Here is a 144,179-nt window from a genome sequence, read left to right as displayed (position 1 = left end):
GTGGCCAATGTTTCTGTCAGGCCACCCAGACCTCCCTCAGCATGCAGAATATTTATCAGGGAACATTTTGCATTTGTATGAAATCATCAGAGGAAGGAGGCTGATGAATGTATGTATGTGCTAGCTCAACTAATTCGCCACTGTTTGTTTTCTCTCTCACACACACAGCTTTCAGGAATGGGTTTGAATTTTAAATATTCTCCCTTGGCCAAGGGCTTCATGATGGACGGGTGTCATACTGTTTTTCCCTTTCTATCCCTAATATATATTTTTTTCTTTGTGCAATGATATCATGTATTCTTATTACAAGAGCAAACTGTCTTGCTATGATGCAAATTTATACACCTCTAAATTTTGTGCCTTAATAGCCTCTCTCTCTCTCTCTCTGATTTATGTATTTTAATTACGGCGAAGAGGCTGAGAGGTTACAAAACACAACATTGCTATAGTAGAATTCCTCTGTCAATGTAATCAACTCCAACATAAAGAAAAGCCCTTTTTCTTGCAGCATTCACTTCAACGAGCAACACTTCAAGAAATTTGTTTATTGGTTGAAATTGGCAGATCGAGTTTCTGCTTCTGATTGAAAAGCACTAGGATTGTCTCAGTGTCCTTTAATGTCATTGCCAGCCTCTTGTGCAATGCTGCTTATGTCCTGATGTGATTACCGTCAGTGGTAGTCTCTTTGAGATGCAGAAAATGAGATTTTTTTTAAGAAAGAATATGAACCACATGAATGGTTTGACAGCAGTGAGTGAGAAGAAAAACATTGAAATACAACCAAACGCCTGACTTTAGCTTGTATGTGAGGCTGCAAGGTTAAATTCAATGCTGAAAACAACAGGTTTTACACATTATATGAATTTGTTCATAGTAACATACTTCCAACACAAGGTGTTTTAAAGCTGGGGAGAATGTTGATGTGCAGCTGTTCCTGACGTGGCTTCAAGCTGCACAACTAACTTTCTAACCTCTTTACATTTCTTATATCACATCTTCCTACAGTCATCCACATGGCTATTTATAGTGCTGCATTAATTTACTGCACATGGGACTCTGAGGGCCACATGGCTGTTCTTCTCCTCAAGCAGCTCTATTGCATGTGGTTTCAACCCTTTTATTGGTTTCCAGTACGCCCTGTTTTTGCTGGAGGAGTTATGAGCCGTTCATGGATGGAAGCCCAGTCCCAGGCAATGGCACTGCACAGGCTTTGAGTGCATATGTGGAAAGTTTGAGCAAAATAAATAAAATAAAATAGTGAAACATGCAAAGGAAATGTGTAATCCAAGACTTTGAGTTGCCTTAAATGTTTAGATGACCAGTATAGGTTGTGGGAGAGCTTACTGACAGTCCATATCAACATATCACTCGCCCTGAGGACAGATGAGGTGGCATTTCAGTCTGAATTCAGTCACCTCTGTTGGCCCCCAGATAATGGGAAACCAACTTTGAGAAAGTGGTCCACTGCACTATGGGAAGCTTGCGCATTGTATTGTGTCCCTTAATTGACTTGAGTCACAAATATATTTAATGAACAGACAAACCCTGGTATTATGACAAATCAAAATTTCCATTTGTTTTTAACAGTAGAGAGTATTCTCGCTTTAGGCCTGCATTACCATATCACCCTTCTGGGAGTCAACATCTGGAACTGATCCCCTAAATGCTTGGAGAATTGAGCATAAACCATTAAACGCACACACAGAGAGAGAGAGAGAGAGAGAGAGAGAGACACAGAGACACAATATGTGTGTGTGTGTGTGTGTATACAGTGGGTACGGAAAGTATTCAGACCCCCTTAAATTGTTCACTCTTTGTTATATTGCAGCCATTTGCTAAAATCATTTTAGGTTTTTTTTTTTTTTTTTTTTTTTTTTGTACACACAGCACCCCAATATTGACAGAAAAACACAGAATTGTTGACATTTTTGCACATTTATTATAAAAGAAAAACTGAAATATCACATGGTCCTAAGTGGTATTTGAAAAGTCACAAAGTGTTTACTTATATTTGTGTGCGTGTGTGAGGCGCAGGCGCGACCGAACAGTGGAAACATAAAAACATACTCCGTCATTTTGTCTATACAGGACATCATTCAAACTGCAAAGTGTTTAAGTTACTGTTAATTAAAATTTTAAGGAAAACAAATATATTAATCTGAAATGTAGCAAATTAATTTTCAATTCATTCAGTATAATTACCAAACATATCTCAAGGTCTTTTTGTCTTTTTATTAATTTAATTAATAAACTAATTATATAAAACTATTGTCAGTGCACTACAAATAAACTGGTTTTATGCCTTTACTTTATTAATAAAACTTATTTAAAAAATACAAGGCTTAAGTATTTTATTTTCCTTTGTTGGTACAGCCTGACACATGCACAAGCCTTCTGCATTTTTGTTTTGCTTTTCCCTCCATTGTACCGAACTCGTACCGAACCGTGATGTCAATCAGTCAATTCACAGAGTCTTTCAATTGTGCTTGATGTAAAAGTATGATTTATCTGAACCCACAGGTGTTTGCTGTTGTGGCTCCCTAGCTACACTTTAGCTTAGTGGAAGGTGTTCCCAATGATAGGTTTGACTTCACAAATACATTTTTTCAAGGCTTAAATATATCTGGGATAATTTGTTGAAGATCACAATGCTGTTTACAGTCAGCAAACACCACAGCGAGGTGGATGAAAACTGACAAATGATGAATAGATTACTACATCTCTCATCTTTACTGCGCAAAATATTATTCCCAGTGTGAGTCTGGTAATCACTCTGCTAACAAGCCTTAGAGCAAATGCGGTCTCATGTTCAGATGGAGCCAAAGCAGTGCAGTGTCTTTTGTTTACTGTTCCAAACTCCTACAGTCATCTATGTACATCTTGAGCCTACCTCTCTGCCCTCGGCCACCTCTTCTCTAATCAGCATAAAAGCTCCCAAAGAGCTCAAAGATGAAGAGAATTGGCCTCAATTACACAGTTAATGACATTGTTTTCACTAAGATACTTGGGGGGACTGGAGCCAGCAGCAACCTGAATCTATACCAGAGTCATTACATGATCTTTAATGTAATCAGTAGACCCTTCCTTTGCAGGTTGGAGTTCTATCACTGCTCTGATGAGGGAGAAAGAGGGAAAGTGGATTTATGTAGTAGTTTCCCAGCATTCACTTCAGAGACTACATATAAGGGTTGCAAAGCACAAATCTCAGAAGAATGTAGTACATACTCTTCACTGATATCAGCTAAAAAAGGGAAATAGGAACACATAATAAGTGCAGAATGTAGAACAAGGGAGAAACCATCAGATGCACCTCTTAATTCTTCTCAGGTGGGGAAAAGGAAGTCATGCTTTCTCTGTGGATTGGAGGCACACTTAGCTAATGCTGCGAACTGCCCAGCTGCGACTGCAACATGCAGGAAGACTCACAGACTTGTGTGGTGGATTTGGTGGTTGACAGTGGGTCTTCCATATCTTTCCTGCCCTACAGCACTCATGCATGGCATTTCAGTAACAGTCTGCTGTCGCAACCCACAGCCAGCCTTGTGACGTATTTAAAAGCCCAAATCCCGGTAGTTGGATGTTTGTCACTGAACATTTCCCTACATGACCACTCGTTATGCTGTCAGGTTCTTCATTGTGGACAAAGGGACATCCCTCATGGGGAGGGACCTAATGTCTGCACTGCATGTGAGGATTGAAAACAATTAAGTTCTGCTAGTGATACAGTAGTAATACAGAATGCGCCTGTTTATTTTCTGTCATGTTTGCCCTTACTTACTTCTCCTGCAGATAATGCTGTTGCTCCAGCTCCTGTTACTGTAATCAGACGTATCCAGATCAGATGAGGGACCTGCGCCCAGACACAACCACAACGCATGATGTAGTCAGCCGGATCCAGATCAGATGGAGGACCTGCGCCTTGCCACGACCACAATGCATCCCTGAAGTGTCGGCAGAGATTGTGTCAACTAGACTCTCCCCTGTGAAGGCCTCATCGACAGGACAGTCATCGGCACTGATCCTCAACAAACTTGTCTCCATACCACGTGATGACTCTGATCTTAAACCAGATGGAACTGGATAAATATTCTGAATGTTCTGATCCAATCTAAATTCTGACCTATAATGCTGCCAGAATCATAATCATACACTGTTGGTTCATTGGTCAGAAGAGAACTGGCCCCCCAACTGAGCCTGGTTTCTCCCAAGGTTTCTTTCTCCATTCTGTCACCTTTATCACCTTTTTTTTTGCCTTTGGCTTTTAATATTCTACAATATTATTGATCGGCCTGCATTGGCATATATATATATATATGAACTAAATTAATTACTTTTTTGTTGTTGTTTTACAACACAAAATAACCATCGCTGAACTTACTTAAGCTGGACTATGACTCTATTCTATTTTCTTCTAGAAACAAACTTTGTTGCATTATTTTCCTATTATCTCTGTAAAGCTGCTTTGAAACAATCTGTATTGTAAATAGCGCTATATAAATAAAGGTGACTTGGCTTGACTGTTGATGAGGAGTTTGTTGCTTTTCTATCTGTTGATGCTGTATGTGCTTCTTGTCCTGCTCTATAACTAAACTTCAAACACAGATTTGAAATGGTGGGCCTACTTCATGCGATTTTGTCACAGACAGTGAAAGTGACATTCATTTTAGTCGAACCAACAAGCATAGCATGTGAGCTTTATTAATTAAATTGTTCTAGACTTTTTTTTTCTTTTTCTAAAAAAAATTTTTTGTGTGTGTTTTGTCTCATTCACCCTTTTTCAAGCATGCACTGGGAGATTAATATTTTTTTATACTATTTTTGAATGTGTTCTAGGTTTATTTAAATAATTTTTTTTTTTTTTTTTTTTTTTTTTTGCAATGTTGACAGACAGATGTGCGGTTTAAATAATAGCAGAGACACATTTTCATGTAATGTGTTCTTGCATAAAAGAAGAAGAAAACAATGGATGATGTTCAGTATGTGTGACAGGAAGATGGACAGAGTTTTTTGTGTGAATGAGGTTAAAAGTATGTGAGTCAGTATTCCTATCGGCACTGTGTCATCCTCTCCCAGACACTCCAGCAGACAGGCTTTATTAAAATATACCTTGCCCCTGCCAAGGTTATGCCAGTGATAATCTCTGCAAAACTTTCTACCACTATGCACAGCTGACTGAACTGCAATTTCAAAGATTACAGATCTTGTCATACAAAAAAAAAAAAAAAAAAAAAATCATCATTCACTCCAAGCTGAAGAAGTTTTGTGGGAGCAAACATCTAAATGTTCCTGGAACACAGCATTTCAGACGAGCACTTTAAATAACAGTCATTTAGTTCAGACAGGTCTGACAACCATACTGCTGTTGTTGGTTATTTTATTGATCACGGAGACCTATAAACATTTAATTCTGTATGCAAATATGATTTTGTCATGTTTTTTTTCTTCTTTTTTGTGTGTGTGTGAAAAAGAGCCTTTTTTATAGTCTGCATACACTGAGCATAAATATACTTGTAATTGTCTTTTTGATTTGAATCACATATTAATCACACATTCAGTTCCACCTTAGCCAGTTTCCTGCTTTCAGCTGTAAAATTGTGGTTATATTTTATAGTGAAAAAAAAAAAACTATTTTCTGCATCTGGCATGCATGGCCTGTCTAATGCACTGCAATGTTATATACTTAGAATAGAAGTAACAGTCTCTCTGTTTGGCGTAAATTAGCGTGCCTAGTAACCCGGCACACTGAACTGTCTGTAAGGCATCCATCCGTGACATTTGTTTGATGATGTTCTCTCCTCTGTCAGTGTGTTTTATAATTATGGGTATTTTGCAAAGCCTGTTGGCTCAACAGAAACTCAGGTTAGCATCCTTAACACACTGAGACACATTCACAGTAATTTTGCGGCATAATTGTTACCACACGGCCGTGTTAAACAAGCATTTGTGCAAATAGCGTGCTTGTTATCTATTTAGCAAACCTGTGTGCTTTTCTCTTTTTCATAGGCCTACATGTGTGCAACATTTTATTGGACTATTTTTGTTTCTGTACCAGCTGTAAATAGCTGTACCCTTGAGGGTTGGGATGGGCTAGAGTGGCTTCTTCCACATAGTGAAATAATTACTATGGTTCAAAACGGTATGAGATTTGATTGCATGTTTAGTATGTTATTCCACTGAGAGGGACTATGTAATTTAGAAAGTGATGACAATATTGCTTTCTCCTTGGAGGAGAAAAGGAACATTTGTATCTGCTTTTTTGTCCCTGTCTCTGATCATTTATCCAAGATGGTGACCCAAAAAGAAGGGAAATTACACATGAGAATAAAAAAAAAAAAAAAACACTTGCAGGGCTAGTAATTATCCATGGAGAGGGACTCACTGGTGTCAGGTGACTCTGTGGAAGAATGCTTGTGAAGTATCACCCATGTCCGTTTGTGTCCAAGTAACATGCCGGCCTGATCAAAGCTACGGCCGCCAAGTCATATCAGGAGCAGTGGAGAGTGAAGAACAAGTTTTGGCTAATGAATGTCAGAGAATGTAAAACATGTCCATGGGGCATTTGGTCAAAGCCCTGTGTTTCCTCTCAGCACCCCTCCTCCCACAAACCCATCAGGTGGAGCCACCCAGCACCCCATAGTGTGTATATCCTGCGTCTGGAAAGGGGACTGTCTGCAGTCAGCAGGGGGACCAGGCTGTATTGAAGAAGGAGAGGTGTTTTCAAAGCTCACTGAAGCAGCGATGCATTACCCCCATGGCTAGCTGAGTTTAGAGAGCCCCCGTAAACAATGACAGGGGGCCATCATACATGTCCTCTGGGGGCCAGGCTCAGACATAATCATCTGATAGTGATGACGGGGACTATTACCAGAGTGCTTTCATTCTCCTGCTTCAGTACACAGCCCTGTGTGTTTCCATCTCTGTGACACAGAGTTCAGATTGCAGTGTTCAAGCCTGTCTGCTTTGTATTGATATTCCAAGCCTTGTGATGAGCTGAGCTGGTGGGGTTATACACGTTCTTCTTATTTTTTGCTGCAAATGGAGAATCTGAAATTATACACTATATCGTAACCAACAGGCTATCATGCATTATGGTGCATGTGGAATCACTTGTACTGAGAAAAAAAAAGAAAAAAAGTGAGGTCTCTCTCGAAAACACATAAAGGTTGTCAGAGCTAATTGTGCTGAGTCTTTGATCTGCTGCTGCTATCGAATCTCAACATTTCAAGCAGCGTGTGAAAGCTTGATATTGCTCAGAATGGATCACTTTTGCTCCAGGCTGTAAGCTTACACTGCATGCAAATGCCCCAACAGTCAATAATTCCATGTGGTGCATCTCACGTGGCACAAGCAATTTCATAAATTACTCCGCACGGACCTCTTGACTTCTCAATGCGATGACAACCCCAGTCATGAGGTCAAATGAAAATAGAGGGATTTATTCATAAAAATAAAAATAAAAACATGACGGATACAGGAAAGTGAGACAAATCAACACCCTTGCAAATGGGTCAATAACATGATTTTTTTTTTTTCATATATTGTCTTGAATAATAATGTTTTTGATGTTTTGTTATTATTTATTAATTTATTATATTTTATTGTTATTTATTTGTTTGTTGTTATTTCTTTTTTGGGGTGTGTTGAACATGTCAACAAGCCTAAAATATCCTAAATATTGTATGACATGGCAAGATTAATTTGGGGTTTAAAAAAACATGTGGCGCAACTTCTCATAAACATGAATGAATGAATGATAATTTCCCAAAACAATTAAACTGTTTAAATATTATAAAATAAATAAATAAATAAATAAAAACACTATGAAACCAAATACAGTAGTTAACATTTGAAGTGGATAAAAAAAAAAAAAAAGATCAAAGTTGTCCTAAGACAAGACCGGGTATTGTTCAAAATTCATGTATAACTTTGGTGAAAGGTTTTGATCAGCTTCAAATGTTGACTACTGTAAATACAATTCTAAAGTACATTTCTAAGCACTTGGAACATGTGTCTCAATCTAGATTTTTAAAAGATTATTATTTTTTTTCATCATGGAAAATCTTAAAATATGTCATTGACAGAGGCGGACAGAGTACACAGCTTCATTACTTGAGTAAAAGTACAGATACCCCTTGCTAAATTTTACTCAAGTACAAGTAAAAGTACTACAGTCAGATGTCTACTTAAGTAAAAGTACTAAAGTACTTGTTTTTAAAAGTACTTGAGTATCAAGAGTACAAGAGTACATTTTCTAAATATTGCATTACTACTGCCACAGTGCTTACATTGGTAAACACAGCAAACACTTGAAGCGAAAACTATCATTAACTTGTTCAGAAAATTGAAATAGTCTGGCGAGGTGGGGCCACGGGTTGGCACATTCCCGGGATGGACCTGCTGCGTCTTCATCCATTGTTTCGTCCATGGTTTCGTCTCTTATCTAAATCTGACCATGGAGTTGACTTTGGCGGAAAGCTGAAGGTGATTGCTGATAGGCTGTCCCAATCAGTGGCGCCTGCACAATCCAATCACGTTTGAGAGGGAAACAACAAATTGAGGGTTTCCGAGATTTTTCTTTTTTCCTTTTTTTTTTTTTAGAAGAAGTAACGGGTACTCACGTTTATGGATAGAAATGTAGCGGAGTAAAGAGTACAATATTTGCCTCCCAAATGTACTTGAGTAAAGTCATGAGTACACCCCAAAAATGATACCCGAGTAAAGTACAGATCCCTCAAAATTGTACTTAAGTACTGTACTCAAGTAAATGTACTCCGTTACTGTCCGGCTCTGGTCATTGACTCAAGTACACACACTACTTGGACTAATAAACACAACACAGCATGTAGTATGTGTGGTAAGCACTTCATGCAAATTTCAGAACCCATCTTTCTGCAGTGAGTGAGGGACAGTGAGGGTTACATACACTCTTTTCCTCTGAAAGCTGTCTTTTATACTCTGATTTATTGATAGCTCTAATGTTCCAAGCTGGTTCTGTGTTTTATTTCAGGAGGCACCGCTTTCCTTGCTCTCCCCTTCTCTTTAATTTTTCATCTCAAGCTGAGAGGATGTTTCAAGTCCATAATGTACATGTCTTATTAATGTGAAGTTTTCATAACAGGGGTTTAATCGTGAGAAATGCCCCTATTGTCTCATCTTCGCCTCATCCCGACTGCTTTCGCCTCCCTCCATCCCGGGTCTGTCTGAGGGGCCAGTGCAGGACACTAGCTGGGCTTTCAGGTCCTTTGACAAGAGTTTGCCCTGCATTTCCAAATGTGATTTGTAACATCTTTCGTTCCATTCATCCATCCATCCAGGAAATTCACTTAAAGGAACATTTAAGTGAAAATTACCCTCATGTTAGATTTTTTAAAGCTTCATAAATGATACCATAAATTAGTTCATATATAGCTTGGGAAGCATATTCCAAGCTGTACGATAGCTTTGTGTGAAAAACAGACCGTTATTCGTCGTTATTCACTATTATTCAAAAAAGTTCACGAGTTTGCCTGACAATCATCCATTCATAGCTGTTAAGTGCTCACTGCAAGGGAAGATTATATCATATGAATTCATCATATCATGAACCACTTTTCTTTCCTTTTTAATGTCAATCAACAGCATTGGTGAGGGTGAGTAAATGATGACAGACTGTTTGGTGTGTTTCATTTTCATCTCTATCCTTATTAAGGGCAATTCAAAGGTTCTCTCTATATTGGTCCATTTTGGATATAATAGATTTAGAATGAAATGTACAATACTTCTAAAGAGTGTTTTGCTATTTTGTCTGTGTTTTTTGTTTTTCTTTTCTTTTTTCTTCCTTTTTTCTACACTTAGTGCTGCAGGGGCGATTGTGCTTTTCACAGCTGTAATTAATGATTTTTTTGCATCTGACTGAACCTGGCATTTGTGGGATGCCACCCATCCCCGTTGAGACTCTGTCAGCCTCACATTAAAGTCCCAATTTAGATCCGCCAGTTTCCTTGATGACTTTGGAAACGGCACACTATATTGGTCTTCAAAACACACAAACACAATCTGATTTGACCATTTCTGTAGGTTCTAATTTAGGCTGCTCAATAAGCCCACCATATTTGTTTGTATAGATTGTTATGCTGTACAGAATACGAATGGCACTTTCATCCCAACTAGAATTATCAATTTATCTTTTTACAAACACACTAGAATGAGGGGAAGCAGCCATGAAGTCGGGATGGTCGATGACAGGAGTGTCTGTAGCCTCTCACAGGCAGTATCAGTCAAGCCTAATGTCACACTGATCTTTGTGATAAATGTTGCGGTTTCACCTACTCCAAATGATGATGTGGCAGAGAAATCATTTCTCAGAGAGCGGACAGCTGTTTCTTCTGCCGTGATCTGAGAAGTGCAAGTGTTAATCCTCACTTGTCACAAAGCTTGTGCACTGACACACTTGTGTACTTGTCTAGTGTGTAAAACACAGATAATAGTAAGATAAAAGACACATTGGAGTTAACTGACTAAAAACGTATGGTTATATTAGTAGGTGGACTATACATTTATTCTCAAACATGCCTGAAAAATGTAGATGTCTTATTGGTGCCAACATGGATTTGTTTTATGTTAGTAGAATATAGTAAAACTATAAAAACATTGTTTAGTTAGTTTAACTTACAGTATAGGTGTTGTTTTGGCTTGAAAAAAACGTCTTTGTGTTTAGATTATGTCAAGATCACGTTGGCCTGAGTCTCTTAAATTAGCTTCTCTGAAATGTATTTGTGAAGCTGGCACATGATTCAGACACAGCAGCTAATGATTCACTGGGCCATGCCAATCGAGTAGCTTCTCAAACTGCCATCAAGCTTTGCCCAGACGACTGCTATCAGTGATTAGCACACACTTCTTGCTCATCACCCTAATGAACTGTTGGAACACACTTAGTCATCGTTCAGATTGAAAATTCACTGATGCTAAGTTGATGAATGTGGGGAAAAAAGGAAACACTTCAAAATGTTATACACACTTTACTCTTTATTGCATAACATGGCTTCCTTTGTGTTTCTGCCACACATACACAGATGTCCACATACAGAAATAGAAGCTGTATATAAATTCAGACCTCCTATAGTGTCTGCCACAGAGGAACTAGAACAATCTAGCCTGAAGCAGAGCTGCATCTCATTTTAAATGATATCACCTGCACATCATATACTTGTGCACAGGTCAGAATTTGTGTTTACAGGGGGAATTCAGGTCAATTAAGACACTTTTTTGCCGTTGAGATGACGGGAAGATGTCCTCATTATCCTGAATGAGCCCTATTCTTTATTTTTTTTTTCAGTCTGATTGAAGCAATCATATGTGTTGTTAACATGTCATGTAAATACTTGAAATCGGACTAGTCCAGTTTTTGTGAAGTCAGACTAACTGACATGGATAATGAGATTGTAGCTTATCTTCATCCAGCATGTAAACACATTATTTAGGCTACAATTAGCCTCAGTGTTGTGTGCCTGCGCCTACGAAAGACTGAGATGACACAATTCATGGTTGAAACTTTGGATTAGTAGCTACAACCAATTAATCATCACTGATGAATAATCATTATCTATCACACAAGAGCCACAGTGTGAGCTTAAATATTGTGTAAGAAGTAATTAATTATGCCAATTTTAATTCACTCAGACACCATCACCATAATTAAAATAATTATAAACTAAATATCAAAATAATTAATTGACTTTGTCATAATTATAATCACATATATTTTGCATTTTGCAATACTTCAAGCTTTTATTTTTGCTTGGAAAAATAATAGAATATAACATTACACGTTTGCATGTGTATCATTGCTCTACCTTGGTGAATTATTTATATGACTGTGATTTATACCTTACAAACAACAAAACATTTAATCCATGACGCCTTCAAGCCCGTGTCTCCATATGTCTCTCTGTGATTCCTAATTTAAAGGCTTAGAGTGTTGGTGCCTTTTCATATCATCCTCATCTATTTAATTTATCCTATCCCATGAATTTTCTTTAAGTCTTTGCTCCTGCTGCTATGTATTTTGATTCATTTCTATATCTCTATATCTCTGATAAGCACATCTTTCTCCCAGCTCTGTCTTAAAGGTAATCACATAATTCAATATTGATTATATTTCTTTTGACAAATGAGGTGCTTTATTTTTCTGAAGGTACTTCAATTGAGCGTAGGCAGACTCCATTGCTTGAAGGGGAAAACAACACTAAAAACATGCAAGTAATGCAAAAAAAAAAAAAAAAAAAAGCAACAAATAAAGAGAAAAATAAATAAATCTATAGTATATAGACCTAAATGCCAATGCATATCCACAACTGAGTATTCCCCAATCTACAGAGAGCCACAAATTAATCAATACATTGCTTTCCTGTTGATGGAAATAGATGTACAGTTTCTCAAAAAGTGGCCATCAAATGAATGATTAATTCACAGCTGTATATGACACATGCTTTGGATCAGATTTCTCCATGCATATTTTATATTTATGAATAGTACTGCTGGGCAACCACTCCACAGAGCCGGACACGTGGGAGCCTGTGTTCCATTAAATGTCTCTTTCTTTATGAGTGATATCTTTACCTTTGAAATGGAACAGACGGAAAAATAATAAATAAGTAAAGAAATAAACCGAAACCAGTCTTTGTTTGTTTACTTCTCCAGAAGTGCTCAGAGACTTAAGAGCGCAGAGGAATAGGAAAGAAATCGTCAGGAAAATTTGTTCTCAGTAGAGACCTGCATATCAAATAGCTCTTGTTTTCTGATATCTTAGAGTTTGGCAAAAAACATCTGACTCTGTCAAGCAGGTCATGTCCAGTAGCAAACGTGCTATTAGCACATAAGAGCTAACTCTTTGTGACCTAATATGCCTACTTCTGTACTATACCGTGTGAAAAGCAGTACATCAAGTAGTTTAGTATTTGGCTATGTCTGAATGCTTGGTATTCATAACAGTAGGTGAAAAATACCTGAATGACCTACTTCCACTGAGATTCTGAAGTATGTCAGATGGATTCTTTACTATCTGATGAGGAAAAGACTGGTAAGTAGAGGAACAGTGAGAAGAATGCCATCATACAGTAGGTCAATTACCAACATGATGGATGGAGTATATCTTGTATACACATGTGCATGTATACACACATACTTTACAGAACATATTTCTTTAAATGTATTCCCTACTCTGACAGTATGCAAGTTCAGACACATTGTAAACAGGATACTGCCATTTTACATTTTTAAGTAAAGCTCTACATTTCATTATGGATTATACTATAAAGGAAATTCATTATGGATTATACTGGATTATTCATGATTATGCACTATTGTTTGAGGTTAGTAAGATTTTTATTTGTTTAGTTATTTTATGCTTTTGAAAGTCTCTTATGCTCAGCAAGGCTATATTTATTAGGTCAGAAATACAGTAAAAATAGTAATAATGTCAAGTGTTATTACAATTTAAAATAACAGTTCTTTGAAGAATAGACAGTTCAAAAGAACAGCATTTATTTGTTATAGAAATCTTTTGTAACAATGCAAAGACCTTTACTACCAATTTTGATCAATTTAATTGGTTCTTGCTGAAGAGAAGTATTCAAAAAAAAAAAAAAAACTTTTTAATATGCTTTGTCTTAATGCAATACATTTGGCAGATATTTTCACATTCGCTAGCCAGTTTCCTGCTTCCCATAATACAATGCTTCCATAGTAAATATGAAGAAATATGAGGAAAACAGCAGGTTATAGTAGGTCACGTGACAATTGTTTAGTAGTCAACAGTTTGACAAAGTGTTGCAAAATGTCCATTGGTTGGTAAAAGAGGAGAAGTGGAACTCAAGGAACTTCCTACTTTCCAAAGTATAAATATAAATGTAATGCTGGCTCACGTCTCCCCTTTTGTAGATTTGACTTCAAAAAACAGAAGTGTAAATTCTGAAGGAACTGCACAGACAAATAGATTTGTCTTACCTGCTCTCATCCAATCAGGTGCCATAGATCAAATAGCATTCAATTGTTACCAAGGAGAGATTGTATTTCGGGGCTTGATCAATTGTCACATCTTCTGTAGATGTCTGATGCTGTTCATTTGCATAGATCTTGAGCACTTATGGTACAAAATCAATGATTTTGGCTGGAATATCTTCACAGGACCCACAGAACATATCTGCAGAAGCCAACCAGTCGGCTTAGGACTAGATGGCTTCACATCACACAGCTTGGTCGCTGCTGAACAAGAGCACTCTGAATCACAGGCCATCATACTCTCCCTTTCCTCGGCTTCTATTTTTGCTCCTGGCATCAGATTATGTATATTCCATCCCGGTTAGAATGAAAGCAAAACGGTTATAATAACGGTGGCTAAAGCAGCGATATGTTCAAGGATCACATCTGTGTTGCTCTTGGGTGGAAAATGAGCTCCTATGTTTGGACTGACTTGTTCAGCAGATTATGCTTTGCATGAGCTGAGTGAATTTCCTTTTTCTGCTTTCAATTCTTGATCACTACCTTCTTTAGAGCACATTTAGCTCTTCTCTACTTCATCTGCTTATTTGTTACAGCCGTATTCTAAGCATGGGAATAGGATCTAACATTGCAATGTAACCATGTATATCTACAATTGTGCTTCACAGTGTTGTTGAGTGAATGTACTTATGTTTTTTTTTTTTTGTCATTATGATGTGATATTTAGTTTATTGGGTTACGTTGCATTTTTGCTCAGTTGCTGGGAGTTTGAGAATATTTCCAGCATCTCTTCAGTTAAGTCATACACACTGCAGCACTAATGGAGAGTAGGGTAAGATGTGTCAGCAATTAAGCTGTGTTGCCTCCTTAATATAACAAACTGTACAATTTTTCACATGGCCAGGTTTATATTATTTGTTAAAAAATTTCTCTCATTAGAATTTCTTGCTGTAAAATGAATTTGTATAAGGATAAACCAAGACAGATATAAACAATCCAAACAGTCGTTTATTGAACAGATGGGTGAATGGCAGAGTTCAGGTGAGTAAATGGCACATAAACAAAGAGAATGCTGGTGGATAACTTGCATTGCTTTTCGTTGCAGGTAGTGAAAGGCAATGGTGGTAGAGGAACTGGATGAAGCGCACACCTCTTGATGAACATGGAGAGTATACAGTTAATCTTTAATCCACAGGTCTCAGGCACAAAGACAAAGTAGATCATTAGAGAGGCGAAGGAAACGCAGGGGAATCGACACAGGAGATAAACATGGCTTACTAGCTCAACCACCAAAGTAAGCAGAGCAGGTAAGGAGTCTGTTTCCACATTCAAGGCCAGACGTTGAATGATTGAAAGGTGTGCACTTTAGTACTGGTGCTGAGGTGATGAGGAACAGGTGATGGTGATTAGAACTCAGGAGAGAGTGAACGCTGTGTGCGTGTGACTGGAGGGCCTGGCGTGACCATGACAATTTGATAGCATATGTCCTGAAATAAAATGCAAGATGCATTATATTTATAATAGTACATTCTAATTTTATTACATAATTAAATTATATTTACATCTTAGCAGTTCATTGGTGTTAATGTGTTGTGTGTTATTCTGTTTGTAAAGTATTTTTATTTTATTTAATTTTTTTAATCCATTCTCCAAACATCTTGTCCTATGTAGGCTTGTGGTGATAGTTTAGTTATTCTGTCTCATTTTTCCTTGCTTATAGAGCACGGCTTAAAGGCCTACTAAAGTGCCTTGAAACGCACAGCATTATTCAATGTGTTGACGTAATTTCCACTGAAACAGGAAGACAGGGCATGACATATCGAACTATCGAATAGCTTCTACCCTTTTACAAAATAGCCAATAGCATTTAGTTTATATCACAGCTCGGCCAGAGCCGCTGAGCTCAGTAAAGCCACAGTTTCCTTCTAATCTTTAACCGTTTCACCTCCTAATCTCCTCCATATCGCTTTAAAATACAGCATTCTGTGTAGAATTCAAATGGGTCTGATACTTTTCCTGGTATGCGCCGACTCGAGCATATGACCCGCCCTGTGCTATTGTGTATCTAGACCGAAGCAGACTGTGTGCACACTGCGGCTGTTCGCGTGACACTAACGTAAAACCAGACTTCATTCGCCCCAATGGAAAGCATATTTACACTGTCTGAATCGTTCCCTATCCCCTATATAGTACACTATGTGCCATTCACCATGTAGAAAATAGTAAAGTGACCGATTTTAGCCACAGCTTCAGCGTCTATTTATAATGTAGATTCTAGAGAGCATTTGATTGGACATAAAATCTGATGAGAAGGTGAAATTCAGAGTGATGTCATCAAAACCACCGACCCATAAATGACGAAGTGAGAGACTGTAGGTTTTGAACGCTTATATCTTCTAAATGCGAATTTTGTCATTGTTTTGGAGCACACTAGCTTATAGATAACAGGAAGGCTAACATATTCATACTAAAAGCCAAAAAACCTGATTTCATGGGGACTTTAAGTAAAAAGTGGCTCAGCTTACACCTCTCTCACCTTTATTAAATTACTAATGAGTTAGCATGGATAGATGGTGTGTAGGAATCTGTAGATCTTGGATATTGATCAGCATTGTGGCATCTGCATGGGCATTTGCTTATCAGTCTCAGCAATTGGGAGGTGTCAACTGTAGCCTATCCACAAGTTTTATGTTTGTTTGCAAGCATCATCTTCTTAGACGCAACCATTTGTCATTCAACCTACCTAAAAAGACACAGATAACGGGCAGCAGTGCAGTTTATGTGCACCTTGTCCCTGCTTGCTCTTGAAAGAGCAGCACCTCGAGGAAGATTAATTCTCCTTGCTGCCCAGCTTTCAATGCAAGGATGCTAAACGAGGTGATAAATAGAGTTATCATACTCTGAGGAATAGAAACATCACATCTGATCCTGTAGTGGTGATTCACTGGTGGACGTGGATGCCTCTCAGTGGACAGTAATTGTGTGAGAGAGTATGTTCCTGCCCAACCTGCCCATCAAGGAAGAAGTGCTTTGATTAATGCAGGAAAAGTGAAAAATCAATATATAAAGCAAACTATTGCTAAAGATAAACTAAAGATGTCTAATGCTATTTCAAGCATTCTTACTTATTTACACTGTTAAAGAGTTGGATTCTCATGCTAAAGATGGACAAAGTTTCAAAAAACGAATTGGACATATGACAGATTATTTCTGTGCCATATACACTCCTTCAGGATTCGTATAAGTTTCTGATTTTTTTGAATTTTTTTGAATTTTTTTGAGTATGGTCCTGTATGACGTCATAAAGGGCAGATTTCCTTGTATGGGCACTTCTCCTGGAAGTGCTCTTGCTCACATCAACCAGAGCGAGAGCAAGAGCAACGCCCATTAACGTGCTTCGGGTTACGTAAGCCATCGGCAGCACTGTCATTTTGTTTATAGACCACGCAATCAGTGTGTTTTTGGTTGTGGGGGAAAGATTCCCAAAGAACCCAGCGTTAGGGGAACAGTGGATGCAGTTAATTTTTCCGGGGCAGCAACAGTCTGTTTGTTTGTTCCCGGCATTTCGGTGACAAATGTTTTATAAACAAGGCCCAGTTCGACGCTGGATTTGCAGATCGTTTGAAACTGAAAGATGGAGTGGTTCCAGCATTAAAATTTCCCGGTCATGAGTCAGAATTGCAGACGGTAAGTAACATCAAATGTGTGTGTTTTGTTGCCGATTGGCGCGTAAGTGCATTTAACGAGTTCACACTTACATATCATTAGTGGGGGTAAAGTTTAACCCTCTGGGGTCTGAGGGGTTTTCTGGGCCCTGGAGGTGTTCTGACATGCTCTGACATTTGTGCTTTTTTCAGTTATTTATAAACATGTTAACTGTAGCGGTTTTTGGCACGGGCGAACCGGGCAATCGCCCGGGGCGGCATTTTTGGGGGGGCGGCACCGCCGGCACGAGCAGAAAAAAAAAAAATCTGCGCCGCGAATCGGTTTTCTATTATCTATCATTTCACTGTGTGGGGAATTGGCAAATTTGCGCCCCCTGCAGCTGCAGACGCCCCTGCTTGCTGAGAAGATCATGCCGTGCACAGAAGCTGTTTGTTTGAGAAGGGGAAAGGGGACGGGGCGCGGAGGCGCGGGCGCAGATGACAGTTCACCTCTGGGTCTCTCCCAAATGGAACGGACAAGGGGGGGGGGGGATCCATATAGTTATCGAAGTCAGTCACACCTCGACTTTCTTCCAAATAACGCACATTTCCTTCATAATATTATAAATACAGGCCTATATATTTCCTGCACATTTTTGTTTTTCTGAATGGTCTGAATGGCTAATAAAAATAGGTAATACAAAACGATTACTTGGTCACCACCACCAAGGTGAATTGGTTTAGTCTTGACTTCTGGTCGTGACTCGTCGTGAGTGACAGTTGGTATGGGGGGATCAGGGGAAATCTGTTGATTGTCGATGTCGAGTGCCAAATAAGAGATGGACAAGAAAGGTCAAAGCCATCAGGTGCCCAATTTAGAAACGAGCGAAAGATAAAGGTATGCAATGCAATTATGTTTTCTCTGTATGATTACGGTATCCATGTCATGAATGAAGGGGCAATATTAATTGTTGGGTATAACGTACTCGGTTACTAACGTAACCTCGGTTCTCTCTAGAAGAGGGAACGAGTACTGCGTCTTAGCTAAGACGCTGCGGGAAAAGTCTCTTTTCACGAATATTGAAGCAAAAAATTATCCTTAATTTTAATATTTGTAAAACGCATTTGCCACAGTATGCAGCCATAGGCAAGACGGCTCGTTTGCTCATTGGCTGTTGTACTAGCAAATGCATAAGCCTATCGAGCGCAGGCTGATGCAACATCAGACCAATGAGGCCACTTCCCGCCGACGCGGGCGTGGCCTCGCCCTATAAAGGTAGCTCGAAAAGGCTGACTCACTTGATTTATTTCAACGAAGAAGCGAACCAAAGTGAATCGTACGCACGGCAGGGAACGCAGTACTCGTTCCCTCTTCTAGAGAGAACCGAGGTTACGTTAGTAACCGAGTACGTTCTCTTACGAGAGTTCTCTCGTACTGCGTCTTAGCTAAGACGCTGCGGGAACCCAATGTAAGACGCCGTGCGTGCAGGGATTAACAACCATAAACCTGGAGGCTGACCCAGGATTTACAGTGCACAATCACCAGAGGGACTGACATAGAGTCCTAGAACAAGAGGAGGAACTCTCCGTTCTGATATGTGGCTGCGTCTGCAGACGTAATATAAGACATCACTTAGACAAGACACTCTTGACTAAAGTGGGAATATGGGTCTTACGTAAAACTGCCCGTAAGATAGTAGTAACGCACTGTGCTTGCATTCTCAGTGTTCAATTACACCGATAACAGCTTAGCCTGCAAAGCGGGAACCTCGAGGTTATAAAACCTGATAAATGTAGACGGCGAGGCCCAGCCTGCCGCCATACAAATATCCTGTAGAGATATTCCACTAGACCAGGCCCACGAAGAGGCAACGCCTCTCGTGGAGTGCGCTCTGACACCCAGCGGGCACTGAAGACCCCTGGAGGTGTATGCCAACGCTATGGCGTCAACTATCCATCTGGATAGGCCTTGTTTCGAAACAGCCGTTCCCTTGGAACGTCCACTGAACGAGACAAATAGTTGCTCAGTCTGTCTAAAGGCAGCAGAGCGAGACACATAGGCTCTTAAAACCCTGACAGGGCAGAGAGAGCCCAAGTCTCCTTCCTCTTCTAACACCGGCAGGGCGGACAGGGATATAACCTGAGCCCGAAACGGCGTGTTGAGGGATTTCGGCACATAGCCGTGCCTAGGTTTGAGTATGACTCTCGAGTCACTAGGCCCAAACTCCAGACACGACGGGCTCACTGAGAGCGCGTGCAGGTCCCCTATGCGCTTCACTGAAGCAAGGGCCAGCAAAAACACTGTCTTAAATGACAGATGTTTGAGACTAATCGTCTGGATGGGCTCGAAAGGGGAACCTTTCATGGCCTCCAGGACCGTAGAGAGGTCCCAAACAGGGACCGACGGGGGTCTGGGAGGGTTCAGTCTCCTAGCTCCCTTGAGGAAGCGGATGACCAAATCGTTCCTTCCTATCGACTGACCGAGCGTTGTCTCAGCGAACGCTGCGATAGCCGCCACATAAACTTTGAGCGTGGATGGGGCTCTGCCCTTATCCAACAGCTCTTGAAGGAAGGAGAGAACCTCCGTTACCTCACAGTCGAGGGGTGAGCATCCCCGAGCCCCACACCAACTGGAGAATACCGACCACTTTGAGGCATAGAGCCGTCGAGTCGACGGTGCTCTAGCCTGAGTGATAGTATTTAGCACTCCTACTGAGAAATCAGCGGGTAACCGTTGAGAGCCCACACGTGTAAGGCCCACAACTTCGGTTGAGGGTGCCAAATCGAGCCCCTGGCCTGCGAGAGAAGGTCCCTTCTCAATGGCACCGGCCATGGGGCAGTGTCTGCTAACTGCATCAGCTCTGGAAACCAAGGTTGGTTCCTCCAGAGTGGTGCTACAAGCAGCACTGAGCATTTCGTTTCCCTCACTCGTTCTATCACCTCTGGAAGGAGGGAGACGGGGGGAAAGGCATAGAGCGGGCAGCGCGGCCACCTCTGGGACAGCGCGCTTTCGCTCTTGGAAAAGAACGCGGGGCAGTGAGCGTTTTCGCTGGACGCGAAGAGGTCCACTTCCGCTCTGCCAAATCTCTCCCACAGCAGCTGGACTGTTTGTGGGTGTAGAGACCATTCGCCCGCGGGAATGTTGTTCCTGGACAGCCTGTCTGGACCCACATTCTGTATCCCAGGCACATGAGCTGCTTTCAGCGAGCGCAAGTTGTGCTGAGCCCATACCAGGAGGCGTTCCGCCAACCTGTACAGATCTCGGGATCTGAGACCGCCCTGGCGATTTATGTAGGACACCACAGACATGTTGTCCGAACGGACTAAGACGTGATGGCCCTTGATATGGGGACGAAAACGTATCAGCGCGTTTTCTACTGCCAGCATTTCCAGACAGTTGATGTGTCGGAGCTTCTCCCGTTCTGACCACAGGCCATATAACGGTCTGCCCTCGAGCAGCGCTCCCCATCCCGAGGTGGAGGCGTCCGTAGACACCACTCTCACTCTCGAGGAAGTCCCCAGGCTTGCACCTGTTTGGTACCAGCCGTTCACTGTCCAAGGTTCTAGAGCTGTAACACAGCTCTGGTTGACCTTGAGGCGCAGTCGACCAGAAGTCCACGCTCTGCGTGGTACCCGCGCTTTCAGCCAGAACTGTAGGGGGCGCATGCGGAGCAGGCCCAGCTGAAGAACTGGCGACACAGCCGCGCCGTCATAGACTGTGAGTCCAGAACTATGCCCAAAACAAAATCGTTTGACTGGGGTTCAGTGAACTCTTCGTCCAATTGACTCTGAGACCGAGTTTCTCGAGGTGATCGAGTAACATGGTCCTGTGCTCCACGAGCTCTGATCGTGAATGAGCCAGAATCAGCCAGTCGTCCAAATAGTTCAGCACTCGCATGCCTCTGAGTCTGAGAGGGGCGAGCGCTGCGTCCATGCACTTCGTAAATGTGCGAGGTGCCAGGGACAGACCGAATGGCAGGACTGTATACTATGCGCGAGGATTTTCCTGGTCGTAAGCATTCTGAAACTGCGTTTCACTAATGCTTTGTTCAGCTGTCTCAGATCCAGTATGGGTCTGCAGCCCCCGTCTTTTTTGGGAACCAGAAAGTATCTGCTGTACAGCCCCCGTTCGCTTTGAGCATGAGATACAGGCTCTAAGCCCCTTTGCTCATCAGTTTTGAAATTTCGGCTCGGAGTAGGTGTGCTACTTCCGAATTCACCGTAGTTTCGACACGCGCCGTAAAGCGGGGAGGGCGTCGATAAAACTGTAGCGAGTAGCCTCTCTTTATAATGCTTAGCACCCATTCCGAAACCCCTGGAAGCGCTGCCCATGCATCTGCATGGATGGCTAAGGGTTGGATGCGAAGCGCACTCTGTTGGCTGAGCAACGGAGGCGCTTCGATGTGCTGTAACACAGGCGTTATGTCTGTGGCATTCGAGGCGTGGGGCGCGCTGATGACAGCGGGCAGAGCGCTCGTCCTCGACCCCGCTATGGCGCTTAGCCGAGTGAGGGAGGGCTGAGCGAGTCCCGTGGGACTCGTATCGTCTGTGAGTAAATGTGGGCTGGAAGCGCGCACCTTTACTACTTTTGGCGCGTTGTCGAACGTGCACGGGTTTCGTTTTTACAGAAACCGTCAGACGTGCGTGACATAGTGTTCGTGTGCACTGAGGAGTGGGCACATCTACTATGCAGTGCGCGCGATCGACTTGAGTCGATTTTATGGGCGCGAGCCCTGTGTGAAGGGCTGTGCTTGCGTGTACGGATGGGCACTGAATAGTGGGCATCAGCACTACATTTATAGCACCATCGGCCGTGGCCGGGTGTAGCCGTGAAACGGCTTTTGTGTGCAGGCAAACAGGCACGGGTTGTACCACGTGGTTGCCTGCTGCAAAATACATGTCTGCAGTCGCCTCTCAGAGAACTGGCAGAGCGATTTGTATTTGGCGGCATAAAAACTTTTGCCATCTGAGCGGGGATCGAACACAAGTCGCCCGCACGAAAGCCTTAGAATCTACCACTGGACCACAGTGGAAGACACATTGACTTTCTGTTACGCGAGTGTTTGTTTGCAAGCATGCGGGTAGCATGACGTGCAATATCAACATTCTCAGACGCACTCGACCTCGCCGCGGTGTTTAACCGAGTGAGGGAGGGCTGGGCGAGTCCCGTAGGACATGCAATGTCTGTGAGTGAATGTGGGCTCGGAAGAGCGGGCACATTTACTGCATTGAGCGCGCTGTCTGCCTGAGCAGAGCGAGTGCGGAAAGGCCTCTTAGTAGTAGAACGGTTTTTGTGTGCAGGCGAACGGGCACGGGTTATACCACGTGCTCGTCGGCTGCAAAAATTCACATCTGCAGTCGCCTTCCAGGGGACTGACAGAGCAAATTGTATGCGACGGCATAAATTTTTCAGCCGGCGGACCCGGGAACCGAACCCGGGTCGACTGCGCGATAGGCTATGAATCTACCACTGGACCACAGGGGAAGATACATAGACTTTCAGTTATCGCGAGTATTAACCACACTTACTGCATTGAGCGCGCTGTCTGCCTGAGCAGAGCGAGTGCGGAAAGGCAGTAGAACGGTTTTTGTGTGCAGGCGAACGGGCACGGGTTATACCACGTGCTCGTCGGCTGCACAAATTCACATCTGCAGTCGCCTTCCAGGGGACTGACAGAGCAAATTGTATGCGACGGCATAAATTCACATCTGCAGTCGCCTTCCAGGGGACTGACAGAGCAAAATGTATGCGACGGCATAATTTTTCAGCCGGCGGACCCGGGAACCGAACCCGGGTCGACTGCGCGATAGGCTATGAATCTACCACTGGACCACAGGGGAAGATACATAGACTTTCAGTTATCGCGAGTATTAAACACACTAGCGTTCATTTGCAGGTATGCGTGTAGCACAACATGCAATACTGACATTTTCAGACGCCTGAAAAGTGCCAGAATGTGAGAAGAGAGGATAACGCCCGGTCTCAGCGGGGCTAAAGCACTCCATTCTCTTTTCGCCAGTGACGCACGGGAACCGTAGAAACGGTGTTCGGTTGCAGGCAAGCGGGTACCACGCGCTTGCTGGCTGCAAAAATGCACCTCTGCAGTCGCCCTCAGGGGAGTGACAGAGCGAAGCATTAGCGGCATAATTATATGCGGCCAGACCGGGAATCGAACCACAGTCGTCCGTGCGAAAAACCTAACACTCCACCACTGAGCCACAGGGGAATACAGGTTTTTGGATGCGTTGAGCGTCAACATTCTTCAGCGTTTGCTAGCAGGCGTACGCTTGCTGCAAATGACATTTCCAGTCGCCGACAGGGAACTGGGAAATGTAAGAGAAAAGAGGCCAGTACACAACGAACACACTTTTCTCCTTTCGCCGGTGAATGACGCGCAGAGGCAGGGTAGTTTTTCTTGTAACGTAAAGAAAAACTAACCCCGACCGTCCGCTTTCAGGAGGAGCAGCCTCGGAGAAGGATGCCAGGTGAGTCCTCAGAGTCACCATAGACAATTGGCTCGGAGTGGGGGCAGTCGCCGCCAGCGAGCGCGAGAGCTGCGAGATCCTCTAGGAAAGGGAGGGCGTCTTGAAAAAGACGCGAGCTCTTTTACGAGTGTGTGTCGCGGGGCGAACACACACACACACAGAGAAACAGAAAGGATATGAGCGCCGGAAAGCGCAGCAGGTACGGCAGTGGAAGGCGGCGAAGGCCAGCGACTTCAGATGGCTCGTCCCGCTGATGTGCTTGCACTCAGACGACGCTTGCTTCTATCCGAGATCCAGCGATGTGAGAGGTTCGCTGAAGAGATGAAAAATCAAGTGAGTCAGCCTTTTCGAGCTACCTTTATAGGGCGAGGCCACGCCCGCGTCGGCGGGAAGTGGCCTCATTGGTCTGATGTTGCATCAGCCTGCGCTCGATAGGCTTATGCATTTGCTAGTACAACAGCCAATGAGCAAACGAGCCGTCTTGCCTATGGCTGCATACTGTGGCAAATGCGTTTTACAAATATTAAAATTAAGGATAATTTTTTGCTTCAATATTCGTGAAAAGAGACTTTTCCCGCAGCGTCTTAGCTAAGACGCAGTACGAGAGAACTCTCGTAAGAGAACTCTTATTTGTTAGCCTTTTTGCTATGATTCTTGCTATGCTTAACAATAATTCGGTTTTAACTCAAACACGAGATCTAATTTCACCATAATATTGTTCTTTGCAACAAAACTGTTACAAGTTCAGTTATTACACTGCTAAAAATGCTTTTCTTACTTAGTATTTTTTGTCTTGTTTCCAGTCCAAATATCAAACATTTCTTAAATAAAGATGCATAACGTTATTTTACTAAAGTAGTAAAATGACATAAGATATTAAGTCTTGTTTTCTGGGGCAATAAATAAAAATTGAGATTTTGCAAAACATGATCTGCCAATGGGGTAAGAAAAATGATGTCCCAATGGTGGTAATGGTGGTGGTGGTGGTGGTGGTGGTGGTGGTGGTGGGGGGGGTTATTGGGGGCACTCGAAGGGGGTCTCGCCCAGGGTGTAATTCAATGTAGAACCGCCGCTGCATGTTAATGGCAAAGGTGTAAATTCACTCTATATAGCACAAACAGGGCTACCATAATATGTGATCAACATGCATGTATATGTTTGAATTTTTAAGAGAATAATGTTTATGCGTGGTTATTGAAAAAAAAATTAAATGAAAGTTGCTGAAATAAGACCACAAAACACATACTAAATATGTGTCAATAAGACTTTTGACTAATGAATGTTGTCGCTTCGAGTTCTGGCTTCAAAATGATGTGAAAATCATCCTGCCTAATCGTTCACATAACACAATACATTGATTTACACTTTGTAAAACAGTTTTTTTTTGTCAGAAGAGGTTTATGCATGGGAGGGGTAATGGCCCATCAATATTAATGAGATTCAGACCAGGGGTGTGACAGACACTCCCCACATTCCTAAAAAACAACAACAAAAAAAACTGTTAGCAGACATTATCCAAAGTAAACTGACGGGCAATTAATTGTTATGGACGCACAATGTATGTATATATCTGTTGATGGTCCATAGGACAGAGAAATATCACTGCGAGTATCTGTTTATGGGCCATGACCGCACGTATTTAGTGACGCACGTAATGAACGGATCGTTCGCGAACGACACATGCATTTCAAACATTTACACCTGTATTCACAAACATCTGTGCATAAGGCAGTATGTAAGCATGATAAGCAGTGTCATAGTCTAACCAAAACCATACGTTTATATATATATATATATATATATATATATATATATATATATAATGTCTAGTATTTAGACAGTAGGCCTAGGCTATCACATATTTTACCGGAGGTTGAAATATATTTAGACTAAATCACATTACACTTAAGCAGATATTCGCAAATAAGCTACATTAAACATAAGGCAGTATTTTAGCATGATAATCAGTGTTATAAGCTAATCAAAACTGAGTGAAATATATTTAATATACAAATATGTTTAGAGAGTAATAGCCTATCACATTGAAAAAGTTTACACTTGAGCATATACACAAATGTTAGGGATATTGTAAGGCAATCTTTCCTGTAAGATGTCAAAAGCTAGCCAAAACTAAGCAAAATATAGTCTGAAAATTCATATGAGTTCTATATTATCAGAAAAATAATTATATAACAGTAAAACTTACTCCGAAATTGTGTCCTCGGCGGGATCAATTCGCTCTTCAAAATGCTGCCGTTCGTCGTCCGAGTTACAATCTTCCTCTGAGGAAAAGGTGAATTCTTCCTCGCTGTCCAGAATCATCAGAAGGGCGTCTTTACCGGAGAAGCGTGCCATACTCAAAACGTGATGAACTATCAGTGAGTCTGATGAAGAAACTGTGTTTGCATGGCATTGATCGGGGGGCGTGTGCGATGCATAGATCACCTAAATTATTTACCATGTGAATAGTGCCGGGGGCGGGGCTGCCTCAGCTCATTAGAGATAATGAAGGGAGAACGAAAAAAAGGTACCTCTCCTTGCTTTTAAAGGGACTACATAAGCTGAGAATATGTGTTTTTTATATAAATTACTTCATTTAAAAGAAGAGATTTCAAGCTTCATAAAGACATACTGTATGTCACGTGTCTGTGTGAGAAGTATTCGCTGAGTTATGGTTCATTTTCGGACGCGTTTCAGAATGGACTTAACTGACAGAGAGAAGGCAGAACTCGCTTCGTGTTTATTTTTCTTTATTTGGCGAAAAGCACAACACTTTGTTTTTATTGTGAGTATACACAAAAATAATACACATTTAACAGGATCGATTGATGTATGAAACTCCTATGGAAAATCAAAGTCAACAGAGTATTTATGAGTTTCTTTTACACTGATAAAAAAAAAAGCGAGCTGGTATCGCCGGCGATACCGCCGACCCCAGGGGGTTAATGCGTATTTGGCGTGCTGTCCAGGGGGAGGGCTCCGAGCTCGGAGTTCGGCCTGAACCTAGAGTACTCCCCCCCGTATGTAAGTGGTTAGGACGAGAAGTGTGGAGAAGGGGTGGTGGTGGCTAAACTGTCAATGGATTGAGGTGAGACTGCTGAATGTATATACCTCTTACCATTGATTGCTGAGTGCTCTCCACTTGTGTTAATTATCTGAACGTGCTCCTCCCAAACTGTGTTAATAAAACATCATATAATGTTAACAACACGAACGTATAGTGAATAAAAAGTTATCCAGGGATAATGCGATGATGTATTGTGTGCGACCCTTTAGCTCCGCCCATGGCACGCCCCCAGGAGCTCGGCTGTTTTCAGAAAGAATCGGTACAGCTGTATCTGTCTTTTATAAATCTGATGAAACTAAAGACTCTTCCCTTATGGAACAAAAATATATGGGAATATAAATGCGAAATATAATGCGATATATTATATTATCATTTCCATATATGGGAAACTAGTAATTATATTTTTCAATATACTGCAATATATGCATCGACCATGTATGGCTATATATTAATACATATCAAATATTCATAAATGAAGACAAAAATTGCATTACATGTAATATTCACAAAGTTGTATAATTTATTGTGTACATATATTGCACATACATGTTCCCATATAAATGTGAATGTATGTTCACACTAGGGCTGGGAAAAAATTAATTGCGATTAATCGCATCCAAAATAAAAGTTTGTGTTTGCATATTATATGTGTGTGTACTGTGTATAATTATTTTGTATATATAAATACACACATATGCATGTATATATTTAAAGGTGCATTGCGCAACTTTTCATGTTAAAAATACCCGTTTTCTAACCCATACATGCTTAAACAATTGCCTGATGGGCTGAATGAGCCCTTCTCTGATCACTGCGATTGCCTCTATAATCCTGTACAGTAAAATAAATAAGAGGGATTCGGGTCGGAATCTGAGACTGGGCGTGACGTCATGCGCGTTCACGGCACGCTCATATGTCTGGCAGGTTTGTGTATGCGCCGACGCCGCCATTCTCCGTAGAAAATGGATTCTAAGAGACCGGCTTGTAGTTCATTTCAAACACCAACGCAGACTCCACGTAAGATAAAAAAAAAAGAGAACTTTTGTCTAGTGCAACCAAAAGGTCCAAATTGGAGTCAGACAGGCGTCGGGGTAAGACGAGAGTAAACATAGGGAAGGCTTTCAACAAATGTGGAGAGATCTCCGGTCTGCTCTAGGGCTCAAACGGGATCCTCAGTTGGCTTTTTTCTTGATAAAAAGGTAAGATATATCCCATTCTCTAATGTCTGATACGGCCAATAATGACAATAAATGACGATCCATAAAATGTGTAATGCTTTAGCGTAAGCTAGATAAATGTACAATCGGAATAGGTTTTACTAACTTACCATTGTCAGTGATCAGGTTCAGAATGATTGTGATATAAAATGCTGATATATAAGTTAGATACTTAGACACAAATTTTGAGCAAATTACTGCTTAATTACGATGTATTGCTATTGGAATATGCTACTTAGCTGATCAATAAAACAGGCTAAACCCCCGCAAATCTTCGTCGGACTAGCCTGTTTGGCTTTTATGGTAACGTCATAGTGCCACTTGATTGTTTATTACCTTGAGACATTTGGGTGTACTTTGTTGACCGACTGTGTATGGTATGGTATCATGATTACTATTTTGAGCTTTTACAAAGTAACTTATATTGTTCATGAACGTGTTTCCATAATAATAGTCGTAAGTGGATACAGTAGCCTAAACACATAACACAGTTCAACATGGCGATAGATGGGAATAAAAAACGAAGTTTTCTACTACCCCCATTTTTTCCCTCACACATAAGTGTGTTATTTACTCAATTGCCTTTCCTTTCACATATTTTAAATTACTTGCAGATTAAAAACTTTATTACCTCTGAAGACATTATGATTGTAAACAAAAGATTTGTGCGGCTGATGCTCCTTGGGTTATGACCAGCTCGTGCTCGTGCAAGCGTGCGTGTGCGTGTGGTCCGTGAGCGTGCACACCTCTGGTTGCAGTTTCGCTTGCCGCCAGAGGGGGCGTAGTTCTGCGAAAACTCAGACTCTTGCGCAATGCACCTTTAAGATTTTTATTTATTTATATATAAATTATTTATATTTATATATAATATAAATTATGTATACATTTATATATAGTATATACATGCAAATATTTCTAAAATAAATACATGCATATGTGTGTATTTATATATACAAAATAATTATACACAGTACACACACATATAATATGCAGACACAAACTTTTATTTTGGATGCGATTAATCGCGATTAATTTTTTCCCAGCCCTAGTTCACACATATATATACACACACATTCACAGAATGAATTACAACATATTTCTAGTTCCCAGCATGCTTTGCTTCTGACTGTTAAAGGAGAGCAAATGTTAAAATGAAGTGTAATTTAGTGTGTGTTGCTCAATATTAATATAGGGGGAGATCTGTTATGTTTAATGTTCTATTATTTTGGAATTTAAAAGGTTTTGGGGTTACCATTGTGCTGAAGAGTAGGGCCTGTGGTTTGTTTGATGATTGGCCAAATGCTACTAAAATCGACATATAATGCTCCTTTTCACAAGATGTAATATAAATCTATGGGGTCCCACAATGTGTCTGTGAAATTTATTATAGTATGTCAAAGCTGGCCCTTTTCGGGTGTGGGAAAAAATGTGCCGTTTTTGTGTGTGTCCCTTTAAATGCAAATGAGCTGCTATTCCACCTCCATTCAGAATAACCAATTATTTACATGAGTTTCAGATACAATAACAAAACACCTGAATCATCTCATTCATCCAAAATATCAAAAATAACCAGTAGCGGTGGGTGGAAACGTGCAGATTAAGGGGCGGTAATATTATAATAAGATCCCCTTCCTATGTCAGAAGGGGAGTGAAATCTGATTGGCTCATTTTTTTACATACTTGCAGTGATAGTCTCTTATTCAAATATACTGTTAAACCATATACTATATTGATCATTCATATATAGGGAAATATATTTTCTTTTCATAAGGGTTCAGAGATATTTCAGATGCAATTATTTTGGCAGAATCTATGTGTGTTATGTCCCCTTTAATGTTAGTTTCCTGTGAGGTGAAAATCTACTCATTAAAATCAAACGTTTAATTAAAAACCAAGCAATGTTACTTTATGTTGCTGTTTGCTGCTATAGGATTATATTCACAACAGACACCACCTTTAACCTTTAACTTCTTAAGTTCAGTGTTTAGTCTAAGCATGTTTTTTAGTCAGCTAGGCTACATGCTCGGGAGGTATTTGAAAGTACAGAAAACTGAGCTTTGACAAACCTTTGACTACAATTACCTTGAGAGCTTGAATAATCAGTTCTGGATAAGAAATATAAAGACAAGGTTGTTTTCATGTACTAGCTGGGATTGTATGTGGGTGAAAATGATGACATCTCATGTGAGATGTGAAAGAGAAATTTACTGTAAAATGTTTCAAATAATCAAAAACAATTGAAGCTTTCTTGAAGGTTGATATGGCAGAAGCAAAAATAAAAGGTCCTCTTTTTATATAACAACATAAGAGTAGTGGAGATAAAACTTAATCCCAATGTGAACTATGTGAATTAGTGATCATTTTAAATGTGCCCCATGATCTCACAATCAATAATGAATAATAATATAGCACTGCATAGATGAAAACTTAACCTCAAACTCCTGCACAAACATTCATACCATCAAATTGTTTCCTTTCCATTCACACTCAGTTTAGGACTGAGGTTTTCCTTCACTTTACCCCACTGTTTTCCTGGAACGGTGCTCTCGCTAAACAGTTGGGCAAGAGTTGTGTGTCAAGCAGAATAATAATGTGGTCTACTGGGATTCCTGCACTTGGATGTTTTGTGTGTTCCAAAACCTCTTTCAAGGTGAGAGAGCAATTCCTCATTGTCTTATGTGATAGAGGAGATCCACCCTTCTCTGCCAGTCACACAGGGGACCAAGGGCTTCATCTTGACAGAATCAGATCTGACTTTTTCAAGTCACTTTCTGGATATGCCTGACTGTCACTGTTTATTTTGCTCAAATTGATGACAAGCTGGAACAGTTTTTCCACAAGTATGCTCAGCCTCTCAGTTGCATGACAAATAGTCCCATGTGAGTAGCAAGAGTCTATCGTTGGATTGCCAGGCATCTGTAGGAGAGGCCCTCTACTCTTTTCCTTAATTGCAGCTGTGCTGCAGTCAGACAATTACTGGACAATTACAATTCCTTGCTGGTTCCTTCTCAAAATACTCTTGAGACAAGCTCTATATAATTATTATTGTGTTCTTGAAGTTAAATTCTGTTATTGGAATGGCTAGCAGACGCGAATGAAGCTTACGAAGACAGGAATATGATAACAACGGTCTTTTAATATAACGCTTTGGAAAACTCAGGAGAATCAGAATACACAGCCACTTGTAAACGAGAACAGACAAAGGAACAGATATAAACGCAGGGTATAAATGCATGAGGCAAACAAAAGGAAGGAATCAGGAAACAGCTGAACAGAAAAACTAATCAATCAGTAACAAATGCGACTAATGAGAACTCAATGGCAGACAAATGGGGAAATAACTAACAGAAACAAAACATGAATGAACGTAAGGTTCAACTGAGGAGGGAGGGTGGGGGCTCTGGAGGAGGACGAGTAGCTGGTGAAAAGCTGGCCAATGAGATACAGGCAGAAACAGTCACAGTGGCACAGGCGGCGAGGGGAGCCATGGAGGAACTAGGAGCAAACGCAGGCTGACATGAGCTTAGAGCTGGTGGAGTCGGAGGAGGGAGGAGCCATGGAGGTGGACTCGACGGCATGGGGATGATGGACGACGACGGAGCCAATGGTGGAAGCCCAACGCACAGACAAAGAGCATATGGTCCAGAGCGAGATCGCAGGCTTTGGAGGCTGCGACAGAGCAGCGGAGACGATCCCCTGAGGTGAAGCTAGAGTACCAGAGACCCTGAGGGCCGAGGCAGAACCAGTGGGAGGGTGGAGCCAGATGGAGCCATAGAGGTGGAGAGACAGAGCATAGCGGACGGCTCGTAAGTCCGTGGCATAGATGCAGTGTCGTCTGACCTAGATGGAGCCAGAGGATCGAGGGAGCTTGGTGGAACCAAAAGGTCCATGCTCCCTGGTAGAGCCGAGGGAGGAAGGAGCGAAGGCGGAGGAGCCTGGAAGACGGGCCGAGGTAGAGTGTTAGGAACAGCGGCTGGAGGCGGAGCCAGGGGATCTGTACATTCAGGTGGTGCTGGTAAATGGCTGGCCCGAGGTGGATGTGGCTGAGGGGCTGATGGGGGACAGAGGGAACTCATGGCTGAGGTCTGATGAGCTTTGGTACATTCATGCATTTGATTACATTCAATTGTCTGCGGTTTCCTACATTGTCATTAAGCTTATGTCATTATGCTTATGTCATATTGATCAAAATATTATATTATACTCATTTTCTTTTGAATATTCTTACTCCCAAAACATCTAGGCATTAGTTAATTGCATACGTCATTAAATGAAAAATGGTTGAGCCAGTTGTCAAAATCTGTCAAGCATATTTAGACTTTTTTGCAAATGTGTCCTGAATTGATAAATTGCTCTCAGGTGAATCTTGACTTTCACTAATGAAGGGGGAAAGCCATCATTTCCGAAACAATGCTGCACATAAGCATAAATTCAAATCCTATCCAATCCCTTGTAATCAATGTCACATCATGTACAATAAAGTGTGAAAGATGATAATCTCCCTGCAAAGTTCTTTTTCATTGTTAGCTTATGGGTAAAAATAATTTTGAAATACCTTTTACATTACTTTTACTTTTTTTAAATACCTTTTACAGCTGGGAGTGGCGTTTAGATGAATATTTAAATATGTTCTGTACGCTTTCCTCGCAATAACAAAAATTACAGTAGTAAGAAAACAACAGTCAAGAAAGCATCTGATCATGTTTCCACCAGCTATGCAATTCGGCACTCCAGTCAGGTCAAATCACAGTTATATAGCTCTTTATACAATAGATTGCATTGAAGCAAGTAACTTTACAGTATTAAACATGAAAAAAAAAAAAACAACAACAAAAACTGTGTCAGTGTTGCTTTTAATTAGACCTTTTTTGCCTGATTTTGATCGAAATGATGTCATACTAGTTCATTCTCAGATTTTGCTTGAAGTATATTGGGTCCTTACATTTAAAAATTGGTACTGTTGAAATTAATATATGCCATACAGGAAAAAGTGAAAAAAATAGCATTTTCATTGTCATCACAACTGTAGCCTTAGTTTACATCCGGAAATACTAAGCAAGTTCAGTATTATATTAACAACATTTTGACTATCTTGTTTTTGAACAGACAATTCAGCTTACTGTTGTGACCAATTTTATTTTAATTCAGTTTGAATTTAAAGGGAGGCACTTCTTAATTTATAAAAATTCCAATTTTCTCCTTTAGAAAGTCTAGTTCTGCTTCAGAGTATAGAGAGAGCTGAACTGATGGCACTGATATTTTCATTAACACAAACTTTTACTTTTGATCAGGGTGTTTCCTCAGAGGAGGCAGTGCCACAATTTTATTTATTTTTTTTATACGAGAAAATATTAATTTTAATTTTAATATTAATTTTTGGATTTGGAAAGCAAATATTACAAAATGTAACAATAAAAAGTGTATGAATCACTCATGAGAAATCTAGTGAGTGAATAATGATCTAAAAATAAGTTGACTATTGAAAAGAGCAGCTGAACATCAGTTCGCAAATAAAATATATTGTTTAAATTTTTACTGCCTTCAGTTATTATTTTGGAATAATATGACAAATGCTTTAAAACCCTAACTTGAGATTTATCCTTGGTTTTAATAAATGTCATTAATAAGAGTATTAGTTTAATTTGATTCATTTTATTCATATTAATTACATTTTAATTAATAGAATATTAATTGCATAGTTCATGTAAAAATACAAAATAGATTATTTTTATTTTTATTTATTTTTTATGTAATGCAAATTAATGTTTATTTAACCAGGGAAATGTGACAACATTAAGTGTAACTGCATAGACATGAATTTACATTTGATTTATGAAAACAAAGTGAGGACTTTGCCGCCTCATTCTCATTTCAAAACACCACTGCTTTTGAGAGTAAATATGGATGGACGGACGGACTGACAATTTATTAAATTAAATTCCTCTAGCTGTCATTCAAATTCCAATTCAGCTTCCTGTTGTGGCTAATTTGATTTAAATTCACATTCATGAATTTAAAGGGAGGCAATTCTTCATTTCTAAATGTTAAAAGTTCTCCAATTTTAGAAAGCCAATAATTATACTGCAAAATAGAGACAGCTGATCCCATAGCCTCTGTGTGTCTAGGTGAAAAGCAAAAGAGATTAAAAAAAAAACCCCGAATGGGACAGAATGAAGCTGTGAAAGAACTCCCAGTGGATGTGACGCGTTGGTGCCTGGTAGTGGGAGAAATATTTCTTTTAACAACAAATAAAAAAAGATACAACAAGGAAACTGTGACATATTCGGTGACAGGTCGCAAAAAGCTTCCTGTTTTGCTTGACGAAGGGGACCGGGAGCTCTACATCCAAACGGTGAGCCTGCAGTCTCAGATGAGAGGGCACCACTCTTGGGCCCTTTACACTCTGTTGCCTGCAAAAACTGAGAAAATGTTCTGGGTGGAGCTGTGAAATTCAGTGCCCATCACCACATCCTTCTACCACAGGCCTCAGGCTGCTCTGAGTCACTGACAATACTGAGCAGAGACACAAAGGTGAGGTCATGTGAACCAAAGTGACCTTCAGTCATGATTCCACACAGGCATTCCAAATGCTTGATATTTTTATGAAAAGTGTTATTTTTAATTTGCCTTATTAGTCCCATGTTTACACAAATGCCCCATTAATGCCGACTGTTGCTCTGAGCCTTGTTACGCACTACTCTTCGAGCTTCTCTAATGCCATAGGAGGATTCAGCCTAACGATTAGAGAACAGAGGAAGTCTTTATAAACAAAATTAACCAACATAGACCCATCCTCTTAAATTTATCATGTCTGAATCAACACATATTCCCTTCTTACGTAGATAATGGGACATGGGATGAAATGTTTCCCCTTTTCTCTGGCTGCATTCATATAGCCTGCATGGAAGAAATATCCATGAATTATGAATGCACTCATACATACATAAGTATGCTCAAAAGTTTGTGTCTCTTCCTCTGAATTTCATGTTGGTTGTAATGGCTTTGAATTCACAATATAAATTTAAAGTTTGGCTTTGTGCTAGTACTGTGTAAAAACTGATTTGCAAATCTGTCATCCCAGAAGTATTTATTTTAATCAGGTCAGAAAAGGAAACACTGTGGAGATATGTTGTGTATGGCAGAGGAGGGTCACAGGGTGAAATATAAAACTTTAAAGTATATACTTTAGATTCACTGTGGAAGGAAGGAAGAAAGAGTTGAATGAATGCAAGCACATTTGAACAAACAAACGTTCACACATCTGAATGAACACACTTTTGAAATAACTCATATTTGAACAAATGAACAGATGGACATTTGAACGAATGCACGTCAACAAACTGACATTTGAACAAACAAACGTTCACACATTTGAGCGAACACATTTAAAATGACACATATTTGAACAACTTAGCATTTAAACGAACAAAAATGCATATTTGAACGTACACACATTTGAAATAACACATTTAAAATAGCACATTTGAAGGAATCAAAGAAACTAATGGACATTTTAATGAACAAACAAACACATTTGAACAATCTCACATTTAAACAGAAAAAAAAAAAAACATTTTTGAAAAAACATACATTTGAATGAACGCACATTTGAACAAAAAGATTTGAATGAACAAATGAACATTTGAATGAACGAACACACGCATGCCTGTTTTTGACCCTTTTAAATCCCTGAGCTATACGTACTTTGGCTTTCCATTGCCTCGACTCACCCAGCCCGGCTGAAGGTGAAGGATGGGCCATTCAGTTTTTCTCCCCTGCTCTTATCTTGGTGGCGGGGAGAGCAGAGAGCAGGCAGTAAGTGTGAATGAGGGGCTGGAACGCATAAGCTCTCCCCTGCAGCTGCACGCCCAGCGTGCTGCACCCTCTTTGGCTTCAGATGCAATTGAATAATTTAAGGCAATTAACGCTGGCAGAGGTTAGGGCCTGTGGCGTCCATCTTTTTCTGAATTTGCTGCTGTGTGGGTCACAGGGGAATCTTTGTTGCCTCTGCTCTTGCAGCTGGCAGTGAGTGAGAGAACACTCTTACTATATCGCATCACACTGGCAGGAAGCCCACAGTCCACAGTGTCAGCCCCGCTGCCTGCAGGTCTCCAGTTTTTGGCCATTGATTTTAACCATTTTCTATTTTATCCCTCAGCCATGACAACTGTTTAAAAAACTGAAGAGGGCTAATTAGGATCAACCGTGCTTTCATGGAAATGGTACTTAAAGCATCTTGATCATCATCATCTTTATTTTATTTTATTTTAATTTTTTTCTTCATCAAAGTGTAAGTATCTTTTTAGCCAGAGTTTTGGAAACATAAATTCCATCAGGACTTTAGTGCTGAGTTACATCTGTTGACACATCATCTGTTTTCATTCCATGGGTGGCTGTTACTTGGGGCTTTTGACAGTGTCATTTCTCTAGATGCCTCATGTTGGCTTCAAATGAGGATGAGTTTCAACTCAGGGAGCAAAGAAAACAAAAGAGTGTGAAGTGGATTGACGTTTGAGGAGCACACAGACTGACGGGTTTTTAACAACCTCCATTTTACATCTGGTCCACCTCTCAAGTTGACTTGGGTTTAGAATGATGGCAGCCCTGAAAGGTCAAACCTTACCAGATTGTAGAACAACACTAATCATCCTGGCCAGCCCATTTCCCACACTGACATCCCCTAATTTGTTACCAGCCGTCCAGCCGATTCAAAGCGCTGCCAGCCACAAGCAGTGTTTGGCTTCTCTTTTCTGCTAAATAAGAATTAGGGAGGGTAGTGAAGGGAGTTAAAAGTGTTTCTTCAACACTGTTGTCTCTGCTGCTTAAGAGAAGGGCACACTTTATGCAAAATGTAAATGTCTGTCTAGTAAATGTCCTTTGGATGTGACACGTAAGCTCGCCGCTTGATACCAATCTGTAAGACTAGTGTGCTGCTGTCTAAAACAGCCCTCTCTTGTCTGTTTTTGAGTATGGATGAGACGTGCCCGCTTCTTAACCCTCACTTCCTCTCAGAAATGGCAGACCAAGCCCATGTTTAGGGGAATTTCATCTTCCTTGAGAGACAGCTGGCTTTGACTATGTTATGCTGTGAATAATTGCATTATGACAGTGATAAATAGGAACAGGATATTAAACTTGCTACACGAGGCCTGGACACCGAACAGGAAAACAGACAAGGTGTGTTTACCAAGCATTGATACTAGAAGGGCTGTTTTCCCAGACACAGATTAAACCTAATAGAGAGCTAAATGGGACATTTGATGGAGAATCCACATTGACAATATCATTTTCTCCAGGACAAAGTTTAATATGTCCCCATTAAAAGCAGAACAAAGATCTATTGACCATGACAGAGGTAGCTAAATCAGCTAAACAGCAGAATACAGTTAGGGAATAATACTATACTAAACAATGTCATAGAGCTTTTGTCATAATAGAAATATTCCTTTTTACTACCACTTGCAAATCAATTTAATTTTCTCAATGGTATCTGCGGTGACCCATCCTCCAATTCAATTTCCTCAAATAGTAAGCCGCCTTCTGTCCGGACCTTGCTAACAAGATCCATATGATGTCAATCTCAAAGCGGAGATAAACCACTCTTGAAAAGACAATTGAGATTATTATAGAAAACCCGTCCTTTAACAAGGCATGCAGGAAAAATAGGAAACAAATTAAAGATAATTGGACTTTGAGACCAGACAGAGGCAGGGATATAGATAATGGAGCTTCATGAATGAGCTCTGCATGAGTGTCCTCACTGAAGCATCTCCAAGAATGTGGTTCTCACATTTAGATGAGCTTCTTTTGGCGAGACCTTGAGGCAATGTCCAGCTTTTCAATTTAGACAAACAGAAATCCTTTTCCTCCAACCCAGATGGTTAGAATTATCAATGTGAATGGATGATGTCTGCAGACTTTCAACTGAACAAGGCCATGATTCATTCATATTCTTGTGTGTTGACAGGAAGTTACATCAGCACATTTGGATAACAGTCAGATGTTTCAGATGTACTCTTCTAGAATAATATCAGCACATATGGACATGTGGAAAGCATTATTTGTCAGGGTTCTGCTCTGACAGCCTTGTCTGTGTTGTCTTTGTTTCATGTCTCTATGTTTGTTTTGTGTGTCAGCACATGGCTTTGTCTTTGTTTGTGTTTGCCATGTCCTGCTCTTGTTCCGCCTCCTTGTTTCCCGTTACCACGCCCCCTTGTTTAGTCCTTAGGCTTGTTCGACTTCATGCAGCTCTGCGCAGACCGATCGGTGGCTGACTTGAAGCAGTACATGGCGGTTAGAAATTTTGTCCGACTTGATACAGCGCCGACGCCACGTGACTGTGGCGTATGCCATCAAAGGACCGCGAGAACGATTCGAGAGTAGCCGGAGAACTCAGTCAGCGCAGCTTCTCAAGAGCGGCTGCACAAGCTCTGATTACGACATTGCACAAGCTCTGATTGGCCGGAATCACCGCATGACAACGATCACGTGTGTTTCGTGTTTATTCTCACACCTTTAGTTCCACTAAAGCTCACAAATCAGTTTTTTTATAACAGTAAACACTCTTTTCATGTAGTCGCGATGTTATATTGTGTCATGTTTATCAAAATAAAACTGATTAAAAAACGTCGACTCCACTTCATTGATAGTAGCTATAGGCTTATGTTGAACTTTATTCTTGTTCAAACAGACGCTGTATGAAGCAGTACATAAAGTATTGAATGAAAATGTCTCTGAAACAGTCTCTGTGTATTTGGCAAATATTGCATTTATTTCACTTTAAGCTGTGGTAAAGTATGCAAACACCACGTGAGCGGTCACTACGGGAACCAGAAAGTTTCCTACTTCACGTCTCCATTTGCAGCTCCTCCACGCGGCAACTCTCGCCGATCGGTTACATCCAGCCGCAGCCGATGTCGAACACACCTCTTGTCTAGTCCTAGCTTGCTTGATTGTTTTCTCCTGATCCTCATGTGCTGTTCCCTTTATATTGTGCCTCTTTCATGTCTTTACTGGTTTGTTACGCGCAATCTTTGTGTGCGCATGTTATTGCTCAGCTTGTCAGTCAGTGCTACAGTTAGTGTTTCTGTCAGTTCTAGCTTTGTATTTATATATATATATATATATATATATATATATATATATATTAGTCTTTTCTTTGTTCCTGATTTATTTATTTTTTTTGCTCTAGTTTTTCCAAGCTTTATTTTTGGTTCACCTCTTGTTTTTTTGCTTTTGTTAACTAATCTTTTACTTATTTTCTCTTTAGCTTGTCTTCAAGGTTGCAGTCTTGTTTTATTTCTTTATTTACTAGTTCCAGTTATTCATTTATATAATTTATTTTCTCCTTTGCTATTGCTCCAGTTATATTTAGTTTCTTATTGATTTCTGGTGTTCTAGTTTTTGCCTGTTTTTATTTTTATTTTGATCTTGTTTTTGTTATATCTTGTTGTCTTGAGTTTTGTCTTGTGTTGGTTCCTGTCTGCTCCCCGAGATTCCCTGCCTGCTGGCTCCTTCTGCCTGGCAGTTAGACTGGTTCAGGGTCTGTGTGCAGCAAGTATCAGATCTCTGCTTCACGGTTCATTGCCCTGTCTTCACCACACCCATCTGCCTGGCCTGGTCACATCCTTTGCAGTTCTTCGACCTGTTGTCCTCTGGAGTTGGTTCCAGCAGTCATCCACAGCTGTCCAGTCGTTGTTTCCTGTTGACCCTTCTGTTTGGACTATTCCTGCCTCACCCTATCTTGTACTGTCTTCTGTTAATAAATATCACTCCCCTGCTCATTCTGCGTCTGGGTCTCCCCTATCTGAATCCTGACATTAGTAAATCTGATTTTCACACTCTTCAGTTTGAATTGTTTACATGTGACTATATTAAATTGTTATTTTACTCATAGTTTTCTTTAAATATTTAAATTCACATTTATCCCAGTAATTAACTTCTTTAACCCTTTCGCATGTACGATCACACCGGTGTGATTAGAACGGTCGGTGCATCACGTGACGAACTGCTAAATTCAAATCTGCGTTCGCACGTTGGCTGGCGCTGATGCGCTCAGCACTGTCATATCACAACTTTTCAGTGTTTTCAACCACATAATGTTTATTTTAGGTTTCAGACATATAAATTCACATAAGTACTAAAAAAACAATACATTTAGAGTTTGTAAAATACACACTGATGTCTATGGAAGCGACAATAATATTCCTTTCAATTATAATTAGACACGTTTTATTCATATCAGATACACATTAAGTAACTTTAAAGTTTACTCTATTCTTCTCCCAGTTCACCAGCCACTTACTTTCATGTATTTAGTGACAAGTGGATGAATTCACGTGTTGTAAATCCAACAGATCCGATTCTCTGAACTGCGGCACAAACTAACATGGCGGCGCCCATCGCACATATAGCTCAACTAACACGATCGTTATAAAGGTGTTTAAACAACAAAACACTTCCACTTGCATATATTTGTCGGAATATCAGATATTTCATGCTATAGCTAACAAATTTGTGAATATTTTGAATAAAAAAGGAAAAATTACATAAAAGCAGATCATCATTCATTCAGCACTGTTGTGGCTGTGGTGTGTCACGTGACGAGCGATGACGCGTCACCGTGGAAACCATAAAGTGACTAAATAACAGTCACCTTGAAAAACTCACGCTGGGGGGGTCAGACAGAATATTTTAAACTTACGTGTGAAAGGGTTAATAAAGCCTGGTGGTAATTAAACCATACAGAACTTTGTGGAAAGTGAATGCAAACTGTACTAGTGTACAAATATGTAAATTCAGGGTACTTTTGCTGGGAACATTACATTAGTTTGCCTTGTTTGTGAACACTGGGTGTCTTATATCAATCCATTGTGTTTTTCACTTTTACTTTGATCTCCTGCATCCTTTAATCTCCAAGCCAATCACAGTGATGAAACTGAACACTTCTAATCAAGTAGTCCCACATTTTAAATTGTGTACTTTTTAAACAAAATGAAATGCATGAACGACATTGTTCAGATGTTGCATTTCAAGACTTTTGTCAGGTTTTTGTCCTTAAAACGCACTTGTGTGTAGGACTAATTTTCGGTTTCACTTTATTTTTATGGTTTATATTAATAGACTGGTAGGGTTAGGGATAGAATAAGTTGACATGTACTTACAAAGTTACTTATAGTCAGTAGAATGTCTGGTGGGGGACCATCACAATTTAGCAGATATTAAGCAGACATGACTCTAATGAGAGTTATTTTACATGTAGTTCGTCACTTATAGTCAGGATAATGTTTAAAAGGGACCATCAAACCATCAAAGAGACCACAGTTGCTAATAAAACATAATTTTAGAGCTAGTACCCAGTTAACACAGAACGTTCCCCTAATGTTATTTTTTGGTTATTTTTTTGGGAACCAAATACTTACGTTAGGGGAACGTTCTTTTTTGGTTTTATTTTTATGTAACAATAAAATAACGTTCCCAGAACGTTGCTGGGTGGTTACCATAAAAAATAACGTTCTGGGAACCATAAACTAACATTCTGAGAATGTTCTGGGTACCAAAAACTAACGTTATGGGAACCAAAAATTGTTAGCTGGGTAGTGGAGGCTTGAGCCATTGACTAATGAGACTAATGCAGTTATTAATGCAGTTATTATTGCATTTATGAGAAAGAGAGAGAGAGAGAGAGAGAGAGAGAGAGAGAGAGAGAGAGAGAGAGAGAGAGAGAGAGAGAGAGAGAGAGAGAGAGAGAGAGAGAGAGAGAGAGAGAGAGAGAGAGAGAGAGAGAGAGAGAGAGAGAGAGAGAGAGAGAGAGAGAGAGAGAGAGAGAGTTGGTGTGTGTGAATTGCACGTCTCTCAACCGTGTTCGGCAGCAGCGTTTCTACTAAAAGCGAAACTGTAAGTTTATCCGTTTCAAGAACAGAGCTGTTTTACCCCGCTAGTGAGAAATGACACACATTAGGGTGCTAAACTATTTTACTGATAAAATCGTAAGAGCAGCCAACACGCTTCTGTGCAAGTGTGTACTGTATGTGTGTGCGTTTGAGTGGGAGAGAGAGCGGGATAAACAAGGTATGTGGTTTCCGTACATAATAAAATGTAATTTTGTGGCAATAAACGTACATCATTTTTTACCCTATTGTTTACCATATTGATTTGATTGGTCAGTGTGTTGGTTCTTTTGCTCTTGTAGGCTGTAAAGACCTTTGAAATAACTGAAATAATTTGATGAAGTGATATGGAACTGTAATGCGGTCAGACCTGCCTGGAACTATAGCCCTGCGTTTCAACTTAGAATGTTCATCAACCAATCAGATTTAAGCATTCAACAGCCCCGTAGTTTAATATTTTATATATTATTCTTAATGTAGTTATCATGTAAATGTTGCCAGAAGGGTGTTTTTTTTTTTAAAGGTAGATGTACTGACTTGCATGTGTTTTGGACTGCTGTGTTTGCAGCGGCATATTATTAAATATAGACTGATGTAATAATATTGCTTAATTTTTGTGTAAGACTCATATTTGTAATGTTATAGGTATACAGTTTATTTGATTTACGAAATGTAGCCTATGCATGTTTTAATCCTCACAAGGCTTTATTAGAGACACTCATCCTTTCCTAACCTTTCATTTTTATTAGAATAAGATATGTGTTGAAAGATTTAGTTTTTAAGCTAGAGTTCAGTTGCCTCCCATGTTTCTATCAAGCTTCAGTGAAGTGAATGATTTGTTAGTTGCACATATTCACTGACCGTCACGGGTGGTTGCAGGAAGGCAGACGGAGATGAAGATATATTCACACAAACGAAGGTTTAATGAAATAAAACACAGAACAGCAACACACTAAATATAACTGAGATCGGACAAAAGCCCTATTCGGACGGGACTAGTTTTCCAAACGACGTTTGAATTACAATTCTTATCAACCTACATCTGTGATTTCATGTACAGATTCGGACGGGACTAAGGCCGGTGACACACTGGATGCGTGGCGTGAGCGTCTCAGCTGCGTGGCGTGTCCGTTTTTATTTTGGCTCCCATGTTAACAGGTTAGAGCTTGCACACTGCCTGCGTGACATGCACGTCTCAGGCGCGGCTTGAGCCGCGCGGAAAACGCATGCATGCTAGAAAAAGAACTGACACCTATTTTTCACGCAACACGCAAGCGTGTTGGAAGCGTTTCCAGGCAAAATAGAATAGGAAAAGATGTTTATATGTCATTTTGACACGAATACATATTAATAAATAACATTTTAAGGTTTGAAAGTCTCTAGGTTTTGACAATGCAGATATAAATGTAATTAAAAAAAATATCAATTTTCAAATATTGCACCTGTCAATACAAAACGAAATATTCTGTAGCCTATTTTGTGTCAGTACTGCCGACATTGTCTTTGCTGCTATATTTATGTTTAACATGAATATAGGCCTTCCACAACTCTCCCCATATGTCAAATATATCACCAATGAGGCTTATCATATGTCACCTATAGCAGCAGCAGCGCCGCGTCAGACATGTTTCTGGTGTGCAAAGACATAGAAAACGCCATGCAGCTGACACGCAACAGAAACACCACACTCACGCCACGCCACGCAGCCAGTGTGTCACCGGCCTTACATCTCCGTGTTTACTACCGAGGTAGGAGTGTCTGTGTTTTACATGTGGGCATTGCAGAAGATCAGAATGCGTGGATTGCGTATGAAATTTGATCAAATGTATTTTGAGATTAAGTACTTTTAAAATTAAGCACTTTGAAATATAAAGTAAAACGTCCTAACGTATTTAGTGTTTTGTAAACATTTTATAAAAATAGTATAAAAAAAATAAACATACATTTATCATCATGATTTTATAGAACTGGGTTCTTATAATAAACCCACTGGAATAAAAAGTTTTAACTTATATAATTTACACGTTATGTAATTAAGTGCAGAAATGAAAGTAATCTTACCTGAAACTGATATTACAGTAGCCAGTCTTAACAGTTTACGTGATTAGGCTCTTCTTGTTGATTTCATTTTTGTATTTCTTATACCGAACACATCTACATCCATTATCGGTACGCAAAAAGCAGAAACTTGAATACCGGCGCGATAGCGAGAGATTGTACGGTAGTTCACGTTGACCAAAACACACAAGAAAAAGCGTTTTGGAAAAAAAACATTTTCGGCAATCACAGACATTCGCATTCGGACGGGATTAGATTTCTCTGAGGACCGCCGAGTTTGACGAAAAACAGTAGGTAATTTGCTCTGGCATTTTTACAGAGGTCGTGTGAGAAAAAGACAGACATGGCAGATTCGGACAGGATTAAAATCTCAAAGTACGTCTGTGAAACAGAAATTTCTCTAACGTCCCCCTGTGAAACTAGTCCCGTCCGAATAGGGCTAAAGACAGAGTGAACAGGAGGAACTTAACAAACACAGATGAAACTGATTAATGGAACACAGGTGATCAAGATGATGAAGATTTCTAGATAAAACTGAACTGATAACGAGAGTAACCATAGAAACGAAGGAGTGGTGGGAAAAGAACAAAGGAAAACAGGAATCAATCAAAACACCAACTGAAAGTCCAAACATACACTGACACGTGGCACTGACGAACCAAAATGATTATTTGTTGTGATAGGGGTGAAGATCAGTTGCTAATTTAGCACAGCCACGTGTATCCCAAGTCACCTGGTGTTTTATCCAGACCGAATTAAACACAGAGGCCACAAACAAGGTCTTGAGACCTTGATAGATTGAACTCATTTGAGTGTCCCTGCAAGTAATTAAATGATCCAATTATTTTGTTTTGGTGCCCTTAGAGAATGTGGGCAAAAATTATGTTGGGTTGGCCAAAGCATTTGTGCCGCATATGTGTCCATTTCAGTTACCATCAATCCTAGCATAACACAATGTGTACTTTTTTTTTTTCTTTTTTTTTTTAAGAAGCTGGTAACTTGGTTACTGAAAATTACCAGTTTCCATCTTTGACATGTAATTAAAAATGATGGTACATGTTCCTTAACTAACAGTGTTGCTAGTGGCTTTTCTTGTACCTTTAAATCCACATACTTTTCTGTGGTTGACTCCATCTCAATAATAATGATGCTGTAGTTATGTCTGATTGGATAGTACATAATGATTGTCTAGCTTAATCTGTCAGATGTTAACACTTATCATAAAAAATATATATATTTGTGTGTGTTTATCACAAAGACATAAAGATTTCTGGAAGAAAGTAACATTTCTTAAACACAGACATATGGCTACGTACACACACACACACAGACACACACACACACACACACACACACACACACACACACACAAAACATGCATGTACTCGCACGCAATTTCATAGTCTCTAACTTTGATCCACTGTTACAAATCCAAATCACTATGGTGAATTTCAAATATGATTTGAGCCATCTTGCTGTGCTCCTGTGAGGCATTTATTTCACCATCTGGTTCAGGTTCAACATTATAAGCTTTCCTCTCAGACACTCACTGTATGTTCATTGGGTAGTTTCACTCTGCTGTGGAAACTGAGCACATGACGCAGGTGTTGACAAATGTTGCAATATGCTGAGGGGGCATAAATCACCATTGAGAAAAAGAGAACAAAGCTGAAACACTTAAAAAACAGTTTTTGCCCATTTCATTAAGGGAAGGCATTTACATTTAAATCTTGAAATATATGAGCTTTCTAGACAGCAATTTACACATACTGTAGCATGTGCTTATATGCATAGACAAATACATACACTGAAGTATACTTACACACTAACAGCAGAATCTTTTTTTTTTTTTTTTTTTTTTCATAGGAAAGGTTACAACAGTGAGCAATCAGCTAACAGAGCCTATAATGAGTTTTCACCTATTCATCATCCGTCTGTTGAAATAACAATAGGATGAGAGGAATTATGAACAGCAGATTAACACCTGTATAGTTTGCATAGCAGCCCTGTGTTCCTATTATGAGAAGTGCAGAGATGAAAGAGCCACTTAAATGAATCTGACCTAAAGTGACCAGGATCAGCCAAGGCTTCCCCTTTGTCCTTCCTCTTTTTTTGTCTTTTTTTGTCTTTTTTTTGTCTTCTGTTTTGACAAGTTAGAGCATAAAAGCCATGCACATGGTGTGTGTGTGTCGGACAAGAAAGGTTAAGAGAGGACATGCTAAATAGTCATAGTTGGTACATTGCACTTACACTTAAAAGGATAGTTCGTCAAAATTTAAATTCTGTCATCATTTACGTGTGTGTGTGTGTGTTTTCCATGGAAAAAAAGAAAGTCATATAGATTTGTAGCAATATGAGAGTGAGTAAATTATGACAGAATTAAACATTTTTGGTGAACTATCCCTTTAAGTGAAAGGAGGGAAATGTGTATCCATGTCGCATATATTAGACACAAACCTCATCCAACCATATATTTGCTCGACAAATTTTTAAATGAAATTAAAATGAAGCACAAGTGAGGATGATTCGCAGCTCTCCAATCTGGGGTGTTGGGTTCTTCCTTCCCTGCAAATAACGCTCCAATTTTTATCCAAGCTGTCTAGTGATTAGCCACGGTGGTCCAGTCTTGTCACTAAGGAAATGCCCCATGCCACTTCTTGGCATTGCAGATGAGCGTTGGAGCACGCCAGCTGGCCCTGGATGGCTCGATCCCCTTCAGTCTGAAACAGGGATTTCGGAATACTGAAACCTTGGCTTGTTGCATCTCTCTGGTTGTTATGGGATGGAAGAACAAAAAACTGAATCATTCAAAAGCTCTTTGCGTTGAAATCTGTAGACTGAAAAAAAATTGTAAGCTAAAAATGATAACATCTATATTAATTGGTTTTATTCCTTAAAAAATAATATTTAACATGACTAAATCAACCTGTACATTAATATAAAACTATTTTATGGAATGAATCAGGTAGAAATAGCTCTTTAAGGTAACAATTAGTGTCAGTTGTTAACAGTCTTTAAGATATTTCCTGAAGTTTGCTCATTTTAGTCTCAGTTAATAAATATTTACATGCTTATAGTCATAAGGCTCGGATTTGAGGACATTTAGCAATAGCAAAGTGTTAAAGGGAATCTAATTGTAGCAGCACTAACTGGCAGATGAATTTCGGAAGAGATCTTATACGTCTTTGGCTCTGTGGTGCGTAGTGTCTCTGATCAGATTGATGGATGAGTTAGACCGAAGGGGCAATAGGTTGTGACAGCGTGGCTCGATTGTGTGTCCCCCACTGGGCGAGGAGAAACTTTAGTGAAAAAAACAAGGCAACTGAGTGACAGGTATGGCCCAGACACTGTCTGAGGTGACTTTGGGATGGTGCTTGAAAGGAAGTGCAAATCTCATCGTCTTGTTTAAGACAGTGACAGCTGTTAACGTGCTCCGCTCAGCTCCCACAGCAAAGCAGCACATTGTTCTGTAAGCTGAATATATGATAGAGCAAAAAGTTGATTTAACTTTATTCATTTACTATGTATTACCTATAGATAGATAGATAGATAGATGGATGGTGAGATAGTGAGAACGACAGAGCTGCTACGCAACCACTCACGTGTTTCTTTTAGGTTTGACTGTATCTGCCTGTAAAATAAAATCTCCTCATAAATTTGCAAAAAAAGAGTGACATCCTTAGTATTTCTCATTGCATTTTCCATTCTTTGTGTCTGGTTTCACTGACACAGAGGAAAGCTTGAAACACCAATGATAGACAGTGAGAAAAGTAGGTTTGATGGACCAACAAACTAGCTTGGTATTAAAGACAGAACAGAACATGATGTTTGGACGAGCTAGGATCAAAATAGATGGGAACCTTCTCTAGAAATGTACTTCTTAGAAAAGATTTTAAACGAATGAATGAATGAATGAAACGAACAAATGAATGAATGAATGAGCTTTACAATCCTATTGTTGGTAGAGTTGAAAAAGAGAGCCCTCATTTTGTGATGGACAGTGTTGGATAAACTAATTTTTACTAAATGCTTGCCTGGGGCCGAGACCTAGTTTTCATCAAAGTATAATCAACATCATAGAGCTTACTGGAACTAGTTTATTCCTTGTGTCATTTCAGGGCCATGCTCACACGACTGAAGCATAACAACCAAATTGCTTGAAACAATAAAAGAAGACTACCCGGGGCTATAAGTCAGAGCATGTGTGCTGGTCTCTGATAAATTGTCTAAATAATAAATTCAATGCAATGCCATTTTGTTGATTAAAAAATAATAATAAGAAGAAAATAAGTGTGCTACTATGTCTTTTTTATTCATATAACCCTAAAGCTCACATCTGGAGAATGTCATAAAGCTGAGAATATGCTGAATTAGTCACTAATTTGAGAAAAATGTTAGCAAAATATTGAAATAAGTGCTAATGATGTTCTGCTAACACCATATTTGTATTGCCTGGGTGATCCATTTTTTATAGCATGGTATCATTCTCCTTGTATGCCCTCAGAAGTGGTCTCGGGGTATCATGCTTCTTGTGATCAGATTAGTGGGTGACACATGGCCGAGGGGCTGGGGAGACTCCATGGCATCCAGTAGACAAAACCCCATTGGGTTCAATCCTATTTACCGGATATCACCAAAGCAGCAGGAGCCCTCCGTATGGTGGCAAAGATTCCCATTTGAGCCCAGCAGCCTGTTTCCTTTCCATTAGCTGCTGCAGAACAGCCCCATTCAATTACATCCGCTATACCTGCCAATGTCCTGCACTCATTGCCAACTGTCCAAAGCAGACCTAACTTTTACCAATTTAAATTTAGGGACTGTAAGCAGCAAATAGAGAGTAGAGTGGCAATACTTAGCTTGACTTGCAAACAAATTTAGCCATCAATTAAAACTCTGTCATTACTCATCCTCATGTTGTTCCAATGTGTGTGAATTTCTTTCTTCTGTGGAACACATAGGAAGATATGTTGAGAGCTGTTTAAGCTGTTTTTGCACATTCACTTTAAGTCAATGGGGTCCAAAACAACATTGGATTGGACCCTATTGACTTTCATTGTATTTCTTTTTTCTTTTGAGGGGTGTAACGGTACATGTCTTTGTCCCGAACCAACACGGTACGGATGTCACCGTTCAGTGCATACAGTCACAGGCCATCCAATCCAGTCCAATCTCAGTCCGTCTAGGCCTAGGGCAAGGCAGGAAACCTCTGTTGAATGTGCATGACCTTTGAGCCCTCAGATGGCATTGCATGAGAAACCGTCTTGCTACTCTGTTAAATATATCCACATGGGCTTGGGAGTTCTTTGGAAAGCCATTTTCACCTAACACAGTCTGCCGCTGCATCAAGAAATGCAACTTTAATCTCTGTTATGCAAGAAGAAAGCTATACATCTGTTCAATGCAGAGATGCTGCCAAGTTCTCTGGGCCTGAGCTCATCTCAGATGGTCTAAAATACAGTGGAAATGTGTGCTGTGATCAGATGAGTCCACGTTTCAGCTTGTTTTTGGGAAAAAAAAACTGACTTTGAGTTCTCAGTCCCAAAGATGGAAATGATCATCCAAACTTTTATCAGTGACAGGTGCAAAAGAAAACATCTGTCATGGCATGGTGGTGCATTAGTGGAAAAGGAATGGGTGACTTGCATTGTGTGAAGTTGCCATTGATGTGGAGGCAAATATTAAGATTGTACAGAGACATAAACTGCCATCAAGATAACATATTTCCTGGGAAGCAAGACAATGCCAGGCCTCATTCTGCACATGTTAAAACAGAGTGGTTTCTAGACACTCTACACTGTAGAAGGGATGTGCTTGACTGCCTGCCTGCAGTCCAGATCTGTCTCTCATTGAAAATGTATGGCACACAATGAAAAGGAGAATCAGACAACGAAGACCACAGACTGTTGAGCAGCTGTCTTGTATCAGGCGAAAAATCAGGCAAAAATTCCACTTGCAAAACTTCATCAAGCAGTATCCTCAATTCCCGAACATTCAAAAAGTATAAATATAAGGAAAGGTGATGTGACGCAGTGGTACTCATGCCTCTGTCCCAACTTTTTTTGGAGTGTATTGCAGCCATCAAAATCAAAATTTGTTTATATTTACAAAATGCACTTGAAAATCTTTTCTTTGTACTTTTGTCAGTTAAATAAAGGTCAATGGTTAATAAAGGTTAAATCATAGATTATTGATCCTGGATATTGTGGTAGTACATTTAAGAAGTGTGTGTGTGTGTGTGTGTGTGTGTGATATACAGTATATATACATTTAAGAAGCATTTGTCGGTGTACGCTGTCATTTAGAAGACAAAGGTTTCTGTAGAAGTTCTTTGTGTTCTTTTTAAAGAATTCTCCGTCGCTTAAATGACACCGAGAGCTTTCCTTATTAGCATATATGCCTGAGAGTGAAACTGTCATCCAGCTGCACCAGCAATTAGCCAGTTTCATCATAAAGACTCGTATCAGCAGAAAAAAGTAATCATTTGCAGTAATGTGAAAGACCTTCCTCATGATTTCCTCATTAAATTATTCATAGAGCTTCCTCTTGCTTGTATATTTTCCATTTAGAATGACAAGGTTCATTATAAAGATGAAGCTCCTGACATATTTTTGTGTAACTCTTTTTACGGGGTCTTTTCTGATTTTCTGGAACAAAACCGCACACTCAAGTAATGGAACACAAGTGAGAAAAGAGTGAGAATAAAGGATGAAAAAAGACTTTCAGACTTTACAAAGCAAGATTAAGAAGTAGAGTGAGAAAAACATGACTGTTTGTTTGCTTTGTTCACTGTCTATCCGTATCTCGTCTGATGTGACATGGCCTGATAAAGAGCAAGGACCCCATGTTTCCAGAACCACCTAAAGTAGAAAGGAGGCACCCCACTTGCAACCATATCTGTGGAGAATCTCTTAAAGAAAATAAAGCGAGCTTTCTCTGATGAGCACCTCCAACTGATAAGGTGTCAGATGCACCACTCCATTACTGTGACTGAGGTTGTTCTGTTTTTCTTTCATTTGAACCCCCACAGCAATAGAGTGAGTAATCAGCTCCTCTCCGTGCTCTGTGCGAAGACCCCTGCCAGGTCTCTGATCCACCAACAGATATCCGTGTCTCTTAATGGATTAAAATAGGGTTAAACTAAATGGATATTATATCAAAGAGTGCATGTGTCTGGCTGCTTCCTCTGTTTTTGCAGAGAATATGTGATCAAAACAACACAGAGAAATAATAGTCCTGAAGTGTGTCGGAATCCAAGCTGTGGTGGAACATGTTTGATTCAGCTGCTGGGATGCACATTGGCATGGGTGTCTGATTTTATTTACCCAACTGTGCCCCAGTAAGACCATGCAATTGGTATTGGCAGTCATTTGTCTGAGTGAATGAATGATACAACAACAAAAGACATGTGCATCTTTGTTTTTTTAGAGTATTAAATGGTGGCTTAGCAGGGTTTTTTATAATGTGTGACATCAAAACATTGTTGCCACTGTCATTTAATCTCTGGTGGAAAGTTAAGACAAACTGTATAAAGCGTGCCATAGAATCCTTGACAGGCTCTACTCAGATTTAAAATTGTCCGATGATGCATGCTATTGTGATACGGAAAGGCAAAGCAAGACGTTTTCCTTATGTGACGGCTAATTTGTGCCTCCAAGGAGCCTGATTAAAAACTGACATGGATCTGATTGCTCTGCCATCCTGAGGTAACACTGCCAACGTTGTCGCTCTCCTTTTTTTTTCTGTGCTTTTTTTCTATTCCATCCACATCACCGCCCTCCTCTTCTACTTCTCTCTCTCACACACTTCTTTAAACCAGCCTTGGCTGAAGCGACCGTGTGAGCAGTGAATCCATTACCCGAGCGACAGCTCAATTCAATTATTAGACGGGCTAATAATCTGACTGAATTGATTGTTCACTATATCCCCAGTCAAATGGCTGATGGAGAGAGGATCATGTTTGGGATTGCCTTAAAGACAGGAATAGAGCACATGCTGAATATGACCCGGAGCTTTTCTTAATGAACACTACTCTTCCTCAATCTGTGAGGGTGGAACCCCAAACCATAAATACGCCAAAGAATTTTTTTTTTTTTTAGCGAACGACCAGTATTGTCTTCCATTATTAGAACGTTGTTGCAAAAACAACACAGAGCAGAAGGAAGAAAATGATTTTCATCCCATTAAACTCAACATCTAAACTGAGTGTTTTGCATTTCTCTTTATAGACTTCAAATGGGATTCTGAATAGTGATATTAGATCGGTTTTATTTTCAGCATGATCCACATACACAGAAAAAGAAACTCTCCTGCCTCAACCTTATGCCACAAATGGAAAAAGAAGTGGGTCAAACTACAGTTTCAGTGGACTACCAGTTCCAATCAACAAAGCACAATGGTAGGAGTAGACATTCCAATTAGCAGGGCAGTAATGGATACCATAATTATAGACCTACCCTACAATTAAGCTCTGACATGATGACCAGAGTAATGGTCTTACAACATAATGACCTATTTCCAAAATGAGTTTTTCTGAGCATAGTGCTGTGATTTTATGTATGTAACACTGTATTCATTGTTAAAAATTGTGTTACTCTAAAAGATAAAGTCAATTTTGAAATAGGGGAAACTGTAGAGTGTTGTAATATGAGGTAAGTTGTAACTCACCTGTATACCTTCAAAATACAGCATGGCTTTTGAGTTTATTGCTTATAGAAACGGTTAGGCCGTATTAAAAATACCATGAACTTTTTTTTGTTTGTTTTGAAGCATTATTTTATTACATTTTTTTTGCACATTAATTTACTGTTATACGAGATAAATAACAGACATTGTGCAATGATATTAACAGGTGTTTCTTTCAGTGCTGTTACTTAGAACAGCTTTAAAGTTATATTGACCTATCAGAAGTCACAGCCATAGCTATTTGTTATATAATTTAATAACACCCAAAACATGTTACAAACAAAACAACAAATAATTAAGATAAAATATTTTATCAAATATTTTATATAGGCTAATATTATTTGTTTTTGTTTTTATTAAAATGTTTTATTAACATTTTAATTAAAGTGGAGAACGTGACTATCTTGTTACTAAAAATTAAAAGTTATTGACAATATCAGAAATATGGAAATATTATATCAAAGAGAAAAAAAAAAGTAAACTTACAGAAACAAAACAAAATATGTGCAGTCCCTGGTTTTCCATATGGCTGTCTTGTCAACTAAATAAAACAAACTAAAGAGGGTTAGAGATACTGCGAGATTAATAGAGATAGCTGAAATCTTCATTCGTTTTATCAGCTGTATTTCTCAATGAGAATTGTGTCACTTTTTATATTATTTTATTTTATTTTATTTTTTTATTGAAACGAGGAGGTTGTTCAATCCCCAGTGGGGGCTCAGCTTTCCTCCGCCTGTTTTGATTGGAGGAGGATTTTAGAGGCCGGTTTAACAGTTGCGTTGGCCGCTCGCTTCGGATGGGACCGCGCGACAGGACAGATGAGAAACTGCTTCCATCTGGAAACGCAGGGAGAGAAGGAGGGTTGACTCGACACAGTCACCGGCAGTAAGACACACACATCCTACTTTCGTTACATCGCACCGGTAATCATCATTCCGGCTGTGGAGGAGCAGAGCGAACGTGCGCGCAGAACAGTTGCACCTGACTGATCGTGGACATACCTCAGTTTTATTTCACCAGTCTTCATTTAACATTTGCTTTCGTTACTTGAAGAAGGGGAAAGAAAAGAAAGAAATCAACCGGGCTTTTACGTTTTCCTTCAATTCTGGGAGAGGACTTTTCCAAGGAGGACCCTGCGTCTGGAGTGCTAATAGCCTTCACAGACTGCTCTTGTTGGATGTTGATTGTTGGTCAAAGAGAAGAAGTGGCTGCGTTTAGCCGCTGTTGGGACCACCACTGGACAACCGGTGTCGTGTCTGAAAGTGTTCAAAGGTAGGAAGTGATGATGGTGTTTATGACAGAAATGCGCATCAACGCTGGACTGCAAGAGCTGGCTTCAGAGGAATGGAGAGGACGGGTCAGCCGTTCTCACCTAAGCTTTTCTCCATCCCTCAGTAGACAGCTCTTTTGCAGTGACTGCACACCTATTGTAAACCATGCACACTTTAGTCAGTTGCAAATGTGAGCGCTTCTGATGACAATCAGAGGAGCGTTTTGCTTTCGTAGACAGTTGGACCATGGAGCTCAGCGAGAAGCTCAACTTTTAGTTTTTAGCTGCTCCTCACGATAATGAGCACGACGTGGTGGAGATGCATTGCGTTCCACTGAGCCTGAGCAAAAAAAAAAAAAAAAAGGGGAAAAAGATGATCATAAAATCACGTTTTATTCTATAGGCTATTAGCTAGTGCAAAAAAAAAAAAAAAAAAAAAAAAAAACCCGCCAGTTCTATTTTATGTGGTTATACGACGTCGTCATTACCTTAGTTTAGGCTCTTTAATTTATTTTCGTGACTTTGGCAAGATATTTGTGACTGTCGATCATCGAGAGTGCTGTGAACAACTTTCCATGCAGCTCTAATATAGCCTAATATCCAGAATACCGATTCCATCTAGTGCACAGTGCAGTCATGGTGTCCGCTGTTTGTTTATTAATGTATTTATTCAAGAATATTTTTTATTTTATTTAGGCTTTAGCCTACAAGTGATGAGGCTTTCCCCCGTCACGAGCTTTTGGTTTGTAGAAAGGAATGCGCGTCGCCTGTCGCTGGAGTGAATCCACAACGCCTCAGCATTCACGGCGGGGAATGGAGGAGTCGTGAGGGTGGTGAGAGAGTACAACCCCGGGCATAAAAACAGTCATATACCCCCCATTGTGAGAATCACACCATGAATCATTACACAAACCCGTTATGAACAATATCAGCTCTGTATTGCTCTGTAGGACACGCAGAACTTGTCAAGATAGTGAGTGATTCAGTGAAGCGAATTAGTGCGTATGTGTGTTTGGATCGGAGTGCTAAGGATTTTACATTTGTAAATTAGGTTAGATTTATATATATATATATATATATATATATATATATATATATATATATATATATATATATATATATATAAATGTGTTGTCAGACTCAATGCAATGTGATAGGTATACGATTGCAAGATGTCTGTGACTTTGTGGCAGTTACATCTAGGCCTAACAAGAGATATGGAAAGTATACAAATATTAAACAAAGACAAAGTCCAATCTTCCTATTATCAGCAATCCAATACTTAGAGATAAATGTGTGGGTATTATTATTATTTTTAACAACAACAATCATTTAATAATATTAATAATGATGATGATGATGATGATGATGATTGAAGAACACCATGCATGCTCACATGTATTCAATAGAGGGTGCTGTTGTTCTTTTCAGTCCTGGCCCAGTTTGCTTACCACAGTTTTGTCTCGGAGGGCCACTCAAAAAGATTGAGCGCCACCGTCTGTGTTGCTCATGCTCCCCAGGGATGCAGAATTCAATCTAGCAGAGGCTCTGGCTAATGCTGTGGCACTTTGTCAGGATTAACATCTTTCTAGTCAGTGGCTTCTGTTACCTTTGGTGTCACATTACCACCTTGGAGTTGTGTGCAGGGAGAAAAAATGAAGCCCCGGTATCTTGCTCTTGCATTGTGCTGGGTGCTGCGCTGCTCCAGTCCCACATCACTGCGGGTCGATAGAGGAAGAGACTCAGTCATTTTCAACAAATAAAGGCATTTGTTATAGTGACTTGTGAAGCTTCTCAAAGAGCCCTTTTTTTCCACCACCAGTCACATCCAAACAAGGCCGGGAGACCTTTTTTGCTGAGTTTAATTTTCAATTAAAGAATAGAATACCTCAGCTAGAACTGATTTTCGGAGCTCATCTGATCAGTCCACATTCTGTGAGGGAGCATTTAATTATAGGTTTCATTAAAGCAGATCTTTTGAAAAGCAAAAGCGAACTTACGATTAAACAAACAGTGCTTTTGCACATCAATTGGGCTTTGGTGAAAAAAAAAAAAAAAAGAAGTAAATTAATCTCCACACTTATAAATTCGGTCATGTTCATGCATGAAGAAAGTCTTTCCGATTCTGCTGGCAGCCTCCTCGGCAGTTTGGTCTCATTGTGGTGGTTTCTACTCACGCGCAGAATAATGATGATTATACCAGCACTTGGACAGGACCAAGTGGGTTCGTGCCAACTGTCTCCAGTGTAGGAATCTCATGCCATCTGTTAGTGACCTTGGAACACATAAATACATTTTTCTGACTGGTGGCTTGGTACTGTATGATAACTCCACACTTTCTATTGTATAAAGTTTTTTTTTTTTTTTCTTAGGGATTGCTTGGCATCCCTCATGCAGACGCCAAGCATGCCTAAAAGTACTTAATTTAATATATACATATATATATATATATATATATATATATATATATAGATTGTTTGGATGGGGGCCTTCATCTTCAACTGTGAAATGTTTTTTTTTTTTTTTACAAAGAGTCATGAAGAGAGTCTACAATTACCAGTATGAAATACGGTGGATGAAATATGGCAACAGGAGAATAAATTGGATGCGGACTTTTTTTTTTTTTTATAAAATACTTATTAATAGAGTATTTGACACAGTGGAGAATTATAGCTTCATTTATACAAAGCAGCCTTCATGCTGAACGTGGTTGCTCTAATCACTGCGTGGGTGCTGCAAAACATCCATTCACCCTTATGAGGAGCAATTAGCAAAGCAGAAAATCATACACCCTTTTATATGCTAACTTTTCTTTCTTTTCTTTTCTTTCTTTCTTTTCTTCTTTTAATGCCTTACTTTATAAGGCGGTGCAATGACAAACATAACTCATCATTCATGATCTCACGACTGATGCAGTGGGGAGATGTTGAGATTGTGTAAAAAATGCCTAATGGACAACACCTGAGAGGATCTTAGTGATACAGATATTTGTGAGGACTGAAGAATTGATATGAACAGTGTGAGATGAGCAACCACATTGTGTCAGGTGCAGTTGGGTGTTTTTTGTTTTATGAGATTTGGTGTGATATGTTATCTAAATGTTGGCAATCTGAAGCCAGTTTATAGTGCCGCTCTCAAAAAGGCATTGGATTATGAATGAATACATCAAGAATGCATTGTGAATTTGCTGCCAACGGTATGGCTTGCTGGTTTTACTAGGCTTCACTGTTAATATTCTTCATTTACTCTGGATAGCCTGGAGTGTGACAAGCCAAGTAGATTTTGTCAAAGCAGTTTGGAAATCCTTTTTTTTTTTTTTTTCTGATGTCAAGACCATTCTTTGATCTAGCACTATATCATAATACTGTTTTTTTAACCTTTGCCTTTGAAGACCATGATGTAACTCAACCTTCTTTGACGGTTGCATCCTTTATTCTTTTATGGATGAAAATATGTAGAGAACGTACAGCACATATTTACAAGTTATTAAATTCCATTGGTGTTCTCATGCTTGCATTTCTTTTGAAATGCAGAAAAGTAGAATGCAGTCATTAAATTAATTTATTACAAAATACTTTTTATATATTTTATTTTGTTGAGGGACTATCAAGCACAGATTTTATTTGTATTTGTGGTATTACCTCACACATGGAATTGTTAATGGTAAGCTAGTACATTTAGGATTGCCATTATCTGTGTGGTTTGACGTTTGGTTTGATATTTTTTCTTAATCTATTAAGTCATATCTGTGAAATTAAATCTGTTGACTAATATTTAAACATGGTAATTTTTGCCATTGATATTTTATCCTATAGACCTAGTCATTAAAAAAACTTCTTGAAATATAGTTTTTGCTGAAATTAAACCAAAATACCAAATCATGCTGCGTTCTCAAAGAGATGACCTTTAGAAAGAAAGCACTGGTCATAAGTGATGTGACTTGGGTATATGGCCAGTAATAGGCCTGATTCTTTTCTCAGACTTGCTTGGCCGCAAAACAGCAGATAACATTATCCTGAACCCATTTCCACACAATGCAATTAGACATGAGACGTGTAACCTTTTCTTCAGTAATGCATCCTAAGACAGAAGTGCTTTAACACCCCCTCCCTCTTTTTTTTACTCTCAGTTTGAATTCAAGTCGTAATACCAATAATACACGTGATGGGTTAGATAAAGTAAGCACAGGATTTATTTATTTTTATTCCTCACATAACGTACTACACATAAAGGTGAAAACATGTGGTTGCATTAATATGATTTTTTATGTATTAGTTCTTCCTGTCCTTCCAAGAAATCCTGGAAGTAAACAAGTAGCTTATTTGTGAGTCCCGATACCAGCCATCTGGTTAGTGTTGCTAAGGGTTTGCAAAGGTTTACAACTCTTCCTTTTGGAATGGGAAAGAGGTTGGAGGATGAACTGATCTGCAATGACATGCTCCATTACTCCTTCTTTGCATCTGCAATAAAGCTAATTGTCGGGTTTCCCATGTTTAAGCCCAGCGTTGCCACAATGCACATTCACACTAATATTCAAGACACTGAAGACAATGAGCATGGGCTGCAGTTCTCGCAGACCAATCAGAAAGAGCACACCGGCACAAATGGATCAACAAATACCCCCCTCCTGTTCCTTCTGAAAGTGAACTAACATCTTTTAATTTATAGTTCAACCATAGCCTGCAATCAGAGCGTTAAGTGCTCTAGGTTCATTATCGGGTGGCATATGGTGATGCATATGCATAATACACTAATACTTACTCCAACTCTGTCCTATCTATCACTGTGCTATAGGCAATGTATGATTTTGTGCAATTAAACTTTTCCCTGAGATACTCATTGTTCTTTTGTCTATTTAAGTCTTTGAATATAATGAAACAATAGGGATGAACACACACAACCTGATCGTTGTAATTTCGCATAACGTGTATTGGAGGGTCTCTAAATGCGTGGGGTGCGTAAATCACAGTGTTTTTCTGTCTTTAAATGTTTATTTGTTGCCTCACCAGCCTAGAAATTACCAGAACAAAAAGGAAAAGACAGAGAATGGCAGTCATGATGACAGCGGCTAATGTCTGGCATTTGTCTCCGTAGCTAGTTGTCTCTTAAGGTTTGCAAGAGCCACACCATCACATGGGTTTTTGTAGCAACGTTCAAGTGGCTTATTGTTTCCTACTTAATGGTAATGAATATTGCTGCAGATTGTTGAAATGCAGAAAAACAAAATAGTAAAAGGAAATCTCTTAAAATTAGCTCACTTTAAGACATGAGGCATGAAATTGGATTTTGAGTTTGCTGTAGAGAGAAAGAGAGAGAGAGAGAGAGAGAGAGAGAGAGAGAGCATTGCTGTTCTCACAGTTCAGTGCTTCTCTCATTGCTTGCTGTCCTTTTACTCTGTTGTATTTCCTCAGAGCAGCTGCCTCACCTGTTCTCAATATTTAATGTGGTGGAGGGTCTTTTGGGCTTGTAATGAAGTGGAGGTCAAGAGCTTCCTCCAGCTTCTTTCCTCCAAACTGGCCCTGTAAATGTCAGACGGGCTGTGAGAAAACAGTCTGAACTTTCCCCCGTCTATCTCAGTCAGTCATCTCGTATTTCTCTTCATCACTGCCCACTCTTTTGCTCCCTCTATCTCCGCCAACCTTCGTCAGAATTCATCTCAGAGCCCTGGCCTCCACTCAGCCAAAGCCTGAGCTTTTTCCATGTTATATTACCACCTCATCAGCCTTTTTTTTCTGTCACTCATCTTCCTCTTTTTTTTTCTTATCTGATGAAAGACATGGAGAAAATCCTCCAAAACAAAATGAATTTGACACGTGTGGTTATGGATGGCCGCACAGGATGTTTCTTTTTGAACAGAGCTTTTTGTTTGTTTTGTTATTATTATTATTATTTTTGGACCCCAGAGGACACAGTCATTTCTTTTGAAAGAAAGACGCAACTCATCACCTCCCGGACTTAGTGTTTCAGTTTTGTACGATCCTGGCCATTTTGGTGGCCTCGATAACATATTCATCCCTTTAATCTCTATAAGCTGACAAAATGGTGTGTGAAGAATCAGGCTATGTTCCATTCCACTGACCATCTGATGGGCAGCCTTCTCTAAAGACCTGGCCACAATATTAGCGTCTGGCTGCTTCACTCAGAGAAAACAAGAGGTCCAAATCTAGCAGCACTGGGGCTTTGTCAACAGTGAATAACAAGCAGGCCAGTTACAACTCAGTTACCAAAAGAACAGTGGAAAAGGCTGTGAGTAACAACAACTCCCAAACGGTGAGAGAAAACTAGGTTTATGGAACAGATGATGTGGAAGATAAAAGAATTTGTTGAATAACCTGGTGGGCCAATATTTCAGGCGAGGTATGCGGATAAAGGCTCCCAATTTTTGTGTTTATACATAATAAGTAGGATAAATTGAGCTTGGGAGTTTAACAAGTGCGTCACTGATAACCTTCTGCTGTCCTTGGCATTCATAGCTTTGTACCCTTGATCTCCAAGGTCTCATATTAACTTTTGGATAGAAATCTGTCTCGAATGAATTATGATGCAAAAATAATCCCTGGGGTTTGTAATCAGTAATTTTGTTTACTTTAGCCAATCGCAGGGCCCCAGATCCAGGCTGTGATGTGGCCCTTTCTCTGCCAGGATCTGAAGACTTGAAAAGATATGTAAATGATATTAGTTTCTCTATTATACCTCTTAGCTTTTTTCTTCCTTCAGAAAATTATAATAGGACAAGATGCATGATTGATTAGATGTATTTATCTAAATTTAACTATCTGAAGAGCTCATTTCCTCAGAGGGAAATTGCAACTAAATTAGCAAGGATGATTTTTTTTAATGAAAGAAAGAAAGAAAGAAAGAAAGAAAGAAAGAAAGAAAGAAAGAAAGAAAGAAAGAAAGAAAGAAAGAAAGAAAGAAAAATATGTATGAACTCAATTGGGTTGGAACATCTGGTGTTCTAAAACTCTTTTGACTTGATATGCTAATCAAATTTTTTTTTTGTCAAAAAAAAGAAAAAATGCTCAAAAGAGTAGTGGGACAGTCCCAGCACATGTTCTCGGTTCCTGCTTTTCCTTCCTATTGACGTTTTAAAGAGAGGGGCATTCAGTCAGCCCATCTCTCGAAACGTTATTTGTGTCATTTTCGTTTTTAACCTTGAGATCAACAAAAATAGCATGGAATGAGTGAATAATTTATTTAGTTCTGCTTCTAGTGGCTGGGTTAAGGGGAAGCGGTTTGGTCACAAAGGCATACATTTGTAAATGAGGCAGATAAACCTTTGGGTAGACAAGGAGCGTTTTGTTTGACACAGGAATTCTGTTGTTGGCTGTTTTGGTTGTCAAGTACTCTGGGAAGGCAGGATGTGTACTGGACCTACAATGGGCCTTTCAGCTAAGCATCTCAGATGCACGGCGATGCTGTCCCGCCTCCTTTCACAGTGCCCTAATCTCTTTATCAGGCAGCCACAATGGCGGATTCAGTCTTCAGCCTTGCCGGCGAGATCAAGACCAGGAGGCAGACGCTTCAAACTGACCAGCGTCTAACCTCAACCAGCCTCAAAGCACAAAGTTTTCACAAGTGCTCAAGGGTTATAGACACATTGAGAAAATGAAGAAGATATGGAAATCATGCCAACAACAGCCTGTACAAATATCAAATATTTGTATTTAATGTATCCTGCTCATCTGTAAATCTGCAGACGAATTCCCACTTTTTCTACTTCACCTTTCAATTTTAAATGTGGCTCCAGCAAAAAGTACAAAAAGTTAGTAACTGATGAATATAATAATACATTTCCTTTGAAAAAGATGACTAGTAGGGTATGGTTCTCTTTGTGTAACTTTATAAATTCTAAGTAAAGTTTTAGACATTTTCACTCTGATAATTTTAAACCTGTAAAATAAATTAGATTTTTCAGAGATTATTCAACTAATACATACTCACTCACCTTAATATATTTGATAAGATTTGATTGCCAGTTATTTGGAGTATTTGAATGTTTTCTGTAAAACTAACCAAAAAATTGTTTAATTAGAAATATATATATATATATATATATATGTATAAAATGAATTAAAAACATGAAAACCGAATGCACCAGAAAGGGAGTTTGTCCCTCCATCTAGTGGCCCATTTTTGTTTAGTGCCTGTCAATGTGTGTTTGCATCAGTAAACTCATTCACACTCCTGGAGCCAGCAGCACCCTCAGGAATCTGTCAGCGTTGCAGTGCTACCTCTGTAGCGCAGACATTGTCATTCCATTTGTGGGGCTGTTTGTCTTTGATGCAACAGCTTTTCTATTGCTTATATCCTTTCTGAATCATTCTTCACTCTCGCAATAGGAAAACGCATTAAGGCATATTAGGTTTGGCTGAATCACTGTAATGCCAAATTGCACTTAATTTCACACCTCTGTAAATTCTGTTGTGTCAGGAAAGCTCTTTTTAGACCTCTTTCTGTCACGGACAAGCTCTGCAGTAAATAGTTTGGGGCCTCAGGGACTCGTCCAGCCTAAGGTTTTAATTGTTATAATTTAATGCAGGGGTGTCCACATCCTGTTGACCCCTGTTTGCTGGGCTTTGTAGGTTACAGTGAAGGCAGAAATAATTTCCAGCTGCCTGACATTGTGGGTGGCCCATGGGTGGACAGTCTTTTTAGGAAAGCAGCCGTTTCCCTTTCTAATTAGGCTGTTGAACATTAGCACTACAACTGTTAGAGGAGAAGGGAAGTAATGGCCTTTTCAGTGAGAACGGTAAAGGGTTGTACACTGCTTGTCACTTCCACAAGGACACAGGGCTCGTGAAGGCCAGCAAGGCGTTCATTAACATGACAGTTAGCCTTGGGTCGTAAACCCGAACCGACTTGTAATGGAGGAGCCCGGCCCCTGCTGAGCGACCAGGACAGTGCGGTGTCTAAACTAGAGACCACCCTCCATACAAATCCCACCACTCCCACGAAGAGCAAACAAGCTGTACTTCCTTCAACTGTCATGTAAAACACTGTCTTTCATTTTATGCCAGAAAGACCTGTTCCCATCCGCGCAGTCCTTTTCTTCTTTTGCCATTCGCCCATTCACCTTCTGTATGCTCCTCTCACCCCAGAGCAAACCATCTTTTCTTTGATGCCCACTCGCGTGATTGTTGACCTGACAGCTGTCTGTATTTGAATGGCTCTCCATGGTAACAGTCGGGAATGTGTGTATTGAAGTGCTAAAGCACTGACTGTGCTGCTTAGAGAGTATAATATCAGTTGCTTATGAATTGCATCATACACTTCTTGATGTTATGTCAGTTGTTACATACTTGTTGTTACATACCTTACATATACATATACATATACTTAGGGCTGGACAATAATTCAATATCCATATATATCGAGATATCATTTTTTTCAATAACGGTGATATGATTTTTAAACACATTTCCGATATATTTCAATATACATTACAGCATTTGTCACTGGCACTTTACATGTAACCCAAATAATCCATTAGTAATCGTATTGACGGCTTAATCAGACTGCAAAGCCTTCATGTAAACACGTTAATCGATCAGATTGAGCTTGATCCGAATAAAATAGATGGTTTATTTCTTTTCTAATCTGATCGAGAGAACATGTAAACACTTGATCATATTGACAACCGAAACTGAAAGGAATGCGCATGTGCAATGACGTAGAATAGCGTAATGACGCAAGAAACGAGTTGTTCTTCCTGTTGAATAGTGTCATATAAATGAGTTTCCCGGCATTCTGAAATTCTTCTCTCATTCCGCGTCTGTGAAGTGGAGCAGGACAACGTCCTACCAGTCCTAGTTTCCGATTCTCATCCACAGACGTGTGGTTTTGGCCGTGGGGAGGGGCATTTTTACTGCAGCACGCCACAACGACTCATGCTCATTGTCTCCAAATTATGACCAGAAACGGATAAATATTAAGTCTGCTGTTTAAAACAAATAAAGAACAAATGTATTAGAATGGTTATTATGCGCAAACATCGGGAAACTCTTTTGTGCAGTAAGCGCATGTCAAAAATATATATTCCGATTTGAAGCGGGCACATTGATCACTTGTTTAGCGTTCATGTAAACACCACATTCAGACTGATCAATCGGAATGAATTCAGGGTGTCATAAACACTCAACAATGTCCTTGCCCCAGCAACTTGTGGTTTTGTTGTTGATCACTCTTTTTTCTGTTTTCTGCAGCAACTCTGAGCACTTTTTATATTCTTTATCCTGGATGAAGCACTTTTTTTTTCAATCTATAAGAATAATATAATCAGTTTAAAGTTTCAAGATATTAATATTAATAAGTTGAGAGTCTTGCTTATTTGACAGTGATTTCACATTTCTTGTTTGGATGAAGGCTCAATACAAATAAAAGGTGACCATTAATTTATTTGTACCTTTTTTATTTTATAAAATATTATATAGTTTTATAGGAGGAGGTTTCATAGACTTGGCAAATTCATTTTTCAGAAGTTTGTAGGTACAGACATCCATTGTGGGCATTCTTGGCACTTTTTCTGAGGCTTTTATATTTTTCATATCGATATCGGAATTATATCGTATCGACGAGTTAAGAAATGTATTGTGATATAAACTTTGGCCATATCGTCCAGCCCTACATATACTAAAGTAATTCGACTCGACTTATTTCTTTATTCTGCTTCTCTCATTCATGCTTTGATCAGAACTGTAGCTGCTGAAATTTAAGAACCAAAGAATTTGCAATGCTTTTAGTGCCGAACTCTGCTGTGTTTTACACGGGGACAGATCAGGATGAGCCAGTGAGTGTGCATTGTTTCTCAGAAGTGTCTTAACACAGAATAGAGGCATGTGCGTCACCAAATAGGGGATTTCAAAAGCACTGCTGCGAGCAGCATTTGAAGCAGCGGAAATGGGAGATTTTGAGTGGCATGAAAGCTGACAATTCTATAAGTTCTTAACTTGGAGGTGTTTTTCTGTTTCTTAGGGTTATTTGGGGCACAGCGTATTGTCACTGGAAGTGGGGGATTGATAGAGAAGGCAGTAATTCTGGGTTGCAGACTTTTTTTTCTTTTTTTTTACCTGGATTTTAGGTCAAGTCAAGCATTATGTGTGCAGTGTTTTAAACAATGTGTGTGGTTTCAAAGCAGCTTCACAGAAAATGTTCAGACCTGGTATTATGATAATCATGGTAACATTTTGCTATCTGATCACTCCATAAACACTAATCTTTCCTGATGCGACCCACATGGTAAACCACTAAAAGAAGGGTTTTAAAGCTGCCATGTTTATAATTTATTTAAATCTCAAGACATATGTTTTTAGGCTAGATTTTATTTGATTTTAGTCTCTTATTATGCATATATCAATTTTTGTTTGAACTATTTTCTTGTTCTCTCGAGAAATTAACTTTAAAGGCGCTATATAAAAATACAGTTATTATTATTATTATATTCACAGCTTCGTTTAAAAGTGTAAGAATGTGTTTTTGTTTTTGGAAGATTTTAATACTTTTACTTAGCAAGGTGTGCACTAAATTGCTCAAAAATTACACTAAATATTTTACTGTTTCAAAAAATTTCTAAGTCAGATACATAATCTTCTTTTGAACTGTCTGATCTTCAAAGAATTATGAAAAAGAAATCACTGTTTCCAGTGTGTTTTGGGTTTTTTTAAGCACCAAATCAGCATATTAATGATTTCTGAAGGATCATGTTACACTGAAGACTGGAGTAATGAGCAATGTAGTAAAATTCAACATATCATCACAGGAATAAAATACATTTTAAAATATATTCATACAGGAAACAAATGTTTTTAATTGTAATACTATTACAATGTATTTTTGATCAAATAAATGCAGCCTTAGTGAGCCTAAGAAACTTCTTTCAAAAACAGCTCACTAGCTTATTGATATACGTACAATAAAAGTGTCTGCTAAGTGGATAATTGTAATTTGATAATTGTAACTTAATTGAAATAACAGCTGACCAGTTGTGATCGGGTCACCCAATGTGACAGGACCTAAGATGTTTAGGTAATAATGGAGAAAAAATATTATTGCAGTTATGCCTTCAAAACACTGTGATGAAAGATGTTATGAAGAGTCAATTTTTTTTTCCTTAAAATGTTTTTTTTTTTTTTTCTCCAGTGTGCGGTTTGCACAGCAGTGCCAGCCTTTTCCTAGTGAGCACCCTTAAGAAATTTCTAAATGCAGGTGGTGAAGAAAGCAGGCAGATGCTATCATTTATCACAACCCTTCTGTATGCAAGCGAAGCAAATCCTGAGGCTAAGAACAGAGAGAGAGGGACGAAAAAGAGAGCGATTTCCATGCCCGTTGAGGCCACGCTGACAGATATAGTCGCCTCTGAGATTAAATCAAATTCACAATGAACACATCTGATACTAACACAAAGCTCGACGAGAGCTACATTATTAACATTGGTATTCATTCCGTCATCCAGTTATTCCACCTCCCGTCCAGACTGAACAGAAAACGTTATTGCTTGGATGGAGGGTGCCTGGTGGGTCATTATGGGTCAGTGCAGGTGTCCCTGGAAATCCTGTTGGGTAGCTATTCACACTGAGGTGGTAAGACCCACTCGGACCATTTTCCCCCGGTCCCCGTCGTCTGTATGCTACAAACACAGTCGCTCAGTCCCTCCGTCGGAGGTGGCTTTTCAATTACTGAGCGAGGCTGCGGGGGAAAGGAGCTTGACAAAAGCCATGATATAAACCATTTATAGTGCGGCTCCATCATGGCCCCAATGCCAAAGCGGGCTGGACGGTTCATTTAAAAGAGAAATTAATCACACATGGTTTCAGGCACACAATAACAGATTATGACTGGCTAGTGGCACCTCACTGAGTCCAGGGATACAATTTTAAAAAGACACTTAAATCTGTGGAGAAATGCATAGAGTTTGTGCACCCCTTGAAAAAATGTAGGCCTATGAACTTACCATATTTCAGAGCTGCAGGTGAAGACTTTGTATGAGAGGGAGAGGTAAATAAAACTGCACAAATGTGTATTCAGTGTTAGTCAGTAATTGCCTAAAAATTGTGGTTCTACAAACTCAATTTTTCAGTAATATGACAATAGCTCAGCTCTTTTCAAAACATTAACAAGGAACTTTTTTTACCATTCGGTGTATTATTGAAAAACACATCACTGTATTTGTCATCATATTTTATTATGCCCACAGCTCTGGAGAAGAATGATCTGAGGCAAAACTCAAACAAGCACTGTCCTCTGTTGCATATCATTGAGAAGTCTGCATTGTAGTGAATCACTGTGCAATTAAATGATTCATTTTAACTCCTGTTACATCTTTTTGAGGTAATATGCTTAGTTTTGCTCTGTTATATTAGTATACAAGTAAACTTCCCTAGTGAAAAAAATAATAAAAAAAACCTTTCCCAAAATGTATTTAAAAAACATTTATTTCATATTAAGTATTTTACAAATCTATTAACATATTTACTGACAAATCGCTTGAGATTGATACAAATATTATAATTAAACTTTATGTGGAGTATTTCTTTACTGCACAATTTCTTAATATTAAGCCTAAAATGTGTTTAGTACGGATATATGAAAGTGAACCTAAAGTATACTTGCAATAGTTCTACTTTAGCACAATCAAATATACTTAAGTATATCTTTAGTTGGACCTCAGCATTATTTATATAATAGGATATTTATATAAAGTACATACATTTGTAAATGTATTTGTATTATACTCTGCATAAAATAAATGTATTTCAAATACATTTTAGTATATTTATTTTTCACTAGGTTTATATTATATTATATTACTTTATTTATTTTAATATTAGTACATATTAATATAAACTACTGTTCAAATGTTTGGGAACGGTTTTTTTTTTTTTTTTTTTTTTTTAGACAACTTTAATCAGCAAGGATGCATTAAATTGATCAAAAGTGACAGTAAATACATGTTACAAAAGATTTATTTAGTAAATAAATGCTGTACATCAATGAATCCTGACATGAATCCTGACATATGTAACATATCACAGTTTACACAGAAAAACAGTTAGCTAAGCAGCTAATCTTCATTGTAGTTAGCTACTTTTTGTAAGAAATCAAAACTTTTTTTTTAATAAAAAGGGTTTAGTATATCTACTAATTATATCTTTGCAATATACTGTTTCAAAGTAGCTTCCCCAATAGTGTATTACATTTTAGGTTACACACAATGTGTTCAGTGCAATATATTCTCTCATTATCACTGACTTCTTACCGTAACTATGGAAGATTACTGTGTCTATACAGTCAGAGTATGCGAGTCTAGGCTCACTTTCATTAAACCACTGGAATAATTCATTTTCATGAATTATTCCATATTGTAGTCTGCCTAATAATTGGGCAAATGATTGCGGAATGAAAAGAATGACAGTGAAGAGCCACTGAAAGACCGAACTGAAAATCAGAGTAGGACTGAGAAAAAGAAAGATGGAGGGTTGCTGGGCAAAATGACCAGGAAGCCATTGAATCTTAGCATGCCACAACTAATCAAGCATGATGGAGATTGTACGCATAAAGAACAGAACCCTTTATAATGCCGGAAATGACAGATTTAGTCATTAGCCACAGTATGGAGCACACATCGGGAGTGACATCTGCCTCTCCCCCAGGAGTGAGGGGTGTGAGAACCACTGCCTTGATGAATGAGGCTCAACTGCTGCCGATTAGCGGAGCGTCCATAAGTGGGTGAGATGCAGAAGCCAGATCGTCCTCTAAAAATCTCTTTCTCAGCAGCCCGGCCAGCAAGCTTTTTCAGTGACTGTTTACACTTGTGTTGCCTTTTAAAGATGTGTTTATTGATAATTCAAGCTTATTGATTATATTCTCTTTTTTTTTTTTTTTTGTGGAGGTTGTGGAGGGATTCCGTTCTCCTCAGGCCGTCTGAGCGAATGACTCAAATCCACATTGGGCATTCCAGGATGCATTTAGTATTCACGAACGCAGGCCAGAGCCTCTTTTAATTTGGCGGGCGACAGTGGGTGTATGTCAGCGCCCCTACCTCACCTCTGGCTACTGCGCCCCGAGGTAATGGCTGTTTAAAAGGAGGCGGCGATTATAATGGAAGCGTTTTTATCCCCTCCGGAATGGCTGCAGACTGTGACGCACGTCACTTGATATTCATTGGAGGCTGTCACAATGCATGCAGCTCAGGGCCTACTCTTATCAAGATAGCCATTCAGCTGCTCACAGCTTTTGACTGCTGAAAGAAATAGAGCAAAAAGAATAAATAACTCTGTAAATAAAATAAAATAAAAAGTGCATTCTATAGGTCACTTTCCAATGACAACGACCAAGGAAAGAAGAAAAATAGTACGTTCTTATCATAAGGAAAGGGGTGATGCCTTATCTCTGTGAGATGATGTTTCTTTCGTTTAGCTCCCGGCACCCATAATGCACTGCTAGCATGAAAGTTCAAGTGATAATTAATCACAAGGTTTATATTGACTGCTACATTATTATCCCAAAAAGTTCAGGAATTAAAAACGTAGCAGACTACCTTCAGGCTTATCTCATTACTAATGCTTGTTTCGGCTTGAAGACAGATAGTTTTTCAAGCGTCCTTTACTTATCTCCCAGCCTATCTAAATATTGGTTTATCTCCCATGTATCAATGGGCTCGTTGCATGGCCGTATTTTCTATTAATGATGATTTTATGAGAATGCACCTCGGCTACACAAACAGGGCATCAATGACGTGCAGGCACAAAGCCCCATTTAATAGCAATTTACAATTTTCACAGCTTGTTCTCCAGCTCTCTTCATTTTTAAAGATTTCTGTAAATAGATTACTACAATCAAATATGCTGCTGCACAAATCCTATTAGAAAGCACCAGAGTGGAGAAAATAATTTGCAGTTTGATGTGAAGAACTATAGACAAATAATAAAAACCTAATGATTTACAAAATTAGGGTCAGATAGGTGGAACTGCAATAATTCGATGAGCATACCGGGAGAAACATTGCATTTTTTATCAGATATACACAATAGCAAATCTGACACCAGTCCCGCAGAGGCTAAATGCATGTTGAAAGCATATTGAATTTCCCTCAATTGCAGGTTTTCGCACAGGTAATACGATGCACTAGGAGCCTCTTCTTCAAAATAAATGACAGTCAAGGAGGAAAAGTGGAGTGATTTAATTTGGCCTCGAGTCAGTTGATCGCCGGCAACGGAGGGTCAGTGACCTTTTTTCGGGGGAAATAAAGGACAGTCATTCTGAGGCACATCTCATAATCTGTGGAATACATATTCAAGAGCTTATCCATAAACATCACCCTCGAGAGATAAGTGGTGCCAGGAATATCAGCACTCCATTGACCCATGCTTTCCTTAAGCTTCTGCGACTCTCCACTTTTACATATATTACCAATGCAATCACAGTCTTGTTTTTTGACCTCATGTTGTGGTACTCACACACACAGACATGCATAGACAAAAGTTTTTACGCTGTTTGTGATGATGCTTCGGGTTGGAGGCATCAGGGACAAAGTCATTACTTGGACTGAACCCTCACTTGAGGTTCCTCTTGAGGAGGAAAAAATAGCCTGGAAAAGAAATGAAAAACCAGAATAGATGACTAGCTGTGAAAAGAGGATAGCCATTCATCAGCCTCTCATTTCACGCCACTGATGTGTCCCATACAAGAAGCGTAAAAGCTAGAATATGGCTCAACTTTGAAAATGTATTATCAACAGTTCACTGAATATGTATTGTTAGAGGTGAATAGAGGCGAGTGAGACGGTTTGATATGGTGACCTCGCTGTTTGACTGTTGAAACAATGTTTTCGTCTCTGTCTTTAGATTACTAATTGAATTGTGTCCATATTTCCCAACAGAAAAGCAGAGTGAAGTAGTTTTGTTCCTCTCCTCTCTTACACAAATACACATAAACAGCCAATCAGAAGCGCCGGCCGTGCTTGTGTTTAAGAAGCTTTTGATTGTTCTTCAAGTCTCTGGGAGATTTGGTAGCAGATATTGTTTTTTGCGCTGCCTGTATTGGGCGCCATGCATGGTGTTTGAGGATTCTTATGTATGCAGTTTGTTCCCCATGTCTGGTTTGAAGTGCTGGGAATCAAGCCCAGACGGTGTTGTTAGGATGCAGAGCTATAGATGAGTGTTCTGTCTCTCTGCGAATCCTTTAAGGTTGCTTTTTATTGTGCGTTTTGTCATATTTAGAATTTTTACACAATGTCCACTTGTTGTGTTTTGGTCCCAGGGACATTTGTGGTCATTGCTATTCAGAACAGACCGTTTTGAATGGTTGTAATTGGACAGAAATAACAAAATATGTCAAATTCACGAAGACAGAAGGTGAATAATACTGGGTGCATCTCGAATCTATTCACTCTATCCTCACAATTCCTGAAAACACAGAGCTTTGAGAATGAGTCATTTAGTTTTGTCTAACATCTCTGCCACAAATAACAGTATTGTCTGGCAGGACTCCTCTGTCACGTGTAGCAAAGATGAAGACTGTGGAACCGGCTCCACACAGCTGTGACCTGCATATTTACCCCGTAAACAAGTCTAATCTGTCCACCCGTGCTCCATGTTTGCCCAAACCCAATTTCATCCTTTGTCCTGATTCTCTGAGGTTGGACTGTACCACACAAGATAAAAATGCAGTTCATCAATACAGAACATAACTGAGGTTTCAGATGCACACACACACACACGGTCTATGCTTAGTTAAATAGACACCTCTATTTGAAATGTGTACCTCAGTTATTTTTTGGCAGGTCTTCATGTTTATGTGAAGGAGAGCTAGAGCTTTTTTTTTTTTTTTTTCAAGCTGACGGCTGATCTGAGGTCCTATTCGCTGTAATTATGAGGATAACTTGCTCTGCCAGGCTTCACGACTAGGCTGTTAATTACCCTTCTCATGCCTTAAGATTTGCAGTCTTGCAGCTGGGGAACAGCAAAACTCAATGGGCTGTGATTGGATATATATATATGCTGGCAGTTTTCTTTCTACTTGCATTTGCAAATATAGACAAACATCTGCATCAAAGCTTTGGGGATATGAGTCCACGTTTTACTTTTTTTTTTCAAATTGAGTTCTGCAGTGACTAATAAAAAACATAATTTTCTTTTAGCTATACACGTGGTCGCATGGATACATTTTAAATCACAATAATCAAATAATGGTCTAGTCTGGGGGTCTAAACAAGATAAATATTATTTAAAAATGTATAGAATTTTTAATAGAAATTTAATAGAAAGTAAATCATTTCCAGATAATATTTTACACATGTTTATAATATTATTATTTTATTTTATAAATGGGTCCATATATACACATCTGACTGGCTTTTATATTTTAGGAATGGAGTCCCTCGAAAGGGGAACATATTTGGGGGGTCCGTGGCATCATCAAATTAGAAACCCCCTGATATATTCATTTATCTATCAATTTGTTTATATGTTTTTTTTTTTATTTTATTTTATTATTTTTTTATTGTTTTGTTTTAAGAACAAAAATGCACATTACAAATAATAGGACAATTACAATATAACATACAAATGATTGCATTCAGTGCATTCATATTTTCAGCTACAGTAGGTGTATTTACTGTAACAGTAGCATTCAAGTAAGAAATTTAATAAACAAATGTGAAAATAAAACTACATAGACTTGAATGAATTAAATATACACTGCTTCTTAAAGCTATAAGTTATTCAGTCAAGAGCAGTGAGTTATTTTCTCTACGTATTTTGTTGTTTGATTAACATTAATGACATGACAGACAGCAGCAGGTATATTAGGCTGATGTCACATCAATACCTGTTGTACATATACTACTGACACACATCCGTCAAACTGTTTACATTCATTTAAAATATACATAGACTTTTGTTGGTTTTTGTAAACCTGTGTGTATTTGACTGTTTAAGCGCAATAAGATGTGAAAGAGAATTTAGTTCAGTAATCGGGCTGTGTGACAGGCGTTTAGTGTGCATGCTCAGATGCCAGCGTGCAAATAAAAAGTTGGTAATACATTATTTTGATCGTCCCTTTTGAACATTCTGTTGACTATAAGTAGCTTTGCAACTACATGTAAACTAACTCTCATTAGAGTATTAGTAGACTGTCTGCTTAATATCTGCTAACTCTATTGTGATGGTCCCCCAACAGACATTCTACTGACTATAAGTAACTTTGCAACTACATGTCAACTTATTGTAACCCTAACCCTACAAGTCTACTAATACTCTACTAACACTCTAATGAGAGTCTTATAGTCAACAGAATGTGTTAAAGGGTCCATCAAAATAAAGTGAAACCAAAAAGTTTAACTGGCAAGGCTTCAAAATGCATATAAAAAAAACTACGCTGAACTATTGCTGAAGATGTGATGTGAATGTACGTCGCATTGTACAGTATGTGGGGATGGGAGTGCCAGAACTGCAATTGATAGAATTTGCACTGTATAGAACATAGTTTGTAAAACCTTCTCGTAAAAGTTGAAGTCTTCAAATCCATCCCAAAAACACCACCACAGCCATACACATTCAGACAGCATGCATATTTAAAAAATAATTCCAACATCTAAAAACACATTCTGTTCCAATTCTCTGCGCTCCACTTAGTTTGTATTATATGCATCTTATGTATAAAAATGAAATAGTGTTCTAATGTTGAATGTGAAACCAGCCTAATTATATTGTTGCTTAGTCTAGTCATTTAGGCAACCCACATCCCTTGTTTAAATTTGATTTTATAGAGCGTCTGCTTACAGAATAGTTCAGAATAGGCCAGTCATATTTCTTGACGATGCTGATATGTGTGTTAATTCAAACTCCATTGTGCCTTTCCTTCAATAAAATTTCTCATGTTCTCTCATTACTGTACAGAATCTGTCGCCATCATTGATATTCATTGAGTTCAGAGAAGTGACTGTGAGTCTGCCTCGTAGTTCCCAAAGTTGATTTGATGCTAGCGTAGCACTAAATGAAATTCAATATGTCACCAGGAGTCATTTGTGGGCCCAGAGCATATAACATTTAATAGTTTAAACTTTCTCCACCTTCAAACACTGCTCTAACATGTAGCGGCGTGTAAGAATGAAGGCTATGAGTTTTCTCTCTGCGCTTTCCCATTCTCTAATTGACTGAAAGACTGAGGGTTTCTGCAGTTTGTCATAACAAGCACTTGCTGCGTGATGTATTTGTCAAAAAGGTTTTCCAGAACAAACTCAGCTATATAAATTGTAAAAAGCACCTGAAAGTACAACTCTATAAAATATATATTTTTAAAATAATTATATAAAAACGTAAAACATAAACAATTACAATTAGTATAAAATGTATAATTAATAAATAATTATCAATATAATAATTATAATAAAAAAATTAAAAAAATAATAATGATAAAAAAAATTAAAAAAAACTGGAGCATTGGAAAAACGCTGGAAACAGAAGTGAAAAAAGTGAAAAAAAGGTCAAGAAAAACCTTAACAACACTGATATGAACCTAAATTGCACATACTTAGCAACATTTCCCACACCACAGTAATTCCTCTGGTCCTAATAGCCAGAGCACTTGCTTATACACGACTTTCTTCTTTATAAGCTTGCAGGCAAACCCATCCATTTAACTAAATTATTTTTCCACTTGGGTTACCAGGGTAGAATTGTGCTTTTTTTTTCCCACAGCATGACCTTTGTGAATCAAACAGCCACTGGAACCCTCAAAAAAAAAAAAAAAAAAGGTTTGCCTAAGGGATTCACAGACATGCAGAATGTGGAATTCATGGGAGATCTGCTTCCGTAACGTGACTGACATTTTCGTCAGTGTGCTCTCACTCTCATATTGTTCTTTTCATAGACTGGATTTTTATAAATGCCATTTGTCAGCACAAACATGACTAATATAACTTGGAAATAATCAAAGAAGAATTTCTTGTTTTGGTTGGTTTTAGTCATGCTTTTTGTACATGACATTGCATTTGGTTTCTTTTGTGTTTATTTATTTATTGAAGATAAGATATGCATGCTAGGATATGAATTTCAATTGGTATGTACCAAACACAAAAGCCATTGTATGCTAAACATGTATTGTCAGACATTTGATGTTAGCATCGCCTACATTTTGGTTCAGTTTTCCCCATGCATCTTGTAGCAGGGTGTAGTTTTGACTGATTGATGTGTGATGCATGTAAATGTCAGGTGGTTAAAGAATTCACATCCTCAAACCGGCGTTCTGAAAATGACTCCTGTGGGTAAGTAAGCGTTCCCCACCCATTATTTCATTGCATCAAGATGTGACAGCTCACATCACAGTTGAGATATGCACTCTCACAAAGCAACATGCATTAATGTGCACTGACTACTAGCTGTTTTAGCAACCGTGCGTTTTCATGAAACTCTGTTGCTAGAGCATGAACTAAGAATAATGCGTGGTGTGATTTTGATCGTGGCTCGTAGCCTAGCTTTGCCATATGTCATGATTGTCAGCAGCCACTAATCCTCTCCTGTCTACGATGTGAGAAAAAAGGAAAGAAGAGAGATGCCCGATTTAAGCGAATGCCCTGGGAGTTGGATGCTAATGTCAACATTTTCAGCAGTTAGAACCCCTCTGAGCCTTAACCCCTGACCCTGGCCCCGGCTTAGGATAAATCAGAGCGCTGGTGACATTTATGGGGGAGTGTGTCTCTTCATGTGCAGATGATAATGATTCTGTTGTTTTTAACCATTGACCGAAGGATCAGGCATTCGCTTGACACACATGCTAGGCATCGAAAACAAAACACTTAGCCTTCTGGATTTTAAACCGAGATTATAAGTTTAATTCTAGCCATGCAGGTTAAACGACTAGATTTATTGTCTCGTTGCCATGGTAGAATACAGATCTCCTCCCAACTAGTTTGCAGTTCATTGCTATAAATAGTTAAGCAGCCTCCCATCCATCCAGATCTTTCCCCCTAGAAGGATTTTCCTTGATTCCTGATGTGTCAAGGGTGTTTTTCAAACCCGCTGGAACTATTGATTGTAAGCAAGAGTTTTGATTAAACTGAGATACAAAGATACCAAATCAATAGTAGTGCTGTAGTTCAAAGCAATTGCTGATATTTGTGCCACTTTGATGAAATTTGTACACTCAAATTTAAAATGTACCTGTTAGCTTATAAACACCAGATGCCCTGACAGAACATAGTCTATGCGGTTCACTACAGATTTTTTTTTTTTTTTTTTTTTTCAGAGAAGTGGTTCAAGTTTTGCATTTAAAATAATGACTCCTTATTATCCAGGTAATGCAAAAATAGTGATGTTTCTGAATATTAGAAGAAACAATTAAAACAAGGCAGTTGCTATTTGCACTAAGTGCAAATAACAAAAGATTATATTGTGAAATATTATAAGTGAAAATAGCGGCATTTTCTTAGTGATATGCTATTTACAACTAAGTGAAAATAGAGATAGATTTTATTTACACTATATGTAAAAATAGCAGTATTTTCTTGCCAATAAGTATAAATAGTAGTTAGATGCTATTTATACTTAGGAGTTGTGACAGATACTATTTGCACATCTGTGTTGTTGTACATTAAACGGTATGCAATAATAACAGAGTGTAAATTCTTATATTTATTACAATTATTTAATGGATGCCGCCTTATTGGGACAATACAGCCCTCCCTACACCTACTCCAAACCTTAACTGATAAACACTTTATTATTAAACACTTTATTTCCACTTTTCAAATATTTTCTTAATTTTTATTGAATATAAATGCCTTCCCGATCTGATATGTGATGAGAAAAAGGAAGTAGAGTGAGTTCGGCAAAAGGCGACACCCCCTACACTATTGCTACCATTTGCAATCCAGAGTCTTCCGTAATTTTGTCTGGCCCAACCAGGGGGGGCAGGGTTTCATAAAATATTGAAGTTTCCCCGGCATTGATTAGCAGACCATCACCTGCTGTTAGCATTCCATTGACTCCCATTCATTTTGGCGTCACTTTGACAGCGAATAACTTTACATCTGAGGCGTTTAAAGACTCCATTTGTCCATTATTTATTTCTGAAGAAACACGAAAATGTATAAAAGGCTCCATTACCTTGTAGCTTACGTTACGGCCCCGTAGAAGCAGTTTTTGTAAAAATAGGCTAACGATTGCGTCATAACCACGCGACTCTCTGTCGCACAGTAGAGAAATTACCGTATGGACAGGAGGAGAAGCTCGCGGGCAATCGGGGGGACGTGGAGGCAAAATGACAAAATAATTAATCAGAATACTTAGCAAAAGTTGCTCCTGCTCCTAGCTCATGGACACCTCCTACTCACACTCTCCGTCTCTGCAAGTTTCGGAAGGGAATGATTCAGATTTCTCTTGGCACAGCTACTAGAAGACAGACGGGTTGCTCGCGTCACATCTACGTCGTCAAGCTCAGTTTGAGTCTGCGCAGTACGCTCGACCATCAGGAAGTGAAAGCTTCTAATTGACTTAACTTGTCTCCGTTGAAACCTATGGGGTCGCTGTGTCCAGTTTATATACTGTCTATGGGCCCAACCAGATGTCAGTGGGCGGAGTTAGAGTAAAAAGCCTCTCCCAATAAGGTGGGCACTTAGTCTAGACACTCTGTTAAAGGAATACAAAACGGTAAGATGTTTAATAGCCTGTAAACATTAAATGTACTAAATACATACATTTTAGATTAGATTAGATTTAGCTTTCATTGTGCTGAATACAGGTACAGAGACAATGAAATGAAGGCCCAGATAAATAAATAATGTACATCTCCCTTGTCATGAGATTATAATGGTTCATAAATCCCAGAGGAATCAAACTTAGAGACACAGAAAACAAATTCAAGCCCCAGAGGATTAACGATCTCATTTTCCAACTTGCTAGAATAAAAAGAGGATTGCCCTGCTTCCTTTGATACCTTCCAAATGACTATCTTCTTAATTTCTTCTGCTGCACAGTAGGCGTGACGGTGTGCACTGGGGCCTGGGAGCTCCGCTCAGAACCAACCAGGCAGATGAGCCGCCTTTTGTGCTGCTCTTGAAATGGTGGATTGTGTCAACTGCCGTTGAAAGCCTCATGAGGCACATTCACGTGTGTGTGTCTGGATGTGTGTGCAAGTGTGTGAAAAGGTCATTATGTAAAGGTGAAAAAGCACTGGGTAAGATTTACAGTTAGTAATGCTCAACTCAGTGAAGGATTGGTTGGGGAAGATACTCAAAAGAAGGGACCTGATAAGACGATATCCTCTGCCTTGCAGCAATTTAAAGGTTATTCTGCTTGGTACAACAGAAATGTGACATGAATTTTCATTTGATGTGGATTTGATATTGTTGTGAATGTGTTGGGACTGCTTATGGTATTGAAGAATAGCAAAAAAACGTCACTCAACAGTCAATTTAAAGCTTTTCAATTAAATCAGAGTAGTGTATATTTGTAACTATGGTTACTTCTTTGTAATTGCCATAGAATACTTAGCTTTAACATGCAAAGTGGAGCTGAAGGAGATCAAACTTTTCGTGGTTCACAACCAGTGGTTATAAAGATCAAGGTCCCATAATGCAATTTGAAAATGTAAATTTTGTGAATTACTTTCTAGCCTAGGTACAATTTCTGTTAAAATATACAATTTATGTTAAAATACAGTCATTCAATTGTTAATACACATAGATTTCATAGAGTGAGCATGTGCATAGGTGACTTCCAAAATTAAAGCATCTGTAATGATATAACTTGGTTCCTATTATTTTGCAGAGATGGAGAGAGAGAGAGAGAGAGTGAGAGAGAGAGAGAGAGAGAGAGAGAGAGAGAGAGAGAGAGAGAGAGAGAGAGAGAGAGAGAGAGAGAGAGAGAGAGAGAGAGGGAAAATGATCGATCTTAATATTTTGCAAATTTTAAGGCTTGTTCCTTGTGTAGGCTTTTTCAGTTTTACTCTATAGGTCATTTTAGTTTGTATTTATGTGTCCAATTTATATAAAATGTAAATATATAATTGTCCCTAATATTGCTGTCATTACCTTTGAGATTTTCCAAAAATAATGAGAAGTGACAGGGAAGCACATCTCTACCAGGGCAGCAGAGTCACAGTTTTAAGATCTAATTAATTTTGTAATTAACTTTAAGATGTCTACATAATTATATGAGAATAGGTTTATTAGTCATTACTAAAACGGTCAGATATTTGAGCATTCTAATTTAGAACAAAAAAAAAAAAACTTTTTACCTGTAGGTTTAAAGTTATTAGACTCATAAAACATTAAACCTGTCATGTCATCCTCAGTGAAGACAGTTATTGCAGTTCAATATGACTCATCAACCTGAAGCTGTGCAGGATATCATTTAATAATAGACATTTAGGTTGCAGATGGGAAAGTTAGTAACTTAACATCTGATTTCATCCAGAAAGGTCCTGAGAAGATTGATAACAAGTGTGATTGTGTTCCCCTGTCTACATTTCCCTTTGTTTACTCCCTGCTGGTCTGCACGTCCAAGGTTTGTGTTATTATATCACTGCCTTTTCCCATTTTGAGTCATTTACACCTAATCTGTGGCTTGAATCTGTCTCAAAGGAGTCCTGCTGGTAGGTAGTTGTCACCAGATGTTTTAAGGAAGACAGAGTATCTTTGTTGAGTCAGCGGTGCATGACAGGAGTGGATTGGGTCGAAGGATTGAGGACAGGCATCTCCTTGTTTTAACCACCTCTCAAGGTCTCTAAGCCATAGTTAGAGGGAAGCTTGAGCTTCAAATTGCTTGTGTTGAGAGACAGATGCATTTTGTCTATTGCCCTAAGAAATGGTCCAAAAGCAGATTCACATATATACTGTATATATATATATATATATATATATATATATATATATATATATATATATATATATATATATATATATATATATATATATATATATATATATATTTATATATATATATTATTATTTTTTTTATTTTTTTTGGGATAAAATTCAGATTCTGCAGTTTACGCCACTATTGTAGTTGTGTTTGTTTGTTGGTTTATTTTATTTCTTTTGGTATTATAACTTTAAGCTAATTTCACATTTGGCACATTTATTTATTGAGACACATTTAAAAGTGCAAAATATTTGCTCGGTCTAGAAACAGGCTGGGAAAATGTTATAATTTTTTTTAGTGCCAGCCTCCCACTGTGCACCTCTCTGTGGACGGGTTAGGGATTTAGGTTCAGTGTCAGCCTTCTGTTCAAAAGAGTCTATGTCTTCATCAATGATAAGAGGAAATTGGACGCAGTGAAGTGCTCTCTGACAGTGCTTTATGTTCTCTGCTTTTGATTTCCCTTTGCTCATGTTGTTTACCCTCAACCCTTGCTTCCTTTTCACATCTTCTTGCTCATCACCTTGACATCTTCTGTATTTGTTTAACAACCATAGAGACAGTTTCGGTTCTGCTGCCTGCACCCATGAGTGAAATCTGTTCAGTGGCTATGAAATTGTGAGTTTAACATGTTGCTTTGTATCTTTTCTATGTTTGATCCCCATATATGTTTTATCCTTAAATCCTGCTGCAAAGCCATCCTGGCACAACAATAAATAATACATAAAAAAACTCTCAAAATTTTCCAATGGGCGATCTTCGCTGTGAGACAGTTTCTAATCATTCATTTCATGTATTCTGTCTATATTTATTTATCAGGTAGTAAACAGTGAGCATAAGGCCTGTGATGTTTGCTGATTGGACATGTCAGTTGTATTGGCAATTGTCCTGATTAAGTTCGATTCAGATTCACAAGCTCCCCATTCAGTTATATTTTGATTTGATGTGGGAATCTTTTGGGATAGTGTATTTATATTATGCATATTTGTCCTGTACAGACTATGCGAGTGAGCAAAAGAAGCGAATCAAGGACTTTTTCACTCATTTACTGAAAAAGTGGCATATATTTACGAAATCCGTTGTGTTATTTTGGATAATTTAAATAAATATGAATATATATTTTGAATATTTTTTTTTTTTCATACAGCTCTGGATTATTATATAGTTTTAAAATGAATGAGACACACATGCCTCCTTTTCATTCTCAGATGTAAGCAGTTCTGTGCCAGAGCAGCTGGATAATCATTTTCAGCCTCTCTCCTTTTCAGTTGTGCACACTATTGAAGGTTTAATTTCTCTGTTTACCAATTCAATGAATTAACCTCTCCTCAGAGATGCTTGGTGAAAAGGTATTGCAAACCGAGTGATGTTTATCAATGCACCATTTGCTTTTCAATCATCTCTGAAAAAGTAAAACAATAAAGCTGTCAGTCAAGTATAGCTTAAGCATGGGAGTAGCTTGCAGATGCTACCGGTAAAGAGAGTGGTTTTAAAAAAGAAACAACCAAAACAGAAATTCAGAGGAGGGAGCTTTATTGAAATATGCCTAGTGACTTTAAATGGCATGGTCTAATAAGTTGTCTGGGACTTGAAATAGCTCCCTAAATTCACCCAAGTTTGTCACATATGCCTGATAGTCTCATTTTGCGCTCACTCCATTGTCTCCCTGCATTGCATTGGTGGGATCCATGACTTTTTGCCTGCTGTCCCCCAAACCTCAGGAATCTCAAGTATTTTATTTTCCCTTTGCCTCAAATCAATTCCAGACACCGCAGTTTCCTGCTCCCCGGATCCTCCGAGACGAGGCTGTCTGAAAACCCTGACTAGTCCTCCATTTTCCAGGAAATGAAAAGGTTTGGGAATGAGAGGCTTTGGCAGGGCCTCACCATTCACCTCTTTGTAATGTAGCTGCTAAAAGAAAAACATGCAAGCACATCTACCACAGTGACAAGAATATTCTGCGGCCTTGTGCGTGAGACAAAAAAGAAGACACAGGGCCTTTATTAGCCTTGTACATTTTAATAATGGATGAAGTGTCTTGCGGGTGATTGAAGCTCTGAGGACATGCAGCTGTCTTTAGTCAGTGTATTTTATAACCTAGTCATTAGTATTCTTGGATATACAGTGAAGCTATGAAGTGCTTATTGGAATAGCATAATAACTGAAGACATAATTAGGATGTTATTGATGTGTAAAGAGGGGGAAAAAGAAGAAAGGAAAAATTATCTTTAATAATTGGAAACCATGTTATATGACATCCAAGAAGTCAAGTGAGAGGCTATAGAAATTAGGAATCATCATTCATGGCTGAATATTTTAAAGTCAGTCATGCATGCCAGTCATGCATTAGACCTCAATGACTCCATTTAATACAGTTATGTATGCATCCTTGAACTGATTATCTGTCATCTTTTTGTTTATTTGTTCTCTTTTTCCTTGACAATTTCTCGAATATTATTCTTGTATAGCTTTCAGTTTCCATGCCATCATCTACAATATATGCAAGAGGAAATAAATCATATTTTACTCAATTTAAGCATCTATTCGTGAAAATTAACAGTTTGTATTGTAGTGCTGTATTCATTTTTATTATTATTATTTAATTTGGGCCAGGAAAAGCAAAGGCTGGCTGGGAGTATTTTACAAATTGATATTAATATGCCTGTATTTGTGCTTGCATGAATAAACAGAAGGATAATGTGTTAGCGGAGATGAATAATGAGAGGAATTATCATTACCAGGCATGTGCAAAAGCTGATTCGTGTGGTTAATAATTATGGCTAAAGCCATAATGAGTTTTAATGATCTGGTTGAGTGACTCAAACACACGTCCACACCAAATGTGGGTCCACCTGCGTCCACTCCAGTGACCCTTAAATTGTTTGTTATCACGACATTCTGATTTGTTTCAACTGTTTGACGGAAGTTGATGTTCTATTGGAAATAAATATGTCTCGTAGAGTGGATAATCAAGGTATGCGGGGAATACAAGGCACACACTGTTGCCTTTAGGCGTCTAACCTTCATGTTGTTCTAGGTAATATAAGTAGAGTGCTGAGCCTTGTTTGCCCTAGTAAGGCGATACTCAGTTCACTTCTCCAAGGGCACGTGCTGCAGAACAGACAGTGACGGAGCCTTGGGCTCTTCTGAAATAACATCATGAGAAAGTGTAAGGGCGTTCAACTCTTTAGTCAGACTTGTAAGACTCCACCACCACTGCTTCAAGAAGCTCACCGGTTGTTAGCAATTGCGGTTGTCCATTAACATGCCATGGTGGCGGCAGCAGCAGCATCAGCATCTCAAACGACGATGTTCCATCACGTTCCCTCACCACCTCAATAACTAAGAACCCTGACCACAAGCGTTAGCATATTCATAATCCAGACCTCTCAGAGGAAGTGTGGAGGCAGGAAAGGAGAAAAAGGCATGAACATTAGTCACCTTTTTTGAATACAAATCAGCTCTTTAGCCGTGCACTGCAGTGAGCCAGGCTGAGTGATTTTTGTTTGCGAAACACCTCCACCGATTAGTCTCTGTAATTGAACGGCAATTAAGAGTCAGGTTTCGCCCTGTGAGCACAATCGCTGACCAGGGGAAGTACTGCTGGGTAATGAGAAACCAAAAAGCTCTTTTCTCCGTGACAGCATCGGGAAAGGCTTTGATGGCAGAACTTTGAAGTGAATAGATACGCATCTCAATTCCCAGGTCCATCACGAGCACATGTAGTGTTTAGAGGTTATGACTTCCTGTTACATTGCCACTTTTCAAAAGCCTTCTATTTTCTATGCCTCAAATTGAAATTAGCCATTTGAAAGAAAATCTTTTTATTTCTGACTTTTGCTCTCAGAATTATGGTAGAAAGTACTAAAAGTTTTGACCTTCATCACAATTTTTTTAGGGCGAGACCAGAATTGTTATGTGAATGTTTGAATGTCACTCTGAGATCCTTAAAATTGCACATTGCCGGTGCTAAACACTTGACCCGGTTTGCTTATTCGAGAGCTCTCTATGATGTAGCGGCATTCAGATCTTTGCGTCTTGAGAGTGGATCTCTGAGTGCCTCAGGAAAATGTGAGGATGGAGGAGTAGAATGAGAGAGGAGCAACCTTCACATAAGTTCAAAAGTCACACTTGCTTTGAAAATGCAAAGCTAGAAGGAAGCTCTCACTGCTTGTGGTGAAACACACCTACTTTAAGATGACATGTGTAATTGTTTCAATATTTATACAATATATGTTTTTTTTACATTCCCAGTGAAATATCCAGAGACAACCCCCATGCAAAGTTATATTGTGTGGATTCCCATTGAAATGACTTGATGTTGCCTGCAGTAATTCGTCAAAAATCGATAAATGTGACCACACCTTAAGTCAGCTATTTGTTGGTTGACCAGCGGCATAAGACAGGGTCTGGACAATCTGTTTGTACTGTACGGAGCCCGTAAAGGGACCTTTGCAAAAATAAAAATATACAGACTTTCACGTGCTGACGAGAAACTATTGCGTGCTCGCGAGAAACTTTTGTGTGCACACGAGAAACTATTGCTGTATATTTTTATTTTTGCAAAGGTCCCGTTAGGGGCTCCGTAGTACTGTCATTATTTTGTGATGTTAATTATGCATAGTGCTGTTGCTTGAACCATTAAGCATGCCTGTAAAATGTAATATTATAAACTCTGTGATTCGTTAGATTCAATGGAGGTGAAAAGTGCAATTATCTCTGTTTATGCTGGCTGAAATCTTAGGTGTAGCACTATTATACAGATTCCAGCCATGCAGCTGGGTCTGCTGGATATCCATTAGGGCGGTAGGATGATGGTAAAAAAAAGAAGGGGAAAAAAGCAGGCTACTCTCTGTAGATGCTGTTGAAATTCCTCCTCTTAATATACACCAGGGTAAAATGCACCCAGGGCTCTTCGACACATCTTCAAAGCCAGCCACCAAACAGGCAGGCAGTACTTGGGATATCTTTCAGGAAGCTCTTGCAAATATAGGTAGAATATACTGAAATTTACAGTCAAACATGGTTTTAAAAGACCAATCCTAACAGACCATCAAAACCTGTGACATTAGCAAAGGCACTATTGGATCATTTGAAACACCATGTACTGAATAATTTTGAGCAACAGGTAACTGTAGGAGTGTATGAGTGATACAGCATTGGTACATATTCTGTTTACAGTAAAAATGGCAGCTATGGTTGCTTGAAATTCACAGTAAACAATATTGTGACATGCACTGTGTCAGGTATTATGGGTTGGCTATAATTGCATATAAACTTGCAGAGAACAGGTTTTTACTGTAGCATTTTTGACGTTTTTTTTTTTTTTTTTTTTTAAATTGCAAACAATGTTTACAGTGTATTGTCACTGTCTTGTAAAGCTTGGTAAAAGTGCCTGAGAGTGTCTGTCTTAAAAAGAGAGATGCGCTAGAAGTATAGGCTTACAGCAAAGCTGTTCATCCCATAATACATAAATGGAGTCATGTAGATTTCACTATGATTAATGTGTAGGATGAAGTGCATAGCCAAAGTTTTAAGGAAACGGTAAAAAAAAAAAAAAAAACCACAGTATACACATAGGCTACTTTAACAAGAGCACATTTACACAACCTAACTGTCACCATGATGGGAAATTGCTACACAGCATCTTGGTCATCTTTATTTCACTTTGCCAGCTGTAAGTAATGGTAAAAACAAGGAAAGGAAATCTCTGGATGTTTAGCACAAAAAGCTACTTAAGTTTAATATCTAATGTATATGTGTGTGAACATATGCTACATGACACAAATGCAGTCTCAGAGACTTGGGTGAAAACATTTAGTGTAGCTGCTGATGATCCAATGAGAAAATAACATATATTAAAAATACACAGAGATTGATCATCTTTATTGCTACACACCACGTCTATCCATGTGTGCTTCTTCACGGTCTTACATCATGAGTGCTACTGAGAGTTAATGTGAGTGAAAAAAAATAAAATAAAATGAGTGAAAAATTGACTTGATCTGACCACACCATTTCCACATTAGTGTTTACTCTCAAGCCACTTTTCATTAGATAGGCCTACTACATTTGTGGTTGAAGATCCAAAGTAGCAGAGTGTGCTCGCTGCTGAATTGCTGTAATTTACCTACTAAAATTCAGAAACCAACAGGGTAAGTGGCTGTTATCTGAAAATACAGTGCGAAGAACAGAATAACTTTCTCTCAGGTCTCAGTTTTTTACTGAAATATAGCTTCACTTCTGTTCCGTAACCCTTCCTCTTTTGCTCTCCGTTTCCTTTTCTTGATCCTTCCGCTGTGAGAAAATATGATAGGAAATTAGATTCTTCTCAGGCTTCTGAATGCTTGCAATAGGCCATGACAGAGCTTCTGGATCCAGTTTGACATTTCTCCTAAGAATTTGAAATCTATTTATCCATCCATTCATCCGTTTATTTGTTTTATATCTTTATACTGGTTGGGCCAAAGGATCACTTCCAGTGCCTTTCAGATTCTGCAGTTGCTTCATTTCATCCCAAGGCTCTTGCAGTGGCAACTGAGTCCATAACTCTGCATTATGATTGAGGTCTTGGTATTTTATAGTGTAGAATTTAATATTTAGTTTAAGGAATGTGTAACATATTCCACTGAATATATTCCACTAAACTAGTAATTATAGGCTGTGAGGCAGAGCGATCATTTGTGGTAGCAAACACAGAGGCATTTTCTTCTCTTGGCCTCCATTAAGCGTAACGGTACACGCTAGCAGTTTCTTCGTTTTTTTTCCAGAGTAAAACTAAAACTGCTCTTCAGTTTTATACAATCAATACAATCACTTTATTTCCTTCGTCAAATATGTTTTAAGATGCTAGTGCTTGAATCCTTTCAACAGAGATACAATTCTGGCCGATAAGAGTGCTTGATAAATAACGGTATCACTTTAACAGATGGTACAGACATTGCAGGGTTGGTGAATCATTTACCATCTTTGAATGACTCTACACTTCAATTCAATTCAATTCAATTCAACGAAAATTTATTTCGGTCCTCACAGATAATTTTCCATAATAAAGAAAAAAATATACATAATTACCGAAAAAGTTGTAGGCTGAACCTACTTGGTTTGTTATACAAATGTTTCAGTCAGGGCAAGAATAACTCACTCTAGGGGTTAGACCATTTACTGTAATTTCTCAATGTTTTTTTATAAATCATCAAGTGGTTTGGTGCTTGAGACAAAGAGCATGCACCCCTGATGAATAAGAAAAGGCTGAGAACTATTCTTAGAGGAATGTTGTAGGTAGGCCAGAGGAGTCAGAGACAGAGCAGGGAACTCCTGACATTTAATCAACTAGATGGCTTCATCACACAGGGAATCAATACCAAATTGTTTTTTGTATTGATTACAATTGTATTGATAAGAGTCAATTGAACACTACTTAACATTAATATGACTTCTGGTAATGCATTGTTTTAGTGAGTTATTTGTCAACTAGTCAAGTCACCTTCATTTAAATAGCCCTTTTTACAATACAGATTGTTTCAAAGCAGCTTTACTTTGATAATATAAAATGAATGCTACAAAGATTGTTTTGGCTGTACACCAGCTCTAGAAGAAAGTCATTGTCTAGCAGAGTAAGTTTTTGATTGAATAATTTCTGTTGTAAAAATCATTAGTTATTAACTTAGTGGCCACTTACACGACAGAAAACGTTTAATGTGTTCTGGCCGTTCTTTATATGCGATATTTTATGATAAACAATTCAGTTGCAAATGAGACAAACCACAGATTCAGATCAGAGACCGGCAGTGACACTTTCATTTGAGCAGAATTTCACAGAGAAGATTGTTAAACTCCAACATACATGTTTTCCCAGTGTTGTCAGGTCAGGTGTTTTTTTTTTTTTTTTTTTTTTTTTTGCTGCAGCACATAGAGTGCATGAGCATGATTGCCAGATTGATAAGATTAAGTAAAGCACTGTGAAGAAAATGTGTCTTTTTAGGAAAAATCCCCAGTTTGGGGATTTGTTCTATTGACACCTGGCAACCCCAAAAGGAAAGATAGTGGAGACTTGTCTTGTTACCAATGCAAAATGCGGCATGTAAAAAAAAATAAAAAAAAATAAAACCTGTTCAGAACTGTTAATCGCAACGATTATTTAAAAATCTAAATCTAGAGAGGCAGAAATCGTTATCATGATCAAAATATGGTTAATCGTGCTTACATTGCAAAACCAGGCAATCAATAATCATTATCGAATGTATAGTCATACTTTTACATTTTAATTGTACTTAATACATTTTAAAGAATGTTATAAATAATAAATATTTCACAATATTTGTTTTACTGTATTTTTGATCAAATAAATGCTGCCTTGGAGAGCATAAGAGCCTTTTTTCAGAAATGTATATAAAATATTACTGCCCCAAACGTCCTATAGCCTGTAAAACCACCCCAACTAACAGAGCAGTTTGACATTTTGGTAGCCTGTCAATAATGAAAGGAGGGAATAGAATGTCTTATTTCTCTATCACCGCTGCCAATTTACAGCCAAGACTGAGAAGAGCGTGAAGCAATATAATGTAATCATTATAGGGCCTGACAGTGTGGAGGTCTGCCTGAGTTAAGGCACTCACTTCCCAAGTTCTCTGCTGGATGCACTTTATTTGGGAAATATTTAGGGCTTTACTTTGAAGACTGGTGATTGGTTTAGGTTTTCACACTCTCACAGACCCCTCCTCCGTACGTGTGTGAAGTGAGGATTTGACTTACTATGATTAAGGTAAGGATGGTGCAGCTTGTGTGCGTGTGTGTGGGTGCAGCGGGCCACCGTGACTGTTGTTGTCAGAGCTGAAGGTTGTTAGCGGCTCAGTGAATGAGAAAATACCCGACGGGCCTCACTCCCATATCATGTCCGCCTACACCCAGACAGAGAGCGATGAACGGACTTTATGGGATTTCACCCAACACCTCAAGTGGTTAATTACGGGATGTGTAACATGACAAGTGTTTACACAGGATAAAGTTCTGGAAAGGGATGCTATTGACAGCTGTTGGAGAACAGGTCTTGTGTTATATTGATATGAACTTTATGATATATTTATTTAAGTAATATTAAAGTTTATATGTATGTATGTATATACAGAGAGAGAGAGAGAGAGAGAGAGAGAGAGAGAGAGAGAGAGAACAGCATTTATTTAAAATAGAAATATTTAGTAACATTATAAAATGTCATTACGGTTACTTGTGTGCAATTTAACTCTTTCTCTTTCTAAAATAGTTGCCAGCCACCGCCAGTATTTTTTATCGTTTTCACAAGTTTCATGGCCCCCAGAATATTTTGTTGTATGAATATCTGAATATGCCATTGTATCAAAAGGAATAACATACCCTCTGCTTTAAAAAATAAATATAATTATCCTAGCTCCATGCATTCCTTTTTTATCAATACTCGAATCTGGGTTTCATAAAAAAAAGCAACATTTTGAGCAAAAAGCTTTTGGTAGCCTTCTTTCAGAAGATGCCTAATAGCGCTCCCTTCCGTATAACAGTAAAAACACGGAAAGCCGGATATTTCCGTCAATGCAGAGAAGAGCTGTCTCGCAAATGATGGAAATTTCCGTCAATGGTGGGGGAAAAGTGTATGTGTCCTTGCTAAATAAAAGTATTAATATCCTTTTAAAAAATCTTACTGACCCCAAACCTTTGAATTGTATAGATAGGGAGTTTTATTTCACATCCCCCCACTCCCCACTCACTTTGTGTTCTTCATTTATTTAACAGAAAGTAATTTTTTTATTACATTTTCATATAAACAGCCATGAGACCTGCAGTGCCGTGTGCTTTATATTCTGAAACATAAAGAATAGCTTACCGCAACAATGGTTTGCTGGTAGACCGCTGGCTGCGTAATGTCTAATTGAATAGGCGCAAATGGGCTTACAACCTCTGATGCTTAATTAGTTCAGGGTACACTGTTACAAAATGAATTAATACATTTCAACACAGTCAATTTAACTTGATTCCAGTGTGGTCTGACAAAAGTAATCATGTTGTATATGGCTACAAAAGTCTGAGACAGTTTTTTTTTTTTTTTTTTTTTATTTAATGAATTGTTTTCATTTCAAATTATATTGTAAGCATAACAATTTGAGCTAACAGCTGAAAGGAAATACTAACATGACTTTCAGATTGGCTTTGTATTTGATTTGTCCCCTTTTGCTTTTATGGAGCTTGAGTGCTGCTCCCATTAACTCCCCAGGTGTGTTTGTAAAACCTATAATGATCATGTTCTCCAGCATGATTCAAGCCAAAGAGCATTCTGTGCTTCAATAGAAGCAAGGACATCTGACCTTTACAAAGAATGCCACATGATCAATGACACAAATGTTCTTATTTGATTAGCGATCTGGAAATGTTATGTCTTTAATCGTTTTAATATCCTAAAATGTTCTGTTTAGTTCCAGGTTTGAATTACATTTTATTTAGACAGTTTAGATCTTTGTACCCTACTTATACTCCCTCATGTGACCAATGATGTCTTTTCTCTTTTTTTGTTTCAGAATCAGAGAGGGATAAATGAGAAGTAAGAAAAGAGAGGCGAAGTATGACTTTGTGATGCATCGCAGCGTGGGAAGTCAAATCCAGTGAGGTCTCCTACTTTCCCCCTAAACCCCTTAAGAGACCACACCATCCAGGAGGCACCATTTCAAGGATTCTCTCTGGACCCTGATACCCACAGGAGGGGTGTGAACAGGAAGGCCCAGAGGAAGTGGACAGTGTGGGCAGGATGTGGGAGGGACTGAGACTGCATGTGTTCTTCTTGTGTTTGGGGGCTGCACTATGGAGCGCTGCAGCGGCAGCGACGTACAGGGGCTCAGGTCTACGGGAGCGCGGCCACCGCCGCCATCTCTCTTTGCACAGACACAGGGAGAGAGGCAAAGAAGGCCAGGTGCTTCACCGCTCCAAACGAGGATGGGTCTGGAACCAGTTCTTTGTCATCGAGGAGTACACAGGACCAGATCCGGTCTTAGTAGGTCGGGTAAGTAGAAAGAAGCAGCTTCTAAATCCATTTTTTCTTGTCCTTTCCCCCCTTCTCCCTCCCTCTTTTTTTTTCTCTTAAGGTTATGCTGTGAATGAAAGTCATTGGGGTTTTCATTACAGACAGAGTCCTTGCAATATCCTCCATTTGTTCCACAAAAGCAATCAGTGGCCCACTTGATTAAAGGTTATAAATTGGATTTCCTTTTTAATAACTGTGCAGTCCCCTATGGTTCTTGCATAGGGGAAATGGACGATTTATGGGCCTGCCGGATAGTTACATGGCGAACCTTCAGCACGTTGGCCTTTAAATTCCCACCTGAACCCAACTGGAGGTTTAGACTTATTGAGTGGGGATATTCTGTGTCAGGAGTTTAATTTCATTTTAACCAGCATAATCAACATGCCTTAATTCGCATCAGCTATATATGATACTGTATGAGTGCAACTTATAAATATCACAAACACGAGGTTCGTTCTCATTTTAATATGAAACAATGACGTTCGCTCAAGAGTAATGTAGACTTGCACTTAGGAGAGGGATGTTCCCCTATGGAATTCACTGTCAATGCAGCAGCCATCAGGTTAGATATTACTGTAAGATATTATGCTATCATAAGTCGCTGAAGACCAGCCAAAAAGCTTTCTACTTCGAGTCAGCATTCCTGTTTGACCTGCTCGTTGTTGTTGAAAACCTCTCTTTCTCTCCCTACAGCTTCATTCGGATGTAGATTCAGGAATTGGAAACATTAAATACATCCTTTCAGGGGAGGGGGCAGGCACTATTTTTGTCATTGATGACAAAACGGGCAACATTCACGCCACAAAGACTCTGGACAGAGAAGAACAGGCCCAGTACACACTGACCGCCCAGGCTGTAGATCGAGACACCAACAAACCCCTAGAGCCTCCCTCAGAGTTCATTGTCAAGGTGCAGGACATCAACGACAATCCTCCAGAGTTCCTTCACGGCCCTTACTATGCGCGAGTGGCTGAGATGTCCAATGTTGGTGAGTGTGAGCCTCTGGAAAAGCATATTTGTCAGCTTATTTTCTTTCTCTATGAGCCCATGCCTGACAGCTTGTTCCTCATGCATTATTCAAAAGAGCTGAAATCTGACTCTCAGAAAGTGAGTCGCTAGCCTTGTTGCAACTGTTGTTTTGTGACTGCTGACTTGTCTGGGTGTGTGTGCCTGCATTTGTTTGTGTGCATGTGTTTGTGTGTTTACTGCATTTTCACTGTGCAATACATCATCAGTAATGCTCACCTGTCACGGGGTAACAATCTGTTACCCCAATACCCCTCGCTCACAGCTCACATAATACTACTGGGAACCTCGAATGGCTAGTTTTGTCCAGGTCAATTCCTTATACTTTTAGACAAGTTGGTAAACATGCTGGGTAAATTAATTTTAGTGAGTAAACAGAATCAGATTTCATGGAAATTAGCCAACTGAGACAAAACCCGAGACGACGGGTTGTATAATTTAGCTTTAGATTTTGAAATGCTCTTGCTGCCTTTAAAAAAAGGTTATTCAAGCTCAACTTTACATCCTGAGAAATAGCAAAGTTGCAGAATCGTTGTTATCTTTGCTGCCTCAATGGGAGATGTATCCCAGGCTGTGAGATCTGTGCAATATCCTAATGTGTTGGATCCCTCTCATGGCTGATTGCTGATGTCTTTCCTCTACAGGTACTTCAGTGATAAAGGTCACAGCTACGGACGCAGATGACCCCACGTATGGCAACAGCGCCAGGCTGGTCTACAGCATCCTGCAGGGCCAGCCTTATTTTTCTGTGGAGCCGCAGACAGGTACAGTCGTCAATAATGATATTTTCACTGGTTCAGTGTTAGTTCTGTGGAGCCAGCCATGCATTCAAAAATGCATCATGTGCAATTTCAAGTCATGTTTGGCTTCAATTCAATTACCATGGTATGAGGATTGGGAATGAAGAGGGTAGTCCTTTCACGCTTCGCGAGAGCACCTTAGCTTTCTCTGAGCTAAATTAATTTGTGGTCACATTAGTCCTACAATGTCCCGGTGGCAGTGGAAACCCCTACAGCAGTCAGAGGAGATGGAACAGATGCTGCTAATAAACTAAAGCTGGATGTTTTTCTTGATCCTGTTCAGTGTGGCTCATCTGTGTGGTACTAACAAAGCCATCATACAACTATTTCACGTATATACCCTTTGGACTATGGGGGAATGCATTTGTTGCATGCTTTATGAACCTCAATAATGAGCAAAATAGCCAAATATTTTTCTTGTCTGAAAGATAAAATATTTATTTTTATTTATTTTTATTGTACAGCAGTATTCTGAAGTGTAAGGCCAAGGTCAGTTACTCTACTGGATAAAAGCTGACTGTGTATGACGTGTACATGGTAGGGGAAGATGCCCCCATTAAGAACAGTATGCATTTACTGCTAATTGTAATACATTTACAGATGAAATTAGCATACACTGATATTGATATTGATGATGATCACACAGTATATTAAGGAAAATACATATCAAATAAATTTGACAATTCAATTTTTTTGCTACTGAATTAGAATATGATTTAAAAATGTCATTAATATGAAATCAGTTATTCAATGCAAATGTATGCATTTTGACTGATTCGTTGAATAACTGAATAGTGACAGTAAAATCAATTAACAGAATACAATCATGCATCTGAATTTAACGTTTGCATAAAATCAATAATTAATACATTTAGACTAAATGATTCCTCTCAATTAGCCTATTGGTTATAATGAATAATGCAAATGTTTGAAATGTAATTCATTCATTTCTGAGGGGGGCATCTAACTTCAAGGGTTTTCTAATTACTACCGCAACTAAAAAACTGTTTAGATGGAATACATTTCACAAATGTTGATGAAAAGTCAAGTCAATTAATTAGAGCATAAGCGGTTAAGTAAAGGAGATGAGATTTTGTGACACCTGTGAACCAAGAGCACAAATGAATAGTCTGGAAGACATCTTACTCAATTTTGATCTATGCCTATACGTGTGTCTATAGGAATCATTCGAACAGCTCTTCCCAACATGGACAGGGAGGCCAGGCAGGAATACGATGTCGTCATCCAGGCCAAGGACATGGGTGGACACATGGGCGGTCTGTCAGGAACCACTCAGGTTAAAATCACCCTGACTGATGTCAATGACAACCCTCCAAAGTTCGCTCAGGGTGAGAGAATTTATTCTTCCAGCTGTGAATGTTCTCTCCTTCTTTGTCTTTCTTTCTTTCCCTATCTCTATCTCTCCTCCATCCATCATTTTTTGTCCCCCTCTATCCTTGTCAGGTTTTATTATAGTCACTGTGGCCATGCCTTGCTCTTTGGCTGGCTACACACAACATTACTCTGACCTCTCCTATGCATGCAGGGAGGAGGGTTTGCTTTTAGCCAGTGTATAGCTCTTTCTTTTCCACACTTCAATCCTCAAACCACATATTAACATTGACAAGCCCTGAGGGACCAAGTCAGAATTTGCTAATATGAGCTACAGATGTTAACATGAAAATATCACAACTTAATTATTCAAATGTTCTTTAAACGTTCAGCACGAGCACAGTGACATCAAGTCTCTCAAGCGTGAAAGGCTGGATGAAATATTTACCGTGTTTGCGTACACCGAAGAGAGTTGGAATGCGCTTGTGTGAGCTTGCGCTCATGCATTGCCAATGTGACATTAAACTGCACACTAAGCACATAGATTTTATCTGTCTTTTTGTTCCAGAAATCGGCCCAATAAATCTCCTTCTAGCTTTCGCTTTTTTGTGTGCTCTGAGCCTCAGGCTCAGTAGCAAAGGGCCTTCAAGCTTTTCCCTGACTTAAGCAGAATGCAGCATGGTCCCAATGCTCCAGCTCCTACATAAGCCCTGTTTTTGGTGCTGGTAGAAACTGTTATTCATGGACCAAAATAAACTGTACATTGCAAGGTTATTGCCCACAGTGAGTAGCTTAGGCCAGCATATCCTCAAATCTACCTCACCGATAGTTTGGAGCCAACTGCAAAATGGAACATTCCAGGAGCAAGATAGATTTTTAATGTAGACAGCAGTTTGGCTCAGTGCGCAGGTGAGAATCTGAGCTTCAGATATGTAATGTGGTTCTGGTAGCCCCGAAAATGAAGCTTGAGCAGTTGGCTGTCTCTTTTTAGGCTCGATATTGATTGCCAGAGTTGTTTGCCCTATCCGAAACAGACTTTGACACTGACTCACTACAAACTTAGCTCCCGAAAAACGTGTAGATGAAAATGCTCCCTTTCTTTTTTTGTCTGTCAAGGGTCTGATTGAAAAAACAGACCTTCTTGCACGCCCTTGCCTGTCTTCACGAGGACTTCCTCCCCATGTGGGAGTTATTTTTGTAAATGCAGCTGAAGCCTTTGGCTCTCAGCAAACAGGGAGTGGAGCCATATGGTCTTTCTGCGAGCTCCAGCCTCAGGCAGGTGTCTGTTATAGTCTTCATACACCCACCCACATACACGTACAGGCTCACTCGAGCACACAAATACAAATTTCACACATGCACTTGTGTTCTCACCAGCTAAGAGCTCACAGGTGCCAGGCAGCTAGCTGAAGGTAGCACCGGTATCATGCAGCGAACTGACTCTCCATTCCCGGGTGGGCAGTGTGATCAGGATTTTTCTTGCCTGGGATATTACAAACCATATTACCTTCCACCTCTTCTTTCCTGAGAGCTCCCAGGACTCACTCTCCTACTTTACAGGTGTTTATACCATGGCGGTCTCAGAGGACAAGGTTCCTGGGGAGGAGGTGGGCCGACTGAAGGCCAGAGATCTTGATCTAGGGGAGAACGGACTGGTGGATTATCGCATCTTGGAGGGAGACGGCATGAACCTCTTCGAGATCACCAAGGACTCTGAGACCCAGGAGGCAGTCGTCAAACTAAAAAAGGTGAAGTGTGTAAGGGAGGAAAAGCGAGTGCCAAAAAAGTTTGTTTGAATGCAACCTCTAGTTATGTAAGTGAGCTTGTGAATGGAAGCAAGTGTGCGCCTGAGAAAGGGAGGGGTGTTACTGTGAATTTCTGGCCATCCCTTAGTCTGTTCTCTTCTTGAGGAATCGTTTGCATTTAGCTTATTTGCTTATTCATTTGTGTTCCTATTTGCATGGACGCTCATATATGCAAGGTTGTGTGTTCAGGTGTAGGACTACTGGGAAGCTAGAGTGATTTTTCACCATTTTCACTCTGTAATTGCAATGACATTGCCCATCCCTTCCCTATTATATCTGAGATGAGCATTGACTTTCATGGCTGCTTCTCTCTGTCCATGTGAGGGGAACTCATCTGGGCCGGGCTGCCTGGGTTATTTCTCCCCTGCTGTGAGGCCCTGGATTATGCAGACAATTACACAGCCACTCGGGTTAGGCTGCCGCCCGTCCGTACCCCCACCTCCTGTGGACGAGGCAAATTCCCACATCGCCTTGAGGAGCCTGCTCACCACCAACCAGCTTTAGCCTGAGAACCAAAGAGACCCAGTCTGCAGCCGTACCACTGCCACCTGCTGGTGATCTTTTACCCTTCACCCCACAGCTTGAGATCTGTAATGATCATCCACAAAATGATCGTCAGATAGGAAGCATATTGATGAAGAATTATTGCTGTTTGATCTGTGTCATCTGGTGAAGCATCAGCATATTATGGATCTTGTTTGTGTAAAGGAGGTTTGTATGGTGAACGATTGGGGCATTGTGTCAGCTTCGCTTGTTTTTTTTTGTTTTTTTAAGCGTCATTGCCACAGCAGTGCATTTTCACATGGCAGAGAAGGGTATAAGGAGGGGATGAATCAGGAGTAAGGGTGAGAGAACAGACAATACAGCATGCCAACAACAATCAGCTTGATGCAATGCTGCTTCACTCAATAACACAATGCCTCGCTGATACACCTCTTGGGAAATCATCACCTTTTGCTCTTCAAAGCATGTTGAAAATTAAAGTCGAAATTACTGACGGAATTGCCAGGGTTTTAATCAAGTATTCTGTTTCAACTGCGGGCAGGCGACGCAGGCTGAATATTAAGCAGAGACGTAGCATTATTGTGAATATTATCTGCTTCTGATTAGGTTCAGTCGGGAGTTATTAGGTGCCAAATAAAGGATTATAGTAGGGGGAAAGAGAGAGAAGAGGGACCACTGTTGTCAGGATAAACAGAGAATAGTTTCCAACCTGTTGGAGGAAAGAACTGGGTCATAGTTGTTTCACCGTTGGCAGCTCCATTAAAGAGATCCAAAGAAAAGAAAAAGGGAGCGAAGAGAATGAGGAAGCAAGAAAAACAAATTTTAACCAATCAACACACAGCTAGCTCGCATGTGTATGTGTTTGAGTTGATATGTACCCTTTATGTGTAATTCTCACTTGGTAATTTGTGGCCGAGAGGTGTGATGGGTGAGACAGGCTGATCAGAACACAGGCAGACGTGTGAAAACTGGCGATGCAAGAGGACACAGGCAGACCAAATGATTGGCTGCATTTGAGCACAGTTGTGTGTTAAATGTTGTTTCATTTGCTTACACCTAAATGGCATGTTGTGCCAGTGGAGAATTTTGGGAAAAGTGCAATCTGTAACTGAAATACGTTTGCAAGAGCCTTGATATTTGTATTCTTTCTCATATGAGCTTCTTTGTGGAGACAGTCTCCTTCCCAAATGTATAACAACAGTGCCCTCTAGTCTGTGTCTTTTAAACTTTGCCCCTTTTTTAAATCTGGTTAGATGTATTCCAGTGTTTCTTTATTTTCTAATTAATTTCTGTTGATTTATTGGTAATCTATTAATGGTTATTTATTTGCGCAAACTTATTTATCTAGTAATTCCCCTTTGGTTCTCTGTGTAGTCCAGAATCTATTGACTCAAAAGTCATTTTCATCTTCAAACATGTAGAGTGACTCCTGACTATATATATATATATATTTTTTTTTTCTATTGACAGCCTCTATCAAATTGAATAACCAAATTGTGTCCTGACCTCTTGTTTTCAGCCTGTGGACTTTGAGACAAAGCGATCGTACACACTGAAGGTAGAAGCTTCCAACCCACATATGGACCCCCGTTTCATCGCCTGGGGTCCATACAAAGATACTACCATTGTGAAAATATCAGTAGAAGATGCAGACGAGCCCCCGACCTTCATGGCTCCCGGCTACAACTTTGAGGTGGAGGAGAACGCCCCAGCAGGCACTCCGGTCGGCCGTGTGCATGCCAAAGATACCGACATCATGAACAACCCCATCAGGTAGCACCTCCTTCCTGTAAAAACAAAACAAAAACATATTACTTTTGCTTTGCCTGTTTTTTGCCAGTACAGAAGTATGATCAGTGCTTTGTGTTTGATGACAGTCAGTAAGGTTTTGTACTGTTCTGGGAATCTTGATTTATTAGACCAAATTCAAAGAGAGACAAAAAAAAAAAAAAAAAACTATATTTGCTGGACCACAAAACCAGTCACATTTTTGAAATTGAGATTTATACAACACATGAAAGCTGAATAAATAAGCTTTCCATTGATGTATGGTTTGTTAGGATAGGACAATATTTGGCAGATATACACCTAGTTGAATATCTGGAATCTGAGGGTGCAAAAAAATCTAAACATTGAGAAAATCACCTTTAAAGTTGTCCATTTATGTTCACGATTGTGCTGCATTCACTCACAAAAATAAATGTTTTATATATTTACGGTAGGAAATTTACAAAATATCTTCATGGAACATGATCTTTACTTTATATCCTAATGATTTTTGGCATAAAAGAAAAATCGATAATTTTGACCCATACAATGTATTGTTGGCTATTGCCACAAATAAACCCGTGCGACTTGTGACTGGTTTTGTGATCCAGGGTCACATATTATATGCAATATATATATATATAGATATAGATATAGATATAGATATAGATATAGAGAGAGAGAGAGAGAAACCCTCCAAAAGAAAGTTTTCACATTTTATTTTTTCTCTTTCATCCCAGATATATGATCCCACGCTACACAGACTTGGAAGAGTTTTTCACCATTAATCCAGAGGACGGCATTATTAAGACCACAAGGCCCTTAGATCGAGAAGCACAGGCTTGGCACAATATCTCTGTCAGTGCTACAGAGATTGGTAGGTCACTCATCTCCTTTCCGGGCTTTTAAATAACAGAGTAGCCGTGCATGTTTCTCATTTTTTCCCTAACCAAGCACTCCAGCTCTGCCTCCACCCTGCTCTTATGTGGTTGTAGTGTCGCCAGGCCTCCTGCATGATTTCAGAAGAGACAGCCACAGATTACCTCTTCAAACTTCAAATGATACCCTCAGTTCAGTGAACAGAGTGTAATTGGCCATAAATGTTATATATTTATTTTTGTGTGTATGTGATTTCCTTGAGGTGCAGTTAGTGTTTGTCTGGTTGAATTCAAGGTTTCTGCCTGATACATTTTCCTTTTCATTCCACTGTCTTTGATTTTTTCAACCATAAAAATATATATAATGTATAAAAATGCATAATATCAAGGCATTCACTAAACCTGATAATTTCAGATAGGAGCTGTGAGTGAAGCACACTTCTGTCTTTTTTAGTCTTGTCACTCATGTCTTATTATAGATATATCTCAAATAACTTGTCTTTTTTGTTTTATTTCTGTTGTTGTTCCAGGTGGCCATCACCAAGATGCAAAAGTACGAGTCAATATCAAAGTCAAAGATATGAATGACAATGCTCCTGAATTTGCCACTCAAAACGAAGTGCTTGTCTGTGAGAATGTCAGCCCTGGAAAGGTAAGTAAACTAACTGTTTATACTTGAGAACCAATTAAATATTTGTAGGGCTAATTAAATAAACAACTAATTAAATCATCAGTAACACTTTACAGTAAGGTTCATTAAGTGGGGAATTATTGACAATGGGCAATCTTAAATCCAGCTCCACCAAGCTGAGGAACCAGCTTGGGTGGTCTTACCAGCTACCATGTTTACCAGCTACCATGAGCTGGTCATGCTGGTTTTTCCAGTAGGGGAGAACAAGAGTATGTGCTTTCCGTATGTAATAAAACATAATTTTGTGACAAAAACATGAAAATAATTGGTCATTTTTGTCCTATTGTTTACTATATTTATTTGCTTGGTCAGTGTCGTTGAGGGTTTTGGTTCTTTTGCTGTTGTAGGCTGTAAAGACCTTTGAAATAACTGAAATAATTTGATGAAGTGATACTTTAGCCATGCATTTCCCTGAAAATAATTGCACAACTTAGAACGTTTGTTAACCAATCAGATTCAAGCATTCAGCAGCCCTGTAGTTTAATATTAGTTAATGCATACATGTTAACATACACATCTACACGAACATTCAAAGGGATTTTTTTTTTTTTTTAAATAAATGTTAAATTATATTAAAAAAGAAAACAGTTATTTTAAAGTGCAATAATATTTCACAATATTACAGGTTCTTTTTACTGTATTTTTGATTGAATAAATTCAGTTTTGTTGAGCATAAGTGACTTTTTCAAAAGAATTAAACAATCTTTCCGACAACAAATCTTTTAAACAATAGTGTATAATCTTATTGTAAAGTGTTACCAGATAATATTTTAGACTAGTGGTGAAGTTTTAGCTTAAATGCTATTGCTTAATGCCATTTATTTGAATGTACCGTATTAATATGTACCTGGTACATTTAAAACTGTCTTTAAATAGGTACAGAAAACTGTTAATGAATTAGCTAATATCTAAAAGAGGTCACAACTTCCATCAAAACTTTTAAATGAACACAAAAAAAAAAAATGAAATTGATGCCGAAATTTAATCAATGCCGTGTTCACTTTCCCTTTGTCGGGCAGTTGAAAGTTTGAGTGACTGACAGAAAAAAAAAAGAGGCATACATTTATTTAAAGGCATGCCCTGGTGATTTTAACCAATTTAACATGACCTGATATGAACTCTCTGCTCCACAGCTCATTGAGACAGTTAGTGCTACGGATAAGGACGAAATGGCCCACCGCCAGCACTTCCACTTCAGCCTGGCCCCTGAGGTCGCTAATAACCACAGTTTCTCCCTCAAGGACAACAGAGGTGAGTGACACACAAAACACCCCATAATAGAATAATTTTCACTGAAGAACTGCTTCTTTCAAGCCTAGTACAATGCCTCAGGAAATACGCCAATTGAAACACAAAATATTTTAGTCTCTTTCCAAACCAAATGAGTTTATCCATGCGTAGGAGTGAGTGTGTGCAGTGTCGCCCAACCAACCTCGTGTTGATAATTAGGTCATGATGAGGTGGGCAAATTCAAGTCAACTTCCTCTCTTATTAATTATGGAGGCGTCACTCTCATTTGAGCTTCTCCATCTGTGGATTGGAAACGTGGGTGAGGCCCAGCTGGTAGGCAGCCACATTTATATCTACTTCTCAAGCATCCTGCTTGGTGCAAAAAAAAAAAAAAAAAAACACATCATCACCTTACTTCTAATAGTCTTTGCCCAAACAGGTAGATGCAGTTTTGAAGACCACATATAAGAGCCCTATCTACTTTAATGTGTGAGACTCAATTGCTGGGAAATGAGAAGTCTGAAGTTTAAGCTCACTGAAGAGCCTCTCTGAGGAGCGCCATCGTGACTGGGATGCTCAGTTTGAGGGGAATTTGCTGCTTTTATGAACTCATTAAATTGTGGCTCTAGGTAGATTACAAGCTGAATTATGTATGTTTCAAAGAAACTGTAAATCGTGTTTACTTTGCTTACAAGGAGCTTTGGTGTTTTTTCAGAACGCTCGGTTCGACTGCTATGATATGATAATGAATTATAGTCCATATGCTAACAAACTAAACGGTTTCCCACCTCTAGACCTGTTGAGTTTGTAGTCGTAAAACCTGGTAAAGAATTTGCATTTTCGAGCCATGGGTTCAGAAATTTCCAATCGTTTTTCAGAATGACTTCAGATTTTCCTGTTTTTTTTTACATAAATTAAACTTCTGGAAGCTGCTTTTCATCGCTAAATAAGGACTACACTATCTGTGACTTTATGTGCTGAATGAATCAGACAACTGTAGCTCCATTTATTTATTTTTAACCAAGTTTAACCACAGACTTGATTTTACTCAAAAATCAAAACCTTTTCTATCCTAAACACCCCAAGAGACCCCATGGTGAAATAGCCTTGCAGGTTGACCTACAAATTGACGTCATGATTGAATCTCTCTGTTCCACTGGCTAATTTCTGATTGTGCTATATTTCTCTTTGTCCACCAGTAGATTGAAATATGAAATGCAATAAAGCTGTCAGTAGCTGATGCTGGTATCTTCACATAATTGTAAGGCAAGGTGTGAGAGACCAAGCTGGTAGGCATGAGGAGTCAGAAAATAGGATTTCAGGAAACAATAAATTTATTTACAAAAAAACACTAATTTAAAGAATAAACAGAACATTCTGGGCCCATAAAAGAGGTCAACTAAACAGAACTTCACTCAGGTAACATAACCATAACATAGGCTGGACAAACAAAACAGACCTTCCAGACTAAGACATGGGGGAAACTTATATAGTGGCTGATCAGGCCATTCCGACACAAAAAGGGGGTAAACCAAAACACACAATATATAAACAAACCACAATACCTACAACACATGTTAAACCAATGCTACCTGATATGAACAAAAGATAAATCAATTAAATAATCATAACAACAAAATGTAATTAACAAAGGAAAGAACACAACTCAAATGGAATCCTCTGCCACCCCCATGATATGGGAAAACATGGCGCAGTCCAATTATCCATTCCCATACTTAAACAGCTGAGAATCAGTTGAAAGTCCTTTTGCCTGTCAGCCAGCCAGAGACCCCCAGCAGCAACTCCCCAAGAACTGGTAACTCAAAAAAACATGTATTAATTTCACAAAACGTAACTTAATAAACTTAATGAACCTAACATGAGCTAAATTAACAAAGTTAACTAAATGTGTGCACCCAAATAGAAAACTAAGTCAAATAACTAATAAAACTGTTTTTAAAACCAAAATGTGTCCAGTTATTTATTTTGTATAACATATAATGTGCTCAAAACAAATGAAAGAGTTACCACTGTAAGTTAGTAGTTGTTTCCATGTGTGGCTGCTAATGCGGCCATCACATACTCCTCCCCTTCAAAACTCTCGCTGTAACAGCGAGAGAGGTAATCTGCGGTCACATTGAGTCTGCCGGGAATGTGCTCTACCGTAAAACGGAAGGGTTGCATGGCCAGATACCATCTAGTGACACGACCATTAGTGTCCCTCATTCGCTGCAACCACTGGAGGGCCTTGTGATCAGTCTGTAATGTGAACTCCCTACCCAACAGGTAGTATTTAAGTGAGTCGAGGGCCCATTTGATTGCAAGGGCTTCTTTCTCCACTGTCGAGTATCGCCTCTCCCTAGGGAATAGCTTGCGGCTGATGAAAGCCACTGGATGCTGGTCCCCTTGTGGTCCCTGCAGAAGGACAGCTCCAATACCCCTCTCAGAGGCATCTGTTTGCAGAATGAAAGATTTTTCAAAGTCAGGACTATAGAGGACTGGGTTCTTACCCAGCGACTGCTGAATGTCCCGGAATGCTGCCACGGCCTCCTCTGTCCACTGGACTTGGTTGGAACACCTTGATCCGGTCCGATCTGTAAGTGGGGCAGCTCTGGCCGAAAAGTTGGGGATGAATCGGTGATAAAAACCTGCCATCCCCAGGAAAGACCTCAACTGCTTCCTGGTTTGAGGCAGGGGGCAGGACTCCAGTGCATGTACCTTGTGAACTTGTGGTTTAATCACTCCATTTCCAATAATGAAACCCAGATACTCAGTCTCAGACTTGGCGAAGACACACTTTGCAGGATTAATAGTCAGGCCCGCTGCTTGGAGGCGCTCAAGCACTTCCCTCAAGTGCTTGAGATGGTCCTCCCAAGTAGCACTGTAAATCACAATATCATCAAGGTACGCACAGGCATAGTCATCACATCCAAACAATACCTGGTCCATGAGCCTTTGAAAAGTTGCAGGGGCCCCATGCAATCCAAATGGCAACACTGTAAACTGGTAGAGTCCCCACGGAGTACGAAAAGCAGTCAACTCCCTGGATTTCACAGTCAGAGGCACTTGCCAGTAGCCCTTGCACAGGTCGATGGTGGTCAGGTATCTTGCTTTCCCCAGGCGCTCAATCATGTCATCAATACGTGGCGTTGGATAGCAATCAAACTTTGACACAGAGTTCAGGTACCGGAAATCAATACAAAACCGTATTGTAGCATCCTTTTTTGGAACCAACACCACTGGATTACACCACTCACTTTTCGAACGCTCAATGATCCCCAGAGACAGCATCAGGTCCACTTCTTTTTTCAGAGACACCAGGAGGCGCTCTGGGATCCTGTAACTCATTCGTTTAACTGGAGCCTCCTCTTTTAACACGATATCATGCTCCACCATATTTGTGCAACCTGGGTACTCTTGAAATATTTGAGGATTACATAAAGCTTTCACCTGATTTTGTTGATCAGCCGACAGATGGCCCAAGTCAGGTTCCGTGGGGGCTGGTGAGGGCAGATATTGATCATCTACCACCTCTTCCTCCTCCACAGCTCTGATCAGCAATACCTCCGCCTTCCTCTCAGGTCTTTCAGCCCACTCCTTTAGGAGGTTCACATGGAGCACCCTGCTGGAACGTGGTCGGCCCACAGTGGCAACTCGGTAAGTGGTGGGTCCAAGTTGTTTCTCCACCTCAAATGGTCCCTGCCATTTTGCCAGCAGTTTGCTGTCACTGGTAGGCAGCATGACTAGGACTTTCTGACCTGGAACAAAGGTCCTCTGCCGTGCCGACTTATCGTACCAAACTTTCTGGTACCGCTGGGCCTCGGCCATGTGCTGCTGGGCCAGTTCTGCCATCTTTTGTAGCCTGTCTCTCATCTGAACAACATAGGAGATAATATTAACACCCCCCTCCCTCTGCTGGTCCCCTTCCCAATCCTCCTTAAGCAAGGTCAGTGGTCCCCTCACCTCATGACCATATAACAGTTCAAATGGGGAAAACCCAGTGGAGGCCTGGGGTACTTCCCGGTATGCAAAAAGAAGGTAGGGTAGCCATTGATCCCAATCAGAACCAGTGTCATTGATGAACTTACGGAGCATTTGCTTGAGGGTCTGATTGAACCGCTCCGTCAGTCCGTCTGTCTGTGGGTGATAGGGGGTTGTTCGCACCCTCTTGATGCCAAGCAGTTGGTAAACCTGTTTCAGAAGCCTGGACATAAAATTAGTGCCTTGGTCAGTTAAAATCTCACGAGGGAAACCAACTCTAGAGAAAAACTGTACTAAGGAGAATGCCACACTCTTTGCTTTGACAGATTTCAGGGGGAACACTTCTGGGTATCTAGTAGAGTAATCTGTGATCACCAACATATAGCGGTTTCCAGTTTTGCTTTTTTCAACTGGACCAACAATATCCATACCAAGACGCTCAAAGGGAGTACTAACAATGGGGAGGGGTTGGAGTGGAGCTCTACACGGTCCTTTACCTGAAGTCTTCTGGCACTGAGGGCAAGTCCTACAAAACTGGGCTACATCTGCCCGCAAACCAGGCCAGTGAAAGTGCCGTCTAACGCGAGCCAGGGTCTTGTGCTTGCCTAGGTGGCCAGCCCAGGGAACAGAGTGACCCAAGAGAAGTATGGTGTCTCTGGCCACCTTGGGAACCACTAGCTGCTTAGCTGGTCCATATTGATGATAGAGAATACCATTCTGCAGAAAATACTCCTCCCCGGAATTGTACTCAAACTCACTCCCCACCTCTCTCTCTTTAGCGCTACACAATAAAGTCACTAGGCTGGGGTCATCGTGCTGCATCTGAACAATGTCTGATGGTATCTTAAAACCCAGTGGCAAGTCCGGAGCTACTTCCACTGGGGGTTTTATGACTGTGTGCTGGAACCTCTCCTGTCTCTTTTGCCTGCGTGACTTCCGGCATTTCTCTGGTTGAGCTTCCAGGTCTGTATCATAAAAAGGCAGGGCACTGAGGGTAACAGAAGGCTCCTCTACCAGCTTGGCCTGGGCTCTGGTTACAGCAACATTGCAACTTTGAGGTTGGTTTAACAAATCAAACAAGACTGGCAGGTCACTACCCAGTACTACTGGGAAAGGAAGGTTGTCAGCAACTCCAATGTTCAACAGGTAGGGTTGTCCTTGCACTTCAATGTAAACATCAGCAGTGGGGTAAGGTTTCTTATCACCATGTACACAGCAGATGGGAATGGTTTCAAAGGTGCGGACAACATTACATGGTACAAACTGCCTGTGCACCAAGGTCTGATCACTGCCAGAGTCTATTAGGGCCTTCAGAGCTTTACCATTGACTCTGACAGTTGTCATCTTCATGGATCGATTACTATAATATTTACAGTCATTTTTCCATGGCACAACACACATCTGAGTGAGCTTAGCAGGGTTCTTTGGGCACATTGGTTTTGTGTGACCTTCTTGGCCACACAGGTAGCAAATAGGCACTTCACTAGACCTTTGTGTATTTATTGGCTGGTGCTCCCTCAGGGGAGCCTTACCCACACCTGGTGTTGCCCTCTGGTGGTATTGAGAGGATGTGGGCCTGTAGGTGTCTTTTGTAGCCTTCCAGGTGGAGTAGCTCCACGGTTGTCCTTTCCTTCTTGCAGCCACAAACACATCAGCCAGTGAAGCTGCCTCTGCTGCCGTTGAGGGATCATGTTCCCTGATCCATACCTGCAGCTCAGGAGATAGCATCCACAAATACTGCTCCAAGATTATAATTTCACCAACAGCTTTAACAGTTTTACCTTTTGGTTGGATCCACTTCCCATATAGCTCCTTCAATCTTACATACAGCTCCTTGGGACTTTCACCAGGATCAATATCTGCTGAACGGAATCTCTGCCTGTAGGTCTCTGGGTTAATGTCATATTTCTTTAGAATGGCATCTTTAACACCGTCATAATCATGAGCATCATCTAAGTCCATATTCACATAGGCCCCTCTAGCCTTACCAGTAAGCAATGGAATGAGGCGAAAAACCCAGTCAGACCTAGGCCACCGACATGCTGCTGCAATCCTCTCAAAGGTTATAAGAAAGTGTTCAATATCATCATGCTCAGTTAATTTCTCTAATCTGGGCTCTGGGGGCAACCGAAACTGACCTGCTGAGGCAGTGGATGGAACACACTCTGGTGCCAGCTCTGTTTGAACTTGGGGCCCAGGTTCATCTGAGTCCAGCGCTGCTGATGTATTCTCTGGAATTGGGGAAGTGCGAGCTTGCACTTCAAGCTGCAGCAGTTGGAACTGATGTTGGAGTGCCCTAAACCGCTGCTCCTGTTGTGCAGACTCCTCCCTCAATCGAGCGTCACGGGCCTCTTGCTGGCCCATGTGGGCACGAAGAATGCTAGCCAAGTCCACCATCGTTGGATCTCTGCTTTCTTCACCCTCAGTGCCTGTGACTCCTCCTGTAGCTCCAGCGTCAGTGCCATCCACTTGCTCCTCTTGTCTAGTCTGTCGCTCCCGAGACTCCCCACGATTTCCTCTTCCTCTCCGTCCTCCGCTCTGCATTACTCAAAGAATTGGAGAGATTGAAGAAGAAGAAAAAAAAAAAAAAAAAAAAAAAAAAAAATTGACTCCTCTACTGGCTGATCTCACCGCTGCCACCATATGTGAGAGACCAAGCTGGTAGGCATGAGGAGTCAGAAAATAGGATTTCAGGAAACAATAAATTTATTTACAAAAAAACACTAATTTAAAGAATAAACAGAACATTCTGGGCCCATAAAAGAGGTCAACTAAACAGAACTTCACTCAGGTAACATAACCATAACATAGGCTGGACAAACAAAACAGACCTTCCAGACTAAGACATGGGGGAAACTTATATAGTGGCTGATCAGGCCATTCCGACACAAAAAGGGGGTAAACCAAAACACACAATATATAAACAAACCACAATACCTACAACACATGTTAAACCAATGCTACCTGATATGAACAAAAGATAAATCAATTAAATAATCATAACAACAAAATGTAATTAACAAAGGAAAGAACACAACTCAAATGGAATCCTCTGCCACCCCCATGATATGGGAAAACATGGCGCAGTCCAATTATCCATTCCCATACTTAAACAGCTGAGAATCAGTTGAAAGTCCTTTTGCCTGTCAGCCAGCCAGAGACCCCCAGCAGCAACTCCCCAAGAACTGGTAACTCAAAAAAACATGTATTAATTTCACAAAACGTAACTTAATAAACTTAATGAACCTAACATGAGCTAAATTAACAAAGTTAACTAAATGTGTGCACCCAAATAGAAAACTAAGTCAAATAACTAATAAAACTGTTTTTAAAACCAAAATGTGTCCAGTTATTTATTTTGTATAACATATAATGTGCTCAAAACAAATGAAAGAGTTACCACTGTAAGTTAGTAGTTGTTTCCATGTGTGGCTGCTAATGCGGCCATCACACAAGGCAAGGCAAGTTTATTTATATAGCACATTTCATACACTATGGCAATTCAAAGTGCTTTACATAGAGAGGAATACAACTAATCACAAATAAAAACAAGGAAAATTCAAACAGTTATTCAAAAGCTTTACATAGAAAGGAATTATAATAATCACACTATAGCAATTCATAGAGCTTTGCATAGAAAATAGACACAAAATAAAAGCAGGGGAAATTAAAACCGTTATAAAAGGAATTAAAGAGATAAATTAGACAGTTATAAAATGAATTAGAGTAAAACAAATTTAAATAGTAAATAAACTTCTCATCTGGCAAAACACCAGTGTATCTTATTTTGACTCTGAGATTTCCCCATGACGGTCAGTAGTCTTCTGTGGATTTTCATATTCCGTGGATTATCTGAGCCCACCAGATTAGTAATCTGTACCAATCCAGACCAGTAATCTGTATTAGTCACCACAGTGTTCTCTTGATAATCTGTAAATTGTAGTCAATTGTAGCCTGACTGAGTGAAACGTGTTAATTGTATTTAAAGTGAAAATGTTTACAATCAGAGATCTGTTTAGGCTTTTTTTTTCGTCTTAAATTAATAGAGTGAACCCATGTGAACAGAGAAGATGAGGGAGTGAAAGAGAAATGACTGTCTTTCCCATTTGGTCTGCTTTAATGAGAAAGGAGATGAGCACTTTTTAGCAGGCCATTTCAAAAGCCAACAATATTAGGGAGACAGATTAGGCTACTCAGAATGACTGGCTTTATCAGGATCCAGAGCCTTTCAAATGGATACAGTTTTCAACAGCTTTGCCCACCCATTTATCTGAAGCTCCATTATGCTCCATTCTCTGCACAGAGGCTCTGACATGGCTCCTCTTATCAGACGGACGTAATGAAGGCCTGCTGATTATATATGTGCATGAACTCTAAATATTAAGAGTATGGAATATTATCTGTTTAGTTGTAATAAAATAAAAAAGCATCAGATCTTATAAATGTGTTCCTTTTACAGGCTGCAAGCTTGTGAAAGTGCCAACTGCATTTTAATGTGGGAATTAAACATCCAGCAATAGCATCTTTTTAGTAAATTCTATTGTTGTGACCCATATTTTTTTAGGTCCGTATGAACTTCATCTGCTGGTATATACAGTACATGGTATATTGCGGTATTATAATAATGGATAGAAAAAAAGATGCCCTGTTCATTTTATACTTTTAATCTAAAAAAATTACAAATAATAATTGCCCCTGGTTTCACAGACAGTCCAGACTAAAATGCATGTTTGAGCTGTTTTAACTGAAAGTAAATTGCTCTGACATATCTTAAAATATGTCAGTGCTATTGTTTTGTCTTAAGATGCACATCAGTAATGTTTTTATCTAAGGCATGTTTATAAAATCTACTTAAATGTACTAATTGAACTAAGGCCTAATCCTGGCTTAATCTAAGCATTGTCTGGCCATAAAGAGTATTTAGGCGTTTATGACGTCAGGCTCAATATTTTTGCCATACATCAAGTGTACGTGGCCAGTGAATCATACGCATGCATGCTTCCTTGAGATTTGTAAGTGTACTGCAGACTCCAATAAATGTGGCCCAAAAACACAACATCGAAAAGAAGGACCCAGAGGAGCTGTCTCTGGTTCAAATGTGGCAAATTAATACTTCACACAGCCCATGGTAATCTCACTGACAGAATATGATATAGAATTATAATGGATAGCATTAGATTGATCGAGCCTGTCCGCGACATCATGCTATGTGAGCGTTGTAGCCATATCATTAGCGGCCTTCCCTGACAGAGCCACTGAAGGTTGAAGAAAGTGGTGCCAGAGGGAGTGAAAATGACTAAACCCCAGGCCCCTAAATGAACTCACTCCATCTACGCCTTCAGCGTGACCTTGCACTGAGTCAGGGAAATGCACTGGCACTGATCCATCGCTCCCAGTTGCAAATAAAACCAATACCGCTCCCTCCGCTCTAACTTTGATTACACTTCCAAAAGCTGATAAATGTTCACAATATTAAACATGAATTTAATATTGGAAGATTCACACCTCATTGACTCTCACCGGTGGATGTGGGTAGTTCTCATGGCACCTAAACACCAGGGAGGGGAAAACTTTGTAATTCTGTTCAGCACATTAACAACTCTGTTGTGAATTTACTCAAATCTTATAATCTCCTCATCAGCTGAACTAAACATTCCATCAATGTTCCTCTGTTGCTTCCACAGACAGCACCGCCAGCATCTTTGTGATCCGGAAGGGCTTCAGCCGAATGACCCAGGATGTGTACCACCTTCCTATTGAGATTAATGACAACGGCGTACCCTCGATGAGCAGCACCAATACTCTTATAATCCGTGTGTGCAGCTGCGACAGCAAAGACACCATCCTCTCCTGCAATGTGGAACCTTTCATCCTGTCAGCAGGGCTGAGCACTGGAGCTCTGATTGCCATCTTGGCCTGTATTGTTATTCTACTAGGTGAGCCTAATTATATTTATATACGAATATACAAGCAACCATGTGTAAATAATTGGGGTCTTGCTTGGTTGGTTTAAACATTCTCATAGGGACCTGATGCTTGTCAATATTTGCATTTTACCCCAAAAATGCACTTACACACATACAACTACAGAAGCATATTTATAGAACAGATACAGTACTTCACAGAGTACATAGTTTATTTACTTTGCTTGTCTTTAAAAATGAATCAGAGCTTTGTTTCCTAAAAGCAAAGTGAGCCTAAGTAGGTTGTAAAGATGATCATTTGCAAAATTGATATTTTAAATTGTCAGAGACGAATGCTTTAGAGTAATTGCAGTGCTAAAATACATTGTAAGTAGGCAAACTCATGCAGTTACCTGTTGGACAACCGCAAAATCACACATGCACATTGTAAGCATACTTTTAACCAATACAGATATATTTTTTTTTTTTAAATAACAATTCATAAAATAAAATAAATGTTAATATATCAAATTGCTGTGACTGTGTAACATGTATAAATAGATTAGATGGCAACACTTTATTTTAAGTTGACGAAGCTACACGTTACTACATGCACTTGGTAAAGTAATATCAGTAAATTATGCATAATTAACTCTATAATACATGTACAGTAGTTAATTAATATTACTCAGTACTTATTTGAGTAAGTACAATGTTACTGTCACCTTACAATAAAGTGTAACCGATTATATTTCTGTAGCTTTTATGTTTCCATATACACACACAATCGTGTTGAGTGTATTTTGGGAAATGCACGTAAAGTTACTAAACTAGAACACATAGAAAACACTCTCAAGAGGGATTAAAAATGTATTCTAATGTGTAAAGCCTGTCAATCCATATTAAAGAACTATAAAATTGCCCTTCATCATTTCCCAAAATATATTAGCTGCCTCAAGTTATGTGGACTTAGAAATACATTGCATGTAACGGGAACACTTTATCTTTGTAATGAAACATTTCCAGCTACTCCATTTAAGAAAACGGCTTCTGATGTGATTACGTATTTACAGAAGCATCAATAGTGAGAGATGCTGTTAGCATTGGCTTGACATTTGTCTGTATGTCTGCAGCAATCGTGGTGCTGTTTGTGGCCCTGCGGCGCCAGAAGAAGGAGCCTTTGATCGTATTTGAGGAGGAAGACATTCGGGAGAACATCATCACCTATGATGATGAGGGAGGCGGAGAGGAGGACACAGAAGCGTTTGACATCGCCACCCTACAGAACCCAGATGGTGCCAACGGCTTCCTGCCCCGTAAGGACATCAAGCCCGAGCTGCAGTATCCTATGCGCCCCGGCCTGAGGCCCATCGGCAACAGCGTGGATGTGGATGATTTCATCAAATCTCGGATTTCTGACGCGGACAATGACCCCACAGCGCCCCCGTATGACTCCATTCAGATCTACGGTTATGAAGGTAGAGGCTCTATCGCCGGCTCTCTCAGTTCCTTAGAGTCGGTGACCACAGATTCAGACCTGGACTACGATTACCTCCAAAGCTGGGGGCCGCGCTTCAAGAAACTTGCCGATCTTTACGGCACCAAAGACTCTGCTGATGACAACTCTTAACGTTCGCTCAGATACGTCCTTTTTCATCTCCCTCCACCCGGCCCACCTCCACTAACTGTGTGTTTTGTGAAGTTTACTATAAGTATTCCATGAGTTTGTCACTTTATAGTAAACTTTAGCTTGTTTGTAAGTATACGCACAGTATACTAGATGCTGGGAGCCTCACAATGTGCTATGCGGGAGCCAGAAGGGTGGAAATAAAAAATTTACAAAAACAAAACAAAAAAAAGATAAAGGAGACACATAGACACATCTGTGGTGGACACGTCTCTGTGGTGTGTATGAAATGAAGAAATATGTGACAATATTGTTTAAGAACTGAAGAACGTTCTGTTACACTTTTGATGTTTGTAGGTTCCTACAGGTTTGAGGTTATGGATGTGGATCACAGAGAGACATGGATTTGTTGATACTGTGAACGAGCTCACAAAGAAATAAAAAACAAAAACAGTTGCCTTAAGTAATCTTGAGCGAACGTCAGCAAATTAAGGGGCCGTTTACACGACACCATTTTTAACTAAAAACGCAAAACTTTTTTTTGTGCGTTTGCCTGTTTATTTACACGACAACTGCGTTTTGGGGGTCTGAAAACGCAAACTTTTTAAAACAGGCTTCAGAGTGCAAGTTTTTGAAACCGATACCGGTGTGCGAATTTGTGAAAACAGTGACGTCCTGCGCATGCGTATTACGTGTTCAGTCTATAGGCGCATAGTTTTTCTTTACAAAGTGACCTCGCCACCTACTGGCCTGGCATACATAGTACAGCATTTTTAATTGTTTTCGCGAATCAGTGTGAACAGGGATCATTTTGACAACGTTGTCTTTCTGTACACAAAAAAAACGCAAAGAAAAAGCTTTTCCGGTTTTTAGTACATCGATGTCGTGTAAACGTACTCTTAGACTTCTGTAGCTTCTGTAGCGCCTCCATATTGTCTTTGGAGACATTGTCCAGACAGGTCCTCTTACACACACATATATATATATATATATATATATATATATATGGAAGCAGATGGATTCAGCAAAAATAGACTGTGTTTTTCTCTCAACTAGAATAAAAATTTTTAAAAAACCTTCAGCCCAGTTCCATCTACAAACAATCACAAAGAAAGACCTGTGAGCTCAAAAATCGCCTTAACTAATGGACACTCTTGCAACTTAGTGCATTTTTTGTAACTTGAAAGCTATATCCTAAAGCAAGCTAAAGTCCTTATAACGTATGTACAGTACAATGTGCAAAATATGTCTCTTGAGGATCAATCTTACACCGATCAGTTTATGTAAATCTTTCTCTTTTTTTCTATTATGATGATATCATTATGACTATCATTTTTTAATGTTTTCTTCATTTCTCATTTTCTTTAATGGCTTATGTTATTCTCCTTGGTGAGAAAATAGCAGTATGTCCTGTCGCAGTGAGAAATGGCTAATTTCTATGTCGATTTTATGGTAACTATTTGTACAATTTTAAAAGTTCTTATTTTAGTATACATACAAATACCAGTATTTCAACATGTAAGGAAAATATTACAGCATCACACTTATATTTTATGAACATTGTACTGTTGCTTTATTATGTGCTTCAATCTAAGAAGCAAAAACTTTGAAATAAATGCTCTTTTTATAAAAATGATTGATGGTGGTAATAAATTTGTGTGAAGAAAATCTATTGGCGCTAATCGCTGTAGCGCAAGCCGTGATGGAAACACAAAGGTTGAACGCGAATACAGAGCCCTCGAGTTTTTGTTGCATTCACACTAGCAGAGACGTGCAGAGCTTTTCTCCAGCGGCTTCGGTGCTTTCCAGTGGTAGGTCTCTCCATTGTCTCCAACTAGAGAGGCTTGCATTCTTTCGTCTCCCAGGGTAGCTGCACACTGAAAGGTCAATGTGCACTTTGTTAAAAAAAGGAAAAAAAAAGATTGAAAAGAAAAATAGCATTACATAAAACCGAACTTCAGCCCACCTGAATGAGATTGGACACCAATTTCCCTGAAGGGGCTTGGAAATAAACAGAAGAGCACTGCTGCAGGCTCTTCTCGCCCATGCAGGAAGACTACACATGCCGTAGCCCTGTATGAAATAACCTCTGATGACAAACCGTACCATGTGGAACCGTTGCCCTTAGCTAACCTCCATAGGTGTCCTCTTAACAAGCAGCTAAAACACATGCCCTTTAAAAATACTGGTTTTGGTTTATTTTTACCTGAGTTTTTGTCAGAAAGGATATGGCTATCTGTGATTCTGAGCAAAAAAAAAAAAAAAAAAGGTCACATGACAGCAGCTGTGCAGTTTTCATGTCATGTCGCTAGACATGTTCTGTCAAAGAACTAGATTACGGAGGTGCACTAGCAGTGGGTGGCATCCGCTTGTTATCTGATTAGTGATTTCAAACCAGTGCTCCACGGATATATGTCAATCGGGAATTGCTGGATTTCCACCAGCACGGCTGATTGTTTTGAAATGCGGTTTACTGTTTCTGAAAAAATGTGCTGTACAAAATTGTGTTCGGTAAAGCAATACAGATAAAGATTTATTTACAGATAAAGAAAAATGTCGCATTTACACACAAAGTACTGAGTCAGGTTTTTATTTTTTTATATGTCACCTAATTCGACTGGACGATGGTCGATATAACAGGCCTCTCAGCTTTTTAAATTTTCTGGCTTTCTCAACCAAACCCACTTACCATTAGCCTTACTGTTCTGGTGATTGTCCTGCCACCCTCTGTGCCCTTTAGGTCCTACTAACATGTCCGGGTGATTCCTACAACCTCTGTCTCTCCTCAGTGTCTAGGGAGCGGGTGGGGAGGGGCAGACTGCAGCACTGACTCGGATCTCAAGGATCTATACAAAAAGTGTCAGATTCTTCCCTGGGTACTATGAATCAATAGTTCCTTCCTGACACTGGCGCTGCAAGCATTAAGTGTGGTGGGGTGCACTGCGATGTACCTGAGATAGAGAACAGGGTGGAGGAAAGACCTGCACAAAATGCCCGAAAGCCCTAGAAACCTATCGTTGCATATGACAGACAAGATCAAAATTAGAGGTGAACTTTCTTTTATAAATCTTTGTTCAGAGAAAACAACAATGCATACTTATCGAAATCAATTCCATTGTCAATGAGGGTTCAAGATCAAAATGATTTTATAAGAGGGTCACATTGTCTCATATCAGTGATGCATTTGCTGAGGGAAAAACAGTTTCTCTGACTGTCTGTGTATGTGTGTGTTTGGGTGTGAAACATATCACACTTCCACTTTGTCTTCCTTAAAGGAACACTCCACCGTTTTTTGAAATAGGGCTTATTCACCTTCTTTCCTACATTTAGATAGGTGGGTAAATGCATTTTTGTCTCAGTGCATGCATTGTTTTAGTTTGACAGGGTCAGCGCTAGCTTAGCTTAGCATAATGAATGGAATCCTTTGTTGCCAGCTAGCATGTCCTGAGTAAAAGTGATATATAAAAAAAAAAAAAAATTCCTGCGTATTCACAACAAGTACAAATAGCGATGCAGATTAACACTAGGCGATTTCCTATGCAGATATTGACTTGGGACTATATTAGGGGGAAGCACAGGCGAAGCACTGCTACTTGGGCGCAGAGATATCACACCCAAGTAGCAGTGCTTCGCCTGTGCTTCCTCCTAATATAGTCCTTAATATATAAGTCAATATCTGCCTGGGAAATCGCCTAGTGTTAATCTGCATCACTATTTGTACTTGTTGTGAACACGCAGGCCACAAGAAGTAATTAGGTGTTTTTTTTTTTTTTTATATCACTTTTACTCAGGACATGCTAGCTGGCAACAAAGGATTCCATTCATTATGCTAAGCTAAGCTAGCGCCGACCCTGTCAAACTAAAACAATGCATGCACTGAGACAAAAATGCATTTGCCCACCTATCTAAATGTAGGAAAGAAAGTGAATAAGCCCTATTTAAAAAAAACGGTGGAGTGTTCCTTTAAGCCTAGCAGTGCTTTATTATCATAGTAGTAGTAGTACATATAATTTACATTTTATTTAAATTGTATTATATAATTATATGCCTGAAATGATATAGGAACATGATCTGTTGTCAAATGAATGATAGAGCATGGCACCTTTGTGTATATTACTAAAATAGTTCTTTCTTATGTTAATTTACTCGGCTTTGTGTAACTGAATAAATCCTGCTTAATATTTTGTTTTTCTTCTATCACTGGCAGAAGCCATTATTCCCTTTGTGTTGTCATTCAGCACTAAGCCCTCAATTAAGAATTGTAACTGCTCTGACTGATTTTGTCTTGTTTGCTTTATAGGATTGCTTTCAACAGGAAATTCAAGAAGATTTACTGTTGTTTGATTGTTACAAGTTGATTGTTAAGCTTGTAGGCCTGAAATACTGAGATACTGTTAAAGCAAAGGCAGTCGCTTCAGAAGTTTGTAGAGAGAGAGAGAGAGAAGAGCATATTTGACCTAGGGTGGAGGTTGGAACTAAAGGCTTGTGGAATTATGGCCATGATTTTGCACAGACAACATCACATGCTTCCTCAGGAGTTGCTCCTCATAGTTGTAGTTGTAGGATGGCAAAAAATGAAGGTGTAGAAAATAAATATAAAAGTTCAAACCTGTTCTATGATTTATGGTGTGTCGCAGGAAACTAGCAATAGCTTAGCTTCCATAACTCACCGCAGGATCCTTGCAAAGCTTCAGGGCCATATTGCTTTTCTGTTCTGTGTCCCTTACCCACAGGGATGCAGGGATAAATTTATTGTTGCGCCCCAACAATATTGCACACTTTTTGTTGTTCTTCACAAAATACGTACAGAACACCTGGGACAGTCACATGGGACCAACATTTACCTCAAAGCACGGTAAGGATACAAGTCCAGCAGCATCCCCCCCCCCCCCCCCTCCCCCTTTTAAACTGTTAAAGTTATACCCATCTGACCTCTCAGACTCATGTCTGGAATACATAATGGCACCAGCTCCTTTTTGTCAAGTTTCAAACTTCACACTTACAAGTCTTGAAATATTTTTCAATATAATTATCTTTAATTATATAATATTAGATTACAACATTCTATATAATTGTGTAATTACAAATTTCCAATTGGAATTAGCAACACTAACAAAAACATACGATTGTGTTTTTTTGACCAGGCACCAGGTTTTATTTATTTTTTATTTATGTATTTATTTATTTATTTATTGTTGAAATGAAGTATGGAGTATTGTCTGATTTTAATGTTACTTGAATATGGCAGTCTTATTCCATGGTATTGCTATCTAATACCTTTACTGTACTGTGGTGCTGTAAAACCATGTGAACGTCTCAGTGCTACCATTTTGGTTCGCCATGGAAATTATGTTTGTGGATAGAATATCATTAATCCTTTTTAACTTGTTTATAGTGCCGAATAAACCAAATGATCTATCATAACTGCTTAACAGTAACTTTTCTGTAGCTTTCCACTTTGTTCCAGTTCTTCAGTATGAAATGTCCTGACATTCTTTGTGTTCCCATATCAGAACAGGTAGTGTAACGTGTGACAGCAGCCACTGTGACATGGGAGTTAGCAAATTTAGGCCAGCGTATGCTGGATTGGGGAAAAGCTTCTGAGAATTATTTCTGGACTCACAGAGGACCAGCGGTGTGAAAACAATTAAGATTTTTTTTGTGACTTTAATTAACATTTTAGTTAATATAATTGTCTCCCAGGTCTTAATCGCTAGAGGTATGGCTAATTAAAACATATATCCTTCAAACTCTTAATAAGTTGGCACACTATGCATACTGATTTGATAGATCTAAGATGGCATATCTTTCCACACTGTTCCACGTTCCGGAAATGTTCTGACTTGTCAATCGGGGTTGTTAAGGTCCCTTGTCAACTCCTATACAAGACATGACCTAATATACGATATCAGGGACTAAAATGATCAGTGAAAAGATGTGATGATCAAGTATATAATATTAAGTAGCCAATACAAGCTGGAATCTCATTTGTATCTAATTATGCTAATTATTAACCTAATTCTAGTTTGGGCATTTCAAATGTATTATTATAAACTAGGTCAATTAAATCAGTTCTCAAAAGTGAAGTAATTTAAAACTGGACATGTTCACCAAATCACAAAATTAACTCGAATCAGACCTTTCAAATAATAGTCAATATGAAAATGTATATATATTTTTTTTTATTGTAAGCCTGACTTACAATATATTTTAACAATACTTCCTTATTTCATATAGCTATATCTAAATGCTATTTATATAAAATAAATAAATATTTATTTATTTATTTAACCCTTGTTTAACACTTTTTTTAAATATGTGTTATTATTAAATATGGGTTATATACTGTTGCAGCAGCTCACACTCCAAAAATGTATAATTGTAACACGCTTGGTCAGAAAATCAGTTATTGTAGCCTCCCAGTAGCATGGACAACAAATTTATTTATTTACTCAGTTACTCAGTTTTTATGAATTTAACCCTAATATACATACACAGTTCACCAAGTACATTCATCTCATTGTTTTATCTGCAATCTTGTCAGCTGACTGACATTTTAGGAATGTCTCGATTAAGGTGTCTTTTCACATTTGTTTAATTAAGAGGAAATAGATTTGTCCTCGCATAAATGACTTGAAAAGCCAAAGCTGCTAATTAGAAGTTGGCGTCCATGCACTTTTGGTATGCTTGTCAAAATTGTCAACATTATTACATGTGAGCAATACTGAATTTATGTTCAGATTTATTTTTATTAAGAAAAAAAAGTGATTCACAGTAAACAAGATTAAAGGGATACTCCACTTTTTTCGGAAATAAGCTCATTTTACATCTCCCCCAGAGTTAAACAGTTGAGTTTTACCGTTTTAGAATCCATTCAGCCGAACTCCGGGTCTGACGGTACCACTTTTAGCATAGCTTAGCACAGATCATTGATTCTGATGAGTCCAGTAGCATTTCTTTCAAAATGACCAAAGAGTTTCAATATTTTTCCTATTTAAAACTTGACTCTTCTGTAGTTAAACCGTGTACTAAGATCGACGGAAAATGAAAAGTTGCGATTTTCTAAGCCTATATGGCTAGAAACTACTCTCATTCCGGCGTAATAATCAAGGAACTGTGCGGCTGTACCATGAGTGCAGCAGGCGTAATGATATGACGCAGAGTAGTTCCTAGCCATATAGGCTTAGAAAATCGCAACTTTTCATTTTCCGTCGATCTTAGTACACGGTTTAACTACAGAAGAGTCAAGTTTTAAATAGGAAAAATATTGAAACTCTTTGGTCATTTTGAAAGAAATGCTACTGGACTCATCAGAATCAATGATCTGTGCTAAGCTATGCTAAAAGTGGTACCGTCAGACCCGGAGTTCGGCTGAATGGATTCTAAAACGGTAAAACTCATCTGTTTAACTCTGGGGGAGATGTAAAATGAGCATATTTCCGAAAAAAGTGGAGTATCCCTTTAACTATGCATTTTTTAATTTTTTTTTATTTACAGTATAAAACAAGCAGCATTTTAAATCATTTGCATCTAATTGCATCACACATACGTAAGACATTTTTGACCCACGTATGCATTTTAGGAGGGAATTAATTTATCTATGAGTTATACTGTAGATAAAATAAAAACAGGAGGAAAATAAACAGAATTCAAACACATGCAAATGAACATATTCAGCAGCACCCTAGTAGAAGCCACATCTCAGTCTGAGCGTGGATGAGGAGAAGGTGAGGAGAGAATTAAACCGAAAATGATCAAGACAGAACCAGTGAACGTCTTCTGTGAGTCATATATCGCTGGTACGCAGCAGTAGCAAATTCTTATTCTTCTTATGCACAATGGCATCAAATCACAACCCAAGGATATGATGAGGTTATGGCCTGTGGTGCTATACTTTCATTCCTCCTCACAGTCGCAAATGACCACTTATGCTTTAATAATCATGCAGTGGTGAGATGCGTGTTCATGTGATTTTATGTGATACTGACTTCTGAGTATCTCTTATTATCTCTGAGCTCTGATTATTCTACTTGACAACGGACATTATTGCGGTCAGATTCTAGTTAGTTCTCCAGCCAAGAACATCACAATGTTCATCACAATACAATAAAAAGTTCTGTGGCAAAGTGAGATGATGCATGTGTGCAGTGAGCATAAACACCGATTTTAATTTGATTCACAAACAGACCCAGGTGTCCCTCTATGTTTTGAATGTGTTGTAATCTAAATCAGCTCAGTGTTCAGCCATACAACCTTATATCTATACACTTATTCACTATTTATTTAAGCAAAGTCTGCACGTGGGCTCAGGGGAGATGGTTGGTCTCAGTATGAGTGTGGGTTTGGGTCTGAGAATTGCTTCAAACCGCCAAGGTGGGAGACGAACTGTCTTTACTTGTGCCAGGCTGTTATGGCAATGAAACAAGTCATTACTAAGCTGGCTTCACAATCGACTCCCTGGGCACCAACAACTGATCCACCTCAGATGTTTATCCAGCAAAGCCTAAATGTGTAACTGGATTACACTGCTCACCAAATTACAATCTTTTCATGTGATGACTGCAATCTTTGTCTTTCCAATAAGGCTTTCTTGCTCACAGTTTTAGAAAAATGTTTTATAATCCTGAATTAAAAGTGAAGTAAATGTCCATACACACATTCTTTATTCATAATTGAAATGCTTGTGAAAGAATGAGCAGTAATATTTAGTTTTCCTTTTCAGGTACATTATTTTGTGTATTAATATATCTTCATTTTTTTTATTTGATTGATTTTTTTTATTTCTTTGAGGAATAAAGCTCAAAGCGTTTATTTGAAAATTTTGCAACAATGTCAAGTCTTTACTTTTGAACAGTACTGTAAATATATATAGTAAAAATGGTAGCGTGTGTGTGTGTGTGTGTGTGTGTGTTGATACATGCATTTGAGGAATCTCTAGATAGATTTCGCCGTTTAGAACTGCTGGCATTCTCTGCATATCCAGCAATTCCCTGTTTAATCAGATATGTGTCCATGTAAATGCATGATTAGACGTCAACCTTCATGAACATATTAGATAAGCAAATGGTCTTTATGTTATTTTTTTATTGTTTGATGAAGTGTGAGCAGCTGGGTACGTATCTTAAAGCCAAGATGAAAGAAAAGATTTATCTTGGATTTGGAATATTCTTTGTCCTTTGTGATGAGTTTCTTTCTGTCAAATGTTTCCTTTGATTCAGTCTATCCAATCGTTTTGATAAGCTTTCCCTTATAGATAAGACTAAAGCTTTTCGATTTGGAGGGACTGGGACTTTGGAGATGTGGCGATCACTCTGGGCATGTGTTGGGCTTTGCTGAATTCGCTACATCCCCCACTGTTTGTCGACATCAATGTAAGAGACACATGACACAAAATCTCAAGGGATCTGGAGGACATTAGTTCTGTTTGCTACAGGTAAATCACAGTAAGTGTGATTTAGGGAAGCTGACCAGAGAAAGGTGCCCATTGTCTTTTTGGTCAAGGGTCTTGATGTGGGCCACTTATTCCTCTGTCAAGCTTTCTATAGTGGCACAGCTCATTGCAACTCTTCCCATTAATTCACTTCATCTTTCATTAAAAAAAAAAGAGACCAGATTAAATTACTCATACTGTATGCTGCTCTTTTATTCGCTATATGATTATGTCTTAAACCTATAGCACCCGAGGAGAATACAGCATTTGCTAAGTGGGTTTTACAAACACCTTCAGATTGAACAGTTCTTCTGGTTGATGTGGAAGGCATGATAGAGATGAAGCAATTTCTCTTCTGAAAAGCTGGAGGGTGAGTGTCACTGCCATTTGTCTTCCTGCAGCATTTAATGACTACTACAACAATAATGAGGATATTTTATGGACTTCTCTCTCCACGGCTCATCTGCTACATGAGAATTAGCTCAGAATATACATTACAAACAATCCCGGTGATGACGGATGAAGCCTATAAGTGTTCGCCATATATAATTGGTCGTCCAGTCATAACAATCCTTATGAGAGAAAATGTATGCTATTAGTTTTAGAATTTTTGCATATCCCACATCAGATCCATCATGACAACAGCGATTACAGAACAACAGGCTTATGTGCAGTATACTGTATGTAGTTTGAGGATAACAAAGACAGCTCATCTTTAGCATGTGTCACTTAGCTTGTTGAATAACCACTGGAAATCTTTTGAAGGGCGGCATTTGAAGACGTTCATTTGATTTCTTATCAATGTCCTAATTTCACAGTTGAAGGGAAAATTCTGTTGAGAAATTTCAAGCTTACAACTGCTAATCCATACGTCTAAATTAACACCACAATTTACTGAATTTAGCATGTTTTATTGGCATCATTAATAAGCTTTAGACATAAAGAAATAAAGGAAACACTTTACAATAAGGTTTCATTATTTAATGTATTAACTATCGTGAACCAACCATGATGAATACTTTTTTTTTTTACAGTGCGTGTTATTCTTTGTTAACGTTAGTTAATAAAATACAGCTGCCCATTGTTTGTTCATGTTAGTACACAGATGTTAACAAATATAATGTTAACAAATATAACTTTTGATTTTAATAATGTATAAGTAAATGTTGAAATTAACATTAACTAAGATTAATAAATGCTGTAGAAGTGCAGTTCATGTTAACTAATGAAACCTTAAGTGTAAAGTGTTACAGAAATAAATAGTACTTCTATCAGATATGATTAAATCATATACACTCACATGAAGATTCCTGTGACAGTAGCATATATAGTCATAAATGCAGTTCCCTTTCAAAAGCAATATAATATTGTATAATATAAAAGTGTTATAATATAACACTTAATGCTGCGCTTGATTCAGCACTCTGGGAACACTTTTGGTGTGACCGGCTGTGAATATAAGTGTGCAACACGTCAGTGGAATTGACTTTGAACTTTTATAGCCTCGGACAGTGACGTCATCGGAATGCGCGCGCGTCAGAGGCTATAATTAGATGTGCCACAGCCAGGTGCATCGACATGTCTTTTTTCTTCAGACCATACTGTGTGTGTGTGTGCTTCTCAAGCTCCAGGAGTCAGTTTTTGCTAGGCAGTTCGCAGAATTTTTTTCTATTTTTCCTCTATACTCTGTCTGACAAGTGAAAGAAAAAGAAACAAAAGAAAATTAATTAGCGATTTACAAAACAAACGGTGTGTGCCTCCGTGTTCACGTCCTATGGATGAATCGGACACACACCAATACTATTTTGTTTGTTTGGGGGAAGTGCTGCCTTTGAATTAGAATGAGGCGAGTGTGTGCATTGTGAGGTATTCACAGTAAATATGCTACATGCTCGTCTTGCCTACTTCCAAGGGCCAGCACCCACTATTCCATCGTGTGGCTCACAAATGGATCTGGCTGAGGGGCGAGAGTCGGGTCTGTCCCTATCGCTCACACTCTCTCCAGATCTAGATGTCCTCCCGCATGATGCTGAAGTGCGCCCTGGCACCTCTTTGACTTGTGCGGAGGACGACGAATCTCTTGGATCCGGTTTGGATTATGAGTCGCCTACCTCTGAGTATTCCTCGCGTGATGATAAAGCGGTTGAGGAATTACTCAAGTTGTTACTCGTGTGGCCAGTCAAGCTGTAATCTGGCCACCGCGCAAGGGACCCCCCCCCCCAAAAAAAATTGACTGACCCTTCAGATTTGAATGGTAGTTGTGCATACTAATGTGACACAACTGAATTCAACACGCATCTTTAAACCTGCAATCTTAATTCTGCTTCATCGTTCATCATTGCTCCAGCACTCCACAGATGAAAAAGCATCACAGTTATAGACTGAATGGTCATGCTCCAAAAGTTCAATTAAGGAAAAAACATTCCACTCAACCTTTATGTGATAGGATTACCAGATACATTTCAAAAGAGTGAGGAATTCTATCAAGTCCTCTCGTAAAATCCTCATCAAAAATGTCCATCATCTTTTAACCTCTGAAAAGAATATGACAATGAAACTGCAATGCTTCAGAACAATTAAATATATATATATGTTTTCCAATGCAATTTATTTGCTTAACTGACAATATAAACAACTTCTGCTAAGTCATTAAGATGTTTGCTGCAGAAATGTGAATATTGTATTAGCTGGAACAGCTGTGATTTCAAGATTACTGCATTCATTTGTACCTTTGAACAATAAGCAAGATACCACCACGGCAAGCAGCCAGAACTGAATTGAATAAGCTCCATCCTTCCGTCCGTCCGTCCGTCTGTCCCTGTCTGACTATCTGGTGCATCTATCTTGATTATTTTCACAGTACTCCAAATTATTCCAAATTTTTTTTTTTCAATTTAGTTTTGTATTGCGAAAGGGGAAGGGAGCTCATGTGAGACACCCTCAATCATGGAAGTACAGAGAGTGAGCCTGAAGCCTGCCTCAGGTACTCGTCCCATCATTCTTTCTCTAAGCCCAACTGATGTAATTAGCACCATGGCACCACACTGAGCCTAGTGATGACCAAATTAGTGCAACACAAACAAGAGGCAGAAGGTTAACTTGCCCGTGTTGCCAGCTTGTTTTGATCGGAAGTTCTTCTGCAGTGCTGAAGTTACGTGGGGACTCTTGCTTGACAATGCTGTCAGATTCCTGGGGCGAAACGAGACACTTTCTACCCCCACACAACCGTCTTAGCTGTTTCATCATTTGTAAATGACACATTATTATTCTGTCTCCCTACTGCCTGATTCCTTCTCATTAGGGATTTGATTTATTTATTTATTTATAGATTTTTTTTCCCCAGCACTTTGAGCCCCTTGAGCTGTTTGACAAGTGCAAAGGATGTTGGTGGCAAAATGAGAACAACAAAAGAAAGGCACAGTTACATTGTTGAGATTTTTTTCCCCCGTTCACTTTAACTTCACAAATAAACCTGCCGTTGGTTGAACTTATAACCAAAATAGTAACGTAAGCATTACATTATATTCTAGATTGCATATGTAAATCACCAAAAAATCAAGTCATTAGAGCTTTCAAATTGCACACAGTGATTAACATACCAAAGACATATGCCAGAAATCAGCAGCAAATCAATACAATGCACAATGCCTAATTTATCCACCTTTTCACCAAGTAATCAGCTTATTAGTCTGACGTTTTTTTTTTAAAGAATTTCTATGATTTCATGTAGTAATATTATTTCAAACAGACATATTTATTTGGGGTCTAGACATTATATTAGCTTGTTTGGTCATTAGAATTTTTGCAAAAAAAAAAAAAAAAAAAAACATACACTCATCTAGATATGTGATTCATGATTGATGGATTCATTTTTGCATCCAAACCACATGCTTTCAGAACTGAGAGAGTAAGACACATCTCCCACAAAACAAAAATCATAATAAAGAATCATTATACTGGAGCTACTGCATTTGTCACGTGTCAGCGTTTGTTTGGACTTTCAGTTTGAGTTTTGATTGGTTCCTGTTTGCCTTTGTTCTTTTCCCGCCACTCCTTTGTTTCCATGGTTACTGTCATTATAAGTTCAGTTGTATCACCTGTTTAGTCATTATCGTCATGGGTCTCACCTGTGTTCTGTTAATCAGTGTAATCTGTGTTTGTATTTCAGTTCTGTTCTGTCAGTCCTGGGGCCTGTACCATGAAGCCGGATTAGGTGGCTAGCCGGCTATGTTTCAGCTTAGTTTCCGCCAACCCTGGGTTTTAGGTACTATGAAAGTAGCTCGGCTTTAATCGGTGTTCGTTGCCATGGTATCTTACGCTGCACGGCTAACCTGCTCCGGGGCAGGTTATGTTCTGAATTCGAGATCTCAGACTGAAGTTTGACCAATCAGCTGAGAGCAAAGAAAATATAGGTGACGTAACTTATTCCAAGTGTTTGTTGCAATGACTTCACCTTTTCTTCCAAATCCGGTGGACATCTCAGCGCAAATTGTTAGACGAGCACTTTGTAAAGAAAGAGTTTTTAGCCTGACAAAATCCCCTTGCCTTTCCTGATAGTTACTTGTATGAAAGATATGCTTTTCCGCGGAAGGAATGTCTTATTTTGCGAACTTCTTGAGCCGCACATAAATAATTTAACACGTCGAATTCATGCACTTACTGTACCGCAAATGGTATTGCGTTTGTGTTTTTTTGCAAGTGGTACATACTTGCACGGTGGGTGACGCACAGAAGCTGGGGGAAAACACGGTTTGTCGAACCATTCGCAAGGTGGTCCTTGCTCTGCAGGAGTACATGAATAGTTTCATTAATAGTGTTCCCCGGACATTTATCGACTATGTCCATAAAAGAGGGCTTGTATAAAATTGCCGGTAAGATATATTGATAGGGTGACATCACATGAACACTTTTTTTTTTTTTTTTTTTTTTTTTTTTTTTTTAAAGCACATTTCACAAATGTACTATACAATATAATACATGTTAAGAATTATTTTAAATCTTTATTATTATTCTGTTAATCTTATGATAGGATTCCCTATAGTCTATTGCTCCAGTCTCCACTGCTCTAAGAGAACATGAGGCAGATGTTAATAGGAAATCCTATCACTTCAGGTAGAGATGTGAATTTGTGAGATGATTATTTTCTGTGAGATGAATCTTTAAATTAGTAACATTAACAGATATAAAAATGATCTACTAAACATTTCATCTGCTGATGACTTGTGGTCATGAACGTATGATCACAAGTTTGGATGCTAAATGGCCTGGCTCCAGTGCTTGACTCACGAATTTTCCATGAGTCTGTGTTGTGTCAGCGCTTTGAGGAAAGCAAGTTAAATTTAGTACAGTACAAAACAGTTAATTTGAACTGAGATAGAAAAACCTACACAATAACCCCCTGACCTCAGACAGGGCCACAGCACCGCTTCAATGTGGCCCTCAGTAAAACCAGAGTGAAGATCGAGATGACCTTTGGCCTCCTAAAGGCACGTTTCAACTGTGTTCAGCCCTTAAGAGTCACCAGAGCGGGCATCAGAGATAGTGGCTGCATGCATGTGCCATTCTGCACATTATAGCCACCAGTAGAACAGAGCGAGAACCACCACAAAACCAGTTTCTCCCCGATGAAACTGACCCTATCACACTTGACCACTCAGCTGGTGCAGATGTAGATGCAATCACCATACAATATTACACTTAATAAAAGCACAATGAAACTGCAGATAAGTCTCAAACTGTTTTATTGGTTTTGTGGGATGAGAGGGAGAAAGAGAGCAAGAGAAAGTTTCATTAATAAATATTAATACTAAAGTGTTACTTGGTTAAATAAGTTCACATACTGAGATCAGTTTTATTCAGCTGTTTGATCTCCATTTTTTTTTTCTCAGCTCACAGTCAGCTCCTAGTGAACAGTCTAGTTCAAGACTCCTTTAGTGTGCAGTCTAGTTCAAGTCTCCTTTAGTGTGCAGTCTAGTTCAAGTCTCCTTTAGTGTGCAGTCTAGTTCAAGACTCCTTTAGTGTGCAGTCTAGTTCAAGTCTCATTTTGTACAGGGCCCTGACTGAGTCTGTTTCCACCTGAAACATAATTCCACCACAAACATGATCATTACAAGTTTTCTGGAGGCTCATCAAATCACAAAAAGTTCCTTGACTTCCTACAAACACAGGACTGACTGTAATTTATGTCAAGGGTTTTAAATCCTTACACATTTCTTCTGAAGGCCATTGAGGTAGAGGCCTCAGTTTCTGGGGCAGGTTGTGAAAAATCCTACAATAAAAGAGATGTGTAAGTGCCCGTCCCTTTTTTATGCCACACATTCAAATGTTTGCCATAATAAAAAGCCCAGTGCATTCACATCAGCAACTGTCTGAGAACACACAGACAGAGTGTCTTCATTTCCTCCACCCTAATAAATAAAAATAGGCCAATGTAAAGCATAACTGTTGTAAAGCAGGTTTCTGGTGTTCTGTCTGCTGCATACTGACCTCTGTGTGGGAGACTTGTGTGTATGTGTGCTGTGCTGGCTTCAACAGGGACACTGTATTTCCCTCTACTGCAGAACATACAGTCAGCCATATTTACAACTTAAAAGTAGTAATGTATTGCACACGTACCCAGTGTTACTTACTTAAAGGAGCCAGCACCAGGGTCAGATTGTACAGCACCTGTAATCCCATCCATAATCGGCCGCCCCTTATTGCCTACTCAGAGCCAACTCCTCCACCACAGAGTATTCTGGTTTTCTGAATTTAACTCTTTATTTCTGTTTGCTGCAAACAAGTGTTTGTGATCAAATGTTCACAAAAGTAATAAAAGGTTGTGGTAAATACTCACCACTTTGAATAATTATTTTTATATTTTGTCTTTATCTGCTGCCAAGAACATTTGGAGTTGGGGTTGCATCTAAAAATCAAGGAATATTAATCTTTCTTAGTACATACATGTACTTTTTTTATATATTATACAAATAGGCTATAGGGTATAGTAAACATATAGGCTACACATACATATACATAATTTTACATAAATATAGAACGTATTTGTTTAACTTACACATTAACAATCAGCAATCTTTCTCCAACAGTCTTCTCTTGCTTTGGCACAGACCGTATTGTTTCGAGCTTGAAATACATATTTAAATTCATCGTAATTCTGAATAATTATCTCTTGCTCCTCCGCGGAAAAATATAACGCTCTCGCTCTACTACCCGCGATTGGCTGTTCAGTGTCGACGTCACTCTTTTATGTGCACGCGCGCGTGGAGTAATCATAGCTTAAAGATCAAAGCCTGAGTTGACAGAGAAAGTTGATGAGCTGCATCATGGTACCAATAAAGCCTGATCGCATCGGTTTGGATTTGTCAACTCAAAACCAATCCTGTAACCCCGAGTTTGTTCAGCTACCTTCATGGTACAGGCCCCCGGTCCGATCTCAGTTGTATGTATTAAGTGTGTACCTTCTGTCTGTCTGGATTATATTGTTAGTAAATGTTTGCATTAGAACTTTTGATTCTCCCTTGTTTTCTGCTTGCACCACACCCTGACAGTATTATTATGCTGTGCATTACTGTTTTAATTGTTTGCATTTGCATGCATTGGTTCAGTTGGAATCTGGTGTTCTGGTGGCTTGAATCTCTGGTTTTCAAAATGTCAACTTAGCTGTGAGACATGTGTTTAAACAATAATAAATAAATAAAGACAATGAAGACAAATGAAGTCTCTTTTATAAGACAATGAAGGCAAAAAAAATATATAAAAAAGTAGTTGCATGTGGGCCTCTGTCAGCAGACAAATAATGGTGTGGTGAAAGCTGAAAGACAGTAGACTGGGAACAACAATGAGACGAAGATGAAGATTGCATCTGCTTACAGACATGTACACAACAAAATAACTGTGGGTGAGCTTTGACACAAAGCAATGAAAAAATATAATAAGAAGAAACATATTTATTGACTCCAGAACTGTTATAGCCTACTAGTTTTTACTCCTAATAATCTAAAGTGCCCCTATTATGCTATTTATGCGTATTTTAAATGTCCCTAATTTTCTTTTGGATGTCTTCCATAGATTTACATGCATCAAAGGTCAAAAACATATTGCACGTCCATTGCACATCAACTAATTTCTCAAAATCTAAAAACGGTTTGTTCGATGATTCATTCTCTCTAAGCCCCTCCTTTCGTGAGCTCACTCTGCTCTGATTGGTCAAACGGCCCAGTCTGTTGCGATTGGTCTACAGATACAGCGCAAGTCAGGAACAAAATGGCCATTACCAAATTTGACCGTGATACAAACAGTAATGATGGTTTTATATTGTTTCGTATCAATTCCTCCTTTAAATGAAGTGCATGCAAAGTGGATTCACAGCGCTGAAAACTGCATCTTCTCGACATGTTGACAACACGAACCAAGCGCTTACAGGCCTCATATACAACTACAGTGTTTGAGGTGGGTACAAGTAGATGATGTTCATGGGCAGCAAAAGAAGCCCAATGTGCTGAGACTGGAATTGCTGAAGAATCGTTTCGGCAGTTCAGAATAAATTATTTCTTTTAGGAGGAAAATTACTTTATATGTAATGCAATTTGTTCTTTAAAACGTTGCAGATCTTTCATATTCACAAACAAAAGTATAATTTACACTTTAAAATAAGACTAAAGTACCATTACCACACAACTGTAAAAAAACCCTGTTTTTGTAGTTTTATATAGTGTTGCTCTTGGTTCATCACATGTACAAAACATTACACACAAAAAAAAAAGTCCTCCATTTATATTCATGTTGAAACACACTTATCCATGTTTTAGCAATGGTGCAGACACAAAGTCTTACACAAACACACAAACATATAAAAGACAGGCTGCTACAACCCTGCAAATGACCTGAAGTCCACCACAATCCTGATGAAATGTCCTTGTATGGATTTCCATCCATGTCTTATAAGTAAATACCTCATCCCTGCTCAGAAGCGGCAGGTTAATCCACTGTCATCCAAAGCCCCAGCGATTAATCAGCCACAGTCGATCCATTATTATTCTTGTTTACTCTTTGATGAAAAAAAATATATATATATATATTACTGAAGGTCCCACAATGAGCTTAGGTGGAATTACATGTGCAAACCAAAAATAAGATTCAGAAATGATTTACAGGGAGGGCCAGAAAACTGTTCATGCATCTAATATTTAGAGATATTAAATCTTATCAGACAGGGTTATATGAAATTAAATATCAGGACAGATCAGTAAATGGCTTAGTACTTCAAAATAACCCTCACAAAGTACACCGGAGTTGTAATATAATCCAGCTCACAAGGGCCCACAATAGGTTTAGCTAGGGTATAATGATTATGAGATGGTCGCAAATTACTTCGTTTCGTTGAACACCATCTAGAGTTCATTTCTCTTGCTTCTAAATGAAATAGAACATAGCGGCTGCCCTTTTCACTCTGACTAATAACATCTAGTAGAGGAAGCAAGAGTTTCTGGCTGATTAGAGCTAGTAATATATTTATTAGCATTTGCAGGACAAAGTCAATCCATCATAGATAAGGTATGCAGGATAAAAGAGAAGAGGGATGGATTTTGGCTTAACTCAGCTGATCCGAACAATGAATCAACGATGCAGTGTGGCACGATAAAATGACTGAGACACAACCTCCCTTTTCAACTTCCGCTGCATCTGATGCACTTCATTCCGTTGCCTCACATCAATAATGTTTTCAAAAAGCAAAGTCTGAAATATTTGAACACTTTAAGGTATGTCCAAATCTTCAAACTTTCAAATGAGGTGTGTTCAATTCTCCCATCTTATAAAGGATAATTATTTTAGATTTATCAACATCACATCAACTCAGTCACACAGCTGTCTTAGAGATAATTCAATTTAATCACATAGAATAATACCCGTTGCACTCAACTATCAGTGCAACCTTACAGAGTATAATACAGAGTATGATATTGCACCTGAACTGCATTGATTGTTACTAGTTATAAACATACAGTAAGTACTTCCTCAGGCACTCTCTTTGTTTTCTGCTAGTCTTACAGTCTAAATGGTAATTCATGCTAAACTACATAATATAATATAATCAAATTACCATGTACAGAAATTTGTTATTTGTATTTGCCATTAGGTATGGTATTGTATTGACAACCCAGACTACAATCATTATTATCTTACAACAAGGATTTATTTTACTTTATGTCATGATGTAATGACGTCTCCACACTTAATTGGCTTGCTAGCTTACACTGTAAAAAACAAATGACTGTGAATCAACAGCAGAACTTACAGCAGTAAGTTCAGTAAGTAACTTGCTGCTCTTGTTTTACTGTGATTTCACATTATAATGTTGTCTTTAATGTAATATTGTATTTTTTTATTTTTTTTACCACTGTAATTGTTTTGAAGTCGCCATAATAGTGATTACTATTCCATTTTGCTTGTGATCTTGGACCCTCTGCATTCATATTCAATTTTCTATAAAGCCAAGTCAGAAATGTAAAAAAAAAAAAAAAAAAAAAAAACCTTGTTAAAATGATGACAAGCTAGAATCTGAAGTTTAGTCAAACTATTCTTATCATGAATATGCAGATTTTGTTTTAGTATTATTTAAAGGTGATTCTCCGCAAACACATTTTTTTGTTATGCTGGTTGAAAGTCTCCTCATATCCTGATAGCAATCACTCTGTTAAGCGGTCTAAATGTATTTTTATGTCATCTGTAGGACCATAACATGTTCGTTCAATCGCTGCGTTCGGTCCGAACGGTCCTATAGCAAGTGTTCCCTGTCGGTCAATGTGTGTAATACCACTGCACAGGCTGTTTACGCAGACATAATGAGTCCTCAGCGTGTTCACGTACGCTGTGCAGACAGAGCGAGAATGGCAGGCAAGCAGCAACAACCTAACTTTCCTTCTGAACCGACAAGTGGTACTGGCAAAGGATCTACGATCTGTATCTTCATCGGAGCCAAGCAGACTCTCATCGTGGAAACCCTGTCATGCAAGAAATATTATTACACACTGACAAGTTTTGCTAGCTAAACAAACCGACAACTTGCTGCATCTAATTCTGTTTTTAAGAATTTGTTTATGTTTGGTATTGTAGTGTTACTAACTGTACTGTACAGTTTTCTCACCAGTGAATGACACATGATATTGGTATTGCAGTAACATTGTCTCCGGTCTTCCTGGCTGTGCGCGTTCATGCTTTCAGGAGGCGTGGCTTTGGACGACGATTTGCAGGGAGGGTGGGACATACGCTTTTACTGCTATCAGGCTAAAGTTAGCATTTTCCCAGTATACAGCACCTTTAAGAATGAAGATTTACCAATAACTTATTCATATTCATAACTATTTGTAGATGGATCTTTCACAATGATGAAGCAACTGCTGAGATTCATCTTTGAAATATTTGGCATCACCTAATGATGCACAGACATCAATACTTGACATACAAAACACAACAATGTTCAACAAATAATAAAAACACTTATACAACATAAACCAAAATTACAAAATAAACCAACAACACAAAGTAATAAAAGCGAAGCAAAAATAAGTTCAGCAGCACAGATAAAACCCACAAACCAAGAATCAAGAAATGATGCATGCTGGGTACCTTCATATTACATATGCACTGTAGAAAAACAGTATGATGTTGTTTGTTCACAGTAAATTGTGTTTTCCAATACTGTAAACTCACAGTGAAACTTAGTACTTTTTGTACTTTTTTTAGTGCAGTTAGATACAAAAAAAGTCCTACTGTGAAAGTAATGCAATTATTAACCTGGGATATACTGTAATTTCACACTAAAATGTTTAACAGTGTAGCGTTATACCGCTGAGGCTAAGAGAATTAAGATTAAAAGCAAATAAAAGTGTTTTTGTTACAAATGGCTCAAAGGGTTTTTGAATTCTGAGTTGGACTTAAAATTCTCTGAGTAGAGATGCACATCAATCCAGAGCCTTCTCAACATTCCGGTCCCTTACGTATTTTTTCCCCCTGTGCTGAATAAAATGGAAAGATTGGAACCTTCAAAGAAACATCTAAAGTGTGAGCAAACTGAATTAGAGCTAGTTCGAAGTTTTAGAGATTAGTTTGTGCTGCACTTGCTACTGTGACTACTGTGCTGCACTTGCTATTGGATTTCAAGAACTTATTCTAAATAGAGGGCAGACTCCCAGCCGAAGGATGAAGTGGCAGCCAGTGTGCAATGGATATTAGGCATCTACTTTAGCCATTGTAGAAGCAAACAGTTCCTGCTCAGTTGCTATTTGATATAATTGCCAAATGTCTGAATACATTTCAAATGTCTGAATACATTTCAAATGACTAAATGGGATCTGGAAAAGTTGGAAACCATGTCCTCTTTGCTGAGATCATTCCACTAGATATACAGCCAGTAGTGTGGATCACTACAGGATAGAGTAAGTGTACTTCTCTTGGAAGGGTGGGCTTCTCTCTGAATCTGTCACCTGCTTGAGTTCTGCATTAGTGGCAAATTGATTTCTTGGTATAGTGAAGGCTCAGCCTGTGGAGATGTGGGCTCAAATCCAGAGGGGACTGCCATCTGTGGACACTCAATCGATGTGAGATTGTGGAGTGGAGAGAAAGATTGACAGCATCAGAAATAACGAAATAGGGCAATAATATGAGCCATGTGATTTGGCTGAAAAGTTACAGAGTAGATGGGTTCAATCTAGAGTCCTTTGTTATGGGCTTTCCACAGTATGTCAAAATAATCAGTTCTGTAAAACTCTACTCACCTGCATGCTGAACATATTTGGATTCAAAACCTATAATATGTTACAGGATATCTGACAAGAGATTTCAACAGTTGGGACATACTGAAATAATTTTTTGCCTAAATGACCTTCACAAGGGTAGAGAATTTAGCTAATTACTGTATACTGGTTCTAGTGACCTTCTTTTGTCAAAGAAAAGAATTAAAAGGAGAGATGTGGGCCCTTAAAACCCAATTTTAGCTCAGTGAAGGTCAGAACAAAGTGGCTGTGTCCCCTCCCAAGACTATCAATAATTTATACATTTGTAAAGGTACGTTTCAGTTTTAATACCCCAACCAATTTAGAGCTGGATCTATTCACATGAGGCATGCAGATATATCCAGCCATGAGGGGTGCACAGATTTAACTCTTGGCTTTACAAGAAAGAAGACTTTACAAGTGAAAAACATGTCACTGATATGTTTGGGGTGACAGGGTGAATTCATGTTGATTGGGACACTTTTTTTCCCCAGTCAGCTCAATGCCAAAAAAAAATGTCCCAATCAACCTGAATTCAACCTATAAAATATATAGAATACTAATGAGATCATGTTGGACACTCACAACACTGACAATGAATATGGCTGACAATATATACTGTATATTTGATCAAACTGTCAGTGTGTACTTTTCTTGAGTAAAACTACTTTTCAATATTTCTTCAAAGACAACCTAAAAAAAAAATATTTCCTACTATCATCATTTTTGTAGAAGGGTAGTATTAGATGAAAATCAGGATTTGTCTGAGAACATGGATTAACTTAAAATTGCTGAGTTCTGAGGTTCCATGATTTAGGTTCAACTAGCTGATTTATCACAAACAAATACTCCTCAGTTTGGAACTCTTTTGTCAAATATTTAGATTTACTTGTTTTTAAGAACCATAGAGGAAAGGCACGGAACAGCTGATGACTAATTAGCTGTAAATGGCTTTATTCATCGTTTGAATAACTGACTCTGCAGTTAAAGAACATATGGGAAACATTTTAAACCTTCAGTACAGGACTAAATAATCATCAACTTAATTCCATGATTTCATGGTTTGTTCAAGAGTAAAAAAAAAAATATATATATATAAAAAAGACAATGGACAGTGGCAACATTTCTGTGGTTCTGAGATGTAACATAGCCTGACTACGTCAGACTTCTTACTTCCGCTCAATTTCATTTCGCTTCTGTAGTCAGTCTGATACAGCGTAATAGCTTTCCGTTTGCCTCCGGCCTGAAAACAGCCGGGCCAATCAACGATCAGAGGGCGGGCTGAGAGCCGTGACGTAGACGCTGATTGTACCGTGGATGCGTTGATTTTTACTTAACATAATCTGCAAAAGTCGCGCACAGCCATGTTCACTCCGGTATTTTGCTCGATGGTTTTGTTTTCGCATCATACATGTGTTTACAGTGGAAGTTAGATGTGGCTGAGCATGCGCATAACACACGCCATAACCAAACGTTATGTGATTGGCTTACGGTTAACCAATGATTTTAAACTTCAGACAAGCGCCCCCGCGAGAGAGAAAACACTTCTCTATTATGCCATTCCAGACTCTGTCCACGAAGCAAAGCGAAGTAGCAGAGTTTGGTATTACCAGGCTAGATGTTACATTGACACACTCAATAAAAATGCATTTGAACTGCCTTTCAGTTCTTTAAAAAAAAAAAAAAAAAAAAAAAAATCCCCTTAAAAAAGGTGCAATTATGCTAAACTTAATTTTATCTCTTAAAATCCTGATTAAGCAAGAATTATACAATGACATAACCTATTGCAATTCTTCCATAACCTATTGCAATTTTCAAGCATATACAGTACATTACAATTAGAAAAATAAATGAGTTACCTTCTTGATGACAGAAGCAGTATAAACTGAAACATCTCTTGTTGGGTTTTTACTTATATTTGCATGAATTTAATAATTGTTATGTCTATATAGACTACTTCTCTGACTTAGTCACATTGGCTAGTGATGGTATTATGAAATCCTATTGAAATACATGACGAAACGACCACCCTTATCTAATGGAACTTCAGAGGTCTTTTGATAAAAATCCTCAGATTCTGACACAGGTCATTAGACTTCAGCTGGCTGGGATCAGACAAAGTGACCATAAGCCATCAGACTAATCTGCTGATAGTGATGTGACAGGGTAGCCATTATGACTTTCCCTTTCTCACTTCCATTCCACAGAAGATGTATATATCACCAGTGTTTCCCATTAGCAGGGGCCATGAGCTCATTTCTGTATTCATGCTGTCATTCACCCTTCTTTCTTTCTGAGGTTAAAACAATTTGTACTTTCACTCAGAGCAGTTGAAGGCTTCTTATCCAGCATTTAATTGGAAATCAGTGGTCAATCAGTGGTGAGCCTGGCATTTATCTCTCTGTGCTAAAATTTTTGTATCATGATTTCAATACTGCTATAAATGTCATGTGTATATTCTGTTTTGGTTTTGTTACTGCCTTTGTTCCCTATGTTCTTGCTTTTCATTTGTTCACTAGTTTCATTAGTTAGTCACCACCTGTGTCTTGTTACACCTCATTATTCTGTGTATTTAAACCCTCATCCGTTTGCAGTTCAGTGTCCTGTGTTGCCTATTTAGCTAGTAAGCTGTAATGTTTTCTCCTACTCCTGAGTTTTAAGGTCATATTTGTATTGTCTTCTGTATTTGTGGTTTGTTAATAACGGCTGTAATTATATCCATCTCCTTCCTTCATCACCATCCTTTGACATGGCAATTAATAAATAAATACATAAATACATCCAAATGAATATTAGGGAGAATGTTAATCCATTATTTCACTGTTAAAATTAGGCATATTGATTCTGAGTTCACCCGTAAAAATAGGAATTCTTTATGGTTGTGTGCTAGGTTGGTAAAAGCTAGAGAATGTGGTGAATGTTCACAGAAATTATCTATAATACATTGTCTTTTACAGGAAATTATTCTATTCAAAAAATAATTGGATAATTGTAGAGAAAAGGCTTCAAAACAAATGGAGAGTGGGAGAGATGGGAAAGGAGAGAGAGGAATGGAACAAAAAGAAGAAGAAAAAAACATTTTATGATCCGATTGCTTTGATTTCAGAGCTGACCTATGGTGGCACAAGAGGCAAATAATTAATGCAGGCTTAATGTCTTGAATTTAAACTCTGCACCTGCTATGAAGACTCTATCTCATTTTGATTTCAAAGACTTAGGGGCCGTCCCAACGAGACATGTTCTTGTGTTCAAAAACAGCTAGACACAGTGGAACAGAACAGAGTGAGGGATCTAAATGTGCATTAAAAAATAAGGAAACAAATCTTTCTTTATGCAGTTTTCAGTATATGTATTATCTTATCTTAATTCCTATTGTTTAACAGGGATAATTTAGGGTCAGTTAATTTCTTAAATCTAATACAAATATTAGAATAAAAATAAAACATTACATAATGTATGCAGTGGAGGTTAATGTGATTTCACCAAGTAGAACATGTTTCTTGATCAACATCCTTGTTGATGCGGGAACAATATTCTAATGAACCAATTCGATTTGAGGGACAGATTTTTAGTTAATGTAAAGTTGAGGTTTACAACATCGGTTAGGGGCTTCTATAAAATTCTTATTCACCTATAATTTTCTCTGATTTCAGGGATAAATTATGGGTAGGTTAGATTTAGGGGTTGGCAAAATCATGGTGACCATGCAGTTCAAGCGGATTTTAGATGTCAATTTAATTCATAATATGTGACCCTGGACCACAAAACCAGTCACATGGAGATTTATACATCATATGAAAGCTGGATAAATGAGCTTTCCATTGATATGTGGTCTGTTAGGATAGGACAACATCTGGCCGAGATACAACAAATCTGAAAATCTGGAATCTGAGGGTGCAAAACAAATCTAAACATTGAGAAAATCACCTTTAAAGTTGTCCATTTATGTTCGCGATTGTGCTGCGTTCACTCCCAAAAATAAATGTTTTTTATATTTATGGTAGGAAATTTACAAAATATCTTTGTGGAACATGATCTTTACTTAATATCCTAAGCATTTTTGGCATAAAAGAAAAATCGATAATTTTGACCCATACAATCTATTGTTTTCTATTGCCACAAACTTACCTGTGCGACTTATGACTGGTTTTGTGATCCACGGTCACATACATGACAAGCCATGACATAAGCAGGACATTGAGCACTTCAAAGATTTCACAATGTGAGCTCTGAGTAAGGTCAAGCAAAGACCCTCAGATTTAGACACTGTTCAACCAAGTTCATGTGTAAAGATGTCTGGAAATTATTTTTAACGAGCCATTTCCTTAAGCTTTCTAAATATTTAATTATGACTGATTGCGTCCTCTGCTTTTCCTACAGTCAATAAAGGACATTTATGTTCTTGGAGGTTTGACAGCTTCCCAGACATGTGTGACACTGTAAGAGATGCTGTTGGTGCTGTGGTTTGTGGGGCGATTGGGGGTGGGGGTCTGTTTTTGTGTTCTTTGTCCTTTGCTTTGCTTTGATTTCTGATCCTTTGGTTTAAAGAACCCCTGCATGGGCACAAATGGTCACACTATTTAATATGTTGACATAAAAGAGGAATGACCTTATTCTAGCACTTTACACAAACAACTGAAATGGTTTTCACTGTAAAGAATAAGAAGGATGATCGATAGCAGACGGCCCATCTTGAACCATTCGCTATGTGTTTGATCTGACTCCAGTGATCATTAACTAATCCCTTCCAGGTGTCCAGTTTGCACACAGACTTTTGCAGAGTAGCGATCCACAGTGTCCTTCGGAAAAAAAGAGAGCGAACTTTTTAACTGTTTTGCTTAATGGCATTCCATTTGCTTCCAGTGCTGGCAGGGAATGGGTGGATGACACTCTTCACCTCCGGAAATGTCTTTGTTTTCTTAAAAATGCTTGGACTTAACACACGGGATTAAGTCTCACGCCCTGGTTTTTCAAATTAAAAATAGACTACTCCTTTTTTAGAGGCAATTTTGACAAATTACACCAAAGCCAAAAAACCCTTGCCACAGAATTTCTTTTTAGTTAATTCTTGGATGTGACCTATTACAGCTAAGGGGAATTCCCACTGAAATTAACATTATTCCATTTATTTATTTGACAGACACTTTTATTCAAAGCGACTTACTTTGCATTGCATTCAAGATAGCCAACATATTTTATCAATGACAATTGCATTATGATACACCTTTGAGAGAGATACATTGCTATTAAAATATACTGTATCCACGTCGGGTTCAGACCCACTATGTTGAGCTGTAGCTTCATAAAGAGCATTAAAACACGTCTATGCCCTCAGGAAGTGACCTGTCAGAAGGAATAATGGCTGCCCGCAGCTTCTCCAGCAAAAATAGTGCTATTTGTCACCCGGATGTGCATCCTTGGCTCCTTTCCAACTCCTACATTAACTTAGCCAAGTCTCTTTATTCTTGCAATGATTTGACTTCAAACGAAGAAAGAACCGGCTCCAGTTGTCCCTCACTCTACACACTTTATGTACTGTCTAAAGGGGGTCGCACACCGGACGAGAAGTGCAGCGTCTAGAACAACTCTAGTACACCGGACGCGCACTTTCTCAGTTTATGGCCAGCAATAATGTTATGTTTAAGGTCATTATGAAATTAAGATAATGTCTGTACAATGTTATGATTGTACTGTACAATAAAATAAAATTGTTGCTGAGTCTTAACACTTTACCTCTTAAGGGGAGACACGGCAGGCAAAAACATTTATTTTTCATGCAGTGGTCAGTTTTGAGATTTTGGCCGAGTTTACTCCTTCAATATGTATTATTTCAAGCTGCTATAAAGAAAACGCTGAAAATATACATTACGATGTTTATTTTATTACATTTTGTCTACTTGCGGCAGTAAGTTTCTCCCGAATTTACCAGGAAGTTAGTATTCCAACGCGACATGCCGAGCTCCGTCTGTTCACTGAAGTCTGTCATGTCCGGGATCGTTGTAAAGCTCTGAGTCTCATGCACAACGCTATGTAACCCAAATATGGGCATTTCCTTTCTATCAGTAACCAATCGTGAATGTCCAAAGGGGGATTTAAAGCTAACGACGAAATCTCATTTAGAACTATTAAATCTTTAACTGCCGTTTTCTCAAAATATTTTTTTTTGCGTTTTTTTGTCATTCTCCAGTAGAAACATCTCAGCCTATGTAGCACCTATGTACACCATACTTTCCAGTTATACACTTAGCAGTATTCTGAAGATCTGTTCAGAGGGATTTGTTAATAAATCATTCCTGGCCTGATTTATGTGACATTTTAATTTAAAAAAAATGGTGAAAATCGATATTTTAAGGCTATGGACAGTATATTTTGATTTCCTAGGTAATGAAAGCATATATCCTGAAATCCCTCTGAACATCTTTTTTCATCTTGTGTGTAATCAAAATGAAAAAAAATAATTTTGCTTCTGGCTGAAAAAATATGCAAAATTGCACATATTTAATGAGATAATACCTAATTTGCATCATTAAACATAAAAATTTCAAAAACTTGTAAAACATTTTTTTTATGAACTTGTGTAAGTAATGAACTGAGGAAGTTTCATGGTGATATCTATTATTTTACATTTTTACCCTATTCACCTGTAGTGTCTCGCCTTAAAATGAAATGTATCTTGCAGCACAGGGTGAAGTCAGTATATACATTAACAATGATTTGAGACAAATATAATGTAAATTTAATATAAAACTATGTAAATGGCGCTCTGTGGTTCTGAGCTGTTGCTGGGCTCTGCGGACAGACGTCGAATAGCGCTGCCGGTGTGTGTACACTCTTAGAAAATAATGTGTTCGAATTTTAAAGACGTGGTGCTGCGCTTCTCGCCCGGTGTGCGACCCCCTCAACAGTTTCATTTGTTTTTCCCTGTCCACTTCTGTGCATATCAACCCATCCCTGAACAAGTTATCAGATCTGTAGTATGGCAAATCCTGTAGACACAGTGATCACTGCATATTGTACATCAATAAAGAATTGCCTCTTATTGCAAATGTAATAGATCATTTGGGTAATCAGAAGTGGCTCGTCTCGTTTTAGGATGATAATGGGATGGGTGTGGATGGCAATATTGTGAGCTGTCAGCTCTGATGGATGGCAAGGTTTGCTGTCAATATTTCCTCATGGCAAAAGATGAATGATGCATTTAGCTATAGATAAACTATTAGCCTGCGATCTTTGGTGTTTGCAGTGACAGCAGGGCTAATGTAATGCCTGAAATAAGTTATTGAGGATAAAACAAAGCCTCTGAGGACCAATGGACCTAGGTTGAGGGTATTACATTACTTCATTAAATATATGGCAGCAGCATTTTATGAACAGAACAAAGCAAAAGAAAGGGAACTTCATGCTGTTCAATTGCAATCATCTAAGTATTCATGCCTGTACTTAGATCAAACAATGTTGAGCTTTATATCTACCGGAATACAACTTATATGCATTATTCAATGGGAATAAACTACGCTGTCCCATTTATCAGTTAGCTGTGATTAGCTGGTTCCATAAAAGTCTTCATTCAAGTGAGTCTGCATGATTTGTAGCGCATGATGAATAGAATCATATTGTACAGTATTTGGCACAAATGCAGGATAATGAATTTAAAATAAAGTGCTTAAACATTGGCCAGTTCCAGTCATGCAAAAGACTACAACCAAAAATACCCAGCCTGATCTCACGGCAATTTGTACGAATTCTACGAGGTGGCTAATTCGTACAAATTCATACGACCTCACTCGTATGAATTAGTAAGATTTTTGCTAAATCGTACATATTTTACGAATTGCCAAATTCGTATGAATTCCCCTGACCCCGCCCCTAAACCTACCCATCAAGTGGGTTTAAACAAATCGTACAAATTCATACGAGTGAGGTCGTACGAATTCATACGAATTAGCCACCTTTGTATCACTCATACAAATTCGTACGAATTGGTCGTGAGATAGCGTTGAAATACCATATATATGGTAGAGTGGCTGGCTGGAATTGGACAAGGCTATAAGCACCTATTTAGCTTTAAACGGAGACAGACAGGCTTTAGCACAGTATCAAGCAATTACCTGTCTTACTGCACAGAGTACTAACTTCAACCCAACCTCCAGAACCAGGATCAGGATAAATTACACAAAAACAGATAATAAAAATAATTGTTTATATATATATATAACAATGTATAAAATAAGAATCCAGTCACGTGAACACGATCATCATTTTCCTCTGCTTTTAAAAGGGAGGCTATTAATAAGCTGATGAATCCTACATGCATTGAAACTGAAAATCTTTTCAGTTGTGGCATTTGGAAAATACATTTCCTCATTGCAGAGCCTTTCAATTCTCTTCTGTGCTGTTTTGTGGAGATGAATAATAACAGATTCATTGAATGCAGCAATGGACAATTACTCCTTATTATTGAAAGATAATCTTTAACTTACCTTACAAGTGACACCCAATTGCAGACATGGTCACAACTGCAAGCTAAAACCATTTTATGTGTGTTGTGTAATAAAACTGCACACTGCATTTTACTAATATACTTAAGGGATAGTGTTTGAAAATACAGTTATTTCAACATCAAGAATTTATTTATTTATTTATTTATTTATTCATAGCACATCAACATCCTACCACTCGCCAGTGAAATTTGTCTCTCAACACTGCACAGTGAAAGCACTCGGCCTCTTTTTAATCGACATCTTTGGTGTGGAGGGACCTGGTGCAATAATGGCAACATAATGCATGCACCATGTTCCAAGGGCTCAAGGCACCAGCCATATGCCAGCCTTTATCTCAGGAGTGAGGCAGAGAGAGAGTGTGATCGATAGGGCATCTTTCACTCAGGGGAAATAAGTATCTTTGGTTTCCTGCTGGAGCTACCGTGCATTGAAAATCATGCTGAAGTCCACAACTTCATACAAACCCCACACATCATACCCCCATGCCCCCATAAAAGAGCAGTGTCGAAACATACAGGATTCCCCTGATCACTCGTAATTGCTATCCTGACCTAATTAGTTGAAATGACCAGTCCATCTCACAGGATGCATTCACTTACCTTCTCTATATTTGCATGAAATCATGTGAAGATGAGCTGAATTTCTCTTTTCTGGGTTTTTCTTTACAAACTCTGGTTTGAACTGGAGTTTGTTCACCACATAGTTAATTTGACTAGATCTGACCTTTCAGTTATAAAGGTT

General features: G+C 39.0%; 1 protein-coding gene across 1 annotated transcript; it reads left to right on the top strand.

Moving 5' to 3' along the window:
* Positions 1 to 53,800: 53,800 nt before the first annotated feature.
* cdh11 (cadherin 11, type 2, OB-cadherin (osteoblast)) lies at positions 53,801 to 114,373 on the top strand. The gene is made up of 12 exons (XM_084403619.1): positions 53,801 to 54,295; positions 90,694 to 91,172; positions 91,887 to 92,181; positions 92,864 to 92,983; positions 94,201 to 94,368; positions 95,912 to 96,099; positions 98,180 to 98,433; positions 99,168 to 99,304; positions 99,836 to 99,957; positions 101,130 to 101,247; positions 110,892 to 111,143; positions 112,244 to 114,373. The coding sequence occupies exons 2-12, from the start codon at positions 90,921 to 90,923 to the stop codon at positions 112,738 to 112,740; spliced, it is 2,403 nt and encodes an 800-aa protein (XP_084259745.1). The 5' UTR covers positions 53,801 to 54,295; positions 90,694 to 90,920; the 3' UTR covers positions 112,741 to 114,373.
* The last annotated feature ends 29,806 nt before the right edge of the window (positions 114,374 to 144,179 follow it).

Source organism: Rutilus rutilus (assembly GCF_951802725.1).
Source record: "Rutilus rutilus genome assembly, chromosome: 3".
Lineage (NCBI taxonomy): Eukaryota > Metazoa > Chordata > Actinopteri > Cypriniformes > Leuciscidae > Rutilus > Rutilus rutilus.
This window is presented reverse-complemented; position numbering and strand designations above follow the sequence as displayed.

What these genes read in the sequence shown, in the direction of transcription:
- cdh11 (XM_084403619.1), top strand. Translation starts at nt 90,921, where the DNA reads ATGTGGGAGGGACTGAGACTGCATGTGTTCTTCTTGTGTTTGGGGGCT. An exon ending in TGTCAGTGCTACAGAGATTG is followed by an intron (nt 99,305 to 99,835) that starts GTAGGTCACTCA and finishes TTGTTGTTCCAG; the next exon opens with GTGGCCATCACCAAGATGCA. An exon ending in AGAATGTCAGCCCTGGAAAG is followed by an intron (nt 99,958 to 101,129) that starts GTAAGTAAACTA and finishes TCTGCTCCACAG; the next exon opens with CTCATTGAGACAGTTAGTGC.